Genomic DNA, 139216 nt, shown 5'->3' with positions numbered 1-139216 from the left:
AAGGCACCTCGACTAGTAATCAGAGGGTCGCGGGTTTGAATCCCTGTTGCACCAAACATGTTCACCTTTTCAGCCGAAGGGGCGTCACAATGCTACAGTCAGTCCCACTATTCGTTGGTAAAAGAGTAACCCAGGTGTTGGCGGTGGGTGTTGATGACTAGCTGCTTTCCATCTTGTTTTACACTGCTAAATTAAGAACGGGTAGCGTAGATAGTCCTTGTATAGCTTTGCGCGAAATTCAAAACAAACCAAACTCTAGTTATTTCAGACATTTAGAATGTTCTGTGAGTAACTGTTATGATATTAAGTGTTAGTGTAATAAACCCCAAGTGAGATATATACACAAATAAAACCAATGTCCTGTTTTTCATTAAAAAGTGTCTTGAAGGAAACTTTCTCGCTGCTGTTAGATAAATCAAAACTGACTACTGTCATGTGGCTATCAATAACTTCAACATACAGTGTTAGATAAATCAAAACTGACTACTGTCATGTGGCTATCAATAACTTCAACATACAGTGTTAGATAAATCAAAACTGACTACTGTCATGTGGCAATCAATAACTTCAACATACAGTGTTAGATAAATCAAAACTGACTTCTGTCATGTGGCTATCAATAACTTCAACATACAGTGTTAGATAAATCAAAACTGACTACTGTCATGTGGCTGTCAATAACTTCAACATACAGTGTTAGATAAATCAAAACTGACTACTGTCATGTGGCTATCAATAACTTCAACATACAGTGTTAGATAAATAAAAACTGACTACTGTCATGTGGCTATCAATAACTTCAACCTACAGTGTTAGATAAATCAAAACTGACAACTCTCATGTGGCTATCAATAACTTCAACATACAGTGTTAGATAAATCAAAACTGACTACTGTCATGTGGCTATCAATAACTTCAACCTACAGTATTTGAAAACTTCGTCTGACATGTAGCAACACTATTTTCGAAACGTTATAACATGGGATATTTACAATAACAATTGGAAATTAGTGTATAATAAATTTCATATATTTTAGACGTTTAAGTTGTTATTAAAAGTAGAATCAAATAAATTTTTAATATATAATGTTTCAAGGACTGGTTTCATGTTATTTAAGAACACGAGAAAAGTCGTTAAAAATTCAGCTGACTTTTCCGAAGTACTATCATTGGAATTTTTTTTGTCATTAACCTAAAATGTCAAATATCTGTGTAATAAATTAATAAAAATAAGACAATCTATTGTTTGAAACCTAGGCCTTCTGTTGGCTGTAAATATAATAAGGGCGAACGTCAAGGAAAGCTATTAGCAAATTGTAAAACAGAAGATGGAGTAGGTAGGTGTAACAGGAGATGTCTTAATTTTTATTGGATAATTATCTGGACAAATAACAAGGAACGGCACAAACGTTTACTAATACGTCATTGTTACAGACAGTATTATAGCAACTCGGTGGGGAAGTATAATAGATAAACTAAAATGAAACAATGACTGGAGAACAAGATGTCGGAATTCTTACATCAGAGGAGACTAAGGTTGTTTATAGATATATTTTTTATATAAAATTAAGAAATTCAAACTTATAATATGATTTTGTCTATATTTTCCGTCAAGTAACTCCTTTAGACTTTCATCACGTTTGTTTGATCCTGTGCAGTTGAAGCTTTTGGTTAGCTCACCAAGGCACAACCCAAACAATTTTATCCATTTGTAATTCCGTTTTTTTTTTCCACTACATACAATTTGTTGACAGAACTGAAGAGTTCAATCAGTGATAACATTCGCTAAGATATTATTCAACATTTGCTAGGCCTGTATCCCATCATTAAAATGTACTTTTCACCTGTAGATGAATGTTTCACTTCGTTGAGAAATCGTTTCGCTGCATCTTTGAGAAATTTAAATCTAAGTTTGAAAGAAACTGAACAGCTGATAGACATTAGTGCTCGACCGAAAGAAGGTTTTCATGAAATTTCTGAACTTGTTCTATACAAGCTACGTACCTCTCGAACTTCATACTAATGTGAGAAAGGATTTTCCAAGTACAGTGCAACAAAAACAAAATATGGAACTAGGCTTAGTGATGAAACAGATATAGAGCTGCAAACATCTTGTACTGAGTCTAACTTCAAGAATCTCCCCGACATCAAAAAGTACCACCCAGCACATTGAATTGAGGTAGTAATAAACAGCAAATATTTCTATTAGGAGCCATGTATAATTTATATCGATATTATGTTTTTATAAATAATTTAATTAAATAGATCTATTCTGATGTTATATTTCAATATAACGTGAAATGTCAATATAATACATATAATGTGTTTCTCTTATAGCTATCTATATATGTATGTGTGTGAAATAGAGCTCTACAGTAAATACATTTCCCAATAATTTTTATGCTGTAGCATAAACGTTATGCACCTCTAGAATAATGAAATCCCATACATTTCACATGTGAACATCATAAATTTTATTCATTAGATCTTTTCTCATGAAAAATTATTCTCAGTCTACTGACACAGTCTGAACTTCTAACCGATTGTTGAAATACAAGAATTAAATCATGTCGTTTATGAGCTATATAAATTTTTACACATTGAGTTGGAATGAACAAGTAGTGATATAGAAAGTAAAATTAAATATATCCTTATAAATCTTACCAACACAATCTGCCTATAGACGAGTTGCAGTTACGTCATGCAATTACGTGATATAAACTTATGCCGCCATGATGGTAGGCTAGACGCCGCATCAGTGCGCCTCAGTTAGCTGGTCAGCAATTCGTTTCTCATAACAGTTCTGAATTATTTTGATCATGGTGATTACATGCGTAGCTGTTGGTTGTCAGAACCGACAAGGCCGAGATCCAGGAAAGAGCTTTCACCGTTTTCCGACGGATCCTGAGCGTAGATCTCGATGGATCGCTGCATTAAAGCGAGAAGGTTGGCAGCCCACTACCGCGTGTCGTGTCTGCAGCGACCATTTCATTCTGAGTAAGTAACCACTATTTCTGCAGGAGATAATAAATATATAGTTCAGATTACAAATATAGGAGGGCTCTGAAACCAGAAACGAAATACAATCGTTCAATAGTTGTGTTGAGGCTGTACAAATATTATATTGTATTCTTTTACTTCTATAAAGAGAGGGAAAAGAGGGCTGTATAAACAGCCATAAATAAAATAGTTCATGACAGGTCACAAAAAAAACGATTATAAAATTCTATCTCTGTATTATTGTTTAGCTTAACATGCATCACGACTGTGAATTGTATAAAACTTACTTTTCATTTAGAAGAACGATACATAAACAACTCGGTTTCTCTTGTCTCTTGGATAACAGTCTTCTTGTTTAATCAATAACAGTTAATGATTCACTTTTATTTAAATAAAACAAATTCAGGCTGCAAGTTACTTACATATATTATTATACACTGGTACTTGTATTATTGGTATTGTAAAATTATGTAATATGTTTATTTTTGTATTACAGGTAAGAGTGATGACTCCCTTTCCCTAGACTACGTTCCTTCACAGTTCCAATATATGTCTTCTCCACAGAAGAAAAAGTCAAAAGTCGCTCTGAATACATTCGATCAGCCTCCAGAAAGCGAAGAAGATGTGGTGGGTTTTTTAATTGTTAAACTTCTGTTAAAACCATAAAAAATGTTTATTTCAGTAAGCTATGATGTGTTTGAATTTTGAGTATTTTTTTCATATAAGTATGTCCTTTGTAACTTTATGTTTAGGTTTCTGATAATCAATTAATAAACATGAATATATATAAATCAGTCCCAAGTAGTTTTCATTTTGTTTCAGTGGTGTCCCAGAGTGAAACTGACCGGTCCCTGCTGTCCATGTCAGCTTCTGCTCGTGCTGAGTACTTTGTGAAAGTTGCTGATGAACAGGAAGGTGGACCTCAAATTCCAGATATAGCCAGAGAGACCTCCATACAGACTGGTCTTAGTTTGTCTGATATTCAAGCTTTACAGATAGAATGTCACCATTGAGAGCTAAAAATATTGCTCTACGTGAAAAACTTGACAGTATTTGATTTGATCAAAAATCTTTAGAAAAAGATGACAAAAAGGTAAACGTTCTCACAGGTCTGAACTCATATGCAACTCTGATGTGTTTGTATAATTTCCTGAGTACTGTATTAAGGCCAATGGAATCTCTGAGTGTGTTTCAACAAATACTGATAACACTGTTAAGATTGTGATTCAACATGAATATACAATACTCAGGTTTTCTGTACGGTGTGCATTCTTTAACAATATCCTGGTTGTTTCAGATAGTTATTGATGTGATGCATGCTAGTTTAGTTCCACCAACCATTTTGTGGCCAGATCGTGATCTTCTTCGTAAAACTATCCCCACCTGTTTTCAGAGAACATTTTCAAAGTGTGCATGTATCATTGATTGTTTTGAAATTTGTATTGAGAGACCCTTTGATTTTAAAGTAAGAGCTCGGACATATTCTGATTACAGGTCACATAATACAGCAAAATATTTGATTGGTATTTCACCACAAGGAGTAATAATTTTTATATCCAAAGGCTATGGAGGCAGAACAAGTGACTAATTCACAACAGAAGAGTCTGGGTTTCTTAACAAGAGCGGTCAATGCAGTAAACTGAAATACCGTACAATGATTACAATGGTAATTAACATAACAGGAAACACAAAACATTTCAAATTACTGGCTTTTTGACAACATTTACCCAACACGGTGACAGTTCACAATGTATACATCTATACATACGGTCGACTGCGCTGCCTGGTGATGTTGCCTACCAATATGGCGTCAGCATTTAAGTCACGTGATCAGTGGTGTCACGTGCAAAGCTACTGTAGTAACTGGTATTCTGATATTGAACTGAGATAGTACTTCTCTCTAAGATATCCACGCTATCTGGATATCGTCGTCGAACTATGACCTCATCTCTCTAGCTTAATGTCTCTCTGTCATGATGACCTTGCAGGGTATCGCTCTTTGGTGACGTCATTGTTGCTACACCTCCTTATTACACTACACAACAATATTTTTAGAAGTTTTGTTTCCTGAAAAGTTTTCGCTGATTGTGACAGGTACCTGGTGGGTATGCACAAATATAGTTTTGGGAAATAGACAGTTAACTGTTTACCGGCAATAACATATTTAATTGCGTTTATGTTTCTAATACGTTATTAAGTTCAACATAATTAAAAGTGTTTTGCTCCTGATTTTCGTTTGTATTCAATGTCCGGTGCGTCACGTTGCAGTGTCCAACAGTAGTCAGCAAGCATTGACTAATTCCAGTTGCCCTGATATCGTTTTTCCATTGTAGCTATGTCCTAGTGAAACTGAAGATTTCGATGAAACGGTTCGTGATAGGCAAATTTGGATGTGATTTTCATGATCACCAGCCAAAAATTTACAAGGAACACCCAACAGTGTTCAAGAAGCAAAACTGTGTTTTGTAGTGTTATCTGAGGTCAACATTCTTGGCGTATCTCCCTCTAGCGGAAAGGCTGGTATAACAACTGTTTGTATGTTTGCTTTCAAATTTCGCGCTGAGCTACACGAGGGCTAACTGCGCTAGTCATATATAATTTAGCAGACTAGAGGGAAGGCAGCTAGTCATTACTACCCTCCGCCAAATCTTGGGCTACTCTTTTGCTAACCAATAGTGAGATTGACCGTACATTATAACACCCCACGGCTAAAAGGGTGAGCATGTTTGGTGCGAAGGGGATTTGATCCCTAGATCTTCAGATTACGGATAACTAATGACGAGAATATTATGAAACCGGCACACCTCGTAAGGATAAAGGTATCTTTGAAGAGAATGAACCATATCTGAAAACTGCTGGGAATCGAAACATAAGTCTAGAGATATCTTAACTTCATATATCTTTCCTGCGGATGCACAGCTAAATATTAAACTGTATATGTACCTAGGAATAACTGATTTCATCTCAGAAAAAATAAACACGATTTACTGAGGAAGTTAATGTTATTCTACGCATTTCAGGATTTACGTTTGTTACATTTCTAATTAATTACGACTCTAAATCACAGAGAAACTGAATTTCTCTTTTGTAATACGAAACGAATGTTTTCTTTATATTGTTGCTCAACGACAGAGAATAAACTGAAATATATATATATATATATAGTTTCAAGTGTCTCTCTCGTGATTTTTATTACACAACAAGAGTTAAGAACAGATTAAACAGATTAAAAGAGAAAGAAACAACAACAGTCAGAACCATGAGGATATAACCCGAATACCCCTTCTGTAGGATGAAATAGAATGACACACGTACTTTCATTTTCTGTTAAAAGTTTTTTGTAAGTGATTCATTTCTCTAACGCAATACACAGAGATAAAGAAACAAAAAAAACAACTATTTTCTTTCAAGAATAGAAATCATAGTTTACAAAAAAACAACAACAAGCAAAGATTTCCCAGCTGATACAGCGGTCAGTCTATGGGTTTACAACGTTGAAATAAAGTGTTCAATTCCCATGCGTGAACTCAATAGAGAGCTCTATGTGACTTTACTACGAGAAAACACACACACATATACCAAAAAAATCTAAGGTGTTTAAAACGTTATTTTTCTAGCTCTGTTTCTTTATTTTTTCACTAAAAAGATTTGAATCTTAGTGTAAAACTTTTGCAATTTAGATGCATGAAAGTTCCTTTGTTTTTCGACTTATATATTTCTTTTTATGAACTCACAAATTCGTATTTCTATTTCCCTATCAGTTGTAGGAGAAGAATTTCTTCACATACGTCAGATTTCAACAGAGAAGTGACGTCACCTGTTGACGACGCTACAACCATTTTTCATATAATAGTGAGCTCCTTTATGAAACTCATAATTTCTCTTCCATCATTTCTACTCTTTTATCATCTTCTCGTTTTTAATGGGAAATGTACGAGGAAGTTAGTTTGTTTCTTTGTTTCCATCTACTACTTAGGCTTTGTGAACTTCCCTTTTTATTGAGGACAGTATTCGACAATCCTCTCATTATGTCGGCATAATTTATCTGGTATGTTCCATTTGGGTGTTTAAATATAGTACACTTTTACCTCTCATCCCAGTAATTTTTGGGTGTTGTCAGAAAGTTTATTATTTCAAATAGTATGATCTGTTTTATTTATCCCAATTTCAATCTCATACTCTACTTCTAATAATTTTATTTCTCGCCACAATCTCTTTGAGGTTCCTTCTTCTCTGAGATGCTACAAAATTTGTGAAACATGTTTCTCGAGTATACTATCAAAGTTTCTTTGTACTTGTACCGAAGACCAAGAACTGGCATTCAGTTATTGATTTATTTCATTTCATTATTTTTGCACCCATGAAGTTCATCTTTACTCTTAGGTGAGCATTTACACCAGGTGTGTAGAACCCTCCTAACAAGAAGGATTGAATGTTTTCAGGTTCAATCAGCAACTTGTATCAGATGTCTCATAAAGTTTAAAAATTCCTTCTTTTCATAACAAAATCCGCTTTTTACTTGGGAATATATTTCAACTTCTTTCACAAATGGGTGGAATTTATTCCTTTTATTTTAGGTTGATGCATTCCTACAAGTGAAGTTATTTCTTTTTTGGGTTATGGCCGTGAGAGAAATCCTTATACGCTTGGGTCACACTCATTTTTACACCTTTTACTGAGTATAACACAATCACAGGAACTTTGCTGAGGGCTCCCTGAAATCCCCTATCCATTCTTTCTCTCATATCAAATAATATGTGTCCTTATATCATGATTTGTATATCGTTTTTAGTTACTGAACGATGTGTTATAATTTTGTTATATCACAAAACAAATTTAAAATATTTCGTTTCATTAATGACATAAGACGAGATTTACCCAACATTAATTCTGGATGTAATAAATCATATTTTATTTGCAGCTGACTAATGTCCGATAGCGTAATAGCAATAGAAAACAACTTTACGACATAGAATCGACTGTCCTGACACTAGTGTATCTAAAACCTATACAGGTGTGGTCATCTTTCTTGACAAAAGTAAGTTACCTATATGAAAGAAAATATTGTATATCTTCTTTATAAAATATCAAAAGTGAAATAGATATGATGGACATAAAATTTTTTACAATATCCCTCATCATTTCATTATCAGTTAACATTTTAGAAGTACACACCAGCAAAAAACCTAATTAATTCATGCATACATAACTCATAATATTTATAACATAAATATTTTGCCAAACAAGCTTTATATAAAAGGAATGCACTCCAGTTTTGAAACAAATCATACAATAAAAATGAAAATAAAGGTTGTTTTCAAAATAGGCTGCTGTAAGTGTATGGTTTACAAGTTATGTAATATTATTTAATATATTATGAACCACACGGCTCAGAGTTGAGTGTTTTATACTAAAATTGATTTTGAAGCTTCACCAAGTTACTACCATCCAAGTTACCACAGATGAACAACCAATCACATTTCAATTTTTATAAACGATAAAGAAGAGTTTGAAGGAACATGATCATATTTCGAATGACTCAAGAATTTAAAAATATAAATCTCGTAAGAATTTGTGCGAGATGAATTTTACGCAGTATGTGGAACAAACTGTTTATTTTATCTACATAAACAGAAGCAACATTAGGAAAGAGAAATCCATGGTGAAGTTTATGTTAACTATGTTAAAGGCACGAAACGAATTCTATTAAAAATACTAAAAAAAAACATAGACTCTCGGTGGGACTTTGAATAGATGATTAGAAGTGAAGCTTCCAGCTTACCATCTCTAATGATAACCACTTACTGTGTACGTTTTGGCTCTAATTTCAAGGATTATAATGAGCCAATAAAATTAATCCAATAAAATGACAAATTTACTTGCGAACTGATGTGTACATTGTTGGGAGAGTCGTAATAATACTATCGAAAATTGGATAACAATCCATATTTTTAGGTTCAAAATCAGTTTTCAATGTTGACTAAAAAGCCGTTAGACTTGCTGTAAGGAAGCGACCCGACCCAGCCATTCCTCATCTAAAATCGTCTTTGAATATATCTGCCCTCCGACAAGTCCATACTGATCACTATTCGTCCCCGACATAATGAGTAATGTCTGCATGTCTCAGTCTAATAGTATAGCTGGAAAGTGGATTTAAGTTGTTTTATATTAAGGAAGCGTAAAGTAAGATATGTATGAACATATATCAGTTGTATTATAATATATATTTTTGTACTAACAAACTGGATGAGATTTATTGAGAGTTTAAATGAAGAAGTCACATCCTCAGACTGAAGAAAATAGTAATTTTAGCTATGATGTTTTTCAAGATACTAATTTCAATATGATAAAGCATCTTAATATACTTAGTTAAAGTGTTTGTATTTTTAAATCTCAGTCTCTAAATTATTTATTTAATCTATCTGTAAGATTTCTAGAGTTTGTGAGTTATTCATTCCACTTATGACTGCATGCCCGGTTTTAATATAAATCTATTTGTAACTGAATTTAAAGTTGAACTCCAAAAACTTACATGGCCTCTTGGTGCAATCATTAAATTCATATATGCCTGAAAGACATGATCGAAATGTGACTGAAATGATCTTATAACAGCTGTTTTGCTTTGCAATAACTACAATATTACAAAAAAAAATTCTTATCCGTTTTCAGAAGTGTATTCTAGTAAAAGTTCACTAAATAAGTGAATTACGTAACTTGAAGAAATAAATTTAATATTTATGCACGTGTCTAATTTTATGCAAAGTATTGAAATGGCTACTTACATATAACTATCCCTCAATTTAAAGTAATACACGAGAGGAAATATATTTATTTTATCACACCCACTGCCAACTTCTGGGCAATCCTTATTTCCTCCACTACTACAATATTACCATCACTCGTACAATATGTTTTTGTCAATAAAATCTGAGTAGTGTCTTTATGACAACAGACATCATCCAAACATTCTCAGATTGGTAGTCAGAGCACACTAACTACTTGTTCCTTCCCAGTCATAGGATAACAGTATCAGACACGTATACTGCTGTCAGTAAGAACGGAACTAAATACAAAACACGTATCAGAGAAGAGTAAAGAGAAAAGTACACACAAGATTATACTGAAAATGAAACAAATGTTATCACTCAACGATCTAAGAAAAGAACATCAGATTAAAAGCACCAAAAACATTGTACTATAAAACATTGTACTATATCAAAACTGTTTAGATTGTGTTTCTTAAACACAGACTTTTATTAATTATCAGACAAATTTTCTATTGATATACACATGAATGTTTTTCCTAACACAAATAAAGAGCTGTTTTCAATTTTACAAAATGTGTTTATTTCAACACTTTTGTAACATGAAGTCAGGTTATTAGTGGTGCTCCAAGGAATACAAGCTGTGCCGTTTGAAACAAGTTTTTTACATTGTAATATTAAAAATAGATCACTAAATAAATAAATATATTACTCAGAAACAAGCATGAAACGAAATGTTTTTATGAAAAATATTATCAGAACAGACCATAGAACAGTAGGTTTCTATAGAAAACAGTATCAGAACAGAGCATAGAACAGTAGGTTTCTATAGAAAACAGTATCAGAACAGAGCGTAGAACAGTAGGTATCTATAGAAAACAGTATCAGAACAGAGCGTAGAACAGTAGGTTTCTATAGAAAACAGTATCAGAACAGAGCATAGAACAGTAGGTTTCTATAGAAAACAATATCAGAACAGAGCGTAGAACAGTAGGTTTCTATAAAAAACAGTATCAGAACAGAGCATAGAACAGTAGGTTTTTATAGAAAACAGTATCAGAACAGAGCATAGAACAGTAGGTTTCTATAAAAAAACAGTATTAGAACAGAGCGTTGAACAGTAGGTTTCTATAGAAAACAGTATCAGAACAGAGCATAGAACAGTAGGTATCTATAGAAAACAGTATCAGAACAGAGCGTAGAACAGTAGGTTTCTATAAAAAACAGTATTAGAACAGAGCATAGAACAGTAGGTTTCTATAGAAAACAGTATCAGAACAGAGCATAGAACAGTAGGTTTCTATAGAAAACAATATCAGAACAGAGCGTAGAACAGTAGGTTTCTATAGAAAACAGTATCAGAACAGAGCATAGAACAGTAGGTTTCTATAGAAAACAATATCAGAACAGAGCGTAGAACAGTAGGTTTCTATAAAAAACAGTATTAGAACAGAGCATAGAACAGTAGGTTTTTATAGAAAACAGTATCAGAACAGAGCATAGAACAGTAGGTTTCTATACAAAAACAGTATTAGAACAGAGCGTTGAACAGTAGGTTTCTATAGAAAACAGTATCAGAACAGAGCATAGAACAGAAGGTTTCTATAGAAAACAGTATCAGAACAGAGCGTAGAACAGTAGGTTTCTATAGAAAACTATATCAGAACAGAGCATAGAACAGTAGGTTTCTATAAAAAAACAGTATTAGAACAGAGCGTTGAACAGTAGGTTTCTATAGAAAACAGTATCAGAACAGAGCATAGAACAGAAGGTTTCTATAGAAAACAGTATCAGAACAGAGCGTAGAACAGTAGGTTTCTATAGAAAACAGTATCAGAACAGAGCGTAGAACAGTAGGTTTCTATAGAAAGAAAACAGTATCAGAACAGAGCATAGAACAGTAGGTTTCTATAAAAAACAGTACCAGAACAGAGCATAGAACGGTAGGTTAGTATAGAAAACAGTATATGAACAGAGTATCAAAAAATGAGGTTTCTATTGAAAAGTATCATTGATAGATTCAGATTGTAATTAGTGTATTTGTGTAATAATGTTGAGGTAATGCACAGGCTGTAAGCGTTAGGATTTTGTTTTAACTCAAGCCCAAGTCAAAGAAAATGTCGTATTTATCAACCTCCCAAAGTGTGGTTCTAATTTAAACTAGTTTGAAATTATGTGTCATTAAACACTAGCAAAAGACCAATTCCTTAAAAGAGCATTCTGTTAAACTATGAAACGTGTTGAAATATAAAACTTACATATTTTGTTACTTTTATAACTAACAACAAGTCTATTGTTGTAATTTAGGCTGTTTCTCTGAAGTTAATTGTTATAACTGTTTCTCTAAAGTTAATTGTTACAACTGTTTCTTTAAAGTTAATTGTTATAAATGTTTCTCTAAAGCTAATTGTTATAACTGTTTCCCTAAAGCTAATTCTTATAACTGTTTCTCTAAAGTTAATTGTTATAATTGTATTTTTAAAGTTAATTGTTATAACTGTTCTGTAAAGTTAATTGTTATAACTGTTTCTCAAAAATTAATTGTTATAACTGTTTCTCTAAAGTTAATTGTTATAACTATTTCTCTAAAATTAATTGTTATAACTGTTTCTCTAAAGTTAATTGTTATAACTGTTTCTCTAAAGTTAATTGTTATAACTATTTCTCTAAAATTAATTGTTATAACTGTTTCTCTAAAGTTAATTGTTATAACTGTTTCTCTGAAGTTAATTGTTATAACTATTTCTCTAAAATTAATTGTTATAACAATTTATCTCGTTTCTTCACTTTTCCAAATGTGATTGTAAAACGTGAATAAAACGGTAGATGTCTTAGTAACATAATAGAAGCTATCAACGTCTCCACTTCTCTCTTCATTACGTTATTCCTAGTAATTTCTGGGTCTAACGAAGTTCACTGGTGTATTATTGGCTCGAGTCTCGTTGCCAGAACAACTTATGCTATATAGAAGTAATGGTTGAATATTACTATTCTATGAGATAAAGACAGCTGCATTTAATACCTGTCAAATTAGAGTGGTCAAATAACCCATTGTTATTAAGCCTAAGTATTCATCGGATAATATAAATATTAACCCTTAGGTCTTAATTATAGTTTCAACTTGTTTTGAAAGGATAGGTAATTGTCGGGATAGAAGTGAATTCAACATTTACCCCAAATTCTGGAAGTCATCTTTTGTCTTTGTTTTCCTTGACCCATTAGGGCCGCCTTCGATTTACGTCATGAAGACGTTTTAACAGACTTTCAAAAGTTAAGCTGGAAGACTGCACGCTGCACGTGTGATTTAGATCCGCATATGTAAAGGCTTGTGGTTGTTTCTCTTGGTCTGTCAGATCCAGGTCGTTTAGTGTGTTGTTATCACTTAGTTTACCAGTCAACAGTAAGAGTGTTATCGATAACAAAGTTCACCAGTCAACATTAAGAGTGTTATCGATAACAAAGTTTACCAGTCAACAGTAAGAGTGTTATCGATAACAAAGTTCACCAGTCAACAGTTAGAGTGTTATCGATACCAAAGTTTACCAGTCAACAGTAAGAGTGTTATCGATAACAAAGTTCACCAGTCAACAGTAAGAGTGTTATCGATAACAAAGTTTACCAGTCAACAGTAAGAGTGTTATCGATAAGAAAGTTTACCAGTCAACAGTAAGAGTGTCATCGATACCAAAGTTTACCAGTCAACAGTAAGAGTGTCATCGATAACAAAGTTTACCAGTCAACAGTAAGAGTGTTATCGATAACAAAGTTTACCAGTCCAGAGTAAGAGTGTTATCGATAACAAAGTTTACCAGTCCAGAGTAAGAGTGTTATCGATAACAAATTTTTCCAGTCAACAGTAAGAGTGTTATCGATAACAAAGTTTACCAGTCAACAGTAAGAGTGTTATCGATAACAAAGTTTACCAGTCAACAGTAAGAGTGTTATTGATAACAAAGTTTACCAGTCCAGAGTAAGAGTGTTATCGATAACAAAGTTTACCAGTCCAGAGTAAGAGTGTTATCGATAACAAATTTTTCCAGTCAACAGTAAGAGTGTTATCGATAACAAAGTTTACCAGTCAACAGTAAGAGTGTTATGGATACCAAAGTTTACCAGTCAACAGTAAGAGTGTTATCGATAACAAAGTTTACCAGTCAACAGTAAAAGTGTCATCGATAACAAATTTTTCCAGTCAACAGTAAGAGTGTTATCGATAACAAAGTTTACCAGTCAACAGTAAGAGTGTTATGGATACCAAAGTTTACCAGTCAACAGTAAGAGTGTTATCGATAACAAAGTTTACCAGCCAACAGTAAAAGTGTCATCGATAACAAATTTTTCCAGTCAACAGTAAGAGTGTTATCGATACCAAAGTTTACCAGTCAACAGTAAGAGTGTTATCGATAACAAAGTTTACCAGTCAACAATAAGAGTGTCATCGATAACAAATTTTTCCAGTCAACAGTAAAAGTGTCATCGATAACAAATTTTTCCAGTCAACAGTAAGAGTGTTATCGATAACAAAGTTTACCAGTCAACAGTAAGAGTGTTATGGATACCAAAGTTTACCAGTCAACAGTAAGAGTGTTATCGATAACAAAGTTTACCAGTCAACAGTAAAAGTGTCATCGATAACAAATTTTTCCAGTCAACAGTAAGAGTGTTATCGATAACAAAGTTTACCAGTCAACAGTAAGAGTGTTATGGATACCAAAGTTTACCAGTCAACAGTAAGAGTGTTATCGATAACAAAGTTTACCAGTCAACAGTAAAAGTGTCATCGATAACAAATTTTTCCAGTCAACAGTAAGAGTGTTATCGATACCAAAGTTTACCAGTCAACAGTAAGAGTGTTATCGATAACAAAGTTTACCAGTCAACAATAAGAGTGTCATCGATAACAAATTTTTCCAGTCAACAGTAAAAGTGTCATCGATAACAAATTTTTCCAGTCAACAGTAAGAGTGTTATCGATAACAAAGTTTACCAGTCAACAGTAAGAGTGTTATGGATACCAAAGTTTACCAGTCAACAGTAAGAGTGTTATCGATAACAAAGTTTACCAGTCAACAGTAAAAGTGTCATCGATAACAAATTTTTCCAGTCAACAGTAAGAGTGTTATCGATAACAAAGTTTACCAGTCAACAGTAAGAGTGTTATCGATACCAAAGTTTACCAGTCAACAGTAAGAGTGTTATCGATAACAAAGTTTACCAGTCAACAGTAAGAGTGTTATCGATAACAAAGTTTACCAGTCCAGAGTAAGAGTGTTATCGATAACAAATTTTTCCAGTCAACAGTAAGAGTGTTATCGATAACAAAGTTTACCAGTCAACAGTAAGAGTGTTATCGATAACAAAGTTTACCAGTCAACAGTAAGAGTGTTATGGATACCAAAGTTTACCAGTCAACAGTAAGAGTGTTATCGATAACATAGTTTACCAGTCAACAATAAGAGTGTTATCGATAACAAAGTTTACCAGTCAACAATAAGAGTGTTATCGATAACAAAGTCTACCAGTCAACAATAAGAGTGTTATCGATAACAAAGTTTACCAGTCAACAGTAAGAGTGTTATCGATAACAAATTTTTCCAGTCAACAGTAAGAGTGTTATCGATAACAAAGTTTACCAGTCAACAGTAAGAGTGTTATCGATAACAAAGTTTACCAGTCAACAGTAAGAGTGTTATCGATAACAAAGTTTACCAGTCAACAGTAAGAGTGTTATCGATAACAAAGTTTACCAGTCAACAGTAAGAATGTTATCGATAACAAAGTTTACCAGTCAACAGTAAGAGTGTTATCGATAACAAAGTTTACCAGTCAACAATAAGAGTGTTATCGATAACAAAGTTTACCAGTCAACAATAAGTGTGTTATCGATAACAAAGTTTACCAGTCAACAGTAAGAGTGTTATCGATAACAAAGTTTACCAGTCAACAGTAAGAGTGTTATCGATAACAAAGTTTACCAGTCAACAATAAGAGTGTTATCGATAACAAAGTCTACCAGTCAACAATAAGAGTGTTATCGATAACAAAGTTTACCAGTCAACAGTAAGAGTGTTATCGATAACAAATTTTTCCAGTCAACAGTAAGAGTGTTATCGATAACAAAGTTTACCAGTCAACAGTAAGAGTGTTATCGATAACAAAGTTTACCAGTCAACAGTAAGAGTGTTATCGATAACAAAGTTTACCAGTCAACAGTAAGAGTGTTATCGATAACAAAGTTTACCAGTCAACAGTAAGAATGTTATCGATAACAAAGTTTACCAGTCAACAGTAAGAGTGTTATCGATAACAAAGTTTACCAGTCAACAATAAGAGTGTTATCGATAACAAAGTTTACCAGTCAACAATAAGTGTGTTATCGATAACAAAGTTTACCAGTCAACAGTAAGAGTGTTATCGATAACAAAGTTTACCAGTCAACAGTAAGAGTGTTATGGATACCAAAGTTTACCAGTCAACAGTAAGAGTGTTATCGATAACATAGTTTACCAGTCAACAATAAGAGTGTTATCGATAACAAAGTTTACCAGTCAACAATAAGAGTGTTATCGATAACAAAGTTTACCAGTCAACAATAAGAGTGTTATCGATAACAAAGTTTACCAGTCAACAGCCGATTTACGTCATGAATAACTTTGAACAGACTTTCAAAATTTAAGCAAGAAGTTTGCACGCTGCACGTGTGATTTAGATCCGCATATGTAAAGACTTGTGGTTGTTTCTCTTGGTCTGTCAGATCCAGGTCGTTTAGTGTGTTGTTATCACTTGGTAATGAGAGCAATATGTATCGAAACTTATTTATTGTTTTCTTGACTTTGATTTGGTATTGTATGAGTTTTGTGGACCCTAAGATTTCATATGATAAAAGTGAGTACCTTTTCATCTTAAGTTATTAATAAATATTATTTGTAAAGTTCACTGACTATATAAGATGTAATTTGAGTATTTTAATTCCACAAACTTTCTACTGTTCCACGGAGGGAGTTTTTTGAGAAATAAGCCAAATTTTAAGGTATTTCTTATAAAATATATTACATTTTTATGAACGAGGTGGTTCTCTTATATAATATTTTGAAATAAGACAACAAATCTACAGATAGTTTCTCTGATATAACTTGATATAAACATTTAAAATTGCAAACACATAAAAAATAAAATTTTCCGCATCTATTGGTATCCATAACGTTAATACTAACATAAATATAATCTTTCAAATACTACCAAGAAATTATATATTTTCTAAATGTGAACGCTTTATTTAAAGAAGAGTGTAATAATTATAAGATAATCTTAATAATTAATCTGCTTTAAATTTTAGCTATAATATGTGCGTGAATAAGTTTTCTCCGAAAAGAAAATTGAATATATCACACGAAGATACTTAATGTTAGTTAACAATATGTATACTTAGGTTTTAGTCAAGGTTAACTTAATGCTCACAACAAATTACGATTTAATGATTTCTGATACGACCAATGGTGTACTTATAGGTGGAGCAACATTTCCAGGGTCAAAGGGTTCCTCTGACCCAACCCATGATAAGTACATTTGTAAGATTATACAAATTTAGCCTTTTTTGGAACCCTGATTCAGAATTGCTACTCCTGAAAAGTTCACCTGTGAATAGGGTCGGTGAGACAGTGATTGAAGTCTCCCTATCATTATTCATTATTTAAACATTATTCTTGAATGTATTTCAGGACTTCTGTTTAGAATATTGTTTTACTCTATTAACGTGTCAGTAATAATACCCAACATTTCCCCTAAAGTCTAGAAGTCATTTTTTGTCTTTGTTTTTCTCGACCCATTAGGGCCGCCTTCGATTTACGTCATGAAGACGTTTTAACAGACTTTCAAAAGTTAAGCTGGAAGACTGCACGCTGCACGTGTGATTTTGATCCGCATATGTAAAGGCTTGTGATTGTTTCCCTTGGTCTGTCAGATCCAGGTCGTTTAGTGTGTTGTTATCACTTAGTAATGCGAGCAATATGTATCGAAACTTCTTTGTTGTTTTCTTGACTTTGATTTGGTATTGTATGAGTTATGTGGACGCTAAGCTTTCATATGATAAAAGTGAGTACCTTTTCAAGTCAAAATGAGTGTTGAATAAACGTTATTTGTAAAGAATTCTATTATTTGCTATGCTAAACATGCAGCACCAGCTTATTTTTGTAACGGAGCCCAGGAAGAATAGTATGGCTTAAAGGATGCCTTGTTAGCAAATTCTTTGTAAAGGTTTTAATATTTTTCAAATAGTAGTTTTTGTTTTGTTAAAGAAAGCCAGGTGGTTAAGGCACTTAACGCGTAATCCGTGGGTCGCGGGTTCGAATCCTTGTCACCTCAAACATGCTCTTCCTTTCAGCCTTGGTGGCGTTATAATGTGATGATCAATCGTACTATTCGTTGGTAAAACAGTAGTCCAAGAGTTGGCGGTGGATGGTGAGGACTAGCTGCCTTCCTTCTTGTCTTATACTGCTAAATTAGGGATGGCTAGTGGAGATAGCTCTTGTGTAGCTGTGCACGAAATTCAAAACAAACCAAACAACACACAAATAATGTGCTGTAAGGTCATGTAGAGTTAACCCTTTCTTTTAAAATAAAGCACAGTACTCAATGAAAATATATTCAACTAGAGGCCTAGTTTTATCATGACATAAGTAATTTCAGAAAATTTAATGCAGAACGTGCATCATCATTTCTTTCTTTGTAGAAGGCTTTAATAACTAAAATATGTAGTAGTACGTGTATAAAAATGTCCAGACAAATAAAGAAACTATCCGAACTCCGCTTTTTAAAATCATTAATCAAATAAATTCTTATGAAGATTGATGTGTTTGAGGAACACATTACGAACATAATGTTTTATGAGTTTTAAAAAGGCAAGAGTGTAGCAGAAACTGCACTAAACATTCAAGGTGTTTATGGTGTGGAGTCTTTCAGTGAAATAAAACGTCAAAGGTGGTTTCAGAAGTTTAGATCATGTGACTACAGCTTGAGTGATGCGCCACGTTCAGGTCGTCTTGTTGAGTTTAATGATTACTTGCTGCTGGGTGCAATTGATGAAGTTTGTGCTGTAACAATTGAATAACTTCAATTGTTACAGCACATAACTTCAACAGCTTGGTGAGGTGTCAAAACTTGGTAAATAGGTCCTCCATAATTAGACACAAGCTAACCTTAGAGCAAGGGTGGATATTCGCGCTTCTCTGCACTCTCGTGAACGTAAGTCACCTTTTATGATAAATTAGAGACCGGAAATGAAGGTAAACTGGTTAAAGCACAGCCCAAAATGAACCTCCACCCAAGGAAAGTCTCGTTAAACGTTTGGTGGGGTATTGTTGGTGTGATCCACTTTGAGTTGCTGCCACTCAATGTAACGATTCCATCAGACTTCTCTTGTTAACAGTCAGAGCGCATGAATGTTGTACTGAAAGAAAAGAGGCATATTTTGATCAATCGTAAAGGTGTTATGTTACACCAGAATAATGCACAGCCCCATAAAGCAAGGATCACATCTCTAAAGATTGAAGAGCTAGATTGGATAAAACTTCCACATATTTTCCAGACCTTGCCCCATCTGATTATCATCTATTCCGAAGGTTACAGAACTATTTTGATTGAAAGGAGCTTGGAACACATGATGTCAAAACTACCCTCTATACATTCTTTTCCTTCAAACCCCAAGAATTATATAGAAGTTGCATTCAGAAGCTTGTGAATCGTTGGCAGGAGGTAATTAATAATAATAGAACACACGTTATTGGTTAAATAACATTAAGATCATTTGAAATCCTTTCTCTTTTTCAGAACCTAAAATGGGACATTACTTAATGGATAACCTGATAGAACAAGAAAAAATGTATTTCCAATTTGTGGTAACGATTAATTATTTAATGTTTTTAATGTAGGCTTAATTTGATTGAGGTCTTGCAGTAACTACTTTATTAATAAAAACAAACAAAAACTACCAATATAGTGTGTTATTGTGTGGTAAGTGGTGTACGATGTGGGTTCGTCTTTCTGATGGCAGCTTTGCCGTTATATTAGTATTTTAAGAAATATGTTATTATTTATATAGGTTTATCTCAAACCCTTCAACACGCATTTGAAGAATCTACCGGGAGCGTTGGACTAGTGTTTCGCCACCTAGCGCCTAAAAGAAAATATCAAGAGAAGCACGTCATTTTAACTGTGAATTCTTCAGAAACTAAATACCAGTTCAGCTTTACACTAGAACGAACATATCACAGAGGTGAGAAATCAGAGTTCATTTAAATTAAATAGAAGTAAACAATTAGAAGGATTTTAAATAGTTTTACTAATAATCAGTAATTCAGGCAAGTTCTAAATTTTATCAAAATTAGTATGAACTGCTCATTACGTCTCGTGGAATACCTTAAGATTAAGAGTGATCTAAAATAGCTTACAATACTATAGTGTCGGTCCACCAATAATAGAACAAATTTTGTGCCAGTTTGTAGTTTCACTGCCTTAAGAAAACTAGCAAATACGTTAAAAAAAATTTCATGAAGGATGTAGATGTAGGAATGATTAACATCAATCCAGAATGCAGAAAGGATAGTCGAGATGTCATTTGCATCATTTCTAAATATTAGCACAGTGTGAATAGACAAAACATAGGGTAAATTATACTTAATGTGATTAATTAATCACACATATATGTATATTGTTATTTGTTAATTTTTGTCTGTGGTATTATATGGGGACGATACAATGTCATGTCTACTGTCTTGATTACAATGTTATTATATGGGGACGATACAATGCCATATCTACTGTCTTCTTTACAATGTTATTATAAGGGGATGATACAATGTCATTTTTACTGTCTTGTTTACAATGTTATTATATAAGGACGATACAATGCCATGTCTACTGTCTTGTTTACAATGTTACCATATGGGGACGTTACAATGCCATGTCTACTGTTTTCTTTACAATGTTATTATTTGGGGATGATACAATGTCATTTTTACTTCTTGTTTACAATGTTATTATATAAGGACGATAGAATGCCATGTCTACTGTCTTGTTTACAATGTTATTATAAAGGGACGATACAATGCCATGTCTACTGTCTTATTTACAATGTTATTATATGGGGACGATACAATGCCATATCTACTGTCTTCTTTACAATGTTATTATATGGGGACGATACAATGCCATGTCTACTGTCTTCTTTACAATGTAATTATATGGGGACGATAAAATGCCATGTCTACTGTCTTGTTTACAATGTTACCATATGGGAACGTTATAATGCCATGTCTACTGTCTTCTTTACAATGTTATTATTTGGGGATGATACAATGTCATTTTTACTGTCTTGTTTACAATGTTTTTATATAAGGACGATACAATGCCATGTCTACTGTCTTATTTACAATGTTATTATATGGGGACGATAAAATGCCATGTCTACTGTCTTGTTTACAATGTTATTATATAGGGACGATACGATGTCATGTCTACTGTCTTGTTTACAATGTTATTATAAGGGGACGATACAATGTTATGTCTACTGCCTTGTTTACAATGTTTTTGACTGATTGATATCAGCCATTCCTATATTTATTTCATTTTTTAAAAACATTTTTCAATACTCCTTTGCTAGTTTTACTGCAGTATTTCAATATAGGCAGAAAAGTTGTATTTATAAAAAATAAAGGTCTGAATACAATAATGGTCTAATATTTATTGTTTATCTATTATTGGCTACCAGTTCCAGTATTTACGCTGTTTAAATGAACATCAAGTTTTAAAGAAAGCTGATTTCAAGGGTTAATATTAACATCGTTTACACTGTTATTATGATGCTTTATGAACTGCTATTAGTTATTAATCATACTTATAAAAGGGAATTTCCCGTTTGAAATTATGTTACCACATTTGGCTGACACCGTTTTTCAGGAACAGAAGAACAAGAAATTTCAACATTTTCGGGATAATATTTACAGACATTCCAAGACCTTGTGACTCAGTTATTAAATAGACGTTGCTAAAAAGAAAAGACTGTACAACAGTTTAAATTTGTGGCAAAATATTGAGGAAATATTTAAAAAACTCACCATTTTGACGAAGAGTCGATAGCTTGTTCACTGTATGAAGGTTTATTAAAAACCTATGATTGCAGAAGGTCTAAAAGATAACAAATACAAAATTTAGATTGTTTAGTCACAGAATGGTAATCCAGAATACTGTTGATGGTGGGTGTTGTTAGCTAGTCTGTTAGATGTGAGTATGGGATGGCTATGGGCAGATATCTCTTTTGTAACCTTACATCAGATTCTGAAACAAAGAGATTAGTAGTTGATCGCAACGTTTGATGTTAATAAAGTAGTTTTTAGATCATCTTATTAGATACCTGATCTGGCATGCTCTGGTGGTTAAGGCACTCAACTAGTGATCTGAGGATCACAGAATCGAATACCCGTCACTTCAAATATGTTCGATTTTTCAGCAGTGAAGGCGTTATAATGTGACGATCAATTCCACTATTTGTTGGTAAAAGAGTAGCCCAAGAGTTGGCGAAGAGTGGTGATGACTAGTTGTCTTCCTTCTTGTCTTAAACTGCTGAATTAGAGACGGCTAGCGCAGATAACCATTGTGTAGCTTTGCGCGAAATTCAAAAACAAACAAACAATCCTTGATACCATTTTAGTCTCACTGTTACACGATAAGAAAAGTTTTGAAAATTATAGTGGTTTCATGCTAATAATATACTTACACAAATGAAAATACATCAACTCTATTAAAAATAAGTTGCGAGATACAGTGTAATATACCGAATATAGCAAATTATGTTTATTTGAGAAACGTGTATATTTTGACGAAAATAGTTGAAAGCATATCCAATACATTTTGAACACAAAATATGAACTGCCTTTCTTATGTGATTAACTTAAACAGGATATTTTTGATAACCTTTCATATATTTGCTGTGCCACGAGATATAAAGCTACGTTTATTTCTCATATCTGTTCACTAGTGGTTAATGTTTTGATCTGTGACAGTTTAATAAAATAAGGTTTTGGTTTTGTTATTTAGGTGTACTTAGTCAAATGTACTTGATTTACTTCCCAATTACATTAATAAAATAATTTTAATTTGTACTGAGTTATAACTTGTGATTGCCAACATTATAACGATTATACTATATACTGGCATAACGTATCTCAGAACGCCTGGTGCGGGTATTAACACTTTTACTAATGAAGCATAGAACACAACGTTTTGACCTTCTTTCAGGTCAACCTGAAGATCACTTAGGAAAGTCGAAACGTTGTTCTCTGCTTTATTAGTAAAAGTGTTAATACCCATGCCAGCCGTTTCGAGATATATTTTTATTTCATATGGGTTTTTCGTCATCAAGATATACCACCATAATATTCGCTTATGTAGCATATGTTGCGAATATAAATGATTTTATGGTTTTAGTTAAACATCCATGATTGCAGCTTAAATACTCTTAATAGAAGCTGGAGTTCCTAAGTAATGAACCAGAGCAGTATAATTGTTACAGAGTTCAGTTTTTGCTTATTGATTTAGAGAAATTAAATATTTATAGTTAAGTTCAGTTAGAAATTTTCAACAATCGATATCGAAATTTGTGCTGATATTTGGTAACTTAAGGTATCATAGAAATTCAGTTTAACTTGATTCATTAAAGTTTGCTTTAAATATCGCACAAAGATATTTGAAGGTTATTTGTGATATCCGTCCTTGATTTAGTACCAGAAGGAAGGTAGTTTAACCACCACCACCTCCTGGTTTACTCTTTTAACAACGAATAGTGAGATTGGCTGCAACATTATAATGGTTATACGGCTGAAAGGTCGAACATGTTAGCCGTGTAGGTGGTGGGTGTTGCAATGTTGTTGTCTTCTCTCTGGTAAGAAATTCAAATTAGGAACGACAATGCATGAAGTTGTTGTTTCTGTTTGTTTTTACGTACAAAGCTAAATAAAGGTAATATGTGATCTGCCCACCACGAGTATCGAAACTCGGTTTCTAGTGCTATAATTTCGTAGACATTTTAGTATGTTACTGGGAGACAACAATGTACGAAATTAGAGATCTCTGAACGTGCCGTTTAACCCATATTTTGCATGTGGTATTCAGGTTAAAAATACCAAAACTTGGAACTTTGAAATATTGTTAGGGTAACGTATAAAAAGAAACTAAAAAGTACCAAAGACATAAGTTTTTCTTTTCCAGAATTAATATTGAAGACTTATATAGTCATGTAATACAGTGTGTAAAGTTAAAGAAATTTAAATGGAAAACTTAATAAACTGTGTTTTTATTTTATTGTTTATAACTGCTAAACACGAGTGATAATAGTATCATTTACGTTTCTGAAACACAAATAGTCTATAGTTTTATATTTGCCATCATATCGTATTTATGTAAAACACATAAAGTAAGTGTATCCTATTCAGATGTACATTTTTTTATGATTCAACTCAAAGATACAAACTAGGTTATTGTATCTCTTCTTACCGCGAATATTGAAACCCAATTTCCTGCCGTGTACGAAACAATGAATTGACCATCTGTTAGAGTTACCTGGTGGACCTTTTCTAATATTTAAAAATAATAATTATCATCCTAATGCGTTTGTTTTGGACATCTAGAAAGAATAAAGAGTTATAAGAAAAAACTATTAAGGAGAGATATAGAAAAGTGAAAGACACGACTATTCCCTGATGTTTTTTTTATTTTATTTTAGTAACAATAATAAAGGCCCGCCATCGTCAAGCGTATTAAGGCGTGCGACTCGTAATTTGAGGGTTGCGGGTTCGCATCCCCGTCGCGCCAAACATGCTCGCCCTTTCAGCCGTGGGGGAGTTATAATGTGACGGTCAATTCCACTATTCGTTGGTAAAGGAGTAGCCGAAGAGTTGACGGTGGGTGGTGATGACTAGCTGCACAAATAGATTTATTTGTAAGACAGTTTTTACTGAAGCTTTATAGACAGCTTCGTATAAGTATCAGTGTTAGAAGTCTTTGCACAAACATTAACCGAATAACTGCAGTTCTGTAAACTGAGGACAAGTACAAACATGAAACCATCTAACGTTGAGAAATGGTCCTTCTGCCTGATTATAAGTGATTGCTAATAAACCAGTTGTTTTAATTGTTTTGAAACCATGCCTCATGTGAACTTTGTTAATGCTTTCAAGAATATAATTCTTTACCCTTGCTAAGTACCAGTGAGTGCCCTCGTCTTGACAAACATCAGGGCGACGTCAGAAACATGAACATTAAAACCTGCTTTATGAAGGTTGTCGCACAGAACTAATTCTACTATCATGAAAACCGTTTAAGAAAGAAAAATGGGGCTAACAGATCTTTTGCCACAAAGAAATACAAGAATAAATGTAGCAACTGTTGCTACAGAACATCATTTTGTAATAAAACATTGCATGTTACAAGATTTAGCGATTGTTTTTAGTAAGAAATAAGTGGTCAAAATAACTACGTGTTGATCATTATACTACGAGAACGATGGGCAAAAAGATGGACTTTCATATTCATATTAAGTAATTTGAGAATGATAGTCACCAGATGGCCTTTTAAGAAGTCAATGTTTTTAAACGATAGAATAAACGTGATATCTTGTCTTATGCTTTGATCATCAGAAAGAAGACAATTAAAAATATATCTGATAATTATGATCAACCAGGCCACAAGATATGTAATTTGATCTGAAGCTAAAATATAAACCTTAAAATAACTGATATTTAATCTGGATACATATGGTTACGTATTCTCTATCTTTTTTACCTCAATGGTATAAAGTATCATGCTCATAGTTTCCACGTGAATACATATCCAAATTTGGTTAGGTTCCAAGACAAGTAAGCTTGTTTACTGGGGGAACGCAAAGGGGGAATGTAGTTAATTACCGTACTTGTTTGTTTTACGAAACCATTACAGTAAACTTCAGTAGCAGTCTCTACTTGCAAGTTCAACATACGTCACATTCATTAACTGTAAAGAAGTGACGCAGTTACACGTGGGTTCTACACTTAAATAAAGCCCGGCATGGCCAGATGGTTAAAGCACTCGACTCTTAATCTGAGGGTCGCGGGTTCGAATCCCCGTCACACCAAACGTGCTTGCCCTCTTAGCCGTGAGAGCACTATAATGTAACAATCAATCCCACTATTCGTTGGTAAAATAGTAGCCCAAGAGTAAGCGATGGGTGGTGATGACTAGCTGTCTTGCCTCTAGTCTTACACTTCGAAATTAGGGACAGCTAGCGAAGATAGCCCTCGTGTAGCTTTGTTCGAAATTGAAAAGAAACCAAACAATTAAATAACAACACGAGATTATTTTCATTACTTACACTATTATACTTAACTGTTAATTTGTGTATTTTGCTATATATCAAAAGCAGCAGTGTGGAATAGATATAAATTTTGAGAAACATTTTATTTGGTCATACGAGTAAAAAGGGAAAACTCGCTGTTTTCCGAGCATGACAAAATAATTAGAAAATGAAGCAAAGAAATCTATAAACATAAATTATTCAAGTATATATATATATATTATTGCCTCAGTGTTTATGGCATTCCTGGATTGATTTTCTAAAGTGTTATACGGTTATGAAATCATTTTTTACCACTGCTTTCTATTGACCGAACATTATCATTTCAGAAAACCTAATGTAGAATTATTTGAACGTTTTTCAATTTATCAAATGGATAGTTTAATTTCAATAATTATCGACTTATAAGAATCTCGACTCAGAACATGAATATTTAGTTCTAATAACATTTTTCTAATTCCTTTTCATTTATTGTTGAATTTATCGTCAACAAGTCAAAGGCACCTACTATACAAGAATTCTAACCCCAACAATACCAACATAGTATATATATATATATATGTGCTATAAATAGAACATTAAGTAAAAGTCTTTAACCACTGGCCCAGCATGGCCAGGTGAGTTAAGGCGTGCGACTCGTAATCTGAGGGTCGTGGATTCGCATCCCCGTTACATCAATCATGCTCACCCTTTCAGCCGTGGGGGCGTTATAATGTGACGGTCAATCCCACTATTCATTGGTAAAAGAGTAGCCCAAGAGTTGGTGGTGAGTGGTGATGAATAGCTGCCTTCCCTCTAGTCTTACACTGCTAAATTAGGGACGGTTGGCGCAAGAATACCCTCGAGTAGCTTTGCGCGAAATTCAAAACAAATAAACTTTAACCACTATAAGAATTTTAACCGAGTGAGTCACTCCAATAATGAATACACAACGACAAACGGGGGTATATTGAGCAGTGTCTTGGCACGCCTCTCGAACCTGTAATATAATATTGTTTTATTTCGGACGAGTCTCCGATTTATTACGTCACGAAATTTGAATTTGAGCTTATTAGCTAATTAGTTCTCCGCTGGTATAGGGGTAATTCTATGGATTTAGAACGCTAAAATTAGGGTTTCGATTCCCCTCGGAGGCCTCAACAGATAGCCCGATGTGACTTTGCTATATGAAAACACACACACACATATCATATATACATACATTTGAATTTTATTAATTAACAGAACTCTTGTGTAATGTGTATTATTATTAGTATTATATTGATTTACTTTCAAAATTGGTAGATCTGGTCGTGTTCGCTCTGCCTCGGTTGACTCGATGAATTAAGGTTTAGCTTCACTCAGTTAGGGTTCAAACACGTAAATCTTTGTATCCATTTCCTTACTTCCAAGAAAAAAATATACAAAACAACAACAAAAAAATTGTTTATTTGCGCTAAGCTTCAACATACCAATAAAGAGATCTGCTATTGAGCGAAAGGCCACATCGGCACAGTATTTAGCACACATAGAGTAGTTGATTTATTATCATTTTGCACTCTTCTTTACTTTTAGTCAGAATTCTTATTAATAATTAGTAGGAACCCCTACTTAGAATTATTGTAATTATTTATCTTGGCTTCAAGAATGGGACGATTTGGTTTGTTTTGAATTTCGCGCAAAGCTACACGAGAGTTATTTACCCTAGCCGTCCGTAATATAACAGTGTAAGCTAGTCATCACCACCCAACGCCAACTCCTGGGCTACCGTTTTACCAACAAATAGTGGTATTGACCGTTATATTATAACGCTCCCACGGATGAAAGGACAAGCACATTTAGTATGACAGGGATTCGAACCCGCGATTCTCGAATTACAAGACGAGTGCCTTAACCACATGGCCACGACGAAAATACTTATATTCTAGTAATTATGAAAATAAAACAGCTTATAGTTCATAGCAGGTAATAAGTACTTATTAACTGCTGTAATATCTATTTTTTGTGTTACAGTTACGATTGATACAAAGGATCGAGGACATGGAAATAAACAACACCTTCACGTTAAAGGAATGCACAAAAGAAGTTACCACAGGAGTATTCTTTTGTTCCTTTCGCCTCCTAGTGGAGAAAATCCTTCTCAACTTCGACTCTATTCTGATTGCGACTTCCAGGGTCAATTGACCATTCCCTTATCTTTGTTTGAAATGGTCCAGAGACAGAATGGAACAAATATAAAAGTAGTAAGTTTAGCTCTGATGGTTCGACTTTACAGTTTAACATAACAGACATATACAAATATTGTAAGTTATGTAACACAACATACTCAAAATACTTCCTTATTATCAATGTTTCTAACTGGTGTTCGATACAAATGATATCATGAAACAAAGTTTGGTATTGTTTGCCTGTTTTTATGTTGGTCCATCTCTGCTGTGCCCACTAAAAGTATAGAAATTCAATTTAAAACTTTTTAAACCTCCATATTTTGTATTGAGCCAATAAACGGTAGTTTGATAACAGGGTATGTTCGTATAATATGTATAATTTACATAAACATTATTATAAAAAAGTAACATTAAACGTTTTATGAAATATAAAGAGATAATTTTAACAGAATGTAATAAACACTATTGATATTTAAAAATTAAGTTTTTTAAAATTAAGAAACGTGATTCTGGACTAAGAAACATGAAACCGTCAATTAACGTTTATAATTTTAACTCAAGCTTCTGTAAACTTGATTCAGAATATAAGAACATTTCAATCACATGTACTTTATTTATGATAAATACACGAAGTTAAGTAGAAATACCTTGAACAAGAATTATTTTGGCGCTTTTTTAAATACTGAAAACTGTTAACCCAACTTTACTAGTAAATATTCCAGATCTAAGCGTATGTAATCTTCAGCCTATCCAACATTCATTGTTAGTTGCTAACAACGTAACTGTCATTACTGTCAGTTAAGAACGTAATAATTTGATATTTTTTACGCTTTCACTTCGTATAGTTCTTTCATTTTCTTCCATCAAGAACATTTTACCAACTTTGTGAGTTTTCCTAAAAATGTCAGCTTCATCAGTGGAAAATAAAACAGATTATGTTGCACGTGCTCGGTGGAGATATTCTGAGTGTAATCGCCCACTAATCTCTTCCACTTGTGCTTGATAGGTTGTGTAACTTACTAGGATTCGCGTGAGAAACTGTCAAACTTGTCGTTTGCTGGGACTGTTGTTTGTTATCACTGCTAATTAGGCTTAACTTTATAGAGCCATTTATAAAGCTGTAAACAATAACAAAGATTAAAATTATCACCTTCTATTTTTCTTAACCATTAAATAGATATTTCACATAAAATGTATGAGCATACCAAGGTTTCATATCGAAACCTATCAGGTCACAGCTGTATTTGCTGTTCATCACAAATGGTATTAACTAAATAAACGGACATATAATCCGTGGCTCGTTTCTCCGTTGTGAGCTAAACTCAGATACCTTGTTGTTCAGTTTTGTGCTAAAAAATTAAAGAAACGACAACAATCAAATTTAGTTTTTCAGTTGTCGCTTATTTAATTTAAAAAAATTGAAACCAAAACCTATTGTATCAGTTTTATTCACTTATAAAACTAATTGTAAATCATCTTTTTATTCCCCTGATTTGTTTAATTGATAGCTTTAATTACATTGTCCTCCAAATTACATAATACAGCTTTCAGTAGGAGTTCTTTTTTATTACATACACGAAATAAATACAGTTCCATTACATAATATGTGATGTAAGTATTGCATTATTTTTCTGTATACGATTGATTTATCTTAAATTTTGCGCAAAGCTATACGAGGGTTATCTACAGTAGCAGTATTTTATTTAAGTATTATTTTAAACTACGGTAATTAATCCTACGAATCTTATTTGCAAAGTATCCATATAGTCCCTAAAACATACATGCATTTTATCACTAATATCATAAAAACCCTGTAATTTCAATTACGAATTGATTGTTAATATAATATGAAACTTTATAAAATATGGAATATTGTGCTTTGAGTATCACTTGAATTTTTATAAATTTTAAATAAGGAGGAAATCTGAAGTGCTTTCGTACATAATAAAAGTTTTTCAGTCTAAAATAATTATCTAGACTTAAATAATTGATTTTATCTGTTATTTTAAATTCTACACAATTTACACCACCTCTATTTATGTTGTATTTGAAATATGTTAATAAATGAAAATATGAATTCAGTTAATTAATATCTACTTCCCAGTGTGTGTAAACATAAGTATCCTTTCTTAAACATATATACAAGGGTTCTTTTTTTTGTGACGTCTATAGTAGACACCATGGATAAATTCCTTAAACATATGCATTGGTGTTTTGAGAATTGTGGAAAAATAATATCATATAACCATTCACTATAATATATTATTTTAGTTTTATTAACATTGGTAAATACAAATCATTATTTCACACTAGCAAATTGAAAGTGTTATATTAAGCTGCACAGTTGTAACGTGCTAAACGTATTTTAGTTTCTGAATGATATTTTTTCTCTGTAAATTTTGTAAAGTAACATGTGTTCTATAAGCACATGTCATGGTTCATGGTATCTTTAAAAAGTGCTTTAATTAATATTGTAAAGTAACATCTGTTCTATAAGCACATGTCATGGTTCATGGTATCTTTAAAGAGTGCTTTAATTAATATTGTAAAGTAACATGAGTTCTATAAGCACATGTCATGGTTCATGGTATCTTTAAAAAGAGCTTTAATTAATATTGTAAAGTAACATGTGTTCTATAAGCACATGTAATGGTTCATGGTATCTTTAAAAAGTGCTTTAATTAATATTGTAAAGTAACATGTGTTCTATAAACACATGCCATGGTTCATGGTATCTTTAAAAAGTGCTTTAATTAATATTGTAAAGTAACATGTGTTCTATAAACACATGCCATGGTTCATGGTATCTTTAAAAAGTGCTTTAATTAATATTGTAAAGTAACATGTGTTCTATAAGCACATGTCATGGTTCATGGTATCTTTAAAGAGTGCTTTAATTAATATTGTAAAGTAACATGAGTTCTATAAGCACATGTCATGGTTCATGGTATCTTTAAAAGAGCTTTAATTATATTGTAAAGTAACATGTGTTCTATAAGCACATGTAATGGTTCATGGTATCTTTAAAAGTGCTTTAATTATATTGTAAAGTAACATGTGTTCTATAAACACATGCCATGGTTCATGGTATCTTTAAAAAGTGCTTTAATTAATATTGTAAAGTAACATGTGTTCTATAAGCACATGTCATGGTTCATGTTATCTTTAAAAAGTGCTTTAATTAATATTGTAAAGTAACATGTGTTCTATAAGCACATGCCATGGTTCATGTTATCTTTAAAAAGTGCTTTAATTAATATTGTAAAGTAAAATGTGTTCTATAAGCACATGTCATGGTTCATGGTATCTTTAAAAAGTGCTTTAATTAATATTGTAAAGTAACATGTGTTCTATAAGCACATTTCATGGTTCATGGTATCTTTAAAGAGTGCTTTAATTAATAACGTTAACTCGTTTGTGGATTTTTTATGGACCACGGAGTAAATTAATTTCTCTGAAATCAAAACTTAGACTAATTGGTAGAAAAAAAAAACGAAACCAAATATTTATTATTCGTTTTCGAGACTACCATGTGGCGTATAACTAGTTAAGAACATATCAGAACTATCTACTTTTGATCCATAAGCACGGGTGGACTAGAATATAAATTATTAATGGTTGACATAAGAAAGTGTTTGTTTACATACTTTTATATATATATATGTATTAATAACATACTACAAATGCTTGTTCACAAAATTTATTAGGACAATAACTGCTTGTTAAATGGATTGAAAGTCATTCTTTGAAATTCTACATGTAGCATCTTCGCACGATAGTAACACATTACGTTTCGTTATTTAAAACAGAACTGTCGGTTTGTTACAAAATGTTAGGACGTAAATGTGCTATTTATGACTCAAAAACAAGGTTCGTATCATTGCATACATTTTTTACAGATGTCGCTGTTCCGCGATAAATCATAAGTTTTACATCACTACAGAAAGTAGTATGCCTAATAAGTAACTTGATAATTGCAAAAATAAGTCTGTTTCTTAATTAGCGAGCAATATAATAAATCTAAAAAAGTAAGTAAAAAATTGAATACCCGATTTTATTCAATAAGTGTATCATATAATTTAACAAACGTATCATATACGTTTAACAACTTTATTTTTTGACTACGTAGGTGGCCGTGCATTGAGCAAATTAAATACTTCAGTGTAATATGTTACAGTAGAAAGAGGCCAAGGAACAAACCAACCAGTAATATATTTCAAGGCTAATATTTCCTTTAAGAGATAGAAAAGATGGCGGCGTAACGCCTCAGTTTTACTTGACTTATAGATCAGAATTTTTTTCATTTGTTGTTTATTAACTTGATTCTGTTAAATAGTTTGATCGATAAATCATTTATAATATTTAACTAATTCAGATTTGAAACAGCTTAACAAATTATATTACATTGCATGTCAGTTATTCAAGAGGTCATTACATATAGAATTAGAAATTGGTAGAATACTTGGGATGAACGATAAATCCTCTTTAGTATTGAAATTATATCAAAATATATCTTAAAAAAGGCTTTATAGTTATCAAGGTAAACGAATTCTGAGGAATAGCTTCCAAAAGACCGTAACTCAAATGGAGTTTCTTTATAAAGGATCGGATGTCACAGAATTTGATTTTAAATGTTTTAGTACTTGAATATAAAATCTGGTACACTGAAGAAACAAAAAAGCGAATTACATACACAAAATAATAATAATCAGAAACGTTGTTAGAACTCAGTGTAAGTTTATACTGAAGAAAAACCTGAAGTGTTCAAACATAAAACATAATTACTTTAGTAGATCAGCTGCACACATTTTTAATTGTAAAAAAAACTGATGGCCTGATACATGTTACCAGATATAAACATATTCTTGATGACGAAAACCTTTAAATAAAAACGTATCTCAGAACGGCTGATATGGGTATTATTAACACTTTTATTGACAAGCAGAGAACAACGTTCTGAGATACATTTTTATTAAGTTTAAACGGAAAGAAGGAATTTTTAAACATTGCGCGTAATTTGATGTTCAAAAGCAAAATAAATTACAGTCTGTACTTTCCTTTCAAGGAGTACGACAAAAAAGTTGACGTGTCCGTATATAACGATGTTAAACTTCAGAGGGCGCTAGAAGAAGCTGGTTGCCTGGTGTCGAGAATGCAAAATATTCAACCATCACAGGAGAACTACCTTAACGGAAAGGGTAATGTTAATAATTTTAAAAATCTTACATTTGAATCAGTAATTTCATTTGAATGTGAACTGACAGTAAACCTCTCCACTCTTCTTGAGTGTGTACTTAATCCATGTAATCTATGTGTCTTACTATGTTATATTATAAAACTATGTACTTCACAGTTAATATATCACTTGTTTGTTTATTTGTGTTATAAGTAACTGATAATTCTTTATTCATATTTGGTCTCTTGTCTGAAGATCTCCAGCTGTTGGTGAGAGCACTGATGGAGCTGACAACTTCCATGAAAGAAATGCGTCAACATGTTGACATTCAGGTAATTTGTTACATGTTGTTAAAAATATGTGCAACATAGTTCATTCAAATACAGTTTAGATATAACGTTAATGCTCAATCTAAGGAAAGAAAATTCAGAAAATTTGTGTTGAAATCAGTGTTAGTTCTACTGCTCTACTTATGAGGAGATGAATAGTGCGGATGGAGCCTTTATTATTAGTGTATTGAGTAGGATACATAACATGATGTATATATATATATATATATTTGTCTCTTTTTTATTGTAATTATAGAGTGCTTGAAGTTTCAATATCATGCTATGAATAAATCAAAATGTTGGTTAAATCTGACTGACCCTTGATTATAAGTGACCTTTAGAGAACGTAACTGATTATAAGTGATTTTAGAGAACGTAACTATTGTATATAAACGACTTTTATTTTAAGTTTGATACTATAATATTAATCAGTTTATATAGTGCGAGCAATAAATTATGTTATTTTAAAACCAATAATTATGACACGTGTTGTTAGATAACACTTTACGAATAATTGTCGAATTGTTCAATTGTTGGAAGCTGACGTCATGTTACTTGAACTTTCCAAATATTTCTCGTTTGTTTACGTCAGCGTTTTTACATGTATATATATTAATGTGAAGGAAGTTCTAGGCCTCAGTTGAACTCTTCATAAATAGGAATACAAAATTTGAGAGGAAGTTAAATAAAAGAGCTAGAGACAGACTAGGTGTTCGTATATTTAGCCATAAAGTGTGTGTAGTGGTGACTTTTAAAGTAAATAATGACGTCGTGTATTGTAATACATAAAGCTTCGCCTTGTCAGTTCGCTTCTAAGTAAATGAATCAGACAGTGTGCACTTTTGATAAGAAGCTAATTATAAATGTGGTTTAAGCTATAAGAATGGTGGTGCTATAGAAACCTGACATTTGGTGAACCATCAAGGATACCACGATAAAAACAGATGTGAATATCGGAAAAATAGAACCGTATACAAACAGCTATAGAGATTGCAATGACGCTATACAACAACCATGTTGACTGTTTGTTTGCCTTTTGAATTTCGAACAAAGCTACTGGAGAGCTATCTGCGCTAGCCGACCCTAATTTAGCAAAGGGAAGGAAGCTAGTGATCACCACCCACCGCTAACTCTTGGGCTACTATTTTGCCACTGGTGATTGGAACGTGTGGCAATCATTGAGTAATGCCAACATATCACAATAGGGTGCAGCACTGAGAATCATTTTAGTATCTGATGGCCAAATGAGAGGCGGGGTATATCTGTGTGTGCTGATTGATGAAACAGTGAGAAATCTAACCAGTGTATAAGATATTTTGAGGATACTTGTAGGAAGGCACTTATCTATGATTTGATGGCCAGCAGTATACCAGGCAGAATAAATGTGGAGAAAACAGACAGAAGGATATTGATGAGGCACTTGTTTGTTTGTTTTTTGAATTTCGCACAAAGCTACTCGAGGGTTATCTGTGCTAGCCGTCCCTAATTTAGTAGTGTAAGACTAGAGGGAAGGCAGCTAGTCATCACCACCCACCGCCAACTCTTGGACTACACTTTTACCAACGAAGAGTAGGAGTGACCGTCACATTATAACGCCCCCACACTGAAAGGGCGAGAATGTTTAGCGCGACGGGGATGTGAACCCGCGACTCTCAGATTACGAGTCGCACGCCTTAACACGCTTGGCCATGCCGGGCCTCATGAGGCACTTGTAACCACCACAGAAACTCCAGAGAAGAAAAGCAAGCAGAACATCAAGCCTCTTCAAGTACTGAAATATATAACATCTCAACATCTCTTTTGAACAAACCGATCACTGGAGATGTTACCAGATTCTGTAGGTCATTTGACACCTCCTAAAGGACAACAGCAAGAGGGAAGATAGCCAAGGTCCTACTGTGTGAGATGTCATTTTTAGAAAAAAAACATTTAATAGAATAACTGAGGCCCTTGAGCGGACAACTAGCGCTTATATCTGACAATGTTTTTTAAAGCTCTGGATTTAACTGTGATAATCGATTGTAACGAATATGTGTATACAGTTTGACTTGCTTTAATATAATACGTTAAAACAAATGGATTGTGAACTGTTCTTACTTTGTTGAAATTTATCGCCAGTAAGTCAAAGATACCTGCTATTAAGAATCGTTGTCGTATAAAAAAACCTGACAATACTGTTTATAGATAAGAATATAACGTTAAATGGCTAATGATATTTATGCAGTGGCTGAAACTGTTTCCTTAAATAGACCATATCAATAATTTATCGATAGGTTAAACTTGATAGGAGCTACAGTTGTCCGGAACTTGGTGAGTAGTTGAAGTTGTAGACATGTTTCCATTGTCTGTTTCACGACTTATAAAAAGGAAAACAAAAGGATGTGAAATGATACTATCACATATTGTTTTGGCTTTTAGAAAGTCAATGATTTTCAACCAGTCGGTAGGCACTGCTTGAATAAAAACATGAATTCTATAAATTTCATTATTAAGTTAACAATGTGACACTAAGAACTTCTACTAAATTGAAATACAATGTTCACAACTTTCTATATTTACATTTCAGACACGAGAGACCAAGCTTCTACGTGACACAATACAGAGGTGTGAGATGTGCAGAAGTAAGTTCTTTACATGGATGTAAACAGTTATTTATAAGTTTTGTGAATTTTCTGTTTTAATGGAAAATAAATATCTGACTTTAATGTTGCTTATTTTCGATACTACTAGTCCAGACTTTATGTGAAATTATTTCACATTTTTGATGATCATTTCTATAAAAATACATTTACATAACGACTTTATTAAGTCAGAATCAGTTCACAATATTTTAACATATCAGAATGGTCATACTAAAGTAAGCTTGAACTCGTTTTATATTGGTTTGTTTGTTGTAATTCAGAAAGTTTTCCGTACTCTGCTCACTGCAGGTATCAAAATCTTAATTTTAACCTTAGGAACCCCTCGATTTTTCTCTGAACCATCCACTTGAGAGGGCACATTTCAAGTGTAATTTTGTTAACATAAATATTATTTGAATTATATATCCTTTTTTAAGTTAATAATATAGGAGCTGTACTGTATCCCAATTGGCACCTTTGAAAATATATTCTCCATATGTAATTCATGTACGATATGTGGTTGTTTGTCATAGAGTTAGTAATTCGTTTATTTTAACAGTAACACCATCAAGAGTTACCTGTCGGGATAAACCGTGTTTTCCTGACGTCGAGTGCAGAGACACGTCAAACGGTTTCCAGTGTGGTTCTTGTCCTCGTGGGTACAAAGGAAACGGAATAAAATGTGTTCCATTAGTTACCTGTAATGACAGACCTTGCTTCCGAGGTGAGGAATAATATTTATACATTAGAATTTAATATAAAGCAAGGTTTAATTGGTCATTTGGTTCAATATTGTAGATATATATTTTGTATGGTTTAACTATTTTTCTTAGGAGTGAGATGCTATGAGCGAGAGGACGGTGGATACCAATGTGGACCCTGTCCACCAAGCTATACTGGAAATGGAGTAAACTGTCGACCCTACGATCGTTGCGGTGATGAACCATGTTGGCGTGGAGTCCAGTGTTTCAACACGGACAGTCCACCAGGCTACAAATGTGGACCTTGTCCTACTGGATTCACTGGTAACGGAACCACGTGTGAGGATATTGATGAGGTAAGATACATATTAATGTTGGTTAAGTGCACAATGGCGTGCTGCTGTTCACATTTTGGTTTAAAGTTGAAAGATGTAACCACACCATGCTCTACTATGAATTTAATTATTTCAAGGACAATAACCAAACAATAACAATTAAAAACCTATTAGCTACTAATAGCCAGTTATTCACAAATTTCACCGAACAAACTGCGGTAGATGTCATTGACTCCATATTGTAGTTTGCTTCGTGGAAGTAATTATTATTGTGTATTGTATATCTTTTAACTCAAAAGTTTTGCACTGTTTGCTAGAGGGAGTTATGACATGGCATATTGATGGTGTGTAACATCTAAAATATTTTTGGGTTTCTAGGTTTACGTAATATGTACGTTATGTCTTGAATTTGTTTTTAGGATTGATGGTAAGAAGATAATATTGTAATAATATAAAAATATCAGAGGGTTGTCGTTAATTAATCATCTAGTTAGTTAGTGAATGGGTAAGGGAGTTAATTAATTAGTAAATGAGTCTGTTAATCATTCCGTTTTGAAACTGTTCTGTAGATATAGAAAATGAAATCAAAAAATGAGTTAGGGCTATCGTTCAGTAATCTAGGTAAAATGAACCGAATTTTTACTGAATAATCAAAAATATTCCACACAAATACTGAAACAGTTATAAAATTATGTTAAACGTTTCCTTTTAATAATACATTAGGACATTGCTGTTATGTCTTTATTTTCTACATTAATTAATTGTTGCTTTTACCTCTTATATGAGTTTCATTTCAGAAAATATTTCTCAAGTTTATCGCACGGATTTTTTTCGTCCAGCCATTTATTTTTTTTTTCTATTCCTCAGTGTGATCTCGCAGGTCCTTGTCATCCTGCAGCATCGTGCAAAAATACATCTCCAGGCTTTAGATGTGACCCTTGTCCCCAGGGTTACACAGGTCGGCGAGTGGAAGGAGTTGGGTTAGAATACGCCCAGAACATCCGACAGGTCCGTAGATTTGCTTTACGAAAAGCAGTGTTCATATTTCTATGAAAAGGGTTACATGTTTATTATTGGTTGTATGTTTTACTTTTTAGTCAGCAAATTATTTCAGATAAAAATAAAAATTTCAGTATTGGAGGGTAAAAGAAACATGACTTCTTGAACACGAAAAGCAAAGTCGTATTACTAATACCGAGGCCGGGCATGGCCAGGTGGTTGAGGCACTCGACTTGTAATTCGCGGGTTCGAATGCCTATCACACCAAACATTCTGGCTTTTCCCAGCCGTTGGTACGTTATAATATTATGGATAATCCCACTATTTGTGGCTAAAAGAGTAGTCCAAGAGTTGGCGGTAGGGGTGATCACAAAATTCCATACCTTTAGTACTACACTGCTAAATTAGGGACGGCTAAAGCAGATAGTCCTCGTGTAACTTTACGCGAAATTCAAAACCAAACCAATACTACAACCGAAAGTAAAATTAAGTGATAACACCTTATTTTAATCCTATAATAAAACTGTATATTACATTATCTAATAGATGGCAGCACATACGAGGTCTGTTCAAAAAATACGCGGACAGACGTCATAAAACAAAATGTACTTTATTTAGAAGTTACAGGTCTGGGACCCTTTCAAAGTACTTTCCTCCCCAACGCACTCACTCATCCCAACGGTGTTTCCACTTGTTGAAACAGTCCTGGTACGCTTTTTTTGTAATGTCCTCCAGCTCCTTCGTCGCATTTGCCTTAATCTCGGGAGTCGTCTCAAATCTTCTTCCTTTCAAGGGTCTTTTGAGTTTGGGGAACAAGAAAAAATCGCAAGGAGCAAGGTCAGGTGAGTAGGAGGGGTGGGGAAGAACAGTGATCGAGTGTTTGGCCAAAAACTCACGAGTTCTGAGGCACAAATTTCGCAGCAACGCGGTGCATCTTCAATTTTTCGGTCAAAATCTCGTAACAAGATCCAACTGATATCCCACACTCTTCAGCAAGCTCCCTGACAGTCAGACGTCGACTTGCCCGCACCAGGGTGTTGATTTTGTCGACGTGTGGGTCGTCAGTTGACGTGGAAGGACGTCCAGGACGCTCACCATCTTCAATGGACTGTCGACCATCCTTAAGACGTTCATGCCACTTGAAACATGCTGTACGCTTCATAGCAACATCACCGTAAGCGGTGTTAAGCATAGCAAAAGTTTCAGTCGCAGATTTTTCAAGTTTAACCCAAAATTTCACAGCAAGTCGTTGCTCCTTCAGGTCATTTATTCTGAAATCCGCCAAACGAAAAAATCGCACTTCACTTAAAACCGCGTAGCTAATACACAAATGAAGATATCTGCAATCGGAAAATGGCGTCGTAATCTGCTGATCTGTGCGAACCTAGCGACAACAAGCGGATTCCCCTGGAATCAACTGGAGCCGTGCAATTCAAACAGTCCGCGTATTTTTTGAACAGCCCTCGTATATACGATACAATGCTTTATGTTTTTTTTTTTCATATCTCTGTATATTACAAAGATCAATCTTCTATACGCTGGTGAACCACAATATTATGCACAAAAAAAGCGTATGCGATAAACTCCCTGAATTTAAAGTAACTTCTACATAGTTTTAGCCGTGAAGATAAATGATGTATCGTGGTCTGTTTTCGACTTATTTGATTTCTTGTTACCTTAACACTTTTCTGTTATTTGATAAAAACACATATGATGATATACTGGGATGTGTGATGAACCTACAGTGAAGTGCTATCACTACTTTATGATATTATGCCACATGCGGTATAAGGATTTGTAATTTTTATTACGACACTATCACTCTCTCTATATTAACGTTAAAACATACTATAAAGTACTGCACTAAACTAAAACATGTTTCCTTCTTCCTAATAATGGAACGGGTGTAGCCTAGTAGTTAGTACACCCAAACATTGAATCAGATGGTTCATGATTTGTGTCTTTAGTGCAACAAAAAAGTCCAACGCACTTTAAAGTGCTATGAAAGTGATGTCAAATCTAATTATTCTGACAACACTTACTGTCGTCTGGCTGCCTTTCCCGTAGCAAGTTAAAAATTAGGAACAGCTGCACACATGTAACCATTGTACAGCTCTTAATGAAAAAAATAAAAGAACCAAACAAAATCCTTTCAGTGAAGTTTATTATTACTGTCGAGTTTTGTATAAACATTATTCAGAACGGTATTCAATAAAACTAACAAACTAGTGCCCCACTAGTAAGGTTTTCAGTATTGTTGCAGCCTCAAATAAATGACTATTACAATATTTCATTGATAATTACTGAGAACATTGTTAATGTTTTCATTATTGTTGTAGCCTCAAATAAATGACTATTATAATATTTCATTTATAATTACTAAGAACTTTGTTAATGTTTTCACTATTGTTGCAGCCTCAAATAAATGACTATTATAATACGTCATTTATAATTACTAAGAACATTGTTAATGTTTTCACTATTATTGCAGCCTCATATAAATGACTATTATAATATTTCATTTATAATTACTAAGAACATTGTTAATGTTTTCAGTATTGTTGCAGCCTCAAATAAATGACTATTATAATATTTCATTTATAATTACTAAGAACATTGTTATTGTTTTCACTATTGTTGAAACCTCAAATAAATGACTATTATAATATTTCATTTATAATTACTAAGAACATTGTTAATGTTTTCAGTATTTTTGCAGCCTCAAATAAATGACTATTATAATATTTCATTTATAATTACTAAGAACATTGTTAATGTTTTCACTATTGTTGCAGCCTCAAATAAATGACTATTATAATATTTCATTTATAATTACTAAGAACTTTGTTAATGTTTTCACTATTGTTGCAGCCTCAAATAAATGACTATTATAATATTTCATTTATAATTACTAAGAACATTGTTAATGTTTTCACTATTGTTGCAGCCTCAAATAAATGACTATTATAATATTCCATTTATAATTACTAAGAACTTTGTTAATGTTTTCACTATTGTTGCAGCCTCAAATAAATGAGTATTATAATACGTCATTTATAATTACTAAGAACATTGTTAATGTTTTCACTATTGTTGCAGCCTCATATAAATGACTATTATAATATTTCATTTATAATTACTAAGAACATTGTTAATGTTTTCAGTATTGTTGCAGCCTCAAATAAATGACTATTATAGTATTTCATTTATAATTACTAAGAACATTGTTAATGTTTTCACTATTGTTGCAGCCTCAAATAAATGACTATTATAATATTTCATTTATAATTACTAAGAACATTGTTAATGTTTTCAGTATTGTTGCAGCCTCAAATAAATGACTATTATAATATTTCATTTATAATTACTAAGAACATTGTTAATGTTTGCAGTATTGTTGCAGCCTCAAATAAATGACTATTATAATATTTCATTTATAATTACTAAGAACATTGTTAATGTTTTCACTATTGTTGCAGCCTCAAATAAATGACTATTATAATATTTCATTTATAATTACTAAGAACATTGTTAATGTTTTCACTATTGTTGCAGCCTCAAATAAATGACTATTATAATATTTCATTTATAATTACTAAGAACATTGTTAATGTTTTCACTATTGTTGCAGCCTCAAATAAATGACTATTATAATATTTCATTTATAATTACTAAGAACATTGTTAATGTTTTCACTATTGTTGAAGCCTCAAATAAATGACTATTATAATATTTCATTTATAAATGCTAAGAACATTGTTAATGTTTTCACTATTGTTGCAGCCTCAAATAAATGACTATTATAATATTTCATTTATAATTACTAAGAACATTGTTAATGTTTTCACTATTGTTGCAGCCTCAAATAAATGACTATTATAATATTTCGTTTATAATTACTAAGAACATTGTTAATGTTTTCAGTATTGTTGCAGCCTCAAATAAATGACTATTATAATATTTCATTTATAATTACTAAGAACATTGTTAATGTTTTCACTATTGTTGCAGCCTCAAATAAATGACTATTATAATATTTCATTTATAATTGCTAAGAACATTATTAATGTTTTAGTATTGTTGCAGCCTCAAATAAATGAATATTATAATATTTTATTTATAATTACTAAGAACATTGTTAATGTTTTCACTATTGTTGCAGCCTCAAATAAATGACTATTATAATATTTCATTTATAATTACTAAGAACATTGTTAATGTTTTCAGTATTGTTGCAGCCTCAAATAAATGACTATCATAATATTTCATTTATAATTACTAAGAACATTGTTAATGTTTTCACTGTTGTTGCAGCCTTAAATACACAAAGTTTTACAGAAATGCTTTAAGTTTGCATTGTTTTCTCATTGGGTTATCTGCGTTTTGTAACTTAAACCTGAGACTATCGTATTTCAGCGATGTGTTATACCAACAGTGATTTTGTGTGCGTTCTGTGTTTATGTGCCATTGTTATATCAACAGTGTTTTTATTTAGCTTTAACTGTTTTTGGAGCCAATGTTATTTCAACAGATTTCTTATTTTCTCTCTAGTTGTCCTTAGAGTCAATGTTAACAGTGGTATTGTTTCTCTGCTAGTTGTGTTTAGACGTCAATGTTAACAGTGTTTTTGTTTCTCCGCTAGTTGTGTTTAGACGTCAATGAATGTGACGACGGGAAGAATGGCGGCTGTGTGGAAAATTCACAGTGCATCAACACAGAGGTAATTAAAATAAAGTCTATCATTATAAAACTCCAGACAGGACAGACAATAATTTCAAGTGTAGAAGTTAAAGAACGGGAGTTTTTTAAACGTTAAAGGAAAAATAATCTTACAGTGAGATAAAGTACAGTTTTATAGTTTACTGAGACCGTTTGTTGTTGCTCATGAACCAGAGGTATTATAGTTTGTTATTGTATTAAATAATTTAGATAGATAATGAATGTCACTTTCAGTTATTTTAAGTACTATATGTGTGACACGTGGGAAAATTATAATTAATATTTAATAAGTTATTATAAGGCACTGGACCAAATACTACTTGTGTTACACTGGACCAAATACTACTTGAGTTGCACTGGACCAAATACTTCTTGAATTGCACTGGACCAAACACTACTTGCATTGCACTGGACCAAATACTACTTGAGTTGCACTGGACCAAATACTACTTGCGTTGCACAGGACCAAATACTACTTGCGTTGCACTGGACCAAATACTATTTGTGTTTTACTGTAACAAATACTACTTGTGTTGCACTGGATCAAATACTATTTGAGTTTTACTGTATCAAATACTATTTGAGTTGTACTGGACCAAATATTATTTGAGTTGCACTGGATCAAATACTATTTGAGTTGTACTGGACCAAATATTATTTGAGTTGCGCTGGACCAAATACTACTTGAGTTGCACTGGACCAATTACTACTTGCGTTGCACTGGACCAAATACTACTTGCGTTGCACTGGACCAAATACTACTTGAGTTGCACTGGACCAATTACTACTTGCGTTGCACTGGACCAAATACTACTTGCGTTGCACTGGACCAAATACTACTTGAGTTGCTAAACAGTGTGACCTGATGCAAAACCCAAAAACACCAATGTATCTATGTTGGCAATAAAATAGAATAGTCCATTTATTCTATCATAAAAACCAAGTGTTTAAAACATGAGACTAAACGCTGTTCAGATATAACCATCTTTATTAGTTGATTCAACGGGAGTTTTGAAATAATACAGTAATTTGATCTACTGTAGCAGTCTTACGTTTATGTTTTCTTTTATTATGTAAACATCGTAATGGTATTAAAGAGAAAGATTTCTTGCATCTTAAATAGAGTGAAAAATTTCACCAAGTAAAGGATGAATTAACTTAGTTAATGGTTTTTAATTTAAAGATATATAATATTATCTTCCTATATTAGCAAGTATTTGAATATTGAAACATCAGTACACTAAAATGATACACACTATGTCATATACCCTCACATTTCCGAAGCTTGTTCTTTATGTCTTACAGAAATCAAACATCAAACATTTCAGTGAAGGATGAATTCACCATTTTGTGAACCCAGCCAGAATGGTTATTGTTGTAGAACAAAATACGAACAAAAACAATCGTGTCTTTGTGATGATAGAAACTCAACACGAATTAAGTTGATAAAGTTCATGCAGAAATTACGTCTGGTATACAACACTCAATGATTTCAACACTGTGCATATATTCAGTGTTTAGTTATTACAACATTCAATGATTTCCACACTGTGAATATATTCAGTGTTTACTTATTAAAACACTCAATGATTTCAACACTGTGATTATATTCAGTGTTTAGTTATTACAACACTCAATGATTTCAACATTGTGAATATATTCAGTGTTTAGTTATTACAACACTCAATGATTTCCACACTGTGAATATATTCAGTGTTTAGTTATTACAACACTCAATGATTTCAACACTGTGAATATATTCAGTGTTTAGTTATTACAACACTCAATGATTTCAACACTGTGAATATATTCAGTGTTTAGTTATTACAACACTCAATGATTTCAACACTGTGAATATATTCAGTGTTTAGTTATTACAACACTCAATGATTTCAACACTGTGAATATATTCAGTGTTTAGTTATTACAACACTCAATGATTTCAACACTGTGAATATATTCAGTGTTTAGTTATTACAACACTCAATGATTTCAACACTGTGATTATATTCAGTGTTTAGTTATTACAACACTCAATGATTTCAACACTGTGAATATATTCAGTGTTTAGTTATTACAACACTCAATGATTTCAACACTGTGAATATATTCAGTGTTTAGTTATTACAACACTCAATGATTTCAACACTGTGAATATATTCAGTGTTTAGTTATTACAATACTCAATGATTTCAACACTGTGAATATATTCAGTGTTTAGTTATCTCAGTTCAAAAGCCAACCGAAGAATCATTAGTTCGTTATTTTTGTTCATGACAATCTCTCTCTATTTTATGTTTCATGAACATTTATCAAGTAGAGATTACCAAAGTGTTTTCTCTACTTATTCTTCTAATCACTTGTTATAAGGGATAACTAAAGGTATCTTGTGAGCCTTTATGAAATATGGATATTTTCCTGGTTCTTATCTTGTGAAACGTTAATATTTAGTGTTACCTTGGTTCTTGCCTTTTGAGAACACTTGTTAAAATAGCTAACTCAATGTTTTTGCCTCGTTAAGGAATATTAGCTCAGGAGTTTTAACAAAAACGAATCCATCTCTCAATGAATTAGTTGAAAACTTTCATGTGGCGAAACACTTTTTCTTTGCATCTTTTGTGACATCTGTTGGATGAAATACGAACTAATTAGATGCATGTGTTTTTTATAACTGTCATATACACAAATAACAACTGAAGGGAGTGTGTTCATTTGGCACATCTGATTTATTTTTTTTTTGAATTTGTTAGTAATGTTGATGTCACCAGAGGACGTTAGCACAATCAAATACTATTGAATGTTACACATAACCTTTAATAAATTACTGTAATTTTCTATCAGACATATTTGGCGAATAAAGTAAATCTAAAAGTTTGAATCAGTCGGTTGTCTACACATTCATTGAAAGTGCACGTTGATACAGGTACTTCTGAGCAAATAAACCTGTCTCTGTACACAAAATACACACGTATATGTTAGATACAACATGCATATCACGGTTTAACAGCACTAAGTGTATTTTTAGTTCATCTTAAGAATAATAATCTTATGTGTTACAAAATATAAAAAATCTTAGCCAGGACTGTACAAAGATTAATTACAACATTCAAGCTATACCTGGCATGACCAGGTGGTTAAGGGGCTCGACTCGTCATCTGTGGGTCGCGAGTTCGAATCACCATCACACGAAACATGCTTGCCCTTTCAGCCTTTGGGACGTTATATGTGACGGTTAATCCTACTATTCGTTGGTGAAAGAGTAGCCCAAGAATTGGCGGTCGGTGGTGATGCTTAGCTGCCTTCCTTGTATTCTTGCTTAAACTGCTAAGTTAGGGACGGCTAGTGCAGATAGCCCTCGAGTAGTTTTGCGCAAAATTCAAAACAAATCAAATCGGAACAAAAAAATGTATTTTCGTTCGAGATGAAGTCTTACTCGCACTGTATGGGAAGTATTTACTTGTGTTAATACACTGGTGTGTCTTTGCATGCAGATGAAAGCTATACTTGTATAGGCAACATGTTATTATGTAATAATTTGTTTCATGACGAGTTATCAAACTTTTAACAATACTTCCAGGGAGAGGTCTTTTGTCCATGTATATACACGTCTATCTTAGGAAGTATATTCATATAACAAAATTATTAAGCGAGATAAAACTGAGAAAACATCATTTGGAAGAAGGAAAATTTTAATGTTCGTTACGGAATCAGAAAGACTGTCACAACAGAACGTTTAGAACATCAACTTGCTTGGAAGTCAACTCTAACCTAATCAGGAAAACATTCTTATACTCAGATGAAACTAAAATATGAATGGTTTGAACTATGATCTAAAGAAAGTTTGATCTTTCTAACTTCTAGTGGATAGATCTACCAACATGTAGGATATTATTATTATTTGCTTGTAGTTGATAAGGCTACTGTCGTTTAGAAGGCTGTTGCTATTACGTTGTAATGGAAAGGTATGACCTCCAGTTTAAGATTCATATATCATCTGTTGGTGGCATATATGATCTTCAGGCTAATGTTTCAGACTTGAAATGAACGAAGCTATAATTTGGTAGATTGTACTTATTAAATTGTAATGGAAAGGTATGACCTCCAGTTTAATGTTTATATATCATCTATTGATGGACAGATAAGATCTTCAGGCTTATGTTTTAAACTTGAAATGAACGAAGCTATAATTTGGTAGATTGTACTTATTAAGTTGTACTGGAAAGGTTATGATATTGAAGCTAACTTGTTTATCTTGTAGCAGACGGGCTACAACAAAAGGATGTATTTTCGTATCTTGTATGTACTTGTTTCATTACCCGATGAGAAATCAATATTTATGTTTCATTAAGGGTTCGTTTACATGTGGAGTGTGTATCGAGGGATTTATTGGGAATCAAACCATTGGGTGCAGCCCCAACCCAGGGACTTGTCCTGACGGTAGTGTCTGTGATGGAAATGCAGACTGTGAACTACTGAGGGGTCAAACTACTTATCAATGTAAGGTAAGTCAATATTCAAAACGTGTCAGAAAGTATAAACAACTTTATTTAGTTTTATCTGTGTCTTATGGATAAAAACTTGTACTTAAAATATTATGAAGCGTTGTTTAGAATTTCTTTGTTTATGTTTATTTAAGTGAAATAAAACTACAATAAGAAGTAAGATATTAAATCTGGTGAAAGTAAAGTGTTAAAACTAAATTTGGTGAAAGTAAAGCTTTTAAACCTAAATATGGTGAAAGTAAAGCTTTAAACCTAAATCTGGTGAAAGTAAAGCTTTTAAACCTAAATCTGGTGAAAGTAAAGCTTTTAAACCTAAATCTGGTGAAAATAAAATGTTAAACCTAAATCTGGTGAAAGTAAAACTTTTAAACCTAAATCTGGTGAAAGTAAAGTGTTAAACCTAAATCTGGTGAAAGTAAAGCTTTTAAACCTAAATCTGGTAAAGTAAAGCTTTTAAACCTAAATCTGGTGAAAGTAAAGCTTTTAAACCTAAATCTGGTGAAAGTAAAGTGTTAAACCTAAATCTGGTGAAAGTAAAGCTTTTAAACCTAAATCTGGTAAAGTAAAGCTTTTAAACCTAAATCTGGTGTCGATCATTCAGTGAGTTTTGTAAAAATATTTTTTTTTAACTTTAGAGGCAATGAATAAAGGAAAATAAACATATAATTAGTGCACGTATAAAGTTCGTAAGGTTTTGTGGAGCTAATAATGTACTCTTACCAAGTGTCATCATTAACAGGAAATTGCCAAAGACGCATTGTGAAGTATATTAGTACTTTAAAAGGCACGTTTAACACGTTAAAGTACGCAAACGTGTTTTTTATGTTTCTTAAACGTAATATAAAATTTAAAGTGAAAATCTGGATGTCATTAGAATGTAGACTGTACCGCTCTCGGACATATCTATTTCATCAACTTATTTATGTAGTTTCTTCGTGCCAAAGTTTGTTTTGATAAATGTTTGACTGCTTGTTTCATACGTTCATGTGTATAGGAAAGTACTTGGACTCACCCAAATAAAAACCATTCTCTTGCATGATGGATTTTTAACTTCGTTTTCTTTTATACACCATCCAGCTATACAGAGTTAAATGCATTAAAATTGTTGTTTAAACACTCAAGACGCCTACCTGAATTGGGGCTGAAAGTTAATTAGTTTGTTTTTAGAGAAACGTAGGAGTTAATATTTATAAACTGTTTTGACTGATATATTATTTATGTATCCTTGAAACTTACATCCATATATTTTTTTACACTTCTTATTCTTTTTTCAGTTGTAAATATAATGAAATTTATTATCTCAAAACTCATGGAAAGCACATACTACGTGATATATAGCTTTAAGGATTTATTTGAGATTTGAAACTTTGAAATACTCGTGTTAACTTAATTTGAAACGGTAAATGGTACACAGATGGCACTACATGGATTTTTATTACTTAGTGTCGTGTCGGCTGGGCAGGAAATGGGAAGGTTTGCGGTCCGGATAAAGACTTGGACGGCTGGCCAGACTATGACCTGAGGTGCAACAATCCAAGATGTTTGGCCGTAAGTACCAACGTAAAACATTCTTTATAAAGTCCATTTTCAGGAAATTTACTTTTTTCCTAAAACGCATCAGACTGTGAAATGTCTCATTAGATAACCAGCTGTGTGTGAAATTGTGAAATGTCTAATTAGATAACCAGCTGTGTGTGAAAATAATTAAATGTCTAATTAGATAACCAGCTGTGTGTGAAAATTATGAATTGTCTAATCAGATAACCAGCTGTGTGGGAAAATTATGAAATGTCTAATTAGATAACCAGCTGTGTGTGAAAATAATGAATTGTCTAATCAGATAACCAGCTGTGTGTGAAAATTATGAAATGTCTCATTAGATAACCAGCTGTGTGTGAAATTGTGAAATGTCTAATTAGATAACCAGCTGTGTGTGAAAATAATGAAATGTCTAATTAGATAACCAGCTGTGTGTGAAAATTATGAAATGTCTAATTAGATAACCAGCTGTGTGTGAAAAGTATGAAATGTCTCATTAGATAACCAGCTGTGTGTGAAAATTATGAAATGTCTAATTAGATAACCAGCTGTGTGTGAAAATAATGAAATGTCTCATTAGATAACCAGCTGTGTGTGAAATTGTGAAATGTCTAATTAGATAACAAGCTGTGTGTGAAAATAATGAAATGTCTAATTAGATAACCAGCTGTGTGTGAAAATAATGAAATGTCTCATTAGATAACCAGCTGTGTGTGAAATTGTGAAATGTCTAATTAGATAACAAGCTGTGTGTGAAAATAATGAAATGTCTAATTAGATAACCAGCTGTGTGTGAAAATAATGAAATGTCTAATTAGATAACCAGCTGTGTGTGAAAAGTATGAAATGTCTCATTAGATAACCAGCTGTGTGTGAAATTGTGAAATGTCTAATTAGATAACAAGCTGTGTGTGAAAATAATGAAATGTCTAATTAGATAACCAGCTGTGTGTGAAAATAATGAATTGTCTAATCAGATAACCAGCTGTGTGTGAAAATAATGAAATGTCTCATTAGATAACCAGCTGTGTGTGAAATTGTGAAATGTCTAATTAGATAACAAGCTGTGTGTGAAAATAATGAAATGTCTAATTACATAACCAGCTGTGTGTGAAAAGTATGAAATGTCTCATTAGATAACCAGCTGTGTGTGAAATTGTGAAATGTCTAATTAGATAACCAGCTGTGTGTGAAAATAATGAAATGTCTAATTAGATAACCAGCTGTGTGTGAAAATTATGAATTGTCTAATCAGATAACCAGCTGTGTGTGAAAATTATGAAATGTCTAATTAGATAACCAGCTGTGTGTGAAAAGTATGAAATGTCTCATTAGATAACCAGCTGTGTGTGAAAAGTATGAAATGTCTCATTAGATAACCAGCTGTGTGTGAAAATTATGAAATGTCTAATTAGATAACCAGTTGTGTGTGAAAAGTATGAAATGTCTCATTAGATAACCAGCTGTGTGTGAAATTGTGAAATGTCTAATTAGATAACAAGCTGTGTGTGAAAATAATGAAATGTCTAATTAGATAACCAGCTGTGTGTGAAAATAATGAATTGTCTAATCAGATAACCAGCTGTGTGTGAAAATAATGAAATGTCTAATTAGATAACCAGCTGTGTGTGAAAATAATGAAATGTCTCATTAGATAACCAGCTGTGTGTGAAATTGTGAAATGTCTAATTAGATAACAAGCTGTGTGTGAAAATAATGAAATGTCTAATTAGATAACCAGGTGTGTGTGAAAATAATGAAATGTCTCATTAGATAACCAGCTGTGTGTGAAAAGTATGAAATGTCTCATTAGATAACCAGCTGTGTGTGAAAATTATGAAATGTCTAATTAGATAACCAGTTGTGTGTGAAAAGTATGAAATGTCTCATTAGATAACCAGCTGTGTGTGAAATTGTGAAATGTCTAATTAGATAACAAGCTGTGTGTGAAAATAATGAAATGTCTAATTAGATAACCAGCTGTGTGTGAAAATAATGAATTGTCTAATCAGATAACCAGCTGTGTGTGAAAATAATGAAATGTCTAATTAGATAACCAGCTGTGTGTGAAAATAATGAAATGTCTCATTAGATAACCAGCTGTGTGTGAAATTGTGAAATGTCTAATTAGATAACAAGCTGTGTGTGAAAATAATGAAATGTCTAATTAGATAACCAGCTGTGTGTGAAAATAATGAAATGTCTCATTAGATAACCAGCTGTGTGTGAAATTGTGAAATGTCTAATTAGATAACAAGCTGTGTGTGAAAATAATGAAATGTCTAATTACATAACCAGCTGTGTGTGAAAAGTATGAAATGTCTCATTAGATAACCAGCTGTGTGTGAAATTGTGAAATGTCTAATTAGATAACCAGCTGTGTGTGAAAATAATGAAATGTCTAATTAGATAACCAGCTGTGTGTGAAAATTATGAATTGTCTAATCAGATAACCAGCTGTGTGTGAAAATTATGAAATGTCTAATTAGATAACCAGCTGTGTGTGAAAAGTATGAAATGTCTCATTAGATAACCAGCTGTGTGTGAAAAGTATGAAATGTCTCATTAGATAACCAGCTGTGTGTGAAAATTATGAAATGTCTAATTAGATAACCAGTTGTGTGTGAAAAGTATGAAATGTCTCATTAGATAACCAGCTGTGTGTGAAATTGTGAAATGTCTAATTAGATAACAAGCTGTGTGTAAAAATAATGAAATGTCTAATTAGATAACCAGCTGTGTGTGAAAATAATGAATTGTCTAATCAGATAACCAGCTGTGTGTGAAAATAATGAAATGTCTAATTAGATAACCAGCTGTGTGTGAAAATAATGAAATGTCTCATTAGATAACCAGCTGTGTGTGAAATTGTGAAATGTCTAATTAGATAACAAGCTGTGTGTGAAAATAATGAAATGTCTAATTAGATAACCAGCTGTGTGTGAAAATAATGAAATGTCTCATTAGATAACCAGCTGTGTGTGAAATTGTGAAATGTCTAATTAGATAACAAGCTGTGTGTGAAAATAATGAAATGTCTAATTACATAACCAGCTGTGTGTGAAAAGTATGAAATGTCTCATTAGATAACCAGCTGTGTGTGAAATTGTGAAATGTCTAATTAGATAACCAGCTGTGTGTGAAAATTATGAAATGTCTAATTAGATAACCAGTTGTGATCACATCAAAAAGTTAGTTACTAAATTATGTTTATTTTTTAATATAAGAAAAGCCCTCTTTCAAAGAGAAAACAGAAACTTCAATATCTATTGCAAAATGAAAACGACAGAGAAACACAAAGTTGTTTTATGTGTTACAATTTCTTATGTATACACATAATTTTCTGCTTAACTCCTGCTATTCATTTACCACTGTGTTTTACAATTTCCAATGGTTACACATAATTGTTTTTATTTTTCGTTCTGCGATATGAAACCAACGTTGCCAAATAATATATTTTTATTTGTAATTTAATGTTTGCCGAGACTTTATTTGATTGTTGTATGTAGAACAGTTATCTGACAATCACTAACGTTTGTCCATGAGTGCCTTTAATGATACAGAAGTGTTTGACACATATAACACACAAGACTCTCGATTAACAGATTTGTTTTGTTTAGGACAACTGCCCAAATACACCCAATAGTGGACAAGAAGATGCTGATGGTGACAAAATCGGAGACGCTTGTGATGAAGACGCTGATGGTGATGGTATCATCAATGATCCAGTATGTCGCTTTAATTTTACATTTCTTTCATTAACACACTTTTGTTATGATGCAAACGTACTTAGAACATTACAGAAAGAACGGCACCTGTAAAGTGGTTACATTGTCCGCTGCTGCTTTCTGGTCTTTCTGCTTTATTTCTAATATATTCGATTTATTTTAATTTTCAAATCTTTGATCAATATATTTAATATAATGTTTTAAGATAATTCTCAAAAGTTTTAATTCACTGCTATACAGTAATTTTGAAGTTTTCCCTATGTTGAATAGATAATACAAAATCTAATGTGTAGAACAGAGTAAACTACATTATTTTATCATGTCTACACACATATATAAACATACAGAGAGAAAACACTACATTATAATTCTTGTAACAAACGTGATGATGAACTAAAAATAGAATATTGTGTAAAGTATCATACTGGGTATTTATATTAATAATACGTGGAATATTTATGTTCTAAAGCTGATAGAAGAGAAAACAGAAACAGAATATGTAACAAAGAAAGGTAAATGTACATAATATACAAAATCTGTACATTAATTAGAGTGATGTATATTTAAGACGTTTCTCTTTGTAACACAGGACAACTGTCCTCTAGTTCCTAACCCTAACCAAGAAGATACTGATCCAGACGGTCCAGACAAACTCGGAGACGCTTGTGACAACTGTCCTCAAATCCCCAATCCTGAACAGACGGATTCCGACAACGACGGATATGGGGACCTGTGTGATCCTGATGCTGACAATGACGGTGAGTTTTGTTTAGTTTATCATAACTTATTTTCTACAATTAAACGTTATATAAACATGACTCTCATTCCTCTAGTAGAATTATAAATACACTGAATTGACTTTACTACAAGCTAATAAAACTTAAAGCTGTACAGTCAACTTTTTGTAACTAAGATTTTAGTGTTAAATAATGCATGGTTTTAAGATCTCTTATTTCCTAAACAGATAAATGTTGAAAATACACAGGCCTACGAATTTGAACTTCATAAATTTTGTGTTGGTTTTAATTACGGTTTCTCCATTTTTCAACTTCGGAGATAGAGGAAATAATATTATTTTTTTTCTATCAAGTAAGGATTTTTTACAAATCGGGAGGGAAACTCTTACTTAGATCAAATGATGTTTTTGTTTACCACAATAAACATTCTTTTTATTATTAAGTTTGTTAACAAAAATAGGAAAAAAATGAAGAAAATAGAAGAACATTGATGTTAAACGAACGTTTATCTTCATTCATTCTGATTCTTTTTGTGAAATCTTCGCCTTTTATTCTTAAAACTACGTGTTGCGGTCTTTCTTTTATCTGTTGTGTCGTTTTAATGACCAGCAGCGGTCAGCCATCATGTTGACATTTCACCTTTCTTGTTACCTTATCTCCATTTCCCTGATGTATTGATAAATGTAACGGCACCGAAATGTTTAGGGAAATAGTCGATATGTAATAAATGAACTTTTAAGCCCATATTGCAGCCCGATTATATGAATTTACTGAGCATGTTATTGACAATACTTTCGTAATTTGGGTTCTTGTTTTTTGCTAAAAAACAATTCAACAATATCTTTAAGACAGTCCACAATTATTTTTCAAGTTTACTCGTTGTCCTTTGGAACTGTTCATCCGAAGTCAGTTTCCTAATCCGAGGCTCAACAAAACTCTCTAATTTTCGCTTCTGAAAAATCATGAAATTGCCCACGTAGATGCATGAAACAGTCGCCATCTTTGGTTAAGGCTTTAACAAAGTGCTTCAAGAAACCCAGGTTTATGCGAAATGGAGGTAAGAGTAACAGAATAAAACATGGAAACTTGTGTAACTAAATATTTGACCCAACAACATGTAAAGGACGTTTAAGTCTTCACAAAGTAGTCAACCTTTGTACTTAATATTATTGAGAAGTTCGAGGTTTTCGCATGTTTCCTTCAAGTAAACCGAATAAGCAATAGGAACAGGTGCAAATATGTTAAAATTGTGAAGAACACTTTTTAGAGGAACCAATAAACAGCAACTCCTATCGTTGGTATTAATTCAACGATATTGTTGTAATAACCCACTGAACCTTCTTGCGAAAAGTATGGTATAAATTATTTCTCACAATTTTTGAACCAGTACAATGATGTCCCTGGAGAAAGTAAACTCTTAGTCCGAAATCTGAACCCCAAAATCTCTGAAAGAATCCTTTGAAAGCCCCAAATCTCTTACAAAATTATTAAGTTCAACTCATGTGAGAAGTTTTGGTTCACTAGGTGTTTCAGTTTGAAAACAATCTCTGCCATCATTTGTGCTGGTATCAGATTCAGAATCAGATGAAACTAGTTTAAGAGCCATTACTACAATAGATACAGGCACATCAGGTCCATGAGCAATAGATTTTATGCTGTTTTGAAAGTTCGAATAAGAAACTAATTTTTTATTTCGAGTGTTATAGTCTTGTACATTGCATGAGCAAAAGTAGCAGTCATCTTCGTCGTTTTTAAGTTCACGCCAAGTTTGGAATTCGAAAACGCAAGTACTTTTTAAACTGTAGTCCAATCTCTGAATTCTTCGACAAAAACGTGCAGAGTTTATGTGGAGCCCATGATTTGTTTATGTCTCGAATTTTTATTCCAAAATACGCTTATGACGAATTTTTGATGAATTCTGTTTTGTATTGCCTCAGTTTCCTGAAATAAAATTTCTCTAAATAAAACAGAACTTGTTTGGGTCATTTAAACAGCTACTTTTTGGCCATAACTACAAGTAAATAATATTGAAAAGAAAAAGTGCAAACAAATACTATCCAAAAATTACACGTCATGCGTTCTGTTAACCGTTTTCTATAAGGTTATAGAACGATTGATAAGTTTCTCACATCGCGATTGGGCAAGAGAAATCTAGAGCCAATCGTTGTCAAAATTTTAAACATTACAAAATGTGACCCGATTGAAAGTGATTCAGTTATGTAAAGGTACAAATGATGTCGTGTGAAAAATCTATACCTGAGAGAGAAAAATAGATGTTATTTTCAGGAATTACTATCGAACATAGTATTTCAAAACAATAAAATCATCTCAGGTCTGTGTTATCATTATTTAATAATTCTTGATTTCTGAGTGTTCTTAACTGAATACTGGATTCTAGAATATGTTGTTCGGCCTTACAGGCATCCAGAACGTGCTAGATAATTGTCCCACTACACCAAACTCCGACCAACGAGACTCAGATGGTGATAAGCTGGGTGATGTATGTGACAACTGTCCATACGTTCATAACCCTTCTCAGGTATGTCTTCACTGTCGTGTCACCAAACAAGTATTTAATAGTGTAATAAAACTGATACAGAAATAATAAGTGTAACTTTTATTGTGGGAAGTTTCTTCATCTGTTACAAACAGATTTAACATGTTAGTTTTTTTGTATAAAGGATAATTATAAATCACTTTGTCATAACGAATAATAAAATATTTCATTAAAAGTGATGTATCGCACATTTGTTAAATGAATCATATGACAAGTAAGCTGTGTAGAGGGTGTGTGTATACTCCACGTGATAGAGAAAAATCATACGTATAGAAAATATGACACATACAAACAATAGACAACAAACTAAAGTCAAACATAAGAAAAGTTTGTTTAGTTGAAAAAAATAAAAAATCAAGTTTGTGTCACACCCATGAGTAATAATCATTATGACACATTGATAATGTTAATTAGCCTGATAGTAGACATGACACATTGATAATGTTAATGAGCATGATGGTAGACATGACACATTGATAATGTTAATTAGCCTGATAGTAGACATGACACATTGATAATGTTAATGAGCATGATAGTAGACATGACACATTGATAATGTTAATGAGCACGACAGTAGACATGACACATTGATAACGTTAATTAGCCTGATAGTAAACATGACACATTGATAATGTCAGTGAGCATGATAGTAGACATGACACATTGATAATGTTAATGAGCATGATAGTTGACATGACACATTGATAATGTTAATGAGCACGATAGTAGGCATGACACATTGATAATATTAATAAGCATGATGGTAGATATGACACATTGGTGATGTTAAATAACCTGATAGTAAATATGACACATTGATAATGTTAATTAGCGTGATAGTAGACATGAGTCATTGATAATGCTAATGAGCACGATAGTAGACATGAGTCATTGATAATGCTAATGAGCACGAAAGTAGGCATGACACATTGATAATGTTAATTAGCCTGATAGTAGACATGACACATTGATAATGTCACTGAGCATGATAGTAGACATGACACATTGATAATTTTAATGAGCACGATAGTAGATATAACACATTGATAATGTTAATGAGCATGATAGTAGATATAACACATTGATAATGTTAATGAGCACGACAGTAGACATGACACATTGATAATGTTAATGAGCACGATGGTAAATATGACACATTGATAATGTTAATTAGCGTGATAGTAGACATGACAAGTTGATAATGTTAATGAGCACGATAGTAGACATGACACATTGATAATGTTAATTAGCACGACAGTAGACATGACACATTGATAATGTTAATGAGCAACGATGGCAAATATGACAATACTGATAATGTTAATTAGCGTGATAGCAGACATGACAAGTTGATAATGTTAATGAGCACGATAGTAGACATGACACATTGATAATGTTAATGAGCATGATAGTAGACATGACACATTGATAATGTTAATTAGCATGATAGTAGATATGACACATTGATAATGTTAATGAGCATGATAGTAGATATGACACATTGGTGATGTCAATAAGCACGATAGTAGACATGACACATTGATAATGTTAATGAGGATGATAGAACATATGACACACTGATAATGTTAATGAGCACGATGGTAGACATGACAATACTGATAACGTTAATTAGCCTGATAGCAAAACATGACAATACTGATAATGTCAGTGAGCATGATAGTAGACATGACACATTGATAATGTTAATGAGCATGATAGTTGACATGACACATTGATAATGTTAATGAGCCTAATTGTAAACATGACACATTGATAATGTTAATGAGCACGATGGTAGACATGACAATACTGATAACGTTAATTAGCCTGATAGTAAACATGACACACTGATAATGTCAGTGAGCATGATAGCAGACATGACACACTGATAATGTTAATGAGCATGATAGTTGACATGACACATTGATAATATTAATGAGCCTAATTGTAAACATGACACATTGATAATGTTAATGAGCACGATGGTAGACATGACACATTGATAACGTTAATTAGCCTGATAGTAAACATGACACATTGATAATGTCAGTGAGCATGATAGTAGACATGACACATTGATAATGTTAATGAGCATGATAGTTGACATGACACATTGATAATGTTAATTAGCCTGATAGTAAACATGACACATTGATAATGTTAGTCAGCTTTAGTTAGGGTAAATACTCGATTTTTACCAGAAGCTTACATGGTTTAATTATTGATGTTAAAAAATTATAAAATCAAGCTTTGATTAGAATAAATGTATTCCTGTCCATCAGGTAAATACTACAGTAAGACACATTAAACCAGTATTGCCTCTGCCAAAATATGTGTACTTTTTCATTAATTATCCAACTACGTTAGGTTAGTCAAGATGATGGAATGTTTTAAAACTTTTCTATTGCTTGTTTAAAATAATGTCTTTTATTGGTTCAGTTGTAAAAGAACTTAGAGGATAAAAACAGGTGTTACATTTTCTGTACTGGACTCATGTTAGCTTTTTGTGTAACTTTGTGTTGAAACGAACACATAAAATAAATATATTATGTATATATAAATAAATTGTAGCACATCCTAAGGATGACGGTTTCCTATTCAAATTCTTTCGTAAAAATATTATCAAATCTACATCCACTATTTCAATAACGCAAATAAATGTATCTAATACTTAGGGCAAATCCAACTTTTCCACATAATGGGTAGACCTTGGTCAATAAGTAATCCCTGACCAGTAGAATATTTTTTATTTTACCTAACCGTGGTATTTTTATATGTACATTAGTATAACCAGAGTTATTTCTATTTTTATACTATTTTTAATGTATATTTGTAATTTAATAAAATATTTTGTTATTTTATAATCAGATTGATGCCGATAAAGATTTGGTAGGTGACCATTGTGACAATAACGTTGACCGGTAAGTTGTCAATAGAAGTCACTTTTACATGTAGTTTAATGGATTTAAAAATTACATATTCTAAACTTACTTTATCTTAGAATTAATTATTTTATGTACTTCGTAGTTAATAAAATGTTTGTAACTTTGTGAAATCATTAACTTATCAAACGTGAAAAGATTTATTACTGGAATAGAGACGTATTAGTGATGTTCCTAGCAGTAACACGATATTATATGTAGAATCCCTTAACAATTATACAGTTGTTTTCAGGGATCTGGATGGGATACAAGACAACAAGGACAACTGTCCAGATTATCCTAATAGTGATCAACTTGATACAGACGAAGATGGAAAAGGTAAGAACAAGAAAAGTGATCCGAAAGTTATTTAAACATAACAACAAAGACTAAAGTTATTCAGATGAATACGACATAACAAAAAAGACTAAAGTTATTTAGGTGAATACGACATAACAAGAAAGACTAAAGTTATTTAGGTGAATACGACATAACAAGAAAGACTAAAGTTATTTAGGTGAATACGACATAACAACAAAGACTAAAGTTATTTAGGTGAATACGACATAACAACAAAGACTAAAGTTATTTAGGTGAATACGACATAACAAGAAAGACTAAAGTTATTTAGGTGAATACGACATAACAACAAAGACTAAAGTTATTTAGGTGAATACGACATAACAACAAAGACTAAAGTTATTTAGGTGAATACGACATAACAACAAAGACTAAAGTTATTTAGGTGAATACGACATAACAACAAAGACTAAAGTTATTTAGGTGAATACGACATAACAACAAAGATTAATGTTATTCAGGTGAATACGACATAAAAAAAGATTAAAGACTAATGTTATTCAGGTGAAAACAACATAACAACAAATACTAAAGTTATTCAGGTGAATACGACATAACAAGAAAGACTAAAGTTATTCAGGTGAATACGACATAACAACAAAGACTAAAGTTATTTAGGTGAATACGACATAAAAACAAAGACTAATGTTATTCAGGTGAAAACAACATAACAACAAATACTAAAGTTATTTAGGTGAATACGACATAACAAGAAAGACTAAAGTTATTCAGGTGAATACGACATAACGAGAAAGACTAAAGTTATTCAGGTGAATACGACATAACAACAAAGACTAAAGTTATTTAGGTGAATACGACATAACAACAAAGACTAAAGTGTTTTAATGATATATAGTTTAGAAGATAGGTTTCCTATATTAGACTTCTGACATTAAATTAAGTTGTTTTATTGGATTTGGTTTTACTACCGTTTTCATACCGTCTATATTTTTTACCTTTGGAAAATTATGATATTCTATATGTTCTAAAGTAAATGTGTGGTGTTTTTTAACATTTAGATAGAAGTTACTAGTGTTTATCCTTTATTTATACAGGTGACGCATGTGATTTTGACAAAGACAATGATGGAATTTCGGACAGTGAAGACAATTGTGCTTTAGTGTACAATCCGGACCAACGTGATACTAACGGTAAGCTAGTATTTACCTCCAACTGTCCCTGGTCTAGTCAGTGTAACATTAGGCTTAATGTAATGTTATGATGTATATAGTCTAATTTATACAAACAATGTGACACTAATTTAATAACATAGATTGTATTAAAGTACCAGCTGGAGCTATTGGTTTGTCAATAATGTAACGTCTATAGAAGACGTAACTCCAGAACATGTAACTGTTACAACCAGTGATTAAATAAAAATATGTAAACTGGATAAGTGCTTACAATTAACTTCTGATTAATTAAACCTACTCACACAGATCACAGTTAAATATTAAAATAGTAATGAATAGAGTTAACCTGATATACTAGGTCGGGCAACTTAAGCATGTAAAGTATCGAGATTTAAACAGTATAGTAGGGTAGTTCATTACTTATATTCTGGTTGAGTAACTCAGACAAGTACTAATGAATGTATAAAGACAACAGTGACAGGGTAATGAGTAACTTAAATTTAGATCTCGTAACTCAAACAATGAACCATCTTGACTGAAATTCTACACAAAAGTGCATCATAACTTTCATGTGAAAGTTTAACAAGAATAAACCAATTACCAGTTCGAAACGCCCCCTATGCTGTGATACAGTATTACCTTGAGAGTGTTGTTTTACCTGTAGAATTCCATAACTTCCAACAGTTCAGCATTGTATAGGACGACAAAACCAGGATGACCTAATATTACTGCCTCTATTAATTTAACATGTTTAATCACATACTACGTGCAAAAAATTTGTGGTCTAAGACTTATGTTGCCAATTTCCTGAGGAGTTCATTAAAATTAAAACTGTGACGGACAATAGTTTTTATAAAGTGCAATGAACTTTGACATTTATTGTTATTCACTGAGACCTTAACCACTACATACGGACAACTCTATATACATATACCCAAATTATGAATTGTAAGTTACAATAAATGGTGCAAAGAGTTTCTGAAAATCTACAGTAACAATTAATAGTAAAATAACCGTAATTGTGGGTAATGGGTAATTTAAAGAAATCTCTTGTTAGTATTCTACTTTACGTCATCAGTTGGGTATGCTCGCCGTTAATGATGGTTTTGGCTCTTCTGGTTGGTATAGATTCATAACAATTTTTCCTGTGGTGAAATAACAATTTGTATATTTTCGAATAAATATTACCCATGTAATTATTTTTTTCTTAGTACTACCATTAATATAGCAATCACTAAAGTAACCGATTTTCATAAATATCGTGTTTTACCACAAGGATATCAGTTTGAAATCGAGTGAACTCAGCTTTAACATTTGGCCCATGCTAATATTATCGAAACGTAATGAAATAGCCTGACAATTATCTTACCAAGTGAACTAAAAATTGTCTGTTCTTTTGGCGAAGTATTAAAATTCTTCGAAATGGATCAGTTGGATATAGGACTCTGGCCTGACCAAGGCAGGTCCTGGACGTGACTATTTTATCTTGACTGAAACTTCACGTAATAGTGCACCATGGGATTTACATGTAAATTCAGAAGGGCCGAAACAACTACTAGTTTGAGGCTTTATTTTGTTTGTTTGTATGTTAGTTTGAAATTAAGCACAAAGCTACACAATGGGCGACCTGTGATTTGTTCACCCCTGGTATCAAAACCCGGTTTCTAGCGTTATAAGTCCGCGGACATGCCTCTGTGCCATTGAGAGGCTCTAGACACGTTATCCTTATATCAATGATAAAAGGCCCTATCATGGTCAGGAGTCTGTTGACGTCACAGCGCGATTATGTGAGTGCTATATATAGCGAGCGCACGTGGATCCAGAATGTACGGGCAAACAAACCCGCTGTTTGGCTGAGAATGGCACATGCAAGTCGTTTTTGATTAAAAAATTGTTGAAAGAAGATGTTCGAATCCGCATCGCACCAAACATGCTCGCCCTTTCGCCGTGGGGGCGTTATAAGGTGAATGTCAATCCAACTCTTCTTTGGTAAAAGAGTAGCCCAAGAGTTGGCGGTGGGTGGTGATAACTAGCTGCTTTCCCTCTAGTCTTAAACTGTTAAATCAGGGACGGCTAGCTCAGACAGCCCTCGCGTAGCTTTGTGCGAAATTCAAAACAAACAAACACCCAGCTTTTCCTTAAAGCTTCTGGTTAAATACCTAAAGTCCTATTTGGTCGAAAGAAGAAAAATTAAAACGTTTGTATGGCCTTACTACCACAATGTATAAGTATGTTACAGGAAATTTGATGTTTTGTGTGTGTAAGGATGTGGCACTATTTATGAATTAGTTATCGTTAACTGACATCAAAGATAAATGCTCGATAACACCAGTAATTGCGCTGTGAACTCCCAATAACATACCCCTTGTTCTAAACTATGACCCCAGAAAGTTTGGTTGAGATTGGCCCAGCGACCTAGAAAGAGTTATATAATGGACAAAGAGACAGCCATACAGATTTTTGTGCTTAATATATATGTAGGTTGATGAGACATTAGCTTAAACCTTCACATATCGTATCTTACGCATCTGCAACATACGAATTCAACTGTGCGCACTATGTGTTGATATTACGTGTGTGAAAAGTGTTTGTGCTGACTGTGGCACAAAATGTTTCACGGAATTTTCTATATAGTTGCTTTATACCTTAGAAAGCATTTTAAAACTTAAATTACAGTATGGATTTGTGAGAGTGATGAAAAAATTCAGTATTCCGTGTGGATTTACTTATTGTCTTCAGGGACTGGAGTGGGTGACGCTTGTCGTGGAGATTATGATGGAGATAACGTGCCGGATCATCTGGATGTGTGTCCAGACAATCGAAAGGTGTATGCTACCGACTTCAGAGCCTACCAAACAGTTGTCTTAGATCCGGAGGGAGATTCTCAGATCGATCCCCATTGGGTGATCTACAACCAGGTAAGTAAATTTAATGTTCTGATTACATAAAATTCGGTTAGAAAAAGAAAAGGAAAGAGTTACAGATATATAGAATATGTTAAAATGTATTATACCACTACAGATATATAGAATATGTTGAAATGTATTATGCCATTACAGATATATAGAATATATTAAAATGTATTATACCACTACAGATATATAGAATATGTTAAAATGTATTATACCACTACAGATATATAGAATATGTTAAAATGTATTATACCACTACAGATACATAGAATATGTTAAAATGTATTATACCATTACAGATATATAGAATATGTTAAAATGTATTATACCATTACAGATATATAGAATATGTTAAAATGTATTATACCATTATAGATATATTGAATATGTTAAAATGTATTATATCATTACAGATATATAGAATATGTTAAAATGTATTATACCACTACAGATATATAGAATATGTTAAAATGTATTATACCACTACAGATATATAGAATATGTTAAAATGTATTATACAATTACAGATATATAGAATATGTTTTAAATGTATTATACCATTACAGATATATAGAATATGTTAAAATGTATTATATCATTACAGACATATAGAATATGTTAAAATGTATTGTACCATTACATATATGTAGAATATGTTAAAATGTATTGTACCATTACAGATATGTAGAATATGTTAAAATGTATTATACCATTACAGATATATAGAATATGTTAAAATGTATTATACCATTATAAATATATAGAATATGTTAAAATGTATTATACCATTACAGATATATAGAATATGTTAAAATGTATTATACCATTATAGATATATAGAATATGTTAAAATGTATTATACCATTAGAGACATATAGAACACCTGTGAACTATTACAATTTTGTGTTTTAAGACTTTAAATTATAAAGCTGTGTTTAGCATCACATTAGTAGAGACCAGTAAAACATTTTTGGTCAAATTAGTGTATTTATTGCAGCAACACGTATTTAAAATACAGGACTTCTAGAATAATAGAAAATAATATCAAACGCCGAATTCTGTTGGTATATTTTCCTTAGGCCTAAAATTAGTTAAGCCTTTATTATCTACGGTATATATTTGACACAGAAATAAATTAGAGCTGTATCTTATATAAGTTTTTTACTCTAATTTAGTTGGTGCTTAACTTTACCATTCATAATATTATCAATGAATAAACTTATAATGTTGTTCTAATATCTTAAGTTAAATCTTTTCAAAATTTTAATTAGCTTTTACTATGTTGTTGTAGAAAATATGTGCTGAAGCATATTTATATCCGCTATTTGTTTACATTTATATATTAAGGTTCACACTCATATTTAGACTAAACTGAGTGTTATTATAATAAACACGTGTTAGAGTAATAAGAAAGAAATTGAAGGAGTTAACTTCAGTGTGATTAAAGCAACTAAGCTGAAATCTTGGAAAGTAGAACTATGGGAAATTTTATTTTTTATTTATCAACTAATCAAAAATAAAATAGTAAATCTTACGAAAAGAAAATGATCTATCTTGAAGGCTATATTCTTAAAGATTCCGTAACGATGATTTAGAAAGGCAGCGGATATCTGTCTGAAACATCTGTCACTCGAGTTTGCCAACAGACTTAAAAGTTTCAACAAGGTTTGTTTATAGTGCTCTGTTCCTCAAGTTGTGAGGTTTTGTGTTTACACAATCAATTAAGAAATTATTATTGGTAGTTTAGAAAAAGAACACGGTATTTTTCTATACTTGATAGATCAAACGTTGTCATACTGGATTTCTTACAATATATAGACATCAATGACTTTAGAAGTTGAACTGTTTAATTATTTCGCCTTAAAAGGGTTCACTAGTGGTAACAGTAAGTACTTACTAATGTGTTAAGATCAGATATAGTTTTTGAACTTTATTTGCAACGATTCACAAAGTATTAGAAATTTTACAAGTAGGTTCTGTAATAGAAGGGAAAAACTTTTTAGGGGTGTAAAAATTCACCCAAGATTATTCACTTGATTCACCAAAGAAATGTTCGTAAAAAAAGCCATAGTATCGAAGTTTAAGATACACCTGGGAAGGAGAGTAGGTTTTAGGAGTGGAAAAAGAGAAGGATAAAGATTGGTCTTCGATAGAGTTCAGTTGAGTCTGTTGGTATGGACCATTTTCAAGGCTTGGGGAGTGTCTAGTTGAAGTTTCCTTTAGGTGTTCCTGGATATCACTTCTGGTTGCTGTAAATCTTTTTGGGTTATTTGCCTGTAATTTGGTACTCTGATGGAGACTTTCTTCGCAGACGATGGATAGTAAGTATCCTCTTTCTAATAGTTACTTTAGGATCTAAACATTCCTATGTAATATCACTTCGGTCTAATTATTTTCACGCATTTGTAATTGTCGCTGTACCTAAAATATAATTATTTCTATTCTTATAGAGAACACAGAGATAAGTGGATTCTTTCTACTATATTGTTTACTAGATAAAAAGAAGACGTTAGTTCATTTACAAGTGTCTTAAACCAGTGTTGTCCTAGAGTAAAAAATCTGTGCTTTATATACAGGAGTTTAACTGATCTTTGCAATTCTCTGATGTTTATTTATTTTAGTAGTTTTCATTACTTTGATAACTTTGTTTGTATTCTCTGTAGTTTAAGGTTGTTTCTGTTTGGAAGTGTTATATGGCTGTATTTAGTAGTGGAGCACAAGGTTTAAGATTGTTTCTGTTTGATGTGTTTGGAAGTGTTATATAGCTGTATTTAGTAGTGGAGCACAAGGTTTAAGGTTGTTTCTGTTTGATGTGTTTGGAAGTGTTATATAGCTGTATTTAGTTGTGGAGCACAAGGTTTAAGGTTGTTTCTGTTTGATGTGTTTGGAAGTGTTATATAGCTGTGTTTAGTAGTGGAGCACAAGGTTTAAGGTTGTTTCTGTTTGATGTGTTTGGAAGTGTTATATAGCTGTATTTAGTAGTGGACACAAGGTTTAAGGTTGTTTCTGTTTGATGTGTTTGGAAGTGTTATATAGCTGTATTTAGTAGTGGACACAAGGTTTAAGGTTGTTTCTGTTTGATGTGTTTGGAAGTGTTATATAGCTGTATTTAGTAGTGGAGCACAAGGTTTAAGGTTGTTTCTGTTTGATGTGTTTGGAAGTGTTATATAGCTGTATTTAGTAGTGGAGCACAAGGTTTAAGGTTGTTTTTGTTTGATGTGTTTGGAAGTGTTATATAGCTGTATTTAGTTGTGGAGCACAAGGTTTAAGGTTGTTTCTGTTTGATGTGTTTGGAAGTGTTATATAGCTGTGTTTAGTAGTGGAGCACAAGGTTTAAGGTTGTTTCTGTTTGATGTGTTTGGAAGTGTTATATTGCTGTATTTTGTTGTGGAGCACAAGGTTTAAGGTTGTTTCTGTTTGATGTGTTTGGAAGTGTTATATCGCTGTATTTAGTTGTGGAGCACAATGTTTAAGGTTGTTTCTGTTTGATGTGTTTGGAAGTGTTATATAGCTGTATTTAGTAGTGGAGAACAAGGTTTAAGATTGTTTCTGTTTGATGTGTTTGGAAGTGTTATATCGCTGTATTTAGTTGTGGAGCACAAGGTTTAAGGTTGTTTCTGTTTGATGTGTTTGGAAGTGTTATATCGCTGTATTTAGTTGTGGAGCACAAGGTTTAAGGTTGTTTCTGTTTGATGTGTTTGGAAGTGTTATATAGCTGTATTTAGTTGTGGAGCACAAGGTTTAAGGTTGTTTCTGTTTGATGTGTTTGGAAGTGTTATATAGCTGTGTTTAGTTGTGGAGGACAAGGTTTAAGGTTGTTTCTGTTTGATGTGTTTGGAAGTGTTATATAGCTGTATTTAGTAGTGGAGCACAAGGTTTAAGGTTGTTTTTCTTTGATGTGTTTGGAAGTGTTATATAACTGTATTTAGTAGTGGAGCACAAGGTTTAAGGTTGTTTCTGTTTGATGTGTTTGGAAGTGTTATATAGCTGTATTTAGTAGTGGAGCACAAAGTTTAAGGTTGTTTCTGTTTGATGTGTTTGGAAGTGTTATATAGCTGTATTTAGTAGTGGAGCACAAGGTTTAAGGTTGTTTCTGTTTGATGTGTTTGGAAGTGTTATATAGCTGTATTTAGTTGTGGAGCACAAAGTTTAAGGTTGTTTCTGTTTGATGTGTTTGGAAGTGTTATATAACTGTATTTAGTAGTGGAGCACAAGGTTTAAGGTTGTTTCTGTTTGATGTGTTTGAAAGTGTTATATAGCTGTATTTAGTAGTGGAACACAAGGTTTAAGATTGTTTCTGTTTGATGTGTTTGGAAGTGTTATATAGCTGTATTTAGTAGTGGAGCACAAGGGTTTGCATATTGATCATTTTAACTTGAAACATACTACAGGGCTTTCGGGATATTGAATCGAAATGTGGCTTTGTCTATAATTTTAATAATACGTCTGTTCCTTGTTGCTCTATCGTGGTAAGTTATTTTAAGGAATTTTGTAGTTTCTGTGGCTTTTATTTCGTTATTATATAGTTTAATTTGTAAATATTTTATTTCTTTCATTCTTTAACTTAGTTTTCCATGTAAAACTGTGAAGTGGATTTTCTATGGTTGCATATGACTTTCCATTTGAAACACCTGGTTTTAATTGGTTTAGGTGATACTGAAGGTACTTGGCTGCTTGTAACAGGTTTTGAGAAACAACACACTACAACGTTATCTGTAAACTTGAAGGTTTGTTTGTGAGAGTGTATTTCGTTGGTTAAGATTATTGACATGTTAGATATAGAGAAGAAAGCTGATGTCTTGAGACAATTCGTCAGACGGACAGAATTATTCAATAGTTTATTTTTAATATACAGGTTATTTAGAGAAACGGAAATATATTGTAAATATAGTTTAAGGACTTTGGAAATCACAGGTTTATATCTCATTCCATCATGTCAAGTTGAAGGAGATACTGTACAACAGTTAATATTCATGTTTTTAATATCTTCTCAGTGAACCTGATGATATAGTGAATTATTTATTTGTTCTTACCTAAGACAAGTTTGTATTCCTGAGAGTAGGTGCTTGGTTTCTAAAACAACTTAGTATTCTTTTGGTGGTAATTATTTTAAGTAATTTGCCCATTGTAATAATTATATTTATTAATATATTGTTTCCAAGATTTTGTGGCGACGTATCTGGTTTTTCTATACGTTTCTGAGCATAACATCAACAGGATGTATAGTTGGTCCTTTTTCCAAGCTGTTAATCGGAATATTATGGTTTCTATAATATTTGTTTTAATTTCTCGGATGATGTGTTATTGGGTAAAATTAGATCCAAAAGAAAGTGACATAATAGATTAGTACATATATTTAAAATTCAGAAAGTTTCATGTGGAAGCCCGAAATTAAGAAGGTACGGGGCCAGATGGACTGACTGCACGGATATAACTGAGAACTAACAAAATATGTAAATGATGGTCAAAATAAGGAGTTATTTTTTTCTCTCCCCTGTACTTTTATGGATATTTTTTTCCCAGAAATTCTACAACTTTATAACCTTGTTATATGTTACAATAACACATAAGACAAGACGATTGCATCAGTATGTTATTGAATTAAGCACAAAGCTACGCAATGTATGTGCTTTGTCCACCACGGGTATCGAAATCCGGATTCTAGCGTTTATGTCCGCAGACATACCGCTTTGCCATTGGTTTGGCGCATCAGCCAGAAAAAACAAACATAGTTATATAAATCTAATTACGTTAATTGTAAATTATCCGGTAAAATGTAAAAATATGTTTGCAACACGTTAAGACCCTTCTGAAAACGACTAACTTCATTTGATTTTCTCAATACACCCGTGAAGAATAATAATCATTTCTAAAGTTATATTTTATCAACTGTCAATTTTTCATCAGTTAGGATATAAAAAAAAACTCTTGTGGATACGAACAATAAAAGTTCATGTTACTTGAAATTAAAGCATGCATTTTGTCTATATTTTTGATTTTATGAGAAATGTTTGGTTTTATTACAGGTAAAAGCTGGTAAGATATATAAAACTTGTGATAAGTTACCGATATATCGGTAGAATATTTTTTAGAGTTTTCTAGATTTTTTGAAACGTAAGGAAACTGTTTCCTCATTTATTGCTTAATGTTGAATTTTAAAGACCTCCTCCCCAGTGAGGAAGAGCTATAATCCGGTTTTGATACCCATGGTGAGTAGAATAAAGTTAGCTCCTTGTGTGCTTAACTTGAAACAAATTAACACATTTTAGAGAATCAACCTCTGAACAGTCACAAGAGGCTGCGGTAATAATAAAGTGTCCATATACACGCATGGTTACTATAATAATGTGTCCATATACACGCATGGTTACTATAATAATGTGTCCATATACACGCATGGTTACTAGAACAAAATAGTTGTTAGCACATCGTGCACACATTATATCCATAGGAACTAGTCAAGAATATTGCTAAACTAACTTTTGGTAATTTACAGGACTGTTAAAGTATACTAAGTATCTCAGTTTGTGTAGAAGAAGGTAATACCAGGCTATGATAAAGGCAACCAAACAGACACATGAAAACATCTTTTATAAAGAATGAATTGTAATATTTTATTTTGAATAGACTTGTGGTGTGATGAAAAGTTATATGTTATGTGAGGTAATTTACGTGTGTATGTACACATTGAACATCCTCTTGGTTGTCCTATCTGTATTGTATGTTACCGTATATTTAATTGGTTGTCGTATCTGTATTTTATGTCACCATATATTTAATTGGTTGTCGTATCTGTATTGTGGATTACCACTGGATATAGTTTTATTTTTCTCCTGCAGGGGGCCGAGATCGTCCAGACTATGAATAGTGACCCTGGATTGGCAGTGGGTAAGATAAAATTATTTTCAGTTTTTGACACTAAGCTTGATGTGTTGTAGAATGTCATGTATTGATGTTAAAACTTAAAAAAAAAAATCTTTACAGCTACAGAATAAGTATATATATCACGCACTGATGTGGTGGGAGAGGGCGCTCATGTCAAAAACTACCAAGTGTTGCAGCATTAACCCACCCATTCCTTCCTTATTTGCTTACATTTTGTGCTCCCATTCCTATATTAAGTGAATTAATGTGTAAGCTTTGTTTCACATATTCAGTATTACTGTTTCTAACCACATCTGTATTCTTACAGTTATGTACATTTCACCAGGACAAAGACTTTTCAAGATAATCAATATAAGAAATTCTCTCATATCATTTCCTGGAAAGGTATAATTTAAATATCACACTGTTTCAAGTACAACCTTCGATGTCAGTAGGTGACACTTGGTTTGATAACAATACAAAGATAAATTATACAACTTATTGTTCTTGTTTTCATTCCAGAACACTCGAGCAGAGGCAATTGACTGCTACGACGTAATTTGTTTGTTTAACACGGAACACTCGTGCCACAAGTACAGAATTGAAAATTTGCTTTCAAAAATTATATCATAGTTACAACCTAGATGAAGGGAACTTAATAGTCCACAGTTTTGTATTTAGCTGCGCGAAAAGCAAACGTGCATCGATGCATGTTATGAGGGCGGGTTGATATATGTCACAAAGCGTGTTCGTAATACTAAAATATGGCTTTTAATAGTGTATGTTATCTCACTAGTAGTGTTGCAAAATAGTTATTGTTTTTACTTGTTATATTCAAGTTATAAGAAGAATTAGCAAAAACGCCAAGATTTGCATTTAGATTTGTAAGTGAAGACAGAAGAGATCTGTGTCTTGCCAACAACGATTATCAGTCAGCCATATCGACAAACTTGTGGCTTTATGAATTTTTCTGTTTTATTCTCAAGTGTTTTGGTTACTTTGCTCTTGGATTCTTTCCAGCTTAACAGTGTGTGTAAAGTGATTACAAAATGTTATTTACATGCTATTTGCAGGGTGTTTGAGATTTTAATTTGCATTGTACATGCAATCCACTTCTAGTATAAGTGTTACCGTATGTATGATAAACTTCTTGAAGTAATAACAAGGCTTACTAACAGTATTTTATAAAATGAATCGTATAGGAGTATGACGTATTCCGTTAGGTTTAGAGTGCTTGAACTTCAATGTTTCAGTTTTCACGCCGTACTCTAACAAGCTTAAAGTTTGAACAGCCAAACATCGTGAGTAATTTTTCGTCATTAGTTTACAAATAAAACCCGAACCGTATAAAAGCATGAGTTGTCTAGGGTAAATATCTTTGTACAATGTGTGTATGGACATTAACAATACCGTTTTGGTTTATTATGGAATCCTGTGACACTACGTAATCAAACTGTTAAACTGTAATAAGCGGCACTTTACACATATGAGAACAAAATAACGTGGGATTTATGTTTTGTTATTTAATGTTAAAATATTTAATTAATAAAAAGACAGTAAAAATGGTTATAATGAAGAAGCTGGGGTACTCGTCCTTTATCCGAAATGGAACTGAAAAAAACATGTGATAGATGCTATGATAAATAATACAAAAAACGTTAACTTTCACACAATTTATTTTCAACATGTTATTACAGTATTCGTTATTAGCTCATCAAAAGGTTTGTATAAGGATTCCATCTATTTGGCAAATATCTCCTATTGCCTCAACAGAAGCACACCCTCAAACTATCACACTGCTTTTCACATGTTTTGTGGTAGGTGCTAAGGATTGAGGTGTATTTCACCTTTCTTTCGCCGGAAGTACAACCTACGCTTTGAACAAAATATTTCAAATTTGGACTCATTCTTTCATAATACTCTTTTTCAATCACGAATAGTTAATTTTTTTTTGGAGATCAAAATAAACGTTTTAATTGTTACATGACCAAATATTCCACTCTCATCGAATACTGTAGATGTGGACACTTTTCTGTCATTTGGTACATGGATGTTTATCTTATGCTTGAGATCAGTGGCAGGCTTCCTCTGTCCCTAAGGCTACATAAACAAAAATGCTTAACATCAGTATCATTGAATTTAGGTGTTCTGCTTCTTCCTTTACTATTTTCAAATTCAGTCTCAGTATCTAAGGTATAAATAACAGGGTAGAGCAATTTATCGGAAAGTCTAATCAGTATGACGTAAAACTTTTATGGGAACTCTCTACCATACTGACAATTCTATACGCGTTTTTGACCGTGACATGACAACTATTGTAAACATACAATGTTGAACACTGTCCTATCAAGGTTTATTGGTGGAATGATACTATACTGATTTATCCTGGCATAGTATCATATGATAGTTCCTTGCTAGCTTTTTTTTGTATAGTTGAGACACTGCACGAGGTACCACAACAGTTATTCCAGGTCCTATTTTTGATCACTATGTTCATTTACACAGAATCTTTATGGTATACCCTTGGTACAAATGCGGGAACTCTAAAGAATGGTAAGTCTCTCAACCTGGATGATTCAATTGTCAATATGGATCAGTGAAGCATTACGAGATTGTTGAAATATCTATTATTCTATCCTAATACTTTTGCACTGTATTGTACGTCATATATAATAAATACCAAATAAGAGCATTAATGGGGGTTTGAGTAGGTTGTAAGACCCCCTTTAAAACAACATTTTTTACACACTACCTTCTCAGTTGTTTTGGGTGAGGTTGGTTCAGTGATTAAGACAAATAACAAATAGACTGAGACAGATTTTTGTCCATTATATACGGATTACTAGTTTACTGATATTATAATGAAATTTTCAGGGTTTCAGGCTTTTGGAGGAGTGGATTTTGAGGGAACTTTCTTTGTGGATACTGAAATTGATAATGATTATGTTGGTTTTATTTTCAGGTAAGGAATTTACTGAACGTTGATAAAAACGCACAAAAACGGTTAATGCTTCTTGGAATAAATGCATTCTCAGACTGTGTTATTTAGCTACAAATATTACGTGTTTTTTATACAGGTGGTTAAATTTTTCGTGGGGTGAGAGGAACAAACCTCCCTCAACAAACGTAAAGAATTTAAAGTTCTGTGATTAATGACATCATTGTCCAGTCAATTCGTTCTCACTTCTTATATTATTATTATTTTTAAATTTATGATCTGATAATTGAAAATATTTTAATTATGTTTAACGGTTCGTAAGATTGATTATGTTTTTTTTGAACCAGTCAGTTCTTTCCAGTTCTTGGTTAAATTACGTAAAGAAATTCTTAGGTTATAACATGATATAAAATATTGTTTAGGGATAACAATGGACCTATTGCTCCAGCTATGCGGTTCAGTGTTCTTAACTAAACAAAAGATATTAAATAAAAACAACCCTTAAAGCCAGCTCTTATCTTTCGTATAATTATCATGCTTTCTCCACAAATTCGGTAAATTTATTGCTTCAGTAACATCCGAAGGCAAACTGTCCCAAAGGTCAGCCACCCTGTTAAATAAATGAACTGTCTCAGCTGAGCATGACCTCTACCTAGACAAACTTTATGTCTGGGTTGTATCATTCTCACCACTAAGTATGAATAAAAATGATGCAGCAACATGATTAATCTTAAACACTTCAATCATATTCCTTCTAACTCTTCTTTTTCTAAAAGAAAATAACAAGTCAGATTTCAGCCTCTCTTTGCATGACAACCATTCCATCCCAGGTGACCTTCTTCTGAACCTTTTCCAACAATCAAGTGCCCTTCCTAAGATAAGAAGCCTAAGACTGAATAGGTCATTCAAAATGTGAACTAACCAGTGATTTATACAATTACATTTTAATTACCTTAGATATGTATTAAAAATATCTGAAGATGAAACAAAAAATTCTTATTTACTCTATCAATGGCAACAGTGCACTGCTTAGATGGTTTAAGGGATGATTAACCACTGTACCAAGATCCCTTTTTTATAACAGAGTTAAGGTTATTCTCGTACAAATTATAGTTATAATTACAATTATTATGATCCACTCGTATTAACTTGCATTTATTATAAATACCTCCTGTCTGATGTTTATCAGTCTAACTCACTAAATGATCTAAATCCTTTTGTAAAGGGACAACATCCTCCTCACAATCAGCAACATTGAAGACCTTAATATCATCAACTAATTTAGGTAATTTTATGACCATTTGTCTTATGTGTTATTGATATTAGTCAAAAAGAGCAAAGGTCCTAAGACTGAGTCTTCAGGTAGCCTATTTGTGACATTAATCCAGTTTTACTGAACTCCATTTATAACAACTTTCTGATTTTGTTTTTCCATCCAGCCACTCTTATCTCCAGTTAGCTATTTTATAGGACCTAGCGTACAGTTTTTTTTTTTCATTATTTGGAAGGATATTTCATTACAAGCTCTACCAAAATTTCAAAATATGAACATTTTATTTGAATTAGTTACCAAGACAACGCTCGTTTCTACACAGTAATGTGGAAGAAAGACCTGCAAACTTATTGGCAGCCCACACCTTTTCGAGCCGTTGCAGAACCCGGTATCCAATTAAAATTAGTAAAGTCTAGTACAGGACCAGGTGAGATGATGCGAAACTCCTTATGGCACACTGGTGACACAAGAAATGAGGTAATCTTACACTAGTGAAGTTGTTATATAACTTCTGGAATACTGAGTAGTGGTAGCAGAATTATAAGTACACTTAAATTTTAAATTTATTTTTCTTACGTTTAAAGGTACGTTAGAATTGTTTTCATGCTAGGATTATCACTCCTTGGAATTATTATAAAACAATTATTACAAATTAGCTTCTAGTCATAACTTCGTTTAATTATCATAAGTTATTGTGTGAACGCCTTTGCTGACGAAGCGTAATTATAATGAATTATTTTTGTCATATAGGCTTAGTGTTTTGTCTCATTACAATTCTTCAGTTCCTTACGGTTCTTCAGATAAGGAGGCTGTCTAATGGTATTTTAATCACTCCATATCCATCATATTCATTGTTGACGATGCATTTCGCTCAATACTAGAACTCATCTGGCCAGATTAGTTACAACAAACATAGTACTGGTCAAACCATTTGTAAAAGCCAATTGTTAGAGTAATAACAACAACCAAAAGAAAAGAATATTATTGCGTATTATTAGTTATAAATAAATAGTAAAAACTATACGCTTGTTAAAGATGCTAACAACACAATAACTGAATAACAATTTAAACGTTACTTGTATTTAATTCAGGTTGCTAGTTAAGATTTGCATCTCGGGTTTTATTTAATTTTACTTTTCAAATGATCAATACATCAAGCAGAGGAGTTTCAGGCTGTACCAATCACTGAATTCCTCAAAGATTAATAGTTTTACATAACAAATAAATCTGTTAACGAAAATATGATAACAACAAAAACTGCCTCTTCTCTCCAAAACGAAGTTTTAAAAATTCAGTCAGGAACATATCTATATCTTTGTGTATTTTCATATGATCAGTAAGTACTATGTATATTTACCATCCATACAACTCACTATTTAGACAAAATCAGGCGCAGACAGTGTTATAGAACAAGATGAAGTGTGTAGTTTATTATTTATTTGAAAAATGACAACTGATATTCGAACCTGAGATTTTTACTACGCGAACAAACACTTTACCCAACTAAGATACCATGTGTTGAACATCCCTTCATCCTCTTTGTGTTTATTTCTTTAGTTTTTTTTTTCTTTGAATGAACTTATCAGGACCCTTAAAGTAATCCTCTGGACATACAATGTCCAGAATCTATTTACACAAATTTTGATAACAAAACTCTGATTTATTTAAAGTTTCTTTTACTCACGCAGATGATTACGTATTTGTAACTTGTTTGAATCTTATACCAAACATTTAAGTAAGATGTGTAATTATGACAACCAAGAAATGACAAAGGAATTTAACAAGATGGAAAATAAGTTATAAGGAAGGTAACAAGTAAAATGTAAAAATAAGGTTTAAGGAAGGTAACAAGTAAAGATGTAAAAATAAGGTACAAGGAAGGTAACAAGTAAAGATGTAAAAATAAGGTACAGTACAAGGAAGGTAACAAGTAAAGATGTAAAAATAAGATTTAAGGAAGGTAACAAGTAAAGATGTAAAAATAAGGTTTAAGGAAGGTAACAAGTAAAGATGTAAAAATAAGGTACAAGGAAGGTAACAAGTAAAGATGTAAAAAAATAAGGTACAGCAAAGGAAGGTAACAAGCTAAAGATGTAAAAATAAGGTTTAAGGAAGGTAACAAGTAAAGATGTAAAAATAAGGTTTAAGGAAGGTAACAAGTAAAGATGTAAAAATAAGGTTTATTGAAAGGTAACAAGTAAAGATGTAAAATAAGGTACAGCACAAGGAAGGTAACAAGTAAAGATGTAAAAATAAGGTACAGTACAAGGAAGGTAACAAGTAAAGATGTAAAAATAAGGTTTAAGGAAGGTAACAAGTAAAGATGTAAAAATAAGGTACAGTACAAGGAAGGTAACAAGTAAAGATGTAAAAATAAGGTTTAAGGAAGGTAACAAGTAAAGATGTAAAAATAAGGTTCAAGGAAGGTAGCAAGTAAAGATGTAAAAATAAGGTTTAAGGAAGGTAACAAGTAAAGATGTAAAAAAACATATATTAATGTTCACTTGAAATTCGAGAAGTACTATGAATAATGTATTTTTATATTTCAGGTTCGTCTTCTCTGGAAAGACCCAAGAAATGTTGGCTGGAGGGAAAAGACGGCTTATAGATGGCTATTGCTTCACAGACCCAAAATTGGATTAATCAGGTTAGATTACAATTCTAATTTTATACATTCTGATCTGCTGTAGAAGGCTATTGTTCACTCTATTGAAACTGATTTCCATAGTACCGCGTATCCTGTTGAAACAATATGTGGGTATTGGTCTATTGACTGGAGCTTAGAGTATTCGGACCGGCATAGCTAGGTAGATTAAAGCGTTCGACTCGTAATCTTAGGGTCGCGGGTTCTAATCCCTGTCGCACCAAACATGTTCGCCCTTTAAGCTGTGGGGGCGTTTTATTGTGACGGTCAATACAACTATTCGTTGGTAAAAGAATAGCCCAAGAATTGATGGTGGGTAGTTATGACTATATGCCTTCCCTCTAGTCTTACACTGTTAAATTATTGATGGCTAGCGCAGATAGCTCTCGAGTAGCTTTGCGCAAAATTCAGAAACAAACAAACAAACAATTCAGAGTATTTAGAAGTTGCGTCCTATATAACATATTAAAGCTGTTTATTTATTCTGTTGAAACAATATACAGGTATTGATCTATTCACTGGGGCTCAGATTATTTAGAAGTTGGTTCCTATATAACATATTAATGTTGATTATTTATTCTGTTGAAACAATATACAGGTATTGGTCTATTCACTGGGGCTCAGATTATTTAGACGTTTTGTCCTCAATACTGTTAATTATTTCACATACTTTGGGTTGCTTACTCTATCAAACTATCATTCTGAATAGTCAAAATTAGCCAACAATAAAATAATGAAGTTTTTATGTTTTAGCTTAGACCAGCTAGTTTAGTTACCTTTTAATACTCATCATAACCAAGTCATGTATTTCGTATGTGTTAAACGTTAATTAAGACCCTATAGTTAACGTAGACTAAAGAACCAGGCCAGAGACGCCAAACTTCAGACGTAGCAACTCCTAGTGTAGAAATGCTTAACTAAATAATAATATCGACTCTAATAGTTTCATAAAATGTCTGTAGTTGAAAGTGCGGTTCATACTCAGAAACATATCAAAGCTCAAACCTTGGACTTTACCATTCGCAGCCCGGCAAGTTGACTACAAAGTACTCCTGACCTGACCAAATTAAAATTATTTGTTTAATTTCGTATTCGGCATTTATAGCTGAAAATATGATATTTGTTTATATTAATAGAACCACGAAAATGCACGTATTCTGGTGTGAAAACTGCATTCTGCAGAGCTGAATTAATAAGGTAACAGTTTGAAATATACGTTATTGGTTCTTGCTTTTGTACTTTACTTGAGCAGTAATGAGGCATCTAGTATTGCATACAAAGCTTACGTCTCTTACTATCTCATGCAGTTTAATGGTGTACAGAAGTTGACTATTTTAAAAATAATATCCTTATTGAACTTTAAATAGAATGAATCTTTAATTGTGTCACTAATGTTAAAATGCAACAAATAGTTGATTATTGGTTTATGAAAACAAACGAAATGAAACTGAAGGTAAAACACGAATGAACTGTCGAATAAGACTTTATATGTGATGTTACATAAACGGTGAGTTCTTAATAACTAATTTTATAAATAAACTGTGTGAAAGTTAAGATTTCATTTTATATATCATAGCATCTGTTCAATAATTATTCAGTTCATAACTCGAATGAAGAATGGGTGCCTCAGTTTGTTTTATACGTAATGCTAAACGCTAAAATCCAGTGTTCGATTTCTTATTTTGGACAGAGCGAAAATAGCACAATTTGTACCTCTGTGCTTTGACAACAACGAAATCATTTCGATATGATAATTAGAAATTTTGTGTGACTCTGATACTGAAAACAAGAGAGCAATTTAAGAACCCAATTCACGGAAAACAAAATAAGATATTCAGTTAGATTAAAAGTTTGACGTAAAGGGATGTATTGTCTAAGTTGTGTTAAGCTAATAATGAAGAGCACTAAAAAACACTAAATGACATATTTATATTTTTCTAGGGCGTCTCTCTTATACCAACCTTTGTATGAATAAAATAAACTTCTGATTCATACAATATGAAAGTAATAAACAAAATTAATCCAATAGTTTGAAGTTTCACCTAATCACTGAAAAACTGGTAAAATAAGAGAAACGGTTAGTTAATTAAAACTTAGTTTTGACAGTTCTTGTGAAGGAAGTTAAACTTTATTTGTTTTTTTAAAGTAAAAAAATTAAATTATCCAAATTACACTCTCGCTATCTGTAATTTTGATAGTAAATAGGCTCCCCAATGGCAAAAAAGTATGTCTGCAGACTCATACTACTACAAACCGGGTTTCGATACCTTTAGTAGGGAAAGAACAGATGGACCAATGTGTAGCTTTATGCTTCATTCCAAACATTATACGTGAATTCAATGAAGATTTATTAAAATTCATAATTAGAATTATTTACAGATAAAAACTAAATCACTGACCCGGCTTAAATATATTTTCTCTTTACAAGGTTTTTCCTTCACTTATATATGTGTAGGTGTAAGAAATACATAATTTATATTTTTGTATATAAATTCAGTCTAAGAAAAGTGTTGTGATCTATAGAGTACCAAACCGAAACGATTTAGCCAATTCGCATATATCAAAGTCAAGAACTAGATAACGACTGTATTTCTATACGTAACATATCGAGCTTCACTCACTAATTATTTATTTTTAATCTTACTGAGATTTATAAACAATCTAATTTACATTCTACCCCGTGGTACAGCGGCATGTCTGCGGATTTACAACATTAGAAACATGTTGGAGGGAAGACCACACAGGTTGCCCTTCGAATACTTTATACTTAATTTCAAACAAACAAACTAATTTACACACCGGATTTAAACATATTGTTACATAAAACAACAGTACAATTTATATATATTCTACACTTGATACATTCCAGAGTTAAACATATTGTTACATAAAACAACAGTACAATTTATATATATTCTACACTTGATACATTCCAGAGTTAAACATATTGTTACATAAAACAACAGTACAATTTATATATATTCTACACTTGATACATTCCAGAGTTAAACATATTGTTACATAAAACAACAGTACAATTTATATATATTCTACACTTGATACATTCCAGAGTTAAACATATTGTTACATAAAACAACAGTACAATTTATATATATTCTACACTTGATACATTCCAGAGTTAAACATATTGTTACATAAAACAACAGTACAATTTATATATATTCTACACTTGATACATTCCAGAGTTAAACATATTGTTACATAAAACAACAGTACAATTTATATATATTTTACACTTGATACATTCCAGACTTAAACATATTGTTACATAAAACAACAGTACAATTTATATATATTCTACACTTGATACATTCCGGATTTAAACATATTGTTACATAAAACCACAGTACAATTTATATATATTCTACACTTGATACATTCCAGAGTTAAACATATTGTTACATAAAACAAGAGTACAATTTATATATATTCTACACTTGATACATTCCGGATTTAAACATATTGTTACATAAAACCACAGTACAATTTATATATATTCTACACTTGATACATTCCGGATTTAAACATATTGTTACATAAAACAACAGTACAATTTATATATATTCTACACTTGATACATTCCGGATTTAAACATATTGTTACATAAAACAACAGTACAATTTATATATATTCTACACTTGATACATTCCGGATTTAAACATATTGTTATATAAAACAACAGTACAATTTATATATATTCTATACTTGAGTGTTTTTTTGGGGAGTAATTCTGCTGTTGATAATAGTAATCAAAGTCGGTTAGCGTCACAAACTATCCGAAATAGGAACTAATACATTAATCACAATATCTATAGTTTCAAACTACTTACGTTTTTAATTTCCAGGTTGCGTATTTTTGAAGGAGCGAGCATGGTAGCCGATTCAGGAAACGTATTTGACAATACTCTTAAAGGTGGACGTCTCGGAGTATTTTGTTTCTCGCAGGAAGCTCTTATTTGGTCGGATCTAGTTTACAGATGTAATGGTAAGTTATAGGATTTGTTTAATCACTGAGTTTCACGCAAAGCTAGTTGGAAGTAGCTGCCCATAGCGACCAGAACTTGTCATTATAAGAAAACTAAAACGTTGTTGAACGTGATTATTTGTTTGAAACTGTCGTCTAGCTTATTGTATGCTTTTTATAAATGTGATCGAAATGTGTTTTAAAACCTTAAATTTTTAGTGGGATTGCACGTGTAGATATTTTTTCAAACAAGTCTTTTTATGTATTTTAATATATCTCATGAAATACTTATATTAGATTTCACACCAAGGATGGTATGGTTTGGTTTGTTTTGAATTTCACCTGCTATCTGCGCTAGCCGTTTCTAATATAGCAGTGAAAGACAAGAGGGAAGGCAGCTAGTCACCACCACACACAACCAACTCTTGGGCTACTCTTTTACTAACGAATTGTAGGATTGAGCTTAACATTATATCGCCCCCACGGATGAAAGGGCGAGCATATTTAGTGTGACGGGGATTCAAATCCGCGACCCTAATATCACGAGTCGAGCCCTCTAACCACCTGGCCATGAAGCAACAAATCGGGATGTCTTGTGTAATTATAACTCACCAATAGCTAAAAGAGTAGACATGTGAGATGGTAGTACTGATAGATCTTGTTCGGAATCTCATATAATTAGCCTTCTGTCAGACTTATGACATATCTTTTAGAAACATGCTGGAAATGGTTTTAAAACCTCATATCTTTAGTCTGACTGTGTATGTGAACACATTTTTGAAATACTTGTTTTACGTATATTAGTAAACTTCTGAAGATATTAGATTTCACACGAAGGGTGGTACAAGAAAATATGCTTAACGAATGGACAAGAAACATTGGGGTAGGCGTTGCCTGCCAGAGACACACCCACACAATCATTTTCGCTCACACGTGTTGAAATAAAAACGATTATTTCTTGAGGTTTAATTAAAAAAAACATAAACTTTCAAACACCCAAATACTTAAAAGCGTCCACCATGGGGCGCTATCGACCAGGCTAAAAAGAACAAAAATATTTAGTAGCGCATACTATAACAAGTTTGTTTGTTTGTTTTGGAATTTTCGCACAAAGCAACTCGAGGGCTATCTGTGCTAGCCGTCCCTAATTTAGCAGTGTAAGACTAGAGGGAAGGCAGCTAGTCATCACCACCCACCGCCAACTCTTGGGCTACTCTTTTACCAACGAATAGTGGGATTGACCGTCACATTATAACTCCCCCACAGCTGGGAGGGCGAGCATGTTTTGGCGCGACCCTCAGATTACGAAGCGCACGCCTTAACGCGCTAGGCCATGCCAGGCCCTACTATAACAAAGTCAAGAAGGTGTGATTTGCACTTGAAATACATTTATAATCAAATAATTTAATTTTTATTCACCCCATCCTTAACTTAAATATCTTATAGTTACTCACGAAACCCACGGATGTTATAAATACGAGAACAATGATATAAATGTATCATTTTTAATGCGAATCTTGAAACTGCTAAAATTTCCAATAAATGTAACATAAAGCTTTTCGATGCGTTAATAAAATTGTATTTTCAGTTAATAAGAATATATTCCATTTAATGTTTTTTTTTTTTTAATTTTCTAATTATACAACTTAACTACAGAATTCAATACGGACTGTTTCAGAGGCTGTGCCTTCTTCCGTATATTACGAATTACCTCCCCATTTGCAAGTCGAAGTAGAAATTGACACTACAAAACCATCAGAAATAATCCAAGTTGGACGTAGAATTGGTGACGTTCCGATCCATGTCGGAGAGGAACAAGGTCGTGACACACAAGATACTAGAAACGAAGATAGACGCCACGGTGAAGCTAGGACCGAAGACGAACAGAGACGTCGACTTGAAGAAAGAAGACGAGAAGAGCTCAGACGAGAAGAAGAACACAGACGTCGACTTGAAGAAAGAAGACGGGAACAATACAGGCGCTACCTGGAATCATCTAGAAACCAAGGGTAGCGTCACAGATCGAAAGCCGTTTGAAAGGAAGAGAGAAATACTGTTTGTAGTAAAGAAATAATCCTTCGTTGTTTTTATTGAACAAACTAATGTAATAGTGTTTTATATTTGTAATTTGAATCCATTAGTAACTTACTTTACAAGAACTTACAATCTAACCAAACCTTTATAATTCCACAACTTCGATGCTTCGATGTAATTTAAAATCCTTTCGCCTCTGGTAGGTTAAAGTGCGCATGTCACGACGTTTTGGAGCGTTACTTTCAAAATTTTAATAAATCACATTTCTACTACTTGTATCACTGACATTGGCATTAAAACACAGTTTATAATTTAAGTTTTGATATTATATGTGTTTTAATTTAAAAGGAAACGTAAAGAAACAAAATGTTAAGTATTGATTCTTGTGTGTCACATTACACATCCAGCTGTCTTAATACTCAGTATGTATTTTATTACGCTCACCATACAACATACACAAGTAGTTAATGAATTGGAGACTCGAACGTGAGATATTGACAAGATAAATGTAGAATAAAATCTTCTCACCACTATGATTTGTCGATATGGCAACATTTTTCGCGAATCTACTAGTGTCTCCGCCCCTAGACCAATCTTTTAAAATATTTTATCTAGCACCATATACTACTAATTAACTCTTGTTTATAACCAATAGAAAGAAGAGTTCTCGTCTGTGTAATTTTTGACAGTTGTTTATAAGTAGCTTGAAGGAGAAGTAATCATTTTGCCCATATTATTCCGTAGAAGTGCGAAGAACAAGTCGTTTCTCTGAATACGAATGGGATATTTTTCAACCCACATATACTTTAATTAGAGACCCTACTAAATTACAGTGATTTTGAAGATACTAATATAGTAATTTAATAATTTTTGGATTTTCAAAGTGTTAATGTTTGAAGCCTGCAAAAATTATCTCTACACCTTGCACTCGCAAGACTAAACGGAACCTACAGAGAGACCCAGCACGTTCGACGCACGAGCACAACATCTCGTGACACTGTTTCGTACTCGAAATCAATGTTTTTTAATGTATTTCTCATTTACTTTCTAGTTTTAAGAAATATAATTAAAATTTAAGCATGTATAAGTAAGAAGTAATATGAATATGTAACGTACAGTAGCTGAGTTGCCACTGTAAATTTCAGTATACTTGTATTATAGTTACGTTTGTATTTTGTAGGCCAATACATAATTATGTCTGCATAATTTGTGTCATTCTAATTGTCTAAACTGAGATAAATTGAAACCAAGTTATACCACGTTCGAAACTTGACAACTTTAAAATAAGTTTATTCATAACATTTAGAAAAATAAAACATTTTACAAATATTTCATATAATATGATGGACAAATGTTTATAGATGACTAACAAACAACAATGCATATACAACTTGTATGAATAAAAAAGAAATACACAAAGTTGTATACAGAAAAAAACTGTATGAACGAATGAAAATGTATAGATGTGTATGTTATTACGGACAGAATGTCTTCTTCATCAGATGACATAATCACCTTCTTCATTGATTTGTTTTTTCTCATCAGCTCTTTTATTTTGGTCTTCAATTTTTTGGATTACATTTCCGGAAGAAAAACCATTAAATGTGTATTATATGTATCCTCTGTTATGTATTATTACACATTTATATTGTGTATTTATATAATCTATGGGTGTGATATGTATTACACATTTCGGAAGAAATACACGATGTGTTAAAATACACAAACAACTACGTTGGATTTTGATCAACAAGTATATACAGAAATTACTAAACAGATATTCTGTATATACACTAGAAATGATGGTAACTTACTTTGAAGTAACTGCCCAAGAATGCGTTTTACAAACTCCAATAACTAGTTGGAAGAAGGCTTGTTAAAGAGTCTTTTAAACCAAGAATGAAAACAAAACTAAATGGTTGTAGTAGATGGTGGTGGAACTTCAGTTTCTATTAGTTGGCAAATAAATGTGGTGAAAGGGAATAGTAAATCTAATAAGAATGTGCTCGAATAATACCTCCATACACTTATGATGTGAAATTCCACAGATGTCAAATAGATGACCACTAGGACAGAAGCACATACGATGTAATTGGAACCAACAATGTTTACTATATCAACCCAAATCTAAACTGTATAATGAATGTTTTCATACATTATAATTGCAATTTTATTACCCTGGGAAACTGCTTTTGGAAATGTTGTAGAAAGCAAAATTCAGTTAGTCCGATATTGTATTCTCTGAACAAGAATGTGTATGACACTTTATTGTTTTGCTTACACGTTCATTGTTGTTCTCGAGAATATCGCATTATGGCTGTGCGTAAACACTTAGCCGTAAATGAAGCTCTAAAATAATAAAAGATAGTAAAGAGGGTAAAGATAAACTTAATGAAACAGAACTGAGATATAGAGGAAAGTTTAGGTTTTGATTTAATGGGAAAAACTGAAACGTGATTAAATGTAGATGATTTTGATGGTAGAAATGATATGAAATATATAATTATAAATGTTTAATAGGGGGAGAGTAGTAAACTAGGGGGATGAGTGACTCTGTACTTAAACTGTGAGTTACATCCTGTTGAAGTTGAGAATATTAAGGATAATAGCAAGGACACTGAATCCATATGGACTTCTGTTACCGTATATCATGGGCAAAAGCTTTTAGTAGGAATTTATTACAGACCATCAGATGAAACCGATAAAATTAATGGACAATTTTACAGCGAGAAAAAGATGTCAGCTGTTAATTAAGTCATAATTATGGGTCATTTTAATTTCAGACATATTAACTGGAAAATGCTAACGTTAAATCATGAGAGAGAAAGGTTTCTGGAAACTTTTTAATATGGATTTCTGGATTTCTCACTAAATGGCCAAGGAACCTACTAGAAATAATGCTATTTTAGATTTATTAATAACTTTTACTGTAGAAATGTTTGAGAGGGTGGAAATTGTGGAACACTCAGGTACAAGTTATCATTAGGTTTGATGTTTTGCTGTATATAGAAATCAGGGATAACAAATTTTGATTTCACATTTAAAAACAAATTTTGAAGGGATTCAATATGAACTGTTTGTTGTGAAATGGACAGCTGAGTTATTTGGAACAAATGTGGACGGTATTTAAATAGAAACTTTTCAATATTCTAAACAAATATATTCCTTACAAAAAGAAAAGGGTAACAGTAAAAACAAACCAGCTTGGTTCACAACGAGAGGTATAAGAGATGAAAATATCACAAATTGAAGACATTTAAACTGACTGGTGTTATTCTAATATTATAGAAGATTAAGAAAGTTAAGGATTTTGTAAAGTACATTAGGAATAAACTAAATGTTGTGATGGGGTAAGAACCCTTTGAGGGCTGACAATGAAAGACTTGGATCTGATGATTATGAAACAGCTAGGACATTAAATTGTGTTTCTCCTTCAGTTTTACTAACGAAGACTCAAGCAGTATTCCTCATCTTGAACAGTTGATAGATGGTATGTGGATTGAGCGGTAGTAGAACAGACGTGTACGTAGACATACAATTAGACGTATGATACATACATATAAAAATGTAATGTGTATGACACGTGAATTATCTGTTTGATTTGTTTTAGGATTTTAGCCCATAGCTACATAGTATTTTAAGCTGATTGAATAAGGGAAGGCAGCTATTCTAAAGTCTCCACTGCTAACAAATCGAGTCAGTAATTTTCCTGAAGTTAATAAATTACATGGATGCTTTTCGGATATTTGAAAATTTTTTGGTACTGTAAGGAACTTTTCTATAGATATGGATTTATAATTGTGGAATTTAGCACGTGCCTAAAGTAAAAACGTATTTAATAGTAGTTAGTGTATCCATCACACACGTACGACTCTTTTTGCATCCAACCATTTTTTCTTACTTATTGAAACTCTTCCTTCCTGATGATGATGGCCAATCTGGACCACAGATTATAAGATTCGGAACAAGGGACATGTTAGTGGTGACTATATCCCCTCCATTCTTATCATTTTTGTTATTGATTATTTATTTTTGACGTTAGTTAACGATAACTACTTACATAGATGGCGCTACGTCCTTTTAGGAAAAGCTTCATTAAATTTTCGGTAATGCAATACCGACAGCATAGAATTACTTACATAGATGGCGCTACGTCCTTCTGCGAAAAGCTTCATTAAATTTTCAGTAATGCAATACCGACAGCATAGAATTACTTACATAGATGGCGCTACGTCCTTTTAGGAAAAGCTTCATTAAATTTTCGGTAATGCAATACCGACAGCATAGAAAGGGGGACAAACAAACGGCTTATGCATCTGGGAGGGCGGAATCTGATGAACTAAATGGCCACCACTATTGTAATAATACATACACTCAGTTGAAGTTTCTACTTCTACAGCCACAATAAGGGTGATATTGTAATAATATATACCCTCTGTTGAAGTTTCTGTTTCTACAACCACAATAAGGGTGATATTGTAATGTATTTTACACCATAAAATATACAATATAGATAAGTAAAATATATAAAAGTGTGAAATAAACATGTAATTATACCGGGAAACAGTCATGCCAGTCATGTACACGAAACCAGAAGAAGCATTTCAAGTTTCTGAACATAAAATAATATACAAGATATGGAAATTAAAACAAAGGTAATTTACTTTGTATCAGAGACTCAAATCAACAAAAATTTTATACAAAACGGATAATTACATAAAAAGAAAAATCGTCAATGACTTGACTTGTAATGTTAAGGATATTACGAAAACTGTTCTGATTTTACATGTGACAAATTACATGTCCATGCTAATGAATATATGTATACGTGTCAGAATTGTATGTTGTCAAATATTCGAAATATGATAATCATAAGAATGTAATTCAGTGTTCAATTTGGAAAGACAAAAACGCTGTAGGCTATATTTTTGTCTCGCTTAAATGTGTGTCAAAATTAGCGTACGAAAAACTTTATCAAAATTTTCAAGTAAGACAATGATGAAAGGCCTAACAAATGAGAGGTAAGAGAGAAGGTGACTAGCCATCTTGATCTACCAGAGACGTTGCTTCTCTGATCAAATAGTTGTATTTTATTATCACTATTCTAGTACATCGACGCTCTGCACAACATGGATGTCAGGGACACATTGATTAGTACTGATCATGTAAGTGAACATTAACATGGCAGGGACACATTGATTAGTACTGATCATGTAAGTGAACATTAACATGTCAGGGACACATTGATTAGTACTGATCATGTAAGTGAACATTAACATGATAAAGTCTGTGATGGTAAGAAACCTACCTTATTAAATTACAGCTCCTTTATTTAACACATTAATAGCAACACGTTTTGTGATACTGTTTACTGCGGATTTTGAGCACCACTTTGGTAAGCACTTCATCATATAACGGTGTTTCACAATACCAGTATCAGAATGAACATCTGTTGTACTTTTAATGTGATTGTAAATCGAAGACTTAAAATTGTAATTCCCTTCACACGTAATAATGTTGCTTAGAGAAAATTATTGTAAAATACTAAGAAATTGGATAAGTTACATTAGTTCAATTACATAAAATCTGTCTTTAATGTGTGATTTGTAAATAAATTAAAAATTGACTGAATAAATAATCTGATATAAAACCAATACATGAAACAAATTGAAAAAATCTAGAAATCACTTTACTTAATGTTCTTTACGTTTCAAATCTTTCCTTTTATCTCTCTAAGATTAGAAGTTCGACTACTTGTAAATTTATTGTAACATAACACCATAGCCGAAAGCTGTACTTATGTTTTACATGTTAGATAGTAACCAGGTTTGTACCTTCACTCTGATACTTTCATATTCATCCAAATTCCACAAGAACAAAAGTATTGATGCATCTGAGATTTTGCTGATGATAGTTATATATCGACGTACATGATAGACAGACAAGGCTGTAGACTCATTGGTGAGTTGAGTAACTTTCAAGGAAGTAAGGTTTTCATTAAAAAACTCGTGTAATAAGTAAATGGTCATTGAAGTAAAAGAAAGTTACTGAAGCCAGAACACAAGCTTTCTCTTAAAAAGTATTAGTTTTAAATCCGTTAATCTATATGCAATGTTTTTAATTTATATCATTTGTTTTCTTTAGCTCAGCAGTATGTCTGCGGACTTGCAACGCTAGAAACTGGATTTCGATACCCGTGGTGCACAGATAGCACATTATGTAGCTTTGTGATTAATTCAAAACAAGATAATTTTCTTTAAATTGTTTATATCTAAATGCAAATTATCATTCACAGTACAACCCTGTGATGACAATACTTTAGAGACAATAAAACACCATGATGATTTCATTATCAACGTTGTTCGAAATAACAAAACCGTAAATAATAAATTTAATGAATTTTGAAAATCGTGACATTGGAAAACCATACTCTTTTAACTCAGAATGAAACAAAAAGATCGTCTATTGTCACATTAGGACTCACGGTAATCTATTACAATCCTTCTCAACATTCTATAGTGATTTTGTACTTTATAATAACAGGTTGTTAAGATATTCGACTCACAGTCCAAAGGTCGCGGGTTCGAATCCCGCTACACCAAACATGTTCGTCATTTTAGCCGTGGGGGCGTAATAATGTGATGGTCAATCCCACTATTCGTAGCCTAAGAGTTGAAGGTGGGTGGCGATGACTAGCTGCCATCTCTCTAGTCATACACTGTAAAATTAGAGACAGCTGGCGCAGATAGCCCTCGTGCAGCTTTGCGCGAAATTCAAACCAAACTAAACGTTATAGTAAATTGGTCTCGAATATGGTAACCAATAAATCACATGACGAAACCAGCAGATATAAAGTGATGGAAGGTTCTAATAGTATACAGCAAAATATATTTTAAAGTTACATACTTAAATATTCAATTTTTGGTCTTTAATATATACTGTGGAAGGCTAGTCGAAAATAGTTTAATTTTTGCGTTCCCCGGAAGGGTCTTTAACGTTACGTCATGAACTTTAACGCAGTTTGTCGATTTTTCTTGAGAAGATAACAAATGACATTAACAACATACTCAGTTAGGATAAAGTAGTTGTAGCAGTAATGAGTCGTTAACTGATTTGTAAACATTCATTCCGATATTCATCAAATGAGTTGAATTTCTTAGTTATAATAAAACTCTGGAAAGTGAATAAAGTAAATCGAATTAATAATTCACATTCTTTAATGAAACATTTTATATCATACTCCAGTGTGTCTAAACAATAATTCACATTCTTTAATGAAACATTTTATATCATACTCCAGTGTGTTTAAACAATAATTCACATTCTTTAATGAAGCATTTTATATCATACTCCAGTGTGTCTAAACAATAATTCACATTCTTTAATGAAGCATTTTATATCATACTCCAGTGTGTCTAAACAATAATTCACATTCTTTAATGAAACATTTTATATCATACTCCAGTGTGTTTAAACAATAATTCACATTCTTTAATGAAACATTTTATATCCTACTCCAGTGTGTCTAAACAATAATTCACATTCTTTAATGAAACATTTTATATCATACTCCAGTGTGTCCAAACTTTTTTTTTTTATTTTATTATATATGATTTGAGATTTATAACATAAAGAGAGTTAATTACTTTATATTTATCATTAAAAGTTTGTTTGTTTTGAATTTCGCGCAAAGCTACACGAGGGCTATCTGCGCTAACCGTCCCTAATTTGGCAATGTAAAATTAGAGGAAAAGCAGCTAGTCTTCACCACCCACTCTTGGGCTACTCTTTTACCATCGAATAATGGGATTGACCATCGCTTATTAACGCCTTCACGCCTGAAAGGGCGAACATGTTTGGTTTTGTGAGGATTCGAACACGCGACCTTCAGATTACCAGTCGAGTGCCTTTATCACCTGGCCATGCCGGGCTAGGACTAGAGGGAAGGCAGTTAGTCATCACCACTCACCGCCAACTCTTGGGCTACGTTTTTACCAACGAATTGTGGGATTGATCGTCACATTATGACGCCACCACGGCTGAAAAGGCGAGCATAGTGGGTGTGACAGGGATTCGAACCCAAGACCCTTGAGATTACGAGTCGAGTGCTTTAACCACCTGGCCATGCTGGGCCATCATTAAATGATATAAGTGAATGTACAAAATATCTTTTATGATGTCCAAAATGTCATAGATGTGCAAAAAGTATTTACTTTGTTGGAACTTCTAAATGTATATTATTGTCAAGTTAAAGAGTCTAAAAATTAAATATTAAAACATATATTTTAGAACAGCATGTAAACAATTTAACTTTATTTCTTTGTTGAGTTTCGCACAAAGTTACGTGAAGGCTACCTACACTGGATATACCTAATTTAGCAGTAAAATACTAGTTATCACCGGTTACTTTGGTTAATATTCTCATTGATCGTCACATTATAACACCTCAACAACTGAAAGGGTGAACATGTTTGGTGGGACGGTGGTTCGAACCCGCAATCTGCGAGTAGAGCGCCTTCACCAAAAGGCCTTGCGAGGCTTAGGGTTATATGAGTTTACAAACTATTTGGGACATAAATAATTACATTTCTTTTTCGGAAATATCTCTTCGTTCTTAGAGAATAAAACATAACATTATTTTACGAGATCAGAGTTTATAGAATATCCTTTAACTAAGTAAATAATTTTTATCTCCAGTTATTCGCATTTTGAACTGGTGTATTTATTTAACAACAACGACAACAAAAATATTCTAGCGCATATAAACATTAGGTCGTCCAGTACAGAGGTTTGCTTGCATGTAACAAAGAAATAAATAAAACCCATCAAATCAGATTATACATCCTTGTGCAAATTAATTGAAACAAGACGGAAAATTACGATTTTTTCAATTTTTTTGCGTTTTATTTCTGAGAATCCCAAAATTACTCCACAAATTAACAAATGATATGATCGCCTTTATTTTTCAGAAGGTCATTAATCCGCTTTGGCATCGAGTCTACGAGTTGACTACAATCTTTACTAATTTTTGGATCACGGTACCATATCTCAATTATGGCCTCAATTAGCTTATCTTTCGTAGTACAGTCTTTTCCTCGAAGTCTTTCTTTACAAATCGCCCAAAGATTTTCAATAGGATTTAAGTCCGGAGAGTTTCCAGGCCAGTCCAGCACCTTTATTCGCGTTGTAGTCATAAAATTCTTCACAATTTTCGATGTGTGGCACGGAAACAGATCTTGCTGAAAAATGCCAGATCCATCTGGAACTCTCTTTTTCAATTCTGGAACGACTCTTCTGTGCAAAACTTTGATGTACTGTGGTCCTCGCATCATACCTTCTTCGATATGTAAGCCTCCATCGCCATAGTAGCTGAAAAAGCCCCAAAAATCTTCTTCAACTGATGTTTTATGAACTGATTGATGTGAGATTCTCGAGGTTTCTCATCTGGAGATCTGCGAACATGCAGACTGCTTTGGCCCTGTACGAAGAAATGAGTCTCGTCACTAAATAACACCTTCCTCCTTTGTTCCTACGTCCAGTTCTTGTATTTCAGACCCCATTAAGACCGTTTTTCTTTCATTGAGTTGTTAAGAAGTTGTTTTTGACTGGTCTCCTTGCCCTTCGACCGACATCAAGAAGCCTACGACGAACCGTTGAAGAACTGACTTTTATTCCTTTGACCTCTAAATCTATTTTATGACGTCACTTGTCTTCCGTGGATCTTTCACATTCTCCCAAACCACGTACGCGTCGTTTCTTGGCGTTGTTTTCCTTTTTCGGCCACATTTTTCTTTCGGACTGATAGATCCGGTACTCAGCTTTTCCTTGATCACACGGTCGATAGGCTAACACCAAGAGCGTTTGCGATTTCCCTGTAAGTCATGCCAGTGTGCTCGTGCAGTGTCACGATCTTTGTACGCTTTCCAGGAGTCACGTTCATTGTGTATGACGGTTGAAAGACGACTGATTAGCAGTAAAACAAATAGTTTCATTTCTGAGTTAAGTCTAACGCAATTTCGAATGACGTAATATTCCTCAAAATTTCTTCATATATCCTAAACATAGATCGACCGTACTGCAAAACACAGCTGATGACGCCGTCTGTGTGAAAAAATGACTATTAAAGGATATCAGCGGGTCCAGCGAGCCTACACCGGCCGTCTTGCTGAAAATATTGTGAAATGACCATTTGTTTCAATTAATTTGCACAAAGGTGAATACCTTAATGATAAACCTTTTGGCTTTTGAAAATGAATCGTGTAAAAAGGTCAATATAATAGAAGAAAAAGGTGGGCTTATGTTATAAATCGTTTCCTACGTGTTTAGGTTTTTGTTCATGATCCTTCAGTACAGGGCCAGATGGGTTAAGGTGTTCGACTCGTAATCTGAGAGTCGAGGGTTCGAATCCCCGTCGCATCAGATTTATGCTCGCCTTTTAAGCCGTGGGGGCGTTATAATGTGACGGTCAACCCCACTATTCGTTTGTGAAAGAGTAGCCCAAGAGTTGGCGGTGATGACTAGTTGCCTTCCCTCTGGTCTAACAGCTAAATTAGGGACTGCGAGAGCAGACAACACTCGAGTAGCTTTGCGCGAAATTAAAAAACAAACAAACAATCTTTAGTACAACTCTATACATTTGATATTTTTCGATGAAGATGTAGCTCTTAATACAGTTGTTGTTATTTTTTTATACAAAATATTTTTTGTGTGAAATATGTAATTAGTTTTATGTTATGGTTTGGATAACAAAAGTGTTGAAAATAATTAATTTAATGATACTTCAGGTATTTTAATTAAGATTCCGTTCTTTGGGGTTTTAATTAAAACTTCATACGAAAAACAAATCACGTTCTGGGAAGAAATTTTTTAAAGTTATGATTGTTTGTGTGCAAATTTTAATCACCATAAGATGTTTTATCGTATACTTTTGCTTGGATGAAGCTCAGATATGTTTAATTTGAATGTTTATTTTAATCCTAATATATTATGTGGGTTTAAAAACTGAAAAATTAGAGTAGATAATATCGTTAACATCACTGAATTAAAGATAACAGGTTTGGATAATTTTAATTTAATGTATTTATAGATTGTAAAATATTTATAAAACATTTCAGATATACTTGACTTACGTTGTTTTACCAATTATTTAACTTGCAAAAAATCATATTTCTTATTTTTTCTTCAAAAATTATTCTGTTCATACAACTAAATATTTAAATAATTCTACAATATCAGATTACACATGAAATTCTTTAATTATTTATTTTATTACACACCTGCTTTTCAATATTTTATTGGAGCAAAGGAATTCGAACAGATAAACCTAATCGACAGAGATTAGATTGTTCTAAAATTCTTACGATTATCAAAAGTAGTGTATTATTATATTTGTAAATTAAGGTTCAATTAGTAATTACAAGAGTAAAAGATGTGACCGTGATTGAAAATTCTAAAGATATTATTTAGAAAAAAGCAAAGAGACTGTTTTTCAGCCCCATAGTTTAAAAATACAGAGACTATTTTTTTTAAAATAATATCCTAGAGAGAATAATTGAGTGTGATTGCAAACTCAAGGGATGTTTGATAGAATGAAAGGCTTAGAAGATAAATATCTAAATAAAGTGTTTGGGAATAACAATATAGACCAACGTTTTCACTCACTAACTGAGTGAACCGCTACACAAGATACTTTATCAGAATATTGTTGTTCAGAAGTTTTCACTAACTGAGTGTACCGCTACACAAGATACTTTATCAGAATATTGTTGTTCAGTAGCTTTCACTAACTGAGTGAACCGCTACACAAGATACTTTATCAGAATATTGTTGTTCAGAAGTTTTCACTAACTGAGTGAACCGCTACATAAGATACTTTATCAGAATATTGTTGCTCAGTAGTTTTCACTTCCTTGTTTTTGTATTTCTTCAAGCGTACCAGTAAGCCATCCAATATATCAAGACAGTTCAGAAGAGAGACTCCTAACCACATTCCTAGATATCCTCCAATATAACTGAACACTTCGATGTCCTGTAAACAGATTATAAATTACTAAAGAGTTTTAATTAATCCTCACCCAATACGATCCCAGTGACACAACGGTGTCTCTGGGGACTTATTCTGGTAGAATCAACAATACTTAACATACGCCTTACATCAGGTGAGTTAGGTATCTGTCCTTAAGTGAGGACTTACACAAAGGGTTAATTGAAAACTCTTCAAAGAAAGAAATTAGTTGGCGCTGTTTAGTCCATTACCTCAAGAAACATACAGTGTGGTCTTTACGTTGACTATTTTATAGAATAAAACAAATTATCCCTTAATTTTGACCTGTTTGATAATAGTGTACAACTCAGAGTCTGAGAAAAGATAAGCGTTTTTGTTCAGAATATTAAACCTTATGCAAAATAAAGTAACTAATGTACGTGTAGAACAATTAACTTATGGTCCACCCAGTAACATACTAACACTTGTCTCGGGATTTATAGAATTTCATTCTTCTACTTTCTTAATACAACGGTCGGACTTGGCCTAGTGGTTAGTGTGATCGAATTGTAAATCCGAGAGTTTGTGGTGAAGCCTCAACATTTGGTCTACATTAGTAGCCAAAGATCTGATGGCTGGTGTTGTTGGTTTACTGCGTGCCCTCTTGTCTATCAGTAAAAAGTTAGGGATAGTTATTTGCAACGTAATTAGAAAATAACATTCAACTTTAAAATCAGTATACAATTAAAAACATTTCGAAAATGTGGAAAATACATGTTTACCATGCCACTATCAAGGGTTACGAACACAATTTCTGAGGTTGTTTGCAGTTACACGTTTGGAGGCTATGGGTTGGAGACGTATAAGAAACAGAAGTGTTATACTGCATATCACGTTATCTATAGATAAAGGATTTAGGTGGGGTTAGATGGGGAACCGTCTAACCAACTTGTAACACGTTTTGATGTTTTCTGAACTTTGATATTTTGGTATTTTAACTTAAAGGCTGAGTTTGGTGCAGAGGTAAGCGTGCGCAACTTGTGAACACGGGTCTTGATCAAATCTCTAGTCTTTCAAATGTAAATTAAGAATGGTTATGTGCCGGTATCTTTTTAGAAATTTACAAGAAATTTTGAAAAAAAACAAATAAAATATTACCATATTTTTTCTTGCTTGCATTACACAAGTTGTTGTTTTCCTTAGTTTTGGCCCGGCATGGCCAAGCGTGTTATGGCGTGCGACTCCTAATCTGAGGGTCGCGGATTCGCATCCCCGTCGCGCCAAACATGCTCGCCCTTTCAGCCGTGGGGGCGTTATAATGTGACGGTTAATCCCACTATTCGTTGGTAAAAGAGTAGCCCAAGAGTTGGCGGTGGGTGGTGGTGACTAGCTGCCTTCCCTCTAGTCTTACACTACTAAATTAGGGACGGCTAGCACAGATAGCCCTCGAGTAGCTTTGCGCGAAATTCCAAAACAAACAAACAATCCTTAGTTTTGTTTTTAACAAAGTTGAACTAAATATTCTCAATACATTACCACAAAACGAAGCTTAAAAATCATCAGCTACAGCAAATCAAAAATAAGGAATTTCTGCAGATCTGGTGTTTCTATCTTTCTTCAAAAATACAGCTATTAGAGATGTTTCCTATATGTTTTATTATTTTCACATTAACTCTTCAAAACAACGTTTAATTTAAAATTATAAAACAAAATTTGTCGTCTTAATTGTTAGCTTATGTTGTATCCACAGAAATAAGTATACGTTGTGGAGCTCGTTTCTAATTCATCCAGTTTGTATAAAGCTATTGCACCAGAATGATTTAAAATAAAACTCCTTAAACAAAAATGAATCAGATGAAGTTTACTTTTCTAATACTCAACATTTACTGATAATGATATTTTATTTTCTTACAGAAACTGGAATTTATACCAACACTTACTTTAGATAATTTTATATTACAATAGCTGTAGATGTTAATTTCATGTAAAATACATATGAACAAGAACCGAAAGAACCGAGAATCGTTAATTAATACTAAGACTATCACAAAACTGATTGTCTTTTAATGAAATTTGCTTATTATTTGTAAGGATTTATTTTGGTTAAATAAAATTTCGTCCAGTAATTTACATAACAAACAACTAACTGTTTTCAAATTGAACATTTTTCATTTGAAGATAAAATGTCATTTTAATATCATATAGAATACTTACCTGAATCTTTGGAAATTGTTTATATGTCACGTGTGTCATGGAGCTGAAAAAAATCATGACTCTTGCCAAACTTTTCCTGGAGTGAAATGCAAAAATAATAACCCATTTAAAGGTAAACTAGTTACAAATCAAGTGGTGTCTAAATATACATTAAATGTTATATGTTAATTATGATTCTATCACTAGAGATTCAATGTGAAATGCTGTATAATATTCTGGAAGTATGTGTGTGTAAATATCAGGTTTGATACGATACAGTACGTATTTAGATATAAAAGTTTCAGCAACGGTATGTTTATAGGTTAGGCAGTCTTGACAATAAAATTTAATTAAAAACAGATGCGTACTGTTAAGAAGTTTAAGTTATTTAGTGTAAGCAAATGTGGTTTCCTGCTAGAAATTGAAGTAATTATGAAAAGAAAAAGAGAGAATTCATATTTATTTGTATTTTTATGACGGTTACGAGGCTGGTTAAACTGACCGAGTTAACATAAAACTACAATACGAAGATTTACCGAAAATGTTGGAAATGTATTCCAGAGGTTTTAGAGAATACACAAAATGAACGGGTCGCGGGTTCGACTCCCCGTCACACCAAATATACTCACCCTCTCAGCGTGGGGACATTACAATGTGACAGTCAATCCCACTATTCGTTGGTAAAAGAGTAGCGCAAGAGTTGGCAGTGGGTTGTGATGATTACCTTCCCTCTAGTCTTCCATTGCTAAATTAGGGACGGCTAACACAGATCAGCTTTGAGTGAACTTAAAAAAACAAAAATCCAGCACAAAATGAAATTTTTTAATTGATAGATGGAGAAAAGTATTTTTAATATTAACATAAAAATCGCTGTATACTCAAAGCAGTGACACTTTGATTTCATACTTTGAAACATTAATTTTTAGCAAAAATACTTCAATAAAATTAGAATATTTTATACGAAACTATCATAATATTCACTTAAAGCGTATCAAATTTCGTGAATATACATAATCCATATCGCATCGGATAATTTATCAGTATAATGGTATCATGGTTTCTCACTACTATACGTGTATCGTATAATTTTGCCACCACACTGGTATATACACTACATGGCCAAATGTATGTGGACACCCCTTCTAATTAGTGGGTTCGGCTATTTCAGCCACACCTATTACTAGCAGGTGCGTAAAACCAAGCATACAGTCATGGGTCATACTGAAGAACTCAGTAACTTTCAACGTGGCACTGTCATAGGATGCTACCTTTCCAACAACTCAGTTCGTCAAATTTCTGCCCCGCTAGAGATGCTCCGTTCAACTGTAAGTGCTGTTACTGTAAAGTGAAAATGTCTAGGGAGCAACAACAGCTTAGCCACGAAACGGTAGGCCACACAAGCTCAAAGAACGGGACCGCCGAGTGCTCAAGGGCATACAAATCGTCTGTCCTCAGATGCAGCACTCAATACCGAGTTGCAAACTGCCTCTGGAAGCAACGTCAGCACAATAAATATTAGAATGGAGCTTCATAAAATTGGTTTTTATGGCCGAGCAGTTGCACACAAGCTTAAGATTACCATGCACAATGCCAAGCGACAGATGGAGTGGTGTAGAGCATACCGCCATTGGACCCTGGAAAATGGAAATGCGTTTTCTGGAGTGTTGAATCACGTTTCACTATTTGTCAGTCTGATGGACGAATCTGAATTTGGCGAATGCCAGGTAGCGACCTGCATGAATGCATAGAGCCATCTGAAAAGTTTTGTGGAGGAGGTATAATGGTCTGGGGTTGTTTTTTATGATATGGGCCAGACTCTTTAGTTCCGGTGAAGGGAAATTTTATTGCTGAACCACACAATGACATTCTAGAGAATTGTGTGCTTCCAACTTTGTGGCAAAGTTTAGGGAAGACCATTTTTTGTTTCAGCATGACAAGGCCTCGTGTACAAAGCGAGGTCTATAAAAACATGGTTTGTCGAGTCTGGTGTGGAAGACCTTGACTAACCTGCACAGAGCCCTGACTTCATTCAACCCCATCGAACACTTTTGGAATGAATTAGAACGCCGACTGCAAGGCAGGCCTTCTCGCCCGACATCAGTGCCCGACCTCACTAATGCTCTTGTGTCTAAATAGAAGCGAATCCCGCAGTCATGTTCCAAAATCTTGTGAAAAGCCTTCACAGAGGAGTTGAGACTGTTATAGTAGCAAAGGGGTAGACCAACACCATATTAATTTACTTATTTGTTTATCTCAGTTTAATTCAGAGAATGAGACAGCTAAGACGAACCAATAGGTGCCTTGTTGTCCCTAAACATTATGTTGTAGGATATAGCTACTTCATGGTAAGGTTTAATAAATCATTTCTTTTATCCAAAAATAAACGTAGATTAAAGCTCTACTACAGTAGACAGAATATATTCTAATTTTATTTACCAATTCAGGAAAGAGATTACAATTTTTTTTTTTACAATTTAGTTAAGCCTGTAACTCCTCAATCTGAGGAACTTTTGTATGTACTTTTCTTCCAGTTCTTCTAGAACATTTGTTCTATATTCCACTGACTTAATATTTTAAAATAATATCTGTTAAAATAACTCAAGAGGTTGTATCATCACCATTTTGTCTTGTTTTTATGAGTACTTCTTTAATAAACAGGAAGTGGCCTAAAAATTGAAAACACCCTATATAAAATCTATTAACTGGGTATTGTACCACCACTCGCACCCAATATGGCTTGTATGCGACGGGACATGGTCTACTAATGTTTAGAATTACACAGGAAGACTGTGACACTACTTGTGCTCTATGGACGAGGGCATTGCCATCTTGAAAGACATTCCTCTGTATGAGTGCAACCAAACCCAAACTATTACAGAACCAACAGACACCTTCAAAGCTGAAACCAAGCACTCACAGCTTTAAGGTTCTTTAGATTGGGACCACAAGCGAAAAACATGATGAAAGATGATATATCTATATTATTATATTTTTCCACTGCTTAGTAGTCCATAGTTTGTGTTGTTTGAATTATTGAATGCACAACTTCGCTTTTCCAGGTGTAATTAGCTGTTTATACATTGAAATCGACTGTGGTATCGCATCTGTAAGTTCTCAGTGGACCATTTTTGATAAAAATGGCTTCTTTAACCCCAGATTAAAATTTGCCGTCAGTTGATATTTGGTTTCTCGTCTGTTTTAAAGCGCAGTTCGAGTTAATACATAGACATCATGATCTTGGAGTATGCGGTTCCACTCATTGTTACCTTTTAGTGATGATGTCTTTCTCTAGCAGCTCCATCCTGACATCACCTTAGACACCATTGTTCGTGGAGCATGGGAAAGTTGAGCTGTTTTGGTCATGAAGCTTCTGGTAAATACACTCCAATGATCATCCCTCTCTGAGATTCACTAAGGTCTTTTCCAGCCATACTAGCCATGATTACAGGAAACCAGGCCTGTCCAGCAACTTTATCCATGACCCTATGATAGGGTGATATATGTTTAAATAATAGACGAGCCACACCTGTGTGATAACCTAATTTACCCAGGTGTTTCAATATTTTTGTCCTCCAACTGTGTATTGAAAATGTCTTTATCATAAGTTTGAAATTAAAATTTGTGATGGAACCATCGTTAATATAAAATCCAAGTGTTGATCGGTCAGTCAGTGAATCACATTCGATTTTGTGATTTACACAAGTGAAATTTTACTGTTTCTTATATAATACTTCCTCTTTTGATTCATTATCTCCTTTTGAGTTAAATTTAATCGCTAACATCAGCGAAAATATTTTCCAAAATTTGGCAATTTTTCCGCTTTACAAATGAAAAATAAAATGTCAAGAAGGGAGTTTTTATATGAAGACTTTATTCAGCAATGAGTGAAATTAATCTGTTGTTTATTATGAAGACAAGTTGTTGAATGATAATTCAGTATTTACAAGAAATTTTGTTAAAAACCTATTTCATTACTGTAATGGATGTTTTTAAAAATAACTGTCATCACTGAATCCTGAGACAAGAGTTGATGTTGGGAAGAAAACATTACTCATTCTTATATGGACGGCGAGTGAGAAATAGAGGGGTGAAATCTGGTAGGCTTTGGTTTCCCGTAATTGTTGACGAACTTTTATGGTTGTTTAAAAATACCGAAAATGGTCTACATATATATATATATATAATTTATCTTTTTCTATGAACGGATTATTGTCATTTTTTTTATTTCTTACATATGTTTTATAAACTGACCAATGATATTTCTTGTAAACATCAGCCTTTAAAACTAATAAATAAAAACAACATTTATTATCATATCGGTAATTAAGGTTTATTTCTATAATGATTACCTTTCTTTCTCCAAGGTTGAAATTCTAGGTTTTCTGCGCGCGACGTCTGACCACACGTTAAAAACAGATTCCACATTTTTCTTCTATAAAATGATGAGAAAATATTCATTATACTTCAAAATTGACAAACAAAAATTCAGAACTTTTCGTTTTTAATATTTACTGTTTGTTGCTGTTGTTTTTGAATTAAGCACAAAGCTACACAATGAACTATTTGTGCTCTGCCAACCACGTGTATCGAAACCCGGATTTTAGCTTAGTAAGTCGGCAGACACACCGCTGAGTCACTGGGGGCCTTTCCTGTGTGTCAAAATGTGATTATATTGACGGATAAACACCACAAAGTAAACCGCCAAAAATATATTAAGAATTCTACAAAGAAACTAAAGATAATTAGTGACAACTTTAAAAAAAATATAATTTACAAATAGCAAAAAAAGCAAAAATTTTACGAATAATAGTTTGTTTATATTGTATGCCTCCAGGTGGCTCTGAGTTACATGTTACAGCTTGTAAGGTTAAGATGTTTGGAGATGAAAAACATACAGTGGGTCCGGTCCAGTTAGTCTGTAAGGAAGATTTATATTAAATCACAACGTTAATCTACAGCTTTGTGTGGATATTTTAAATATATTTAACTTTTTACGATGTTTCAACCACTCGTATGGCCATCACCAGATAACTGCTTTTATATGAATTAGGTTTTAGTTTACGATTAATAAATGCTTCTTTTGTTTTTCTTCTATTGATGTTGTTAATGTTAATTGTGTGTCGATTCCTTGTACTGTGTTTGTAATTGTGTCATAGAGGATATGGGGGATTGGAATTTTCTTTTATCCTAATGCTTACGTTGTGTTCCGTTTCGCGAATGTAAGTGTTAATGTAATCTATCACATTGACACTTGCAAATGCTTTCTTCGCTTAAGTTACCCGAACAAACCTTCGTCAGAATAACTTTAATTTTAATACTCGGTTTCTGAATATAAACAACTTTATCACACTGAATTTTTATAATATATATTTCCAAACGTTTATGATATTTTTGGTTACGTAGCCATGATATGGTAAGACACCATTTAGTGTATCCGAGTTTGTGTATTTTTGTTTCTTGATGTAGTTCACGTTGTTTCTTCTTTCAATGTTTACGCTATTCAGTTTCCTTTTATATTCGACTCAGGTTCCACTGACATTGTGCTTAGGGAAATGACATTTCTTAACGAATATGTCAAATGTTGATTCTAGTTCATGTTGAAGATTGCTGTTGCTATACACATTAAAGGCTGGATTGTAAATACATGATAACGCGTTGTTGTTTATGTTGACTTCAGTGGGCCAAGTTTCACTATATACAGTCATGACCTTTACCAGATTTGCGAAAACTTTTCGTGTTAAAATTGTCCTATTAGTGTATTCATTTAATTAAAAACCTGGTTTTAATTCTCCTCTTTATGAACGAATTGGATGTTAGAGTGAATGTTGTTTAGGTGTTATAGAAATGACTGTTGGTGAATGTTTGTTTGCTTGGTTTGGTTTGTTTCGAATTTCGCACAAAGCTACACGAGAGCTATCTGCACTAGCCGTCCATACTTTTGCAGTGTAATACTAGAGAGAAGGAAGCTAGTCGTCACCACTCACCACCAACTCTGGGCTACTCTTTTACCAACGAGTAGTGGGATTGACCGTTACTGAATAACACCTCCACGGCTGAAAGGGCGAGCATGTTTGGTGTGATAAGGATTCGAACCCGCGACCCTAAGATTACGAGTCGACTTCCTCACCCACTTGACCTTGCCGGGCCTTTTTTGCTTGTAGTACAAAGTTGACCATCTGTATGCTACCCACCACGAGGATGGAAACCACATTTCTAATATTGTAAGTCCCCAAACGTACTACTATGCCAGTGGATTCGGGCCTTCATGAACGTATCTAAACCAGTGTACGGAAGATATAGAGCTGTATTAATCGCGTGACTTTCTATTCTCTTTATAAACAATTCACATAATCTACGTGACAGAGAGCTGTTCATGTGGAGGTTATCGATTAGTTCATAACGAAAAGTGGAACAAATCTTTCAAAATTTACATGTTTGGGTTTTAATAAAATTTGTTAGAGTAGTTGATATTATTTCTAGTCCTAGGTTTTGTACTTCCTCAAGTGATGTCATTGTATCCATGGAAACAACATCAAAACTGCAGATTTTGTGATTACACTGCACAACAAATTTTTTGAGAAGTTTTGCTTCCTGAAAAGTTTTTGCTGATTGTGACAGGTACCTGGTGGGTATCCACAAATATAGTTTTGGTTTTGCTTCATCACGTAGGAACTCTAAGAAATAGACAGTTAACTGTTTACCGGTAATAACATATTTAATTGTGTTTATGTTTCTAATACGTTATTAAGTTCAACATAATTAAAAGTGTTTTGCTCCTGATTTTCGTTTGTATTCAATGTCCGGTGCATCACGTTGAAGTGTCCAACAATGGTCAGCAAGCATTGACGGATTCCAGTTGCCCTGATATCGTTTTTCCATTGCAGCAATGTCCTGGTGAAACTGAATATTTCGATGAAATGGTACGTGATGGGCAAATTTGGATGTGATTTTCATGATCAGCAGCCAAAAATCTATAAGAAACACCCAACAGTGTTCAAGAAGCAAAAACTTTTTTGTTCAATATAATTACTGAGGTTGTTGAGAATACTTAGGGATTCCAGAACTCTTTTAATTTTGTATTTATTGTTGTTATATAATTGTTTAATCAGAACATCTTGTAATCGTGCAAACTCATGATTATAACTGTCACAGGAGAAAAGAATGGGGTGGATTTCCCTGATTACGACTTAACCTCCAATGTCAGCGTTTGCTGTGATGATTTATAAATAGTGACAGTTAGTTTATGATGTACACACGAGTGTTCGAAACGTTCTAGAGAAACGTTAAATAAAAATAAACAATCCATACAAAACGCGTATATTTGATATTTTGATAGACGGTTGTGTTATAGTTCCACAAAGTAGACAACGTGTTTCTAGGTAGCCATGGCAAGCGGTTATAATATAGTGACTCAACATGAAAATAATTAATCATTAATTCGACAGTTAATTACTTCATTTAAAATTAATTCATCCTAGTAAAATCTTTCGTCCATTATTACTGTGGTATTATAACGTAATGATCAATCATGACAGCGTGTAATAGCGACCTGGCAAAGCGTCCTTACGTGTGAGGCAGCCAATCAGATGGTACTTAGAGTTACGACATCATATTTACACTTACGAAGTACATATTGACATATGAATACATGTAATCTAATGCACTTCTTAACATAATTGTTTTCCTTTTATTATTTATTAAAAGTACTTTCAGTGAAACATGAATCAGCTAGTGAGCCTAAATGTGACTTCCATCTGGAGTTAACGATACAAACATTAACAAACGTATGGATATCTAAAGCTAAACACTTCGGTAACTTGTTCTGCTAGAAATGTCCAAGTATCACATTATAAGCTAAAATCACATGTCTCTCAATAAAACCGACGTTAGTGTAAATAGTGCAGTTTAATAGTTCCTACATCAAATCTCTTCATTTTCAGTTGTATAGTTAAAGTAGATATTTCCGAAATGTGCATCCATATAATCAGGTTAAAAATACATGTCACTATATTGTATATTACATTATACATTTTATACAGTTGAATGAAAACACCTGTATCAAATTCTCACACACCATAAATGGTGTAGATAAACATATAATTCTATCAGTTTAAGTGTTACATTTAGTGTACTTACATACAGATAACAGGACAAATACCTTCTTAGGATCGGTGTCTTCAGGCCACGGATCTTTAACTGTAGTAGTAATGTCATAGTTCACTATTCTGAGTAAATACAAATACAATTATGTAACATATATTAAAATTACGTGAAATGTAGCTATCAACACGAGTTTGTCATAAAACAAACACATAACTACGTGCGTTGCTAATAAATATCTTTCAAGCCATAGATATTAGTATGACTACAACACTAAGAACCAGGGATAAAATAACTTGGTTAATAGCAACTTGCTGTTTTTAAAAGTTTACAATAAATTTATTGTCTATAATGTATCGTCGTGTATTTTGGACAATTTGTAACTCAAGGAGTTAGAGGGATTATAACAGTAAAGTCCGGATTTGGATTCCAAGTGATGGATAGGAAAGATAGGCTTTTGTAAATCTCTGCACTTCAAATGAAGAACTAATGAACGTAAAACTAACAAAAGACCTTCATAGGTACAACTAAAGCCACGTTCAGATTGATGTCATTCTGGTGAGCTGTTGAAACGAAATTAATATTGAATTATTCTTTAATTTATTGATACTGTTCAGGAAGAACTCTCATGCGTTATACAGAATAAAAGAGGAACTGGTTTACAAGACCTTGTTTAAAAATTTACGAAAGTAAGCCTTTTAGGTTTAACTTAAGCCTTTTAGGTTTAACTTAAGCCTATTAGGCTTAATTTAAGCTACTCTATAGAAACAACTTTACAGGAAGACAATGTGTTCTTTATTGTCTATAAACCATGAATGTAATGGTTATTGAGTTGTGACCTGAGTAACAAAAGCATTTTTTGACAGACAAATGTAACATTGAAATAACTTAGATCGTTGAAGAAGTGTTAACAGTAATTTCGACAAAATGTACACGAAACTAGGATTAGTCCTAATTCAATTCACTGTAATCTGTAGAGTATTAATCGTAGCCATCACAGTGCTAGGATTAGTCCTGATTTAATTCACTCTAATCTGTATAGTATTAATCGTAGCCATCAGAATGCTAGGATTAGTCCTAATTTAATTCACTCTAATCTGCATAGTATTAATCGTAGCCATCAGAATGCTAGGATTAGTCCTAATTTAATTCACTCTAATCTGTGGAGTATTAATCGTAGCCATCAGAGTGAAAACAATAGCGTTTATGGTTCCAAAGACAGCAAGAGATATGAAACATCATTCTTATGAAGTGCACTCGCCTTAGTAAATTTATTTAGTAAAAATTAGGGAAGTTCGCTTATTAAATTTGAGTTCAAACTGGTGTCGAAGTAGTTTTCTAGGATTTCAGACGTTGAACACTGAGCAAGTCCTTAAATATAAAGTCCTTAAATATAAAGTCCAACATTGATCAGCAGTTTTGATATAAAGTTTAAATTAGATAATATAATTTAAATTATATCTGTTTATACAGATATAAGAAAGTATATAAATCTTGAATATGAATGATTGTAAGAATGTTAGCAAAAAACTTAACTACAGTAAATATCGTACCAACTTAAAGAACATTACAGCAGTGTACTATATGAGATTTTAGACAAAAATACTTGAAGGCACATGTCATGTTTACTAAGTCATACTTTAACCGGCATTAATCAACAACAACATAGTGTGTTTATTGACCAAACTATAATTAGAATTATACCCGAAGATTAGTGCAGTGTGGCTGTTATTCCAGTTGTTTAGTGTTAGGTTTTATAGATGGGCCGGATTCCTTATAATAAGTATCCGTGACTTGTTGGTGATCAATGTCAATATTAAACCAACAGTACACAATCCACTTATTTTAAAAGAATATATTGAAACAAGTCACACGTATATACAAATTTGCTTTACACTGTTGGTTAGCACAGTTGTATCCAGAGCTACAAATTCCAAATTTCATTTACTTTAGAACACAATTTACAAAACAAATTATTATTCTCTACTGTATTATTGCAGTACACTCTGTGATAAGTTCCCTTCAGAAATCGCCACTATACGATCGTTATGGCTAAACTCAGGATCATTCAGTCCAGATGTGTCCAACACTTTTATGTATAATTATATCTCTCCAAGTTTTCAACGCATGTATTATAGCCCCATTAAGGTCTAGAACATTACACACATTAAGAGATATTATAACGAAAACAACGAGAAGAACTTTTGTTTCTAGTAACATAATGCAATAGTAGAGCGATCATCAATTCACAACTGATGAGCTACACAACGTACGATTCGAAAACAGATACATAAACAAATGTGCAATAAATTATTATTTCTATGAATGACACTCTTGCCATAATTAAGTTGAAATTGTCGTGTATATTTAAAAATCATATCCTCTTGAAGAAAAGTATTTACAATATATTTTATATTATTACAAAACTGTGTCCAGTTTATGCACGAATTCTGCTCATACAGTATGCACCAACGTTTGCTGTCCCATTGATGAACTCAATATGGGACTGGTACAATGCTTATTTCATGATACTTCCACTGTCGTTTGATCACATCTGGATGTAGGCAAGAGGCTGATAGCCCATTTGGATGATTACCTTCTTTACATATAGATAGTTTTGGAGTTTACAAGTGTTTAATGTGGTGGACAAACAATTTCATTCAATCACAAAGTAGTTATTTTCCCTCATCAACAGCTTTTTAATTGACGTGCATTATGGGAACCGTCCGACTACGTGTTCTTTCAGATGCACTTTTCAAATTCCAATGTTTGATTCACTGCCTAAACAATTAATGGTTTATTGGAGTTTGGCATTCAGAGAATTAGTGATATACCTACATGCTTTTCAACTTCTGAAATACCATCTGCTATGGCTTGTACTATTTCACTTTGTTTGGTTGGTCTTTCTTGGTCAGGTTAGGCAGTGGTGTGACATCAGCTTAGCTTGGCATAAACTTCCAATAGCATCCCACTAACCCCAAAACGATAAAAGTTGCTGCTTGACCATTGGAAATAATGCATCTTGTATGCAGATTAACTTCCACGCTTCCATTTCTGTCCATCAGTGGCCCATCTTGTGTCGAACGAAGTCCAGCACAAAATACCTAATGTAGCATTAACTTGGTCTAAACGTCAGACCTGCTGCTTTCTCTCGTTTGAACAACTCTCTGTACTTCTTCATGTGATCTTTCTATCTGACTGTGTAGGTCAGAATGTCCCACACTTAATGCTTGGTGTTGGTAGTTTCGTGTGGGAGCTGGACCGTTTCGTGGGAACATTCAATGTTTCGCCAGCCGTATTTAGAATATTTTGCTCCATAAAATGAACCTGGCATGACAAAGTGCTCAGGGCATTCGACTCACAATCTGCCAGTTCGAATCCCCCTCCTAACATAAGAAGTTCGCCCTTTCACCATGGGGGTGTTATAAAGTGATTTTAAATCCCACACGTATTTGGGAAGAAGAGTCGCTTAATAATTGGCAAAAGGAGGTGTTGCTTTCCTTCTAGTTTTTCACTGATGAATTAGGGACAGTTACTGCAGATAGTCCTCGTGTAGTTTTCATGAAATTCATTCAAACATATTACAACATGATGAATACAAGAACAGCTTTTTTATAGCATTAATTTAAGAACGATGTGTGGTTATGATATCTGCCTCAATATCTGACAAATCTTTAAATTTTCAAGTATTCATTCCAATGAGTAGATCTCATAGTAAAAATATATATATCAGTATCTGATATATTCACCCGTGAATGTCCCCTTAGTCACGTTATGATATCTTCTGCTTTACTGGAATCCATGAGACTTTTATGAAGCTTCAATTTCCCACCAAAAAAGGACACGGACAAGGTTACAGGATAAATGTTCTTTAGAATGCAAGGCCTAAAGGATAATTTTGCACACGTGCAGAAAATAGCAGTGGCCTCACAGGATAGTGCTGATTTTTGCATATCAACATATCTTTTAATTATTATGTTTTGTCTGTAGCTTTGATAGGATTAATTACCTTTCCTATGTTATTGCTCCATTTGCTGATCCTGTTTATGAATGGTTGCATCTTGTTTTGTTTTATCTCTGCCAGTTTCTCTCTTGTACACCAGAATATTTTCATCATATAGCAGCAAGCTGAACTGTGATGTTAGGCTATTTAATTTATTTATTAAATAAATAAAATAAATAAATAAATAAAGCTTTTTATTTATCCTGTAATCCATGAATACAGTCACTACACTACTGATGAAAGGATAACCAACCGTAGTTTTATGGACATTAATCTGATTAGAAACTGTTGTGTTTAGCAGGATAACAATCGATAACAATATGAACTGTCAGCACGTGAGTGTAATCGGGTGCAGTTCATTTGTTTACACGACAGAAGCAAGCTTAGAATAAAAGCACTTATAGTAATTTTTATGGTTAATAGCATGTATGTATGTTTCTTATTGAACACAAAACTACACAAAAAGGCTATCTGTTTTCTGCGTACCACCGGTATTCAAACCCGGTTTTAAGCAGTACAAGTTCGTAGACATACCACTGAGTAGCTGATTAATAGTAATTACATCATCTTCTTAGCCTGGAGAAGGTAGACATACCACTGAGTAGCTGATTAATAGTAATTACATCATCTTCTTAGCCTGGAGAAGGTGTAAACTTTGTTATCTACTTTATTTTAATTGAAGTTTTAATACCCATACCAGCCGCCTTGATAATACATTTTTATTTAATTGGGTTTCCTCGCTGTTCAACAGTAAGTCTACGGATTTACAACGCTAAAATCAGGGGTTCGATTCCCCTCGATGGACTCAGCAGATGGTCTAATGTGGATTTGCTATAAGAAAAACACACACACACACTTTAAGTGGGTTTCTCGTTAATCATAAGATTACTTGTTTGTTGGATTTAGTATTAGTGCTATTCTAAACTTTAAAGTGTACACCAGAAATAACGTAACTTCTCAGCACCACCCACTGCAAATGTTTAAGCTGATATTTACTAATATTATAACGTCCTCATGGCTGAAAGGACGAGTATGTTTAGTGCGACAGGGATTTGAACCCGGGACCCTCATATTGCGAGTCGAACGACATAACCACCTGATCATTGAAAAATGCATGTATAGCAAACACATGTTCTTAACAGCAAATATAAACATTTTAATTTTTTGTACATTTTGCTGTTGTTGTGCCAAATAATTAAAGAAAGCGCCCTGTTATTTAAAACTATTTTTTTATTGTTCGATATAATATGTATGGTTACAGCGTTGTGCCTGGGGATGCCAGGTTAACATGGTAAAAAGTTGTAACCATAAATATTATGTTTTGTATATCCAACAATAAAAAAAGTTAAATGTTATCCTCCTAGTTTATATAAATTTAGATACTTTACAACGAAATAGTAGTTAAACAATAACCAGTTATAGAATACAATAACACTGGCCAAAGTGTTTAACATATTTTTACATTGTTATCTAATGTTTTTAACTTTTAAATATCACATCTTCAAACTTCTGGCTCGTGGTCACTTCACTGTATTGGGGACCACAGTACTTGTCTGTTTGTATTTTTGTTGAATTTCTAGTAAAAATACAAGATGGCTGATTGAACTAAAGGTCCTTAATTGTAATATGCTCAAGGGTCAGAATGTCATTACTAAATTAGAATACTAGTTTCCCTCAAAGGAGATCGAAAGCTGCCTGGAGTGTAACCTGTTTCAGAAACTCACACCACTATACAATAGTTTATCTTTCAGTCAGTCAGTAACATATTAGAATGACGTCACAAAAGGGACGCTTAATGTCGTAATTTATAGTGTCGTGAAGTCAATAAAACATGAGCGTGCCAAAAATAATAATAAGAATTGTGCAATCTCTAGGCTACAACACATCAAGGCATGTGAAGAATTGTGCACTCTCTAGGCTACAACACATCACAACATGTGAAGAATTGTGCACTCTCTAGGCTACAACACATCACAACGTGTGAAAAATTGTGCACTCTCTAGGCTACAACACATCATGACATTGAAGAATTGTGCACTCTCTCGGCTTCAACACATCACGACATTTGAACATCAAAAGTAAGAAATGAAAATATATGTCACTTTTAATCTTGGCTTATTTATTATTTAAACAAAACACTTTCGAAGACCCTAAGGAAGTACATCCAGCTTCTATAGTTCTATTTTTATTTACAAAATTACATTTTCTCCATGCAAAACGGTTAGGCGTAACTCAAGTCGGGTCACTTCGTTGACAGCTCTATACCAGATCTTTTGGGTGAATTTTAACACAAATAAAAACCACTAAACAGTTACTGTAGCAAAAGGAACAGTTTAGGTTTGTAAACATATGTAAGATACAAAAACGTATTTCTCCCCAGTAATTATCTACTGACAATTGTTGTATTTAGGACATTTTTATGTTTCACTGCACTACAGTACGTAAGAACGTTTTCTTTTAATAAAAAATTCAGTTCAGTCTAATGAATACGAACAACATATGTAGATTAGTAACAACATTAATCATATTAAGTACAAATATTTAATTCATTTCTTAATAGGTTAACAGTTTATTTTACATTAATAAATTTCGATAATTCATTGGATGTAGTAACTTATTTTTTCTAAGTCTAAACACTTCATTGTTGTTTAGTATATCAGTTGTATGCTGTTGCTCATTGGTCGACAAGCTAACTGATATAAAATATCTGAAGTTTTAATTGTATTTTAAAGAAAAGAAGTTAAAACGATACTCGACCAAGATCATAGTTCAAAGCCACCAAACCCTGTATATTTAGTGTTTGAGACTGACACCACTTACCTGCATGGATGGACACATTTGGCTTCACACAGTGATATTTTGTCTTTGTTCTTTTCAACAGTTTTCATACATTTATCTGTAAATAAACATGTTATCGAATTCACGATATATTGTTGGGATCTATTTATAAATTTACCTATAAACAATTAGAAGGGCAATCCAGTCACTTTTTGTAGTCCAATGAGCCACTATAATCATTAATACATGTAGACTTTTACACTTATATAGTTTTCTAATAAAAATATAGTAGACATGACATTTACATAATCCCTACATAATACATGATAAAAGTGTTGTTACTATCATATTGTTGGCACTTTTTAAAGGACTGATACTAGCCATCCTTACAGTGATATCACTTCTTTAAAGTTTTTTCTTCACTTGTCATTAATAATTAACTTAACAACAACCACTGTTCAGGTTCTGTGTTTCATACAGTTTCTATTCTTTGTACTTTTACTTTTTTGTCTGTGTCTGTACTTACAGCTTTCTGTATCGTAACGTCCACATGGACGTGCAGAAGTGCTGTTTACTGGAACTCCATTAGATTTCATATGATTGGTGAAACAGTTGCACTGATCGATTAGTTCCTTCTGAGTACATCCTTCAATACAGATCTGTAGGATGTCAGGATTTACATATCAGAGAACAAACAGGATAATATTTACACCTTATTGAAATGTATTTAATAACAGTTTACAAAAGAAACAACTGAAAATAGATAATAGAATTAAGGAACATTGTCATGTTCAAAAGACTATACGATGGATTACTGAAGAGTTATTAATTTATTATATTATTATTAGGTACTAAATATTAGTTTGTATATGTATCATATATATCGGTGATAATTTACTTCAGTCTTCAACCATGTAAAACACTTAATGTTATAGAAGAAACTTAGATTCTATCTGGATCTTTTTATTAAAAAACCAGTGTGCTATTCTGTCTTCTGGGTTCCAGGTTTATCGAGCGAGTTATCAGCTAGTCAGTTTAAAGGGGTCCAATTGGTTGTCAAATACAAACATCCAACCACAGCAACGGATTTATCCTTCACTTGCACGTATTATGATTCACGTGTTAAATTTCAAGTTTACACATTATAGAAGTTATCCATAACTAAACATAATGATGACATGTTATTTCCTTAAGTACTGTATTAAATTCACGTTCTAAACAGGCTGGTACTTTATTACTTGATGCACCTGAGTTATTTGGACGTTAAAGACGGTTCTGTCTAATTTTTGTTTGACCTTTATGTTTCACATTAAAGTATTCCATGTTATTCCATTTTATTACATATTCCTCTGCTCCAGTGTTTTATGTTCTTGTTAAGCCTTTATTATATCTTGTTCTCAATTTTTACTTCTGTTATTATCTTCTTCCTTTTCTTTATTGGAACAGACATTCACAATGGAAGTTGTGAAGGTTACTTTGTTTTAATTGACTGTTGAAATACTTTGGTTAACCCTAACTATGACTGTAATACATCTGAGTACTTTACCAACTTCATATCCTTGGATAGTTGCCAGAAAGACGTCTAACCAAGGTAGTAAGACAAAGTTTTTGTGTTTAAATGTCTTCTTACTTACATTTTTTATTATATTATCTTTCAGGTGGTCAGGGTATTTACGGTGAATCAGGGTCATGCTGATATGTATTTTTTTATTGTTTTTAACAGCTTCATCATTACACATATTTTTCGTTCTGGAGGATAGACAGACTATGAAGTGTGTAAGTTGATTCCATTACCAATGGAATGTCTTTGTTCAAACAAACATTAAAACTTTTATCACAGATTAAACTGAATTTGAAGTATAGATCTTTCTACCTCATACTGTCCTTCTCTGAACAGCCATGTTGACAGTAGCAGCTCAACATAGGATATGAACAGATTAGTAATTACGAGTTAACACAAATAATGTTAATAATAACCAATTAGATTTAGGTGGGATTGCAAACTACTAACTGTATTTAAGTATTTAAGAAACTTTGTACTTGTATTAAATTGTAACTAAAGATAGATTCACTTTATTTTCTTAACAATGTCATTATAAAAACACAATATTTTAAGATTTTGCATTGATTCGTATTGTAACATAATCGTTTATAAAATCATTTTAAAATCAATAAAGCTGTTACAATTTCATCTTTATTTCACATTAGATACTGTTTGTTTTTAAGTGATGTTGTTAAGTATTTCTGTTATCACTACAGTTATAAATCATAACACTATGACAATAACGATTCAACTCACCATCTTATCCATACCAAGTTGGTTCTGATTGTGGCATTCTTCACCATATGGTGTAGGCAGTGTCTCTGTGGTGGACTGGACAAATATAAGAACACACTTTTAGTACTTCTTCGATACATGTGTATAATTTACACATATCCGTATAAATTACTATGATTTACATATTAAATAACTAGATATGTATAAATTACACCCATCTGTATAAATTACTATGTTTTACATATTAAATAACTAGATATGTATAAATTACACCCATCTGTATAAATTAGTATGTATTACATATTAAATTACTAGATATATATAAATTTTACCCATCTGTATAAATTGCTGTCTTAGATACTAAATAATAATTTAAGATCACTCTTTATTAAACGTTTCACTGTTCATCCTTTTATTTTATAACATCTACGTATAAAAACAGTGTCTATAAACAGTGACAAAGCGGTTAACAACACAAAGTATTATTAAATCAAACTGAATTAGTTTCTAGAGCTGAAAATAAGCTTGTTTGCTAAACGTTAAATAGTTTACTGAACGTGTGTGTATCTTTATAATTCACTTCATACGTACGATCTTTATAATTCACTTCATACGTACGATAAACATAATTGTCAATTTAAACTATCTTTAACATCATTCAGCCGAGATGCGTCTAATCATTGAAAGAAACTATAAACATACATTTCTTGATAAAACAAATTAATAGTTATTAATACTTGATATTTAATTAATATACACGTTTTCAAACTCGTGGGTAAATGTAAAATAACTTGTTCTAGAAGTTATATTAAAAACATCACCTGTTTGAGTTTTAGTTCATAATCTTTACCAGGTTCCAACAGTACACCATTAGCAGTGGTAAATTCAGGTATGTAGTTCTTGTGGTGAACAACCAGTTTAACCTCCACTTTATCAGCTAAAACTTCGTCTGGTTCCAAGTTTACTATGGCCCAAAATTCTGTTTTAAGGTTAAAGTGTAAAAAATAAAATATAATTATAAATGTATCTTGTGTTTGAACGTTATTCATAGTGTATTCTGTGTCCTAAATACATTTCAATAAATTGTACCAGTACAGACTCGTAATGTAACAATTCTCACACATTCAGGTAGATTGTGATAACGTAAGACTAACATTTTTCAACACCAAACTGATCCAGCATGATGAACCAATTGTGGGGCTGAACGAAAGGTTTCCTGGGTAATAACTTGTATCAGGCAAAAAAACAATAAATTTGAACTCATATTTTCATTCGTCTAAAGTTTTTATATCCACCATTAACACATTAAAATGAAAGGTAGTGAATATATTAAGCCTAATTTGACCTTTGTAGTTTAGCCACAGATAGTAATGAATGAAGTTTTGTAACAAAACAGTTAAAACAATCAAGTCAATGTGTTTAACAAAGACTTCTTCAAAGGTTTATTTATAATAAACAATCAAGTCAATGTGTTTAGCAAAGCCTTCTTCAAAGGTTTATTTATAATTTAATAATATTAACAATATTGACATTGGATGTGTTGTTTAGTGGTGTAATGAACTGAGGTCGACCCTGCATGATCTTACAACTCACGAATTACTTATGTATGACGTGTATATATATAGATACGTAGTAGGTTAGGGTAGCAACATCAATAAATATTGTCATACACATATCACCATTACACTCTAAGGATACGATAAACAACAAGACAAAATAAAGTGTAATGTCGAGTGTTGTATTATCAGTAGAGGTTTGTAATGCATTAAATACTTTGTAATACACATAAATATTATTTCAAATACACCCTACATATGTATGTGTATAACATTAGAGAGATCATTAAAATCATGTTAAAGGTAAGATTTTCTGTAAGTTTTTTGTACTGCTTGAGGTTTTAACGGAACGAGCTAACAAAAACAGAAACTAGTGTATAGATTTATTGTAAGGTTTACTTGATCTAGAAGTTTGGAAAATGTCAGTTTTATTCAGATTGTGGAATTAGTGTCACTACCGTCGAAGGCTGAGCAACTTGTAATAAAAGATAGACTTTAACATTTTATTAATGATTAATCTATTATGTTTCACTTCTTATACTTACATTTACCTTATTTTATTTGATAAAAATATTTACTAAACTAATATTATCAGTTTTTAATATATTTTTACGTATTTTTCTCAAAAATATTCATGGATAATTTGTTTACAAATGTACGTAAAAGGGATTAATCACGTGTACGTTGAGAAATCTACAATGCATAATGGATAAATATTTTTCTGCACTACTTGGGAAGAATAAACGACCGAATATTGCAAATTATTAACAATTGTTCATATTTATACCACAGTCCCCAGTATATGGCACCAAGTGCTAATAAGTTAATATATAAAAAACTTGATGGTAGATGGCGACATGGACTGAAATGTTTGTCTTCTTTAATTTCACGCAAAGCTACTCGAGGGCTATCTGCGCTAGCCGCCCCTAATTTAGCAGTGTAATACTAGAGGGAAGGCAGCTAGTCATCAGAACCCACCGCCAACTCTTGGGCTACTCTTTGATCAACGAAGAGTGGGATTGACCGTCACATTATAACGCCCGCACGGCTGAAAGGGCGAGCATGTTTAGTGCAACCGGGATGCGAACTCGCGACTCTCAGATTACGAGTAGCACGCCTTAACCCATCTGGCCATGCCGGGGCTCGGACAGAAATGACAATATAATTTTAATAGTGCCTCCTCCGGGATTAAAATAGAAATCAGGTTGAGAAAACTACTACAGTGAGAAATAAAAATAACACGAATCAGGACTAAGTATCAACCTAGTGATAAATATTTCCAGTTAAATATAAAATTATCTTAATGTTACTCGTACTGAATATAATGCATTACTTCATCATTTAAGTGTCTTCAGTGATTTGGCAGCAAATCTGGGAGCTAACACCTCTATAAATCAGGTTTCAATACTCATTGTGGACATAGCACAGATAACCCACTTTGTAGTGTTGAATACCCTCGTTGTTAGCACTATTTTTGACAGAACTCCCAACCATCTCTTACAACGTTCAGTCATTTTAAAATACTTACATTAGTCCCAAACCCACGTACAGATTTGAAGACAGGTATATTAAACACTATAACACATGCTGTTGAAAGTAACATTAAATAAAAACTAAAGCATACCCCTAATTATAATGAATATGGATTTGAAATCACAACACATTTTATAAGATCCATTTTAATCTTATTGTGCTCAGATAATTGTTTAATAATTTTGTTCACAAGTAGCACTTGTAATAGTAATTAGTTCTTATCTTGTTTTGTAAGTTGAGTTTCTAACTTTCAAAACATTCTTCAGGCTATTTGAACATGTTTATGGAACACTGTCGTACATGACACATGTACTTTATAGTTTATTTATCATGTACACCTATCGTAATGTAAAAATAAACTTGTAGTAGATTTTTATAAAGCATCTTTCTTACATATTACTTATATTAAGATAACTTAAACGGTATTTGTGAATATCAAAATATAGTTCTTTAATATAGCTTTAATCTAACTTTAGAACACTCAAACTGATGTTGAGATGAATAATTACAGGCCTGACCAATCATAAACGAGCTGCGAGCCACTGTGTGAATTTAGTTTCAAACTATGTTTGAAATTCAATCCTGCTGTTTTCTAGTGAATGGAGCGATCGGACTGTGAATCCAAGGGCTAATGGATCGCAGACCATTTGTTCTTTTTCTCGGGATTTGCACCCTATAAGGTCAGGTACGCTTTGACCTCTTCCTCCTTCCTTCACTTTCATAGTCATACAGTATGAGTTGGTATGGCTACTCTTTAGGGTCAGAGTAGTCTGAATTTACTCTGTCCTTTTTCGGAACAATGTCCATGTGTTACTTTCGTACATTTGTCGATATAAATTTGTCCTGTCAGTAGGGAGTCTAGTTTGATGGTGGCTTTTTTCTCCATTTTTAATGTTATTTTATTTAGTTTTATTTACATTAAACCAAGCTGGAGCTGCATAGTCAACTACTGGTCTAATATATGTTTTGTAAATGTTTAGTACAGTGTATATTGTCTGTTGATGTTCCACTGTTCTTGCCAGTTAGACTTTATATATATTTCCAGTTCCATTCTTATATATTTCAGGCTGTATATTTTTGTGCTTTGTCACCTTTTGAGATACGACTAGTTGTCCTCACAAACATCCGTGGTTGTACTCAACGTTGATAACCAATCAGGTGCGTCACGTGCAACGATAGAATCAAGATGTTCTTAAGATGTGTTTTTGTACGTTATAACTTAGAATCTACAGTACTTTCAGGGAAGTGTGTTTGGTATAGTTAATCTATCCGCTCGCACGCAATATTAATTCTCGACAGATGTCGCTGATTCTCATAATTCACATAAGTTGTGTCGGTAACAGTATATAACAAATAAGAGTCTTCAATAGATTTCTGGATTTAGCTCGTGTCAAAAATGAAAAACCTACTTTCCATTGTTGGAAATTACAAGTAAGAAAGCTATTATATGCTGGTAATCCAAGTAAATATGTAACAATATAATTCAGACCCTCTGTATTATGATATGACTTACAATAACGTATAATTAATATGTTAAACGACTGTAATTATACTTTCAACAATTATTTCAAACAACTAACGGAACTGATCGAATCCCTTTTTTCTTTGTTCTTCTTGAGTCCACGTGTAACACACTCCGTACAGGAATATATTTGGTCTGTAGAATGGACTCAGTTTCCTAAAAAATGAAAACAAAAACCAAAAAGTGACGGTCGCACTTCATATTAGTATCTAAAGAAAGTGATGAGTTATTTTCATAATTTTATGTATCATATAAATGTCACATAAATATTACTTGCTTCTTTGACAATAACATTACTTATAGATAACATAAAGCATGTAAGGCTACAGTTCTGTTAAAATTTCCAGTGAATTTCTAGTTCCACAAAAGTAAGTTGTCAAAAAAGTACCAATGTCAGGGTTATGTTTTATGACTTCATTAGGTTTTAACATTTGTAAGTTTTCAATAATGTTGCAAAACCTTTAAATCTCTATGAGAAAAAAACAATTTTTTGTCAAATTCAAAGTTTGTTTTTGAATATTCATAAATTTTTCAAATTAAAAATAACCTACTGCTATAACAGAAGTAAAAAACTAAATTTCACATAAAAGAAAAATTTTAAAACATTTGTTTAAACTGTCAGTGAATATATAGAAAAACAAGTTTCCAAAACAAACCAGTGCCATTAAAAATTATTTCTAATTTCAGCTTTGAGGGGATTACGCAGGTGAAGGTACTCCCGTTATTTAATAACAGGAGACACGTAAGTAGTGAATATAGGTCAGCGACTCTTCTAGAGGCATCTGTAATTGAACTTGAGGTATTTAACAAGACCATATATTACATGTTGAAAACACTTAATACCAGAATTTGAGTGTATTTCAAACATGTTGTTCTGCCTAGCAAATAAAGCTTTTGAGAAACTGAGCAGACAAGGCATACATAGGAGTCTGCAATTTTGTAGCACAACAAATCATATTGGTTCATCCGAGTTTAGTAGTATAAATTTGATAGCTTTATTGTGTAGAAGATAAAGTAAACCTTTGTCATAAATTATTTAATACATTATCACACATCTCACGTGCTTAGTGTAAGAAATACACCAATGATCTTTCTTATAACATATAGGATAACCTGACGTCCCACAAAAAGTCAGTGAATGTCCTTAGCTTTCTACATTACAAAACATAGCTGAAGGAACCAATAAAAAATATGGTTTGTTATGTGTTTTAGTATCAACAGCAACTAATGACAGAAGAGGCGAACTTATGCAAAGTTTACACAAGTGTTCATAAAGTATCAAAGTAGGAAGATGGACACTTTTTATTATGATCATATAAATAACTAAAAATTCGATACTTTACAGAACAACATACACTTTCGTGATTTTAATTTAGTTAATAAAGCATCTGTGAAATAAGTTCCTTGACGTCAGTCATACAACACTCACAATATATACACATTTAAATATAAGTAAACGTGTTGCTGTTTGTCAATGTGTCGTTACACGTACCCCTAGCGACCACAGAGTTGGTATTAGAGGTTCACGTTTGGATTTAACCCCATGTTACTCCATCCGTCCGACATATATTCCCTGTGCTGTTATATGTATCTCTACAACTTTTTGAAAGCACATTTATAGCACTTCAGGTACATTCCGTGAATAACATAATGTCTGGAGTTGACCACCCATGACACTATTTAGGAAGTCCCTGTCTGTTTGTATGTCTGCATTCTCTACCTTTACTTTTTGACGTAAGTGAACCAATCTACGTATGAATGCTTAGATTTTCCAGAAGTGTGAAAGGGGGAATATGGAGTAGGATGTGACCCCTATGGTAAATCCTATGAGGCTCGTATATGTCCCTATCCAACTTCTATGCCAACCCAGAAGTTTCACATCAGTATTTTATACTTTACTAAGTAAATTCTGATAACATTCAAATGCTAGGCACGATCGATAGCCTTAACTAGTTCTGTTGAAAATCTTCATAAAGTATAATTTTATCTTTACTTCGACGTAAAAACATGTATAACAGAAGAAATAATGTAAGTTATTTAACTAAAGATAGATATCCTAACTGTCAGGTTTCTTCTGTCTTTTATTCATATAAGGAAATGTTGATCATAAAAGTGTGATTCATATTATATAAATATTCTGTACCTTTACTTGTCTGAAACTGAAATATCTATCTTATCTTACTTTATATGAAGTATTATGTACGTTGCGCCATGATTGGTTGTTTCACTTACCTATAACATTTAGTTTATGTTTGATACGTTGATCATAAATCTTAGTATTGTCCTTAGTATTGTGTTCCTGTTTTACCGTTTTTTTTTCTCTCTCACCTAAAATAGAAGATCGACTATTTGTTTGAAGTTAAGTACAAAGCTACACAATTGGATATCTGTGCTCTGTACCACGGGTATCAAACTCCAGTTTCTAGTCCGCAGACATACAGCTGCTATTGAGTGTTTGTTTTCTATTATATGTGTTGGCAAACTATATAGGTGATGTAAATAATGAAAAAACTCAAAATAACAAAATCATGTTTGTAGTAAATCACTTTCCAGATACACTTTACACTACAGTGAAACCAAAATTATCATATTTACCACGTAACCGGTTTCTTCTCGAACCTAGCTTCAGGAACCATGTTACTTGATTGGTGTCCAGCTTCAATCTGTTCCTTTAGGGTTAGGTTCTGGTATAAATTATTTCTCCCTGACATTAATTCCCATGCTAAACCCTTTAAGTAATAAAACAAATATGTGTCAGTACACATTAATGTGCACAGTACATAAGACACTACAAAAGATAAAAGGATAATTTAAACTGTTCTGTATCCAGTTAAAACTTAAAGCTGACAAACTGGTTTACTAAGGACATGAGGATGACTTGATTTCTACAGATTATTTGGGTACAATCTCACTTGAACAAATGAAAGTACAAAAATCTCAACTTTTGAAAATATTTGTCATTAGAACTTTCTATTTACTTCTTATTTGCTTTAATTTACCAAACATAGAAAACATTTTGGAACTTAATTAATCAATAGTGATATCCTATATAGCTTCATTAGTCTTTAATACAATGACTTTTTAACTATTATATATATAACTTATTGATGTTCGGTCATTATATATTATAGATGTAGTTATCAAAGACTCAGAATTATATAAGATGTGATACTGTTTATGTTTAAGTAAATATATTTTTTTATCTCGTACCATTTTATCACCGTAAGTACTGTTGTCCCAAAACACTTCCGGCCATCGCTCTTGGGCAAAAGACTTTCGAAACCTTAATCGGAAATTAAAATAAACAATTATTTATGGATGTTTCTCAAACAATCACAAAATATTTATTTATCACACTAAACAGTTAATGTTCATATTATTAACGTCTTGGAACATTTAGCTCAGCTGACATGTACAAGAATCCTGTGTAAGATTTATATTAAAAATAATTTCAAAGTAACCGAGAACTTGTTAAAAAAGAAACGTCTTTTAATGTTTTCACCAAACGACTTTCAACAAGGCTTAGGACAATACTGAAACCATATGTTAATCTGAGTAGTATTTTACACTGGACCATAATAGTCAATGTAATATGACTACATCATGATTGTACCCATATAAAGACGAATTTGGTATGGATATAAATAATGTATTTAATTTTCATAGTAAACATTACATTATTGTTCTGTAGAGCAATAATAAACAAAAACTACGAACAAAAACATTGTCAATGACGTCCACATTGCTTTCTGAAGTTTTTATTAAAACGATCTTTTGAATATATTATAATTGTGTTTAATGTTTTATTTAGTAATTTTATACACATTGATAACAAAGATACAAAGGATATAATGATTAGATAAGTCCTTATACAGGCTTTATTCACTGTGGAACGAATGATGTTACCATGGAAACTATTTGTACAGTTTGATTTATATGATGTTTGTGTTCAGTTTAAGGAATCCCCCATCATAAAACAAAAATTTATATCACATATCTAATAAGAAGACAATTAAATTGTAAAGAAGGATTCATGAAGTTGATTGGATAGAATTATATTGGAATTACTAAAGGAACACATTTATACTGGTATAACTAAAGGAACACATTTATACTGGTATAACTAAAAAAACACATTTATACTGGTAGTATAACTAAAGGAACACATTTATACTGGTATAACTAAAAGAACACATTTATACTGGTATAACTAAAGAAACACATTTATACTGGTATAACTAAAGGAACACATTTATACTGATGTAACTAAAGGAACATATTTATACTGGTATAACTAAAGGAACACATTTATACTGATATAATTAAAGAAACATATTATACTGGTATAATTAAAGGAACATATTTATACTGGTATAAGTAAAGAAACACATTTATACTGGTAAAACCAAAGGAACATCTTTATAGTGGTATAACTAAAGAACACATATATATACTGGTATAACTAAAGGAACATATTTATACTGGTATAAGTGAAAGGAACATATTTACACTGGTACAAGTAAAGAATCATATATATACTGGCATAAGTTAAGGAACACATTTATATTGGTATAAGTTAAGGAACATATTTATACTGGTATAAGTAAAGAAACATATTTATACTGGTATAAGTAAAGAATCATATTTATACTGGTATAAGTAAAGAAACATATTCATACTGGTATAAGTAAAAGAACACATTTATACTGACGTAATTAAAGGAATATATTTATACTGGTATAAGTAAAGAAACATATTTATACTGGTATAAGTAAAGAAACACATTTATACTGGTATAAGTAAAAGAACACACATATTCTGGTAAAACCAAAGGAACATCTTTATAGTGGTATAACTAAAGAACACATATATATCAGTATAACTAAAGGAACACTTTTATACTGGTATAAGTGAAAGGACATATTTACACTGGTACAAGTAAAGAAACATATTTATACTGGTACAAGTAAAGAAACATATATATACTGGCATAAGTTAAGGAACATATTTATACTGGTACAAGTAAAAAAAAAAATTATATACTGGCATAAGTTAAGGAACATATTTATACTGGCATAAGTTAAGGAACATATTTATACTGGTATAAGTAAAGGAACATATTATACTGGTACAAGTAAAGGAACATATCTATGCTGGTACAAGTAAAGGAACATATCTATGCTGGTACAAGTAAAGGAAGATACTTCTGTTGAAATTTGAACATTTTCTGGAATCTCTACTTGCACCTATGATGGAGAATTTGATTTGATCAGACGACAGTGTAGTAATTCCACAGTAACAAAATCAAGTTTGGGTTTCTTGAGAGGAGAAAAGATGGGCTTCACCGAAGTGCTTCATAAATGTATTGAACATGTTATATTGAAAGGACTTCGTAGTCTCGCCACGTCGTTAAACTCAGTGTCTGGTCATAATCTATCTGACGACCGTGCTTCTTGAATATAATCCTGTAGCGCAGTTTCTATTGCTAAATATTTTGTCGTAAAATCTTCATGTCAAACTCACCTCACTCTTACTTCCGTGCTTTTCATAATGAACCGGATGCACGAGGACAACAGTTGCACAACTCTCATTTAAATACGAATTTAGCGACTTGAGTACAACATCTTAGTTTCAAATATCATAAGTACCCATTTATCCTCCGCTGCTTGAGGTATGCAACGACTGAAGAATTATGTTGGTGAGTAACTTATATGTATGTAATTTGTGTTTCAATTTCGTGATCACGTTGTACGAGACACGTTGACGGCAACCCACTGACACATTGGAATTAAAAAAAATTAGAACGTAGAGAAAAAATGAAGTAATATTTCGGAAACGTTTTTATACAAAAGTTCAATGTGCATGTTGAAATTTCAAATAATGTTATATTTGTATTTAATTTAGTAAAATGACTATAAGAAATAAGAATAATTACATGAAACTATTTTTTTACCCCGCATACGTCTTATTGAATGAAACCTGTGGTGTTTAAACCATTAACGTGATTTGGAATACTTATTAAATCACTCTCTTTATCAGAACAGAATAAAACCCAAACTCTAGGAATACAAAAACTGAATTATAATACTAGAATCCATGGCTTGATCATTCGCGGTGAACAGATCGCAGGTAGCTCATTGTGTTAAAGAGTTATGTGTAAACGCTTTTCTTGTTCGTGGGGATTTATTATCGCAGTCCCAAGATATTTCACTATCTCAATGTTTTTTTGTTTTAATACAATAAACTGGAAAACAGATGCTGGTTTTGACAGTCTCTGAAGAAATTGTACTTATAGTAAAATCTTTCAAACATAGACACACATTTCGTTTTGTTCGCATAATACCCAATTATTTATCTGAACAAATACGTGAAATTAAGCAGCAACATTTCTAATTATCCATAAAGATAAATGTTTTATCCTCACAAGATTTATGAACATAAATAACGAAGTATACAGCATAACGAAGACTCCAACTTTCAAGTTTTTATAATTTTCTGTTTCCGTCAAAAGTATATTAAGTAGCACAATTAATATTTACTATATTTTTCGCGGTCGCAGGAACAAACATTTTTAAAGAACCAACATTTTAATCTTATGTTGTAGTGGGAAGTTCCATCACTAATACATCTTATGAAACTGAAATTAATAGAAATATTTCTACAATAACTGGTTATTTTGCGATAGACTTTTCATCACTTTCTAATAAACTTCGGGCGCGGACTATCGGTCAGTGTGCCAGATTGCGAATTCGATGGCCCATGGTTCGCAGCCCGTTGTTGCAAAATCACACCCCGCTCTTTGTGGCTCCGGTTGTATCGTAATAACCAACATAAAATTACACTGTTCGATTACAGTAGCCCAAGAGTTGACGATGGTATTATTCACTGATCACTTCATTTCTCTTCTATCTGTTCAAAATAAGGACGGATAGCGTTTTAGTTCAAACCACAGATAACTTATTTCCCTCTCTGCATGATTATCCGAAACAAACAAACAATTGTTTATATAACAGTTAAACAAGTAACTTTGCAAAGTTTGAAACCAAGCCATGTATTATTATATCCATAACTCAGTAAGGATTCATTCATTGTGATACATTTACAGCATTGGTTAAAGTCTGAAATAAAGTTTTTAAAACCTCTCACAGTTCAGATTAAAATGTTCATCAAAAACATATCATTAAGTTATTGTCATTATAGATTACAGAAATTGTGTGTGTGTTTTCTTATAGCAAAGCCACATAGGGCTATCTACTTTGTCCACCGAGGGAACTCGAACCCCTGATGTTAGGGATGTAAGATCCGTAGACTTACCGCTGTATCAGTGAGGGACTATATATTACAACTCAGCAAATTGAACCATGTTGTGAGAAAGACACAAATACCAATTGATAATACTGGTATTTTCTGTTTTCTGAACAACTATCATCGTGTATCAACCGGCCCGACATGGCCAGGTGGTTAAGGCACTCGACTCGTACTTTTAGGGTCGCTGGTTCAAATCCCGGTCGCACCAAACATGCTCGCTCTTCCAGCATTGGGGGCGTTATAACGTGACATTCAATCCTACAATTCGTTGGTAAAAGAGTAGCCCAAGGGTTGGCGGTTGATGGTGATGACTAGCGCCTTCTCTCTAGTCTTACATTGCAAAATTAGGGACGGCTAGCGCAGATAGTCCTCGTGTAGCTTTGCGCGAAATTCAAACCAAACCAAAACCAAACCTGTATTAACCAATATTCCAATATTGTTTACTGACACCTTATGCTGTGATTTTCCAGTTAATATAACACTCATTAAAGTCATATATGTATCTGTAAGTATTAAGGTACTGGGTGGTATTGTAGGCATCAGACCAGCGATAATACTATTGGTACTGGCGGGCCGATCCTCGTCTTCTGTTATCTTGCCCGATCTATGAATCCAGAGGTTTATGGCTCGAATTCCGTTAAACTGAAAAAATGCGCCCAGTACGTTAAGGCTGTAGGTGCGCTGTAAGAAGGCCGTTAAATACGACTACTGGCACAGACAAAACATAGTCAAAAAAACAGTGACGATTCTACAGGTTAGCTGCCTTCTCTTTAGTCTGTCAGCTTAAAACACCGAAAGCTATGAGATGGTAATCTGTGCTTGAAATATATCAAACCAAAATAACTATCATGATTGAATTGGATAGGTGGTAGCCCAGAGTGGATTTGTTGAAAAAATGTGAGCAAACAAACAAAAACTGATTGAAGATCGAAACTAGAATACTCAAAGACCTGGTAATTAGTATCAATATTTTATATACAATTTCCGTCTGTATAAAAAGAACTATTCTGCTTAGAATAATTATGTAATATGAAACATTAGATCACTTCGTTAACAGCCTTTATTTTGTTGTTTTGAATGTATAAAATATAGAATTTTGAGATGTTACCAAAGTTTAACATTAATATTTTATAAATGTTTTGCTTTTGGCAAATCTGTTTGTTGTTTAGGAGGGGACTAAGAATGACATGTTCTTGAAATATTTTATTGATAAACTACAACATTTTTAGTTAAAAGTGAATTATTTTAAATTATTTCAGTGATCAGCCACGTGATTAACCAAAACTGTAACATTAATTTATTGGTTTATTAAGTAAATCTGTTTTCCTCCAGATTGTGGTTTGACATGGTTTAAACCCTTTCTCGTGAATTTTATAATTAACTGAAATCTGTAGTTAAAAATTTCAGTTATATTTCTGTGCTTAGCTATATTAATATAAAGATCTTCGGTTAACCATTGTGAAGTTTAGAACTACAAGAAAACCCCAACAATTTAATGTAACTTGTGATAACTATATTTCACAACTATTAAGAAATTCTAAGTGGATCAGCGGTAATTATGTGGGCTGATAACGGTTAAAGGCAGGTTTCGATACTCGTTGTTGGCACATCACATATAACTCGTTGTGGTTCTTTCTGTTTAACAATAAGAACGAACAAATAACAGTTGATATGAGGTTTACCAACCTTCTAATCTGTTTACCAGAGTGAAATTAATCTTCGATTTTTAGGTAATCTAAAATTTCCTATCTGCTGAGATACTATACTCCGTTGGCGTAAAATACATTCTTATACGTTTTAAACTAATAGGTTAAGTCTCTGAAAACGTTATTGGGTCATATGAGCTTTCCTTCGTTACTTATGGTAACTTAGATATTCTACTTGTTTATAAAACTTATAATAATTTTCGATTTTATAAATGTTAGTGTAATTAATGGTTATTTTAAAAGCATAATCTCACAATGTTCCAATGGTAATAATCATTATACAAACGTAGACTTCATACCTGTTGGTGTGACATAAGGTAACAGCAGGAAACTCCAAAGTGTCCTCATGACCGATTTTAATCTCCACAGTTGTCGGATAACTATAGTATATTTGAAGAAACTGAATTCCTTGCCATAGGAATCCAAACAGACAAAGGAAACTTAACACCCTTAAACATGCAGGTTTTATCTTACTCAGAGATTTCCTGTCTTGATGTGAATTTGTCATGTTTTGAAAGAAGGTTTTCGAACGACGGTAGGACGTAAAACACTTGCAGTGGTATATTGAGCTTTGTTAGTCGTTTTAACGTGGTAATATGCACAATTTTAAGGGGTGGTGAAGGCGTGATGCTGTCACGTGAACGTATAATGTATAGTGTAGTCTTAGTGCAGTGCAGATACAAAGTACGTCATCTACGTACAAAAACAAAACGTTGAACAAGTTTTACTGAGGTATGATTATTAAAGTTATTCCGTACCCAACTTGTTTGTTTTTCTAATATTTCTGACGACAACTGATATAATAATTATGTTAGTGTATAATCTAAAGCATATTACTTGTGTTATCTGTAACACTTTATCCTCAATAAGCGAAATTATTTTGTGTCCTATAATTCTATATTAAAACTTTCTTATGAATACGAAAACTCATTTTATGACTAATACAGTACACACAGTTTCGTTTATATTTCTATAATTTCGTGATATTTCATGGTAATGAAACAATAATGGACAGTAAAGAAACACGCAATTATTTTATCCTCTCAAATATTCATCATTCACGACCCATGTGAAAAACTATAATCAATTTTAATTTATATGACTGTGAGTGAAAAACATATACTATTTATACAACGATTTAAAAACAAATAAAACAAACTGTTTTTAACACTTTTTGTCCACATTGTTGTGTGTATTGTTAATAACAGTATTTGTCTTTAATTTGACAATGTTATAGAAATTTCAATTTTTATAATGAAGCCTTGCGATATATTTATACCGAAATACCAGGCCTTCGTTCTTAGTGGAAAATACAGTCGTAACAAATGCTACATATATCACAGTGTTAACAATCTGACTTGAAAAAAAATAAAGATAGATATTGAAACCAGTTGTCTTTGATTGATTTATGAGTAAACTTTAAATAGGAATATTTGTAATGATACTGATTGTACATAAAACGTCTAAAAATCGCTAATAAATCGTATGGTGAGATATACATAGAATAGTATATACAGAATAGTTAAATAAATGTTATTCCACTAAAATCAAACCACACTACCTGGAATCATGTACAGAACTTACAGTCACACATCAAAGTTTTAAATAAAAGAAACATTATAAGCTTCCAATTTCAGAATACAAATATTGCAAATAATTTATATTCGATGTTTAACACCAACAGCCTGTTAGACACATTAAGATTTGTTTAACGTTACAATATTTTGTGAAAAGAGTTCGTAAACTCACACATTTTACAAACGAGGATTAAGGCGTACGACTCGTAATCTGAGGGTTACGGGTTCGCATCCCCGTCGCGCCAAATATGCTCGCCCTTTCAGCCGTGGGGGCGTTATAATATGACGATCAATCCCACTAGTCGATGGTAAAAGAGTAGCCTAAGAGTTGGCCGTGGGTGGTGATAACTAGCTGCCTTCTCTCTGGTCTTTCACTACTAAATTAGGGACGGCTAGCACAGATAGCTCTCGAGTAGCTGTGTGTGAATTTCAAAAACAAACAAACAAACAAACCTTCTACAAATTATAAAAACTAATGATTTGAAGAATATTACTACCTTTACACTTTAATTCCATATTAATTTATTAAAAATTTCCTGACGTAACAATATCGCTAAACTGATGTAGCAAGGCTACCACCATTAGTTTTACTGTTAATGGAAACTATAAACACGTTCCCTATGTAATAAAACACTCAAGTCATTAGCGACGTACATTACGTTAATTGTCACAATTACCATTATTGTTACGTCTTTATCTTATTATTCTTGGGAGTTTTTAAAAGATCCTACCAATGACTCTTTACGTGTACTACTCAGTGATAAAATTTATTTGGTTACTACCAGTTTCCCTTACCATGTTTGTTGAAAAGTCCTGAACCGTAATTGTGGCTCATTATGTTGTGTTTACTATTGTGTTTATGAGTATTAGTATGTAAGCGACTTATGTTTTAGATTAATGTTATTAATTTGATTTATTTCTTATTAATTTCGTTTTGCTAAACATTATTTTTTTTCTCTTATCTATACTGTCCTGCCATTTGACTCTATATTTAAATAGTAACATGTCTCGTAACAATTTATACAAAATATCACGACACTCTTAAGTTACATTTTCGAAATCATATAACGAGTTTTCGTTGGTTGCAGGACATTGTTAGTGAGGACTGTACAAAGTTTTGTGTATACCACTGTCATGTTCTTCAAGCAACATTAAATCTACAATAGACCATCAAGTCTTGTTTGTTTGTTTGTTTTGGAATTTCGCACAAAGCTACTCGAGGGCTATCTGTGCTAGCCGTCCCTAATTTAACAGTGTAAGACTAGAGGGAAGGTAGCTAGTCATCACCACCCACCGCCAACTCTTGGGCTACTCTTTTACCAACGGAAAGTAGGATTGACCGTCACATTATAACGCCCCCACGGTTGGGAGGGCGAGCATGTTTAGCGCGACGCGGGCGCGAACCCGCGACCCTCGGATTACGAGTCGCGCGCCTTACGCGCTTGGCCATGCCGGGCCACCATCAAGTCAAATCTGTTTATGTGTTTCGTAAAAAAGGAATGTTTAGTTTATATTTTAATGTTACTGTCATTAACAGTATTTGCTAGAATATTTAATATACCTGTTTCTATTATAAATATAATATTGTAACGTTAGTTCAGTGCATGGATTTAAGACTAATTTACATTTCTCCATGTGAGGCGAAATTCAGGAGAGATACCTTGAATTCCTGCAAAAAAAAACAAACATATTGCTAACAACGAGGATGCCCAACAAATGAAATAATGTATTCTGAAGTCTACATGTAAGAACATGAAAATTGGAATATCTAATTAGTTATGACCATTAACGGGTTGAATTCAGTTCCTAGTCTATGTAAGTGGCTTACTTTTATCAAATGTTACTATTAGTAATGGCGACATCTCTACAAGTATACTCCACTTTAAAAATAACAAACCTTTTGTAGAATAGCGACACAACTGTCTACCATCTGATGTATGGATAAAATAAAAACATTTTGTAACAGGTGTAGGATTAATATTTTTCTTCAAATTCGACTGAGAGAATGATACTAAACTAAAATATTAATGTATACTAATAATAAGGATATCAGCTTTGTGAGATAAAAATATTAGCTGTATATTAGGAACGCAAGATAACTGGCACTGAAATTGTTGATAGCCTCATTCTGAATGGGTTTACAAAATACTGTATCAAGCTAAACCATCTGGTTGTCTGTAGGGTTTTTATATTGATTATACAGGGAAGGAAAACTTCGTTATTTTGTAGAGAATCACACGACAGAGCTAATATCACAATTCTCTGAAAATAATGCAATGTATGTACTTTCATTATAAATTTTTTAGTTAATTTGTTGTCCCCCATACTGGCACAGTGGTATGTCTGCGGACTTATTACCACCAGAAACCGGGTTTCGATATCCATAGTGGGCAGAGCACAGATAACCTTTTGTGCAGCTTTATGCTTGTGTAATAAACAACTTTAACTTGTTAGTGGATATGTTGTTTGTTGTCCTTTATAGTTTGTTGTCTTATATTAATCAACAATAAGTCTGCCTCATCAGGTGAGATAATGTGTTAGTTAACATTAAAGTGATGAAGGTAATTATAAGACTACTTTATCCACGTAACTAAAAGAGTCATACGATTTTCGACTTGGTAAATTACACACTAAAGAAAACATATTTGTTATCACAGTCATTTCTGTATTCTTTCATAACCAATCCATCTTTTTTACCAGTTAAGGTCACAAAGACTTTATTAATAAACTCCATATTGTTATTTACGTCATGTACAACTTCTTTGTTGATAGTAATAAAACACTGATTGTAATTACGTCATTGGGTATTTGTTCCTTTCAGTGCTGGTGTTTTATGTAAATCTATCGGTGCTTTTTTCGGATTACATACTTTGTGAGACTATTTTTTGTCTTGATATTGCTACTTTATGTTTGTTTTATGATAACATGGTTTACTGCGTTGCTTATGGTTGTAAAAACGGTTCGGCATCGGGCAAAAGCTTGTTTTCGTTTCCGTGCAAGGAAAAAAAAACTAACAAGGTGGCGACAGTAGGTGCGGATGGTCAATAGGAAGAACTGGACTCCTTCACACCATGCAAAGCTTGGTGAAGATCACTTTGAACGCTCTTGTTTTGTGTCGGATCCCACTGTTTTGAATTCCATGTGTTTCAAGCCAGACAGGTTGAGACTGAAAAAACCATCAGCAGCAGACAGGATTGTCCCCACCATCTTTCCTCGTGTAGAGCTGAGGACTGATCTCAGCCTGCAGCGTACAGGTTCCACCCCTCTGAAGCCATCCCTTGCCATCACGAAAAGAACAAACTTAAAGGTATTCAGGCAATTTCCATCAATGCCTCGGGTCTGAGTAATGCACTCTTCGTCTTTTAATCGGTTTGACACCTTGTCGTATGACAACAAACGCACTCTCTCCTGGTTGGCATCTGCTCGCATAAACCACACCTACACCTTGCACAAACATACGGAATATGTCATATAAATTATACATTTATGGTAAATATTAAATTAACTGTTGAGACTGCTACATCTAGTTTGATTTTATAGACAGAATTATGACGTATAATTGAAATTCATTTTGTTGCGAGTCATAAATACCCGGTACAATGATTGTAGAAGGGCCGAGTATTAGTTATCATAGTCGGCAAAGTATAAACAAATAAAACCCAGTATGTGATACCAATAATTTATAAACACCAGACAGGTTTCGAGATGCTTAAAATTGCACGTGAAATAACACAGACCATATTTGTTGTCATGACTTAGGCTTACCATTCTTCCACTGGAGGTATGACCGACTCGCAACCGACCTGGGCGCTATCAGTATCACTCACAGTTCCGCTACTTTCGTTCGTGGAACTGTTCTCATCACTAGAACTTGTCAGATCTGGGTCAAAAGTAACTGTTCTAGGTTCGTTCAGAGTAGGTTCGAATTGATATGGCGCTACTCAACACTGTTCAGAACACAAAGTCAAAACAGACTCCGCCTCGGTTTCTCTGTATACACTGGTCATGTTTATTTACATTCAACGTGCTGATGTTGACGGTTTGTTTGGCAACTATTACGTCACAGTACTTTTCCGAGCGACAAACGTAAAAACTAAAACTTTCGGATTGCCGCTCGGAAAGGGCTCTTTCTGCGGAACGTTCCATGTTTCATTAATTAGCACATATTTTTTATAAAAAATGTGAACCTGCAAAATTAATCAGTATGAGCAGTTCTTTTGACTGCAAAGTTTTCTTTTTTCTCAAAAATTACATTTAAATAGAAGTTATGTTTAGATTTATCAGCTGATTCAAGGTTAACTAAAATTACTTGTAATCTATAAATAATGAAAAATAATGGTATTTAGTTAAGACTGTGTTTATATATATATACCAGTATTTGTGTGCGTCTTAAGGACACTTAACTAGTTATCAAATAGTTTAAAGAATTATGAAGATACGTATGATATATTTACATATAAATATCATAAAAAGGTATCAAAGTAAATTTTGAATTTTACTGATACATAAGTACGAAACTTCTACATCAGTTTTGATGTTAATATACAGTACTTGCTCTCCTGATAATCGTGTATTACAAAAGTACAGTTACATAATATAAATGTTAGGTTTGTAATTAATACAGAAAAAGTCACCTTCAGTTTTGCTGTTAATTGTAACTAGTTATTTGGTATGATTTTGAAACAGTTCGTGATAATATTCATTGTTGAAATTTAGGGTTAATATTGTTGTTGTTGCGAGCACAAAGCTGCACGAAAATTAATGTTACAAGCCCTAAAACTTACCACAGAGCCACTTTAAAAGAATAAGGATTGAGAACCATATTAATATTTATAAACGTTACTTTGTTTTATTTTTATCTAGTGAATATCTACATTTTAAAGACGTCACTTTTCTAGCTTTGGTCACAGTTTCCAAAATTTTCTTTGTAGTTTTCTTAAGAAGTTACCTCCCAGTGGCACAGTGGTATGTCTGCGGATTTATACACTGAAAACTGGGTTTCGATACCTGTTGTGGGCAGAGCACAGATAGCCCATTGTGTAGCCTTGTGCTCAATTCGAAACAAATAAATCATAAGAAGTTTTTTTCGGATTGTTTTTATCAATCAGTAACAATAAACGTTTATTATATGAATTATTAAAAACGATAAACTACGAATATTACGATATATTACTTTGGATGTCCAATGAACATTGCATAGCTCTTGTAAAATAAAAATATCAAATTAGTTTTTAACACGTGGTCAGACAACTGACGAAGAAGAGTTGGACTTTCAACTTTAAACACATAAATAGAAATAAAGTTTCATTTTTAGAATGATGATAAATATCGTAAACAAGGAGTTTAACTGTTTTAAGTATTTGTTTTAAAGGCTGTTGTTCACCAGAAATAGTGTACGTCAGTAGTTCAGTGTCATTTCATGGTTTATTCAATTTGCTGGTAAGTTGTATTTGAGGTTGACAATTCGGATACTCCATACATTGTGTAACAAACGACAGGTAATGTTTTGATATAATTATTGTCTGTTTTATTCGAGCATCGATTTTTCAGTTCCTTTAGATATCCTGCTATGTAATCATACAGTTTGAAATAAATAAAAAATCGTATTTTGTGTAAGTGTAATTATTAGAAAAGAAATATTTCATGAATAATGACCAGGTTTGTTCCTGAAACAAGTTCTGACCTCAGACACAACAACCAGTTTATTCAGGACCAATACCTGTTTTTAGTAGACAGTATGTACGTAGCCCTAATGTTCAAAATGAATACTCATTAATTATAACTTGTTATCCACTAATCCAACGTCCAATATCCTTGTACAGAAAGAAATGTTTTGAGAAATAATTCAATACAATTACCACATAATTTTATAAATAAAAAGGAAGTAATAATATACTTATTTTAAAGTAATTCATCACCATAGTAACATTTGTTTGGGTCGCATTCGTTTCAAGCAGCCAAGCTAACAAAACATCAAATTGTTAGTTTATAATTGTTTAGTATTAGAATTAGGAACAATTTTAGATACATATAACAGCTGTATACAGAAGAGGGTGTTGAACATTTCCTCAAATTCCAATAAAAACATCTTTTCCAGACCTATCTTTAAACTAATGATATATATACTGCCTCAATAGTTAGGGTTACCTAAGAGTTTATTCTTCTATTGAAACAAGAAGAAAAGTTTCTGTCTTCTCCGACATTATAATGATACAACAATAATAATACATTTCACCATCATGTAACACTTTCTTTACTGTTCCGATTTCATCGCATTACATTTCACTGCATACATTTTGAGATAAGTATAATCTAATTCATGTTATTTTATGGTATTCTACAAAGCATATGTTAATAACCAAAATATTTATTCATTATGAGATTTCTAAGGTCTATTATTATTGGCATTATCTGTGATGTCTTATGTTCACTGTTTTCATTCATTGACCAGGTTTAGTTAACTAAATGATAAATAACAGATTCTGTGACTTTACAACACTCAAACTAAATGAGAACTGATGTCGGTGTTTACGTTTAGTTTTAGATAATGTTTCCAAAGTTGATCTCCAGGTCTGGTCGTTATTTAACCAATAAGATATTTCAGAAACACGGTACGTCAAACAAGAATACTTATAAGGTGACTTTTGTTTTATATATTAACAAGCCTCTTACGAGCCAGCAGTGGACATTTTGGTTAAACAACAACAACAACACTACCCAATCTGGTTTTTCTTAATTTGAACTGAATTTTAGACATTTTTATCGGCTAAGATCTATTCAATTCCAATTTATGACGTTTACGTAAACATGTAAAAGTCATGAGATTTGTGAATCCAAAATAAGTTTACAGGTGTGTTTGTCAGTGATTAACTAGCTGATCATGCAAAAATATCTGAATCATAAATCTGGAGAAAGGAGAATATTTTGATCCATTATGACTGGTTCCAAGTAGTCTCAACATAATAACATCACCATTATGACTGGTTCCACATAGTCTCAACATAATAACATCACCACTATGACTGGTTCCACGTAGTTTCAACATAATAACATCACCATAATGATTGGTTCCACATAGTCTCAACATAATAACATCACCACTATGACTGGTTCCACATAGTCTCAACATAATAACATCACCACTATGACTGGTTCCACATAGTCTCAACATAATAACATCACCATTATGACTGGTTCCACACAGTCTCAACATAATAACATCACCATTATGACTGGTTCCACATAGTCTCAACATAATAACATCACCACTATGACTGGTTCCACATAGTCTCGACATAATAACATCACCATTATGACTGGTTCCACATATTATCAACATAATAACATCACCACTATGACTGGTTCCACATAGTCTCAACATAATAACATCACCATTATGACTGGTTCCACATGGTCTCAACATAATAACATCTCCAAGAAGACTTGTTGACTGTGAACTTTCAACAAAATTACTGTAGTGACTGTATTGGTCTATGTATGTTTATAATATTGTATACATTATTGTTATTATAACTGTCGACATATGTCTAAGAAAGTTCAGTTATTACGAAGGTCTTAAAGTAGTACATGACAGAATGTTTTGTGATGAAGAGGGGTGTCAACAGGACGACTAATGTTTACCTAGTTATTCCAGCATGGCCAGGTGGTTAAGGCACCTCGACTAGTAATCAGAGGGTCGCGGGTTTGAATCCCTGTTGCACCAAACATGTTCACCTTTTCAGCCGTAGGGGCGTCACAATGCTACAGTCAGTCCCACTATTCGTTGGTAAAAGAGTAACCCAGGTGTTGGCGGTGGGTGTTGATGACTAGCTGCTTTCCATCTTGTTTTACACTGCTAAATTAAGAACGGGTAGCGTAGATAGTCCTTGTATAGCTTTGCGCGAAATTCAAAACAAACCAAACTCTAGTTATTTCAGACATTTAGAATGTTCTGTGAGTAACTGTTATGATATTAAGTGTTAGTGTAATAAACCCCAAGGGAGATATATACACAAATAAAACCAATGTCCTGTTTTTCATTAAAAAGTGTCTTGAAGGAAACTTTCTCGCTGCTGTTAGATAAATCAAAACTGACTACTGTCATGTGGCTATCAATAACTTCAACATACAGTGTTAGATAAATCAAAACTGACTACTGTCATGTGGCTATCAATAACTTCAACATACAGTGTTAGATAAATCAAAACTGACTACTGTCATGTGGCAATCAATAACTTCAACATACAGTGTTAGATAAATCAAAACTGACTTCTGTCATGTGGCTATCAATAACTTCAACATACAGTGTTAGATAAATCAAAACTGACTACTGTCATGTGGCTGTCAATAACTTCAACATACAGTGTTAGATAAATCAAAACTGACTACTGTCATGTGGCAATAACTTCAACATACAGTGTTAGATAAATCAAAACTGACTACTGTCATGTGGCTATCAATAACTTCAACATACAGTGTTAGATAAATCAAAACTGACTACTGTCATGTGGCAATCAATAACTTCAACATACAGTGTTAGATAAATCAAAACTGACTACTGTCATGTGGCTATCAATAACTTCAACATACAGTGTTAGATAAATCAAAACTGACTTCTGTCATGTGGCTATCAATAACTTCAACATACAGTGTTAGATAAATCAAAACTGACTACTGTCATGTGGCTGTGTTAGATAAATCAAAACTGACTACTGTCATGTGGCTATCAATAACTTCAACATACAGTGTTAGATAAATCAAAACTGACTACTGTCATGTGGCTATCAATAACTTCAACATACAGTGTTAGATAAATCAAAACTGACAACTCTCATGTGGCTATCAATAACTTCAACATACAGTGTTAGATAAATCAAAACTGACTACTGTCATGTGGCTATCAATAACTTCAACCTGCAGTGTTTGAAAACTTCGTCTGACATGTAGCAACACTATTTTCGAAACGTTATAACATGGGATATTTACAATAACAATTGGAAATTAGTGTATAATAAATTTCATATATTTTAGACGTTTAAGTTGTTATTAAAAGTAGAATCAAATAAATTTTTAATATATAATGTTTCAAGGACTGGTTTCATGTTATTTAAGAACACGAGAAAAGTCGTTAAAAATTCAACTGACTTTTCCGAAGTACTATCATTGGAATTTTTTTTGTCATTAACCTAAAATGTCAAATATCTGTGTAATAAATTAATAAAAATAAGACAATCTATTGTTTGAAACCTAGGCCTTCTGTTGGCTGTAAATATAATAAGGGCGAACGTCAAGGAAAGCTATTAGCAAATTGTAAAACAGAAGATGGAGTAGGTAGGTGTAACAGGAGATGTCTTAATTTTTATTGGATAATTATCTGGACAAAT

General features: G+C 32.8%; 3 protein-coding genes across 3 annotated transcripts; 2 read left to right on the top strand and 1 right to left on the bottom strand.

Moving 5' to 3' along the window:
• The first annotated feature begins 2778 nt into the window (after positions 1-2778).
• On the top strand, positions 2779-4013 carry LOC143248168 (uncharacterized). Its single transcript, XM_076496600.1, has 3 exons — positions 2779-2997; positions 3497-3631; positions 3823-4013. Exons 1-3 carry the CDS (start codon positions 2820-2822, stop codon positions 4011-4013), a joined length of 504 nt encoding a protein of 167 aa, XP_076352715.1. The 5' UTR covers positions 2779-2819.
• Positions 4014-17669: 13656 nt separating this feature from the next.
• On the top strand, positions 17670-84502 carry LOC143249714 (cartilage oligomeric matrix protein-like). Its single transcript, XM_076500028.1, has 25 exons — positions 17670-17855; positions 19861-20034; positions 28135-28364; positions 33355-33487; positions 33721-33797; positions 36361-36415; positions 36975-37139; positions 37249-37472; positions 38319-38459; positions 43093-43170; positions 47519-47671; positions 49115-49219; positions 52831-52938; positions 53528-53696; positions 56096-56214; positions 59101-59153; positions 59407-59492; positions 60569-60664; positions 63386-63564; positions 70398-70446; positions 73297-73384; positions 74927-75110; positions 77183-77280; positions 81144-81283; positions 82941-84502. The coding sequence occupies exons 1-25, from the start codon at positions 17771-17773 to the stop codon at positions 83273-83275; spliced, it is 3324 nt and encodes a 1107-aa protein (XP_076356143.1). The 5' UTR covers positions 17670-17770; the 3' UTR covers positions 83276-84502.
• A 10624-nt stretch (positions 84503-95126) lies between these two features.
• On the bottom strand, positions 95127-122521 carry LOC143248167 (epithelial sodium channel subunit alpha-like). The gene is made up of 11 exons (XM_076496599.1): positions 122453-122521; positions 121838-121971; positions 119301-119398; positions 115453-115610; positions 114653-114727; positions 112880-113012; positions 112396-112471; positions 105631-105697; positions 101822-101904; positions 97494-97569; positions 95127-95324 (listed from the first exon to the last, which is right to left on the bottom strand). Exons 1-11 carry the CDS (start codon positions 122453-122455, stop codon positions 95127-95129), a joined length of 1101 nt encoding a protein of 366 aa, XP_076352714.1. The 5' UTR covers positions 122456-122521.
• Positions 122522-139216: the final 16695 nt, after the last annotated feature.

Source organism: Tachypleus tridentatus, chromosome 4 (assembly GCF_004210375.1).
Source record: "Tachypleus tridentatus isolate NWPU-2018 chromosome 4, ASM421037v1, whole genome shotgun sequence".
Classification (NCBI taxonomy): Eukaryota; Metazoa; Arthropoda; class Merostomata; order Xiphosura; family Limulidae; genus Tachypleus; species Tachypleus tridentatus.
This window is presented reverse-complemented; position numbering and strand designations above follow the sequence as displayed.

Excerpts from the sequence above, each read along its gene's own strand:
- LOC143249714 (XM_076500028.1), top strand. The coding sequence starts at position 17,771 with ATGTATCGAAACTTCTTTGTTGTTTTCTTGACTTTGATTTGGTATTGT. Across the intron at positions 37,473-38,318 it reads CGTGTGAGGATATTGATGAG|TGTGATCTCGCAGGTCCTTG; the intron begins GTAAGATACATA and ends TCTATTCCTCAG. Across the intron at positions 38,460-43,092 it reads ACGCCCAGAACATCCGACAG|TTGTGTTTAGACGTCAATGA; the intron begins GTCCGTAGATTT and ends TTTCTCCGCTAG.
- LOC143248168 (XM_076496600.1), top strand. The coding sequence starts at position 2,820 with ATGGTGATTACATGCGTAGCTGTTGGTTGTCAGAACCGACAAGGCCGA. Across the intron at positions 2,998-3,496 it reads CAGCGACCATTTCATTCTGA|GTAAGAGTGATGACTCCCTT; the intron begins GTAAGTAACCAC and ends TTTGTATTACAG. Across the intron at positions 3,632-3,822 it reads AAGCGAAGAAGATGTGGTGG|TGGTGTCCCAGAGTGAAACT; the intron begins GTTTTTTAATTG and ends ATTTTGTTTCAG.
- LOC143248167 (XM_076496599.1), bottom strand. Across the intron at positions 101,905-105,630 it reads AAGACACCGATCCTAAGAAG|AAGAAAAATGTGGAATCTGT; the intron begins GTATTTGTCCTG and ends ATCATTTTATAG. Across the intron at positions 95,325-97,493 it reads AACAATTTCCAAAGATTCAG|GACATCGAAGTGTTCAGTTA; the intron begins GTAAGTATTCTA and ends ATCTGTTTACAG.